This window comes from Molossus molossus, unplaced genomic scaffold (genome assembly GCF_014108415.1).
Source record: "Molossus molossus isolate mMolMol1 unplaced genomic scaffold, mMolMol1.p scaffold_m16_p_4, whole genome shotgun sequence".
Classification (NCBI taxonomy): domain Eukaryota; kingdom Metazoa; phylum Chordata; class Mammalia; order Chiroptera; family Molossidae; genus Molossus; species Molossus molossus.
Genome location: NW_023425377.1, coordinates 86157968 through 86301782, shown reverse-complemented (window position 1 = coordinate 86301782; position 143815 = coordinate 86157968). Strand labels below are relative to the sequence as shown.

At 45.4% G+C, this 143815-nt stretch overlaps 3 protein-coding genes across 9 annotated transcripts; 1 reads left to right on the top strand and 2 right to left on the bottom strand.

Annotated features, from left to right (window-relative positions):
• Window positions 1–68864: 68864 nt before the first annotated feature.
• On the top strand, window positions 68865–91028 carry CTSB (cathepsin B). Of its 3 annotated transcripts, none has more exons than XM_036240618.1 (10): window positions 68865–68972; window positions 81487–81637; window positions 82586–82671; window positions 83385–83499; window positions 85274–85392; window positions 86145–86230; window positions 86519–86665; window positions 87145–87261; window positions 88486–88614; window positions 88991–91028. In XM_036240618.1, exons 2-10 carry the CDS (start codon window positions 81512–81514, stop codon window positions 89086–89088), a joined length of 1023 nt encoding a protein of 340 aa, XP_036096511.1. In that variant the 5' UTR covers window positions 68865–68972; window positions 81487–81511; the 3' UTR covers window positions 89089–91028. The 3 variants fall into 3 exon arrangements, with proteins under 3 accessions (XP_036096511.1, XP_036096512.1, XP_036096513.1); XM_036240619.1 differs by lacking the exon at window positions 68865–68972 and adding an exon at window positions 70805–70879; XM_036240620.1 differs by lacking the exons at window positions 68865–68972; window positions 81487–81637; window positions 82586–82671; window positions 85274–85392 and having other exon boundaries at window positions 83426–83499.
• A 1440-nt stretch (window positions 91029–92468) lies between these two features.
• On the bottom strand, window positions 92469–116847 carry FDFT1 (farnesyl-diphosphate farnesyltransferase 1). 5 transcript variants are annotated; one of them, XM_036240616.1, is made up of 8 exons: window positions 116661–116847; window positions 108325–108422; window positions 107304–107487; window positions 104393–104521; window positions 101537–101728; window positions 96921–97097; window positions 94755–94907; window positions 92469–93175 (listed from the first exon to the last, which is right to left on the bottom strand). In XM_036240616.1, exons 1-8 carry the CDS (start codon window positions 116757–116759, stop codon window positions 92954–92956), a joined length of 1254 nt encoding a protein of 417 aa, XP_036096509.1. In that variant the 5' UTR covers window positions 116760–116847; the 3' UTR covers window positions 92469–92953. The 5 variants fall into 5 exon arrangements, with proteins under 5 accessions (XP_036096509.1, XP_036096510.1, XP_036096506.1 ...); XM_036240617.1 differs by lacking the exon at window positions 116661–116847 and adding an exon at window positions 114429–114953; XM_036240613.1 differs by lacking the exon at window positions 116661–116847 and having other exon boundaries at window positions 108325–108869.
• Window positions 116848–121860: 5013 nt separating this feature from the next.
• Window positions 121861–135929, bottom strand: NEIL2 (nei like DNA glycosylase 2). Its single transcript, XM_036240414.1, has 5 exons — window positions 135798–135929; window positions 133647–133786; window positions 126060–126412; window positions 125326–125522; window positions 121861–123082 (listed from the first exon to the last, which is right to left on the bottom strand). The coding sequence occupies exons 2-5, from the start codon at window positions 133782–133784 to the stop codon at window positions 122769–122771; spliced, it is 1002 nt and encodes a 333-aa protein (XP_036096307.1). The 5' UTR covers window positions 133785–133786; window positions 135798–135929; the 3' UTR covers window positions 121861–122768.
• Between the last annotated feature and the right edge of the window lie 7886 nt (window positions 135930–143815).

Sequence of the window (143815 nt, the reverse complement as noted above, 5' to 3'; positions counted from 1 at the left end):
TCAAATAATAACCCTAAAAGCTTAAAAGGACAGCAGTTGGAATGGCTGGACCAGGTATTACAAACAGTCTGGTGGACACAGCTCTGTTTTGGGACACATCCCTTAACTTACTTTCCTGCTTTGTTGAATACAGGTCTTTACCTGAAAGAAATATTCGGGTTTTCAACTAGTTTTACCATTGTCTAATTTCTTAATTATTGGAAATAAAAATCCTTACATTCAGATAAGAAATACATAGAATCTTTTTTTGCAGCTAGTCATGTGTTTCTGGTGATACTGGTTAGCCTCCTGGTATATCCTACTACTGTGAAATGCAAGTACTGAGAAACTTACTGAAGATACTCTTACTTTCAACTAAATGAATCTTGGAAAAGGACAAAAACATGGTAAGGACACTGCAAGAAGAAGAGTCAAAAGATTCCTGACTGTTTAACAAAGGCGAATTTCTACTCATGGGCCAAATTATTCTGCCTCTCTTCTATCTTCACAATTGCATGAAACATAAAAATAAATAAATAAATTGCATTTACTAGCATAAAAAAGAAAGAAAGAAAGAAAGAAAGGGAGAGAGAGAGAAAGAAAGAAATCATCTCTACAGATTGTAAAACTGAGGCCCGGTGTGGGAGGGGGCGGAGGGAGGAAATGGACTTGCCCAAGACCACTAGTAGTGAGACCAGAAACCAGCACAGGCCCAAGGTCTTCTGAGAGGCTGCCCAGTGCTCCATACTCCACACCAGGTGTATTTAAGGAAGAAAGCCAGCCAAAATGATTGACCACAATTAAAATGTTTAAATCTTTTTCCACCTTGCCTATTTGGGAAAATGGATACATGTCAACTGTGTAGGGCTAGGAAGAAATTGAACCAAGGATAAATGCAATCCTATAACGGTACGAAAAGGACTGGAAAGGTTTTGTAGAGTCTAGCGCTCCTTGTCTGTCAACTGAATTAAACAGCCTGCGGGTGAGGACACTGGAAAGAAAGGCCAAACAAACCAGGTGCTTGAGAAACTGACTGGTAGTTACAGTTCCTATGTTTACCACGAGGGGGCGCGGCCTTCCTGTTTTTCCAACTTGAGCAGGCGACGAAATTGTCCACTGTTCTCTGATCCTGTGGGTCTTTCTATAGCCAGGAAGACCACTCACGCCACTTTTCCACTTATAGGAGGAAACCTGAACAACTTTTGGAAGACTGAGACAGAAAACTGGGGAAGTGTAGGAGCCAGAGAGGTGAAACAGGACGTTGAGGGGAGGGCCGGTGCAGTACAGGGCGAGGAGCATATTTATCCGTTTTGCAAAAGAAATCTGTTTCTGCCCTGGCCAGTTTGGCTCTGCGGTTAGAGCCTCGGCCTGCGGTCCGGAGAGACCCGGGTTCGGTTCCCGCTAAGGGCACGTACTTCGGTTGCAGTTTGTCCCCGGCCCTGGTTGGTAGTGCGGGTGGCAGCCACTCAATGTGTCCCTTCACGTCGATGTTTCTCTCTCTCTCTTCCTTCCTCTCTCTCCCTCCCACTCTATCTGTACAAAAAATGGAAAAATATCCTCGGGTGAGGATAAAAAAAAAATAATAATAATAAAAGAAATCTGTTTCTGACCGTTTAAGAGGTGGAAATCATTAGCAAAGGTAAGTGGATGAAATGTATCTATTAGCAGGGAAGGGGTTTTTTTGTAATTGTACATAAAAATGTATATAAAAGGAAAAAACTAATTTGGAAAACAAGGGAGGGCAAAACAACCGTAATGGAGTCAGTAAAGAGAACAGACCTGGAAGGTTGTGGACTTGGATGCACGCCCTGTGCGCAGGCCCAGTGTGTCCCGTACTAGCTGAGGGACGTTAGGAAAAGCACTTAACTTCAGTTACTCATTTGTAAGTGGAAAAATAATCACTCAAGAGGCCATAAATAAGTTGATGTTGTTAGCACAATGTCTGGCACATCCCATGAGCTCAGTAGATTTGAGTGCGTCTGAATCTATTAGTTGATAGTAAGACTCGATGGCATGCGTCAGGTGGACACCTGGATTCTGTTTGACAAGAGGTTAGAAGAGACATGGCCCAAGGTACCAGGTCAGTGTTTTCTTATATAATATTTCTAATCTTCAAAGCAATCCAGCCACATGGGTAACCTTTTTTTAATAAAGACTGCCAATACAAACAACAACCAGCTAGAATAAACTATGAAAGAAAATACCCTCCTTACAATAGCAAACAAAAAATAAAATACGTAAAAGTAAACTTAACAAGGAATCTACAAATACTGACAGGAAGGTACTTTAAGCCTTTATTGGAGGACCCAAAAGAAGACTTGAGCAAATGGAAAGATTTCCTTGTTCTTAGAGGAGATTCGATATGATACACATGGCAACACTCCCATCCTAAGTTAACCTATAAATTGATTGTGAACTCATTAAAAATATGAATTAGTTTAAAATTAAACAAGCTCCTTCTAAAGCATATATGAAAACAATTAAAAGTAAGAATCTCACTGGAAATTCTGAAGATGAGTAATACTAACAAATAGCCCTTCTGGGTGTTCAAACCTATTATTCAGTCTCAACAGTTAAAACAGTGTGATAATGGCACATGACTAGACAGATCACTAAAGTCAGATATGGACCCAATACAAATGAGCATTTAGAAATCATAAAGAGGACATCTAATCTAGTATTAGTCAATAAATAGTGTGAGGAATACTAGAGCGGCATCTGGAAATATTATAAGGTTGGATCCTTACCTCCCATGTTATAGTAGGATAAATTCCAACTGAATCAAAGTTGTAAAGATAATAAGAATTTTTACAGTGCTAGAGGAAAGCACAGAATAATTATTTTATACCTGTCTACCTGAAATAAAGCCCAGGTACTACTAGAGACTGAATGCTTGTGTCCCCCCAAAATGTGTATGTTGAAACCCTAACCCCCAAAGATAGGGTCTTTGGGAGGTGATTAGGTCATGAGGTCATGAGGTCATGAGGATGAAGCTCTCATGAATGGCATTCGTGCTCTTCTGAGAGTCCTGAGAGAGCTTGCTTCCTCTCTGCTCTCCGCTCGTGAAGATGCAAGGAGAAGACAACCATCTACCCACCAGGAAGTGGCCCTCACCAGACTCCAGATCTGCCGGCACCTTGATCTTGGACTTCCCAGTCTCCAGAGCATGAGAAATAAATACTTGCTGTTTAGACACCCGGTCTATGGTATTTTGTTATAACAGCCCAAACTAAGGCATCATTTAAAGAACAATGGACTACACAAAACCAGTAATCTGTGCATGTAAAAGTCAAATAAGTATGTACAAACTAGGAACATAATTAGGAAACAACAAATATTACATTTTTGGAAGCTGGAATAAAACTTGCAATGAACTTCTTTCAAAATTTTAATAAGACCTTTGAAATTATTTCTCTGAATATATATTTTTCATATCCATTTTTATACTTCAAATAGTGACAGACAATTCTGGATCAACTTTTAATGATGAGTTTTTCAAATTTTTTATTAGTCATCATCTATGACAAACCCTGTTCACACAAGTGATAAAAATCCACTTAAACCATAATACTCAGAAATCTGCAACAATCACAATTATACATGAAAACCTAACAGCTTTTCCTTTTCTTTCATTGACAAATACGATGTCCAACTAGCTTATAACATAAGCCTGGTGTCTGAATATATATGAAACATACAAAAATAGTGATGCTGACTTGTCGAGGATGTACTGGGACATAACGATGAAGCTCTCGTTGGGAAGCAGTCACCACCAGCTGGCTGGGATGCCACTGAAAAGGCTTGTCAGCTGCCGTGGGACAGAAGCCGATGGGAAACGTAAAGACAGCTCCAGAACCACTCCCTGGAGCACCACCCAGCCAGCTGCCTGAAGTCGTACCCTCCACCCCTTCCCAGCCACACCTCAGCAGGACACCAGGCACTTGGGCACCAGGAGCATCACCCTCCAGCAGCCATGGGCTCCTGGTCTGTACCGGGCAGGCCAGGCGCTGCAGTGGCCTCAGGTGAGTACCCAGGATGGAGTCCCTCTCCTGCTGCCTCTGTGTGTTCCGCGAGTGCAGCCAGCACCGCAGGGGACACCCACAGAGTGCACAGAATCTGCTCCTTGGGGCCCTGCCCACCCCTGTGCCCTGAGGAGGCTTTGAGCAGCAGGAAGCACCAGGCTGGGCTTCTGCTGTCCCAGGCCCCACCCAGGGCACACCTGTTGCCAGGTACCTTAGTCCATTCAGGCCATAACAAAATACCACAGACCAGGTGGTTTATAAACAGCAGAAATGTATTGCTCACAGTTCTGGAGGCTGGGAAGTCCAGGATCAAAGTGCTGGCAGTTCGGCGGTCTGGTGAGAGCCCACTTCCTGGTTCACAGTCAGCACCTGTCCCTGTGCCCTCACATGGTGGAAGGGAGCTCGCTGGGATCCCTTTATGAAGACACTGAACCCATTCACGAGGTCCCCACCCTCAAGACTAAGCACCTTCCAAAGGCCCCCCTTCTTACACCATCATCTTTGGGGGTTAGGATGTCAATGTGTGAATTTGGGGAGACACACAAACATTTGATCCCCCTGAGGCTCTTACCTTAGCTGCTCTGGGCTCTGGGCCCGGTTTTTTGGTGCCTTTCAGCTTCCCTCTATTTCTGACCACATCACTTTGTACATTCACATATCCTATCCCACTCCTGAGGAAGAGGAAGATGTTTTTCTCTCTGTGGTCAAAAGTCCCAAGATGGGTGTTCAGTACAGTCCAAGAGATTTAGCCAGTGCTGGGCTGTTTCCAGTCAATCGGCGATTCTTCCTCTGCTGCTCTTGGTTTCCACTTGCCGAGGCTCTGCCTGCTCTTACCCACCTCATAGCAAGAGCTTGTCTCCAGCCTCTCTGTTCCATAACAGATGCATCCTTAACGGTGCAGCGGGACCAGGATCCCGGGGCTCACACAGTGCTTCTGGTCTTGACTACCTTGATTCCTCGTCAGTTTGGTTTGATGCCCATGGATGCCCTTACCTGGAATGGGTTATACTTCTGTCACCCTGGGTTTTAAAAAGTAAAAGACTACAAAGTGGACACCAATGAGAATTCACCCAGCTCTTAATGCCAACTCCAGACGCGCCTTCTAGACATAAACCAACTCTGTCACGTCTGGGAAGGGCTTCCCGCTTGTGTCGAAGACGTCACCTACCTCTAACCTCAAAAGCATTGAACTGCCTCTAAGCTAAAATGCAGCCATATCATAGGAATACCTCCCCCACCCCCTTCTCCCCCAACCCCAAATTCCCTTTTATTCCACATCTCCTCCTTCATCCAGCTGCTGGTGAGATCTGAACTGGATGAGGAAGGTGCCTGAACTCAGAGTGTAACTCTCACCTCTTTTTACTTTGTCTTACTGTCTTCTTAAAAAAGCAATCCCGGCCCTGGTCGGTTTGGCTCAGCAGTTAGAGCATTGGCCTGCAGACCAAAGAGTCCCGGGTTCAGTTTCCGCTAAGGGCACGTACCTCCGTTGCAGTTCGTCCCCAGCCCCGGTTGGGGTCGTGTGGGTGGTAGCCAGTCAATGTGTCTCTCTCACATCGATGTTTCTCTCTCTCCCTCCCTCTCTCCCTCCTGCTCCATCTGAAGATAAATGCAAAACTGTCCTCAGGTGAGGATGAAAAAATAACAATCCCATTTACCATTGCAGCAAAAAAATTAAGATACCTAGGAATAAACTTAACCAAAGAAGTAAAGGACCTGTTCACGGAAAACTATAGGGCATTGAAAATAGAAATAGAGGAAGATATAAAAAAGTGGAAACATATACCTTGTTCATGGATTAGAATAATTAACATCATTAAAATATCCATACTATCCAAAGCAATCTATAGATTCAATACAATACCCATTAAAATACCAACAACATATTTCACAGAACAAGAACAAACACTCCAAAAGTTTGTATGGAACCAAAAAAGACCCCGAATAGCCACAGCAATCTTGAAAAAGAAGAATAAAGTAGGATGGATCACAATACCAGATTTCAGGTTATACCACAAAGCCACTGTAATCAAAAGAGCCTGGTCCTGGCACAAGAACAAGCATATAGATCAAAGGAACAGAACAGAGAACCCAGAAATGGACCCAAGACATTATGCTCAGTTAATATTTAACAAAGGTGGCAAGAGCATACAATGGAGTAAAGACACCCTCTTCAATAAATGGTGTTGGGAAAACTGGACAGCTACATGCAAAAAAAAAAAAATGAAACTAGACCACCAACTTATATCATACACAATAATAAACGCAAAATGAATAAAAGACTTAAATGTGACTTGTGAATCCATAAAAATCCTAGATGAAAATGTAGGCAACAAAATTTCAGACATCACATGCAGCAGAATTTTCACTGATACAACACCTAAGGCAAGAGAAACAAAGGAAAGAAATTAATACATAGGACTACATCAAACTAAAAAGCTTCTGCACAGCAAAAGAAACAAGCATCAAAATGGAAGGGAATCCACTATATGAGAGAGCATAAATGCCAACAATACATCAGATAAGGGGTTAATTTCCAAGATATATAGAGTACTCATACAACTCAACAAAAGGAAGACAAAGAATCCAGTTAAAAAATGGTCAGAGGACCTAAGTAGACATCTCTCCAACAGGACATACAAATGGCCAAGAGATGCCCTGGCCAGTTTGGCTCAGCGGTTAGAGCGTCGGCCTGTGGTCCGGAGAGACCCGGGTTCGGTTCCCGCTAAGGGCACGTACTTCGGTTGCAGTTTGTCCCCGGCCCTGGTTGGTCGTGCGGGTGGCAGCCACTCGATGTGTCCCTTCACGTCGATGTTTCTCTCTCTCTCTCCCTTCCTTTCTCTCCCTCCTACTCTATCTGTACAAAAAATGGAAAAATATCCTCGGGTGAGGATAAAAAAAAAACAAATGGCCAAGAGATGTATGAAAAATTGCTCAACGTCACTAATCATCAGAGAGATGCAAATTAAAATGACTATGAGGTATCATCTCACACCTGTCAGAATGGCCGCCATCAACAAATCAAAAACGACAAGTGCTGGCGAGGGTGTGGAGAAAAGGGGACTCTAGTACACTGCTGGTGGGAATGCAGACTGGTGCAGCCGCTGTGGAAAATAATATGAGTTTCCTCAAAAAATGAAAAATTGAATTGCCATTTGACCCAGTGATACACTTCTAGGAATATATCCTAAGAAGCCTGAAACACCAATCAAAAAGAATATATGTACCCCTATGTACATAGCAGCACTATTTACAATTGCTAAGATCTGGAAACAGCCCAAGTGTCCATCAACAGATGAATGGATAAAAAAGCTTTGGTACATATATACAATGGAACACTATGCAGCTATAAGAAAGAAAGATCTCTTATTCTTTGAGATGACGTACAGGGACCTGGAGAGTATTATGCTGAGTAAAATAAGCCAGTCAGAGAAAGACAAATACCGCATGCTCTCACTTATTTGTGGAATATAATGAACAAAATAAACTGATGAACAAATTAGACACAGAGATATTGAAGTAGCGTACAGACTGACAAACCTCAGAAGTGGGGAGCAGTGGGAGGGAAGAGATAAACCAAAGAACTTATATGCATATTTGCATAAGCAATGGACATCGACAACAATGCTGGGCGAGGGAGGGAGGTATCTGGAGGAGGGTGTCAATGAGGGGGAAAAGAGAAACATCTGTAACAAAAATAAATTAATTAATTTAAGAAAACATTTAAAAAATAAGCGAGTAAACTGGAAAAAAAAATGACCCTGGAAAATGAGAAGGTCAGATGGCTAAGAAGCACATGAAAAGACACTCAGCTTCACCAGCTGTCAGGGAAATGCTAAATAAAACCACAGCGAGACACCAATGCAAACCCAGAAGAAACTGGTGCACGCGTCCTCTGGAACACGTGTCTGGCAATGTCCACAGCAGCTTTATGCTTAAAAGCCAAAACCTGGAAATGCCCATCAACAACTGAATAGATAAATAGCTGAAATATTGGAATGAATTGGAGGAAGGACAGAAGCAGAGGAATTTTAGGACAGTGAAAATACTCTGTATGGACACCAATATGGTAGTTACCAGAGGGAAGGGGGTGGGGTTGGTAAAGAGTAAAGGGGGTTAAATATATGGTGCTGGAAGATGATTTGACTTTCAGTGGTGGCATACAATGCAATATACAGATCATGTAGCATAGACTTGTACACTTGAAACCTATATAATCTTATTAACCAATGTCACCCAATGGAGTTAATAAAAAATAAACATGCAAAAAAGGAAATAATCTGTATGATACTATGATGATTTCTACGTGTCATTATGGATCTGTCTAAATCCATAGAATCTTCACCCAGGGTGAACCCCAATAGAAACTGTGGACTTTAGGCAATAATGATGTGTCAATGTGGGTTCACCAAATGTACCACTCTGGTGGGTAAATCCATAGAATCTTCACCCAGGGTGAACCCCAATAGAAACTGTGGACTTTAGACAATAATGATGTGTCAATGTGGGTTCACCAAATGTACCACTCTGGTGGGGGATGTCGCTGATGAGGAGGCTGTGTGTGTTGGCGCAGAGGGTAATGGGAAATCTTTGTAGCTTCTGCTCAACTTTTCTGTGAACCTAAAACTGCTCTGAAAAACAAAGTCTATTAAAGGAAGAAAAAGAAAAAAGAATGAACTACCGCTGCTCAACACAATGCAAGCGCAGGGTGACTCTCTCAGAGGTTAAGGTGAGGAAGAGACGCAGACACAAAGTGCTACGGGAGTCCATTCACATGCATTTTAAGAACACACAGAACTTTGACAGAAGCCAAGGTTGCATCGGGTGGACAATGACAGTGAAGGAACACCGAGAGATGGTCTACATCTGGGTCTGGGTGGCGTTTGCACGGGTAGATCCATTTGTAAAAGTGCTTCCATCTGTCCCCAGAAGCTGTGCAAACTTCAATTTTAAAAATTGAAGTTGTGCCCTGGCCAGTTTCTCAGTGGTTAGAGCACTGGCCCGTGGTTCAGAGAGACACAGGTGCGGTTCCCGCTAAGGGCACGTACCTCGGTTACAGTTTGTCCTCGGCCCCAGTTGGGGTCGTGTGGGTGGCAATGATGTGTCTCTCTCACATCGATGTTTCTCTCTCCCTCTCTCTTGCTCTATGCAGAAATGTCCTCAGGTGAGGATTAAAAAAAAAATAAAAATTGAAATTGCACCAGAAAGCATGCTCTCATCTCTCTTCATAAAAGTAAGTCTGGCCGTGGCCGGTTTGGCTCAGCGGTTAGAGCGTCGGCCTGCAGTCCGGAGAGACCCGGGTTCGGTTCCCGCTAAGGGCACGTACCTCGGTTGCAGTTTGTCCCCGGCCCTGGTTGGTCGTGCGGGTGGCGGCCACTCGATGTGTCCCTTCACATCGATGTTTCTCTCTCTCTCTCTCTTCCTCTCTCTCCCTCCCGCTCTATCTGAACAGAAAAATGTCCTCGGGTGAGGATAAAAAAAAAAAAAAGTGAGTCTGAAACCCACACTTTGCTGAGGTCCACAGAGGAAACCTGCGGACCTCATGGGGCTCCCTCAATGACAGTGACTAATGACAGGGGTGCCTCAAGAGCAAGACGAAGGGGTTAGAGTTCCGAAATCCTCGAGGTTCTTTTCTTCTTCTGGGCAAAGGGAGCGCTCACATCAGATCATGGATTGAATCAGTCACAGCATCAGCTAGACAGAAATTGTAAGAGACCTCCAAGTTCCCCATCCATGAGTTTGTTTCAACCAAACTCTCATTTTCTCTCCCCAGTATGCTAACAATACACAGACCTCGGCTCCAGTCCCCTGCCCTCCTGGAGCCCCCATCCCCCCCAACATGGGCACTCCCCAGATAAGGCTCCGGCTTTCCAACCTGTGGCGCCAGCCTGTGAAAAGCAGACAGAGTGCGGGCCCTGTGGCCCCTCCACTTGCTCCCCCCAGCCCTTCCCTTCCCTGGCACCAAAACAGATGACTTCATCTGTGGGACCCAGCTCCTATCAGCGGCCGGGCCTCCCTGGGACCGGAGGGGAAGGAGCCTGGAGGCAGAGGCTGGCCTGTGCTCTGGTTACTTTGGCACCGGCTGGGGCTCTGTGGAGTGTCCATCTCAGCCTTCAACTCAGAAGAGCCCCGGCCTTGTTCTGGGGGTTCCTGCCGCCTGCACGTGGCCACCTCTCTCAGCTTGGCCTCCAAGCTCCTCTGAGCTGAACTTGGGTACCAGGCAGCTGCAACTGGCAGCCAGGACTTAGCCAGCTGCAGGACAGAGGGGGCTCCCACTGTCCCTTTAAATGAGAGCCCCATTCCTGTTCCAGAGTCTTTGCACCGTGAGGGCAGCCCCTTTATGTTCGCCCATGTCATTGTCTCAGGAAGCCCAGGTCCTCGTTCTCTCAGCTGGGAAATTGAAGTCTCCATCACTATCCATGCTCCGTGTCCATTCTCCTGCTCCTCCATCCACCTCCTTTACAGCGTCGAGTGTGACCCTAGAGGGACCTGCAGGGAGCCCAGGGGAGACCTGCTCATCTGGTCCAATGCTCCAGGGGTGCAGGTTACTGCTCTGGCCAAGGTGGGGCCCTTGCTGTCACCCGCAGAGGACAGGCTCTGGAGCTGGGCCACTGGCTTCCCATAGCCCCGTGATCTTAAGCAAAGTAAGTTACCTAAGCTCTCTGACCCAAGGTGCTTCCTCTGTAAACTGGGGATATAAGTATCTGTATCAGACGACTTTTGTGGGGATCAAATAAATTCATAAAGTAGTACTTTATGTCCAGCAGTAGTAAACACTCAACACGTGTGTTATTTTTATTCCCTGGGTCTGTCTGGTGTTGGTGGTCTCTGTGATAGGGTGGTCCTGGTGAGGAGGTCAGCTTCCACCTGTCTCCCTCAGCCCCCGGCCTTTGGGTGTACAAATGGGGGCTCCACAACCCCCCAGAGAGCTCCTGGGCTCCCTCCTGCTGGATCCCAGGACCCACAGGGACCCTCTGTCCCCTGCCCTCCGTCCTCTCCTTCCAGCGAGCACACAGTGACCCTGGGTCCAGTCGTGTGCTCCACCTCCTGACTCAAAGAAGCAGACTTTGTGAAGTGGATGTTTGTCAAACTTCAGGGAAGAATTGCATTGTGCCCCTTCCCCACCCCCAGGGGAGGGGGCAGGGGGTGAGGAATGTGTCATCTCAGCAACTCCCTAAATCAGCACTCTCCCCCAGGCCCTCTCTCTCACTTTCTGCCCACTCCCTGTGCCGTTCTTGAAAGAAAGCACCGGCCAGTCTACTCTCAGGGAGACCCTGCACCTCCCTCTTAGAGGCTGAGTGTGAGACAGGTGGTCAGGGAGCAAGAAGGGCCTTGGGCAGTATCATCCCCTGTGCCACCCAGATTTCACACTCTTACCCACCTCCTTCTAAACACCTCTAATGGTTACCTGCATTTTTTTTCTTTTAATCCTCACTGAGGCTATTTTTCCATTTATTTTCAGACAGAGTGGGAGAGGGAGAGAGAGAGAAACATCTGATAGCTTCTGAATTAAGTAAAGACCTAGGAATTAACAAACTGCCGTTCTTTTTTGTTGTTGTTAATCCCCACTGGAGGATATTTTTCCGTTGATTTTTTTAGATAGAATCGAAGGGAGGGAGGGAGGAAGAGAGACAGAGAAACATCGATGTGAGAGAGACACATCAATTGGTTGCCTCCTGCATGACCCCGACCAGGGCTGGAGATGAACCGCAACGAAGGTACGTGTCCTTGACTGGAATCAAACCCATGACCGATTGGTCTGAGGACCAATGTTCCAATTGCTGAGCCAAACTGGCCAGGACGCTACCTGGATTTTTACAAGGCTTTTACCCTTCCGTGTCCTGACTTTAGCATGCCTTATCTCCCCAACAACAGCTGCATATGTTGGGAGGGCCATTTTAGGTCTCCCAACACATTAGTCTTGTGTTCATGAACAATGAGAAAGGAGAAAGCCAGTGACTGGCGCGGGGTCACACAGCTTATTACAAACTAGGATCTGGACCTTCTGGTTCTGGTCCTGGAGAGCAGGCCCTGTGTGTGTCCCGAGGCTGGGGCAGCTGGACAGAGGCACATAGGCCTGGCCTCCAGAATCCCTCTCCCACAAGGCCTGGCAGCCCACTGGTCAGGGTGATAATCATGAAGAGCCTCCTGCTGATGCCCTGAGGGTCTGCAGTGTGCTAGACTCTGGGGGCCACTGGGAATGTCGAAGCACTAACATTCTCTTAAGACCCTCCAGGACCACGGTCTTCATGAGATACGCTTGTTGTTTTTAGATTTTTTTATTGATTTTTAGAGAGAGGAAGAGGGAGAGAGAGATAGAAACATCGATGTGAGAGCAGAACATTGATCAGCTGCCACCTGCACGCCTCCTACTGGGGATCAAGCCCACAAGCCAGGCATGTGCCCTGACTGGGAATCGAAGAGGCAGCCTTTCAGTGCACAGGACAACACCCAACCAACTGAGCCACACCAGCCAAGGCTGGATACTTTTTTAAAATTATAATTATGAGAACTGGCGAGAGTGCTGGTCAACCAAAACTCACACTTTTCTGGAAATAGTGAAAATTGAAGCCACCATTTTGAACAGCAATTGGACTCCATGGTTCAAAACACTTTAAAACCCTGACCCCAAAATAGTCCAGTGATGACCTTGACCCTCCCTTCTCATGGCAAACCCCTCATCTGGCTCAAACCTCTTCTGGACCCAACTCCCCATCCCTGGCGCTGCGCTTGGTTACCGCTCCTGTTTCTGGTCCCATTGTTTGCATTTAATTTCCCCTACATTTGGTATTCGACCCTAAATTCCTTTGCAGAATTCTGCCTTGAACCCACCTCTCTGACTCCTCTCAGTCCAAACAGGCTCTGGAAGGTCACATCCAAGTTATGACCCCTCATGTCTGAGCACAGGGTCCCAGGCCCGTGGCTGTTACTGAGGTTAATATACCAACATTCAGTAAGTAAGAGAGTGAAAAAGTCTGGGGGTTTGGGGTCTCCATCTGACTGGAGAGCAAAGGCTCAGCTGTTTCTAAGGGAAAACCCAGTAGCTTCATCAGCTGGCGCTGGACCTACTAGGCTGAGAGGTGTGAGAAAGTGGGGAGACACTGGCGGGAGAGGTGGGTCTGGTCATCAGGGCCATGCCACCCGGAGTGCCTGGCAATGGTGGGAAGAGGGGAAGGAGGTCTGCACACTTACTGCACCTCTGCCTCAAGCTGAGCCACTTGCCAACATCCCCTTCAGGCCACAGGAAAAACTTGGGCCCCTGTGGTTACTCTAATTCCTCAGATTTGCTGTCACCATACCCAGGTGAGTCCCCAGCAATGCTGCCATTCATTGAACCCCTCCTCCTAAGTCACCGTGAAGATCCACCCCACGGGTCTGCACAGAGCTGTTCACTGGGTCCCTGTCCTGACCCAGCTCCAGGCACTGCCGTGATGGCTGCGGCCTCTCAGAGGCCGGGCTGGGGCTGCCGAGACTCTGTCAGGCTGTGGTATTATTGTCCAGACCTGCGAGGCACTTATCTGGAACGCCCACACGGGGAAATGAGATAGTCGGCAGCACTTTTCCCACCAATATCCTTATCTTGACTGGAAAGAAGGCTGTGTTTGTGTGTGAAGACATGTGTGTGTGATTCTGCAAACGCCTGTGCATGTCTGCTTGAGTGTTTCCCACTCCACGACTGCTGACCATATGGATAATGTTTGTGTAATTTTATGACTTGAATATGAGTCTATGAAGTGTGTCCGAATTTTATGTCAGGAGAAAAATAGATGGCAAAAAAGGGAGATGAGAGATGGGAGACAGGAAAGAAGAAAAACAGCACTAGGGAAACATTTTTAAAAGATTGAAAACAACTAGTTTTGGTGAAAGGATGAAGTGGATATTTTCATACATTGGTTAGGAAAGTTCTGCAACATTGAAAAGTTAAAGTATCTTCACCAGTAAGTCTACTTTCCATATCTTCCCAAGAGATAGTACACATGTACACAGAGATGTACTAGAATGTTTATTATGGAATTGTAGCAGCAAAAATTATAAGCAACCTAAATCTTAATTGACAGGGGAGTGGTTAAATATATTATAGTATAATATACTAAGCATCAGCCAGAAAGAACAAACAAAAAAATCTTTGTACTAAAATGGAAAGATTCACCCAAATGTATAAGTTTAAAAAAATACCAAATCACAGAATTTATATGGATTATACTACATAAGGAACAAAAAAATGAAATACATATTTTATAGAGATATAGATACCTATCTATATTTATCTATATCTATAGCCATATATTTGGACAGAGAGAGAGAGAGGTCCTGTGTACACACGGAGACGAAGCAGTGGTTGCCTCTCAAGGACAGAGCTGGAATTAAAAGTGCATTACCTAAATAGTCCTGCTGTAGATGTAAGTTTCTGTATAATTTGTTTAATTGTAAACAGTTTTTAACTTTTTAAAGAAATCAGCAACACTAGAGTCTACTTGCCATAGACCCTACAATCTAAACGAAAATTGGGAAAGAAAATCAGTATCTTGTTTCCATGGCAATCCTGTGATTCAGCCTGGTTCTCCTCCTGGTGATGTGGAGAACGGAGCAGGAGCAGAAGCAGAAACAATCTGGAAGAAAGGCACCTAGGTCACCACCACACCCTGCCCTACCCAGTGGACATAGGGCAGGAATAGGGTATTTATATTGTGTTGTTCTAAAAAGTAGCTACCAATGCAGAGAACCCAGGGAAGATGGCTGAAAGTTTTCTCCATACAGTTAGATCCAGAAAAAGGTTCAATTTGAGCCAATCTATTTTTCTCTATTTTACCAACTGGGAAACTGAGGCCTAAAGAAGTAGAGCAGCCCTAGTTGGTTTTGCTCAGTGGTTAGAGCGTCGCCTGCAGTCCAGAGAGACCAGGGTTCGGTTCCCACTAAGGGCACGTGCCTCAGTTGCAGTTTGTCCCTGGCCCTGGTTGGGTCATGCAGGTGGCAACCACTCGATGTGTACCTTTCACGTCAATGTTTCTCTCTCTCTCTCTCTCTCTCTCTCTCTCTCTCTCTCTCTCTCTCTCCTTCCCACTTTATCTGAACAAAATATCAAAAAATATCCTCGGGTGAGGATTAAAAAAAAAAGTAGAGCAGAGTAAAAATTAATTCTTGCAACTCTACAATTAATTTTCCTCCTCTTTCTGGGCAGTGGAAGAAAGGAGGAAAGTTTAATCCATAGACAGTAATAAAGCTGTTCACTCCCCAACTCAAGGAGAAATTCTGGCAAAACTCCTGAACTTGAGCAGACCCATAGATACTGCTAGAATAATCCAAAATCCCACTACCTGGGGGATGGGAACCAAGGATCCTAGAATCAGAAGGTGAAGACTAAAGCTCTCAAGCTCTGTAGACCCTACTCCCAAACCTCTTCACCCAAGATGGAACCTCTACTCACAAGGCAAGTGGCAAAGTCAAGTGAAACTAATAAGAAATCGTTCCCTAATCCCCTAGCCCAGGTCCAAAGCAGTTCTCTTGAATTGCAGTTTGGCTGGGTATAAAATTCTAGGTTGCCAGTCATTTTCCTTTAGCCTCTTATTCCATTGTTTTCTGGCTACTGTCACTGTTGAAAAGTCTATTCTCTGTCTAATTGCCGTATCTTGGTATATTAATCCATCTTTTCTCTCTGGTTGCTTTGGAAATTTTTCTCCTTATCTTTGATGTTTTATAATCTATCTGAGAATGGATTGTTTTTTATCTTGTTTTGGACTGTGTTTATTACATCTAAGTACACTTGTCTTTCATTAATTCTTGAAAATTCTCAGATATTATTTCTTCAAATATTGCCTCTTGAAATAATGTGTTCTTTTTATTTCCTCATTTTGCCTTAGTTTGAATTCCCTGAAAGCAGAGCCTGAGAGAAGGATTTCAGTGCAAGTTTATTCAGGAAGTAATCCCAATGATCAGAAATAGTGAGATATGGAGAGTGAAACAGAAATCTATAAAGTTTGCATTATTGAACTGGCTATCACTGTGGCTAACTTAGTCCTGAAGAGGACTCTTTGGATAACTTTATAGCATGTGCCTTGGATTGTTTTCATGAAGAACAATTGAATTGAGATATTTATTTACTTATTCCCATCCTCCATTGGTTGAGGGCAGCTCATGTGAGTGGAATCATACAGTATTTGTCCTTTAGAGACTGACTTATTTTATTCAGCATAATCAAGATTTATTTATGTTATAGCATGTGTCAGAATTTCATCCCTTGTACACATAAAACTAATACAGTGTCATATGTCAATTATATTTCAATTTTAAAAATAAATAAATAAAAATAATTTTATTCCTTTTTAAGGCTGAATAATTTCCCACTGCACTTTGTTTATCCATTCATCCATGGATGGAAATTTGAGTTAGGACCAATTTTTTTTTTTTCTTTATTAATTTGAGAGAGAGAGGAAGGGAGAGGGATAGAGAGAGAAAAACATTGATGAGAGAGAACATCAATGCGCCTCCCGCATGCTCCCCACTGGGGACCGGGCCCACAACCTGGGCATGTGCCCTGACCGGGAACTGGCAACCTCTTGGTGCATAGGCCGACGCTCAGCCACTGAGCCACACTGGCCAGGCGAGTTGGGACCAATTTCTAAGTGAGTTACTCGGCTGGAGTTTTAGATTATTCTGGGAGATGTTTTATCCACCTACAGCCACAGGCAAAAAAAAAAAAAAAGTGTCCCTTACCAATGGGCAGAGGTTTTCTAGACTCCCTTTCACTGAGCAACTGCTTTTCAAGGGTGTTGCAGGTCCAGCTTCCTTTTCTTATAGTTCTAGGGCCTCAACACCTGTCCCAGTGAGAAAGTTAAAACCCAAACCTCTAGTCATAGGACTCATGTCCTGGTCGGATGCTGCCTCTCCCAGACTCAGTGCCCACAGCATCAGTTCTCACACTAACTACTCTGGCTTTCAATTCCTTCTTTAGCCTTAGAACCTCAGGACTTCCCCTTCCTGTTTTTTTGTTTTTTGTTTTTTGTTTTTTCTTTATTGATTTTAGAGAGAGAGGAAGGGAGAGGGAGAGATGGAAATATCAATGATCAATTGGCCGCCTTCTGCATGCCCCCCACTGAGGACCAGGCCCACAACCTGGGCATGTGCCATGACCAGGAATCAAACCAGCGACCTCTTGATGCATGGGTGGACACTCAGCCACTGAACCACACGAGCCAGGCCCCTTCCTGCTTTAAAGAAGTGGTTTTCAACCTTGGTTCATATTAAAGTCAATGGGGGACATTTTAAAAATCCCTGGACACAAACCAGACCAATCATATTTAAATCTCTGGTAATCAAAAGTGAGGATATTTAAATAAAAATATATGATGTAGCTCTGGCCAGGTGGCTCAGTTGGTTGAAGTGTCATCCAGTACACCAAACATTTTCAGGTTTGACCCCCAGTGTGCATGGCAGATGCAACTGATCAAAGTTTCTCTCTCACACTGATATTTCTCTCTCTCTCTCTCTCTCTCTCTCTCTCTCTTCCTTCCTCTCTCTCTAATAAGCAATAAAAACATATCCTCAGGTGAGGTAAAATGTAAATAATCATACAACAGGTACCTGGGTATGCAGAAAAAATTATGAAGGTGGACCCAACATGTCAAAATAAGATGAGCCCAGCTCTCAGCCAGCTGCCTTTGTTAGGTTATAGTCCAACAGTGGGAAATTGTGATCTGTGATCATTTTTAGGCTTCAAACTTAATCTGTAAATAATATTGATTGTCCATTGTAACTACCTCCTTCAGCCTACTATATGAGATCTTCCTCGCCAAGCCCAGATTTGGTGCCATTAACATTCTGATATTCCACACCACATCTTCCTATGGGGAATGAACCATTTTTCAACAAGAGCAAAGCAACCAGTCTGTCCAATATTGAACTAGCAAATGTGTGACTCTAGCTCATATATGAGTCTTTGGTTGCTGTTCATACACTTGCACCAACTCCAGAAAACCTCTTAATGATAATAATAGCCAGCAACTATTAACAACGTTTGCTATTTAAACTGCCCTGTTGCTATCAGGGGCAAGGAGCCAGACCCCAAATAGTACAGCCTTCTTTTTATTGTTCTTACATAATTGTAATTATATAATATAAAATGGATATGTATTATACTATATAATCAATGTTATAACTATATATTATATAATAAATAAAAATAATTATTACCATTATTATAAATTATTTTAAACAGGTAAGTGCAGAAAACACACCCTAATATTACCACTTCCAAGATTTAATAAATGTTGATACTTTGTCATACTGGCCTCATATCTCTTTAAAGGAAAAAATCTGTAGAGTGAAAACCCTTACCACATTCTCCATCCCTCCCCTCCCCAGAGGTAACTACTATCTTGAAGTTGTGTTTAACATTTACAAGAATATTTTATACTTTTTTACTTTTTTACATGTGTATATATTTATAAATAACATATAGAAGTCCGTGCATTTGACATTTTTACCTAAATTAAGTGGCACTGTAGTGAAGAGAATGACTAGTTACGCCACACACATGCAGTGTCCCCACATGCCAGTAGGTGTCAATGGCGTTCCAGTCTCAAAGAGATAAAGATTTTTCTGGTCTCAGTGATAGATTTCGGGTTTCCTTCTAGAGTTTTAACTCCTTTGCATTTTGAGACTGTCTACATGCAATATACCAGAGCTTTATTTTTCAAAACTTAAAAGCAGTACTGTAACCTGGCCTGTGTGGCTCAGCAGTTGAGCGTAGACTCATGCACCAAGAGGCTGCTGGTTCAATTCCCGGTCTGGGCACATGCCCAGGTTGTGGGCCAAGTCCCCAGTGGGGGGCATGAAGGAGGCAACCAATCGGTGTTCTCTCTCATTGATGTTTCTATTTCTCTCTTTCTCTCCCTTACTCTCTCTCTCTAAAATCAATAAAGAAAAAAAATGCATCACTGTATGCAATGAGACCTCAGACTGTTTTGTTGTTATTATTTCCCTAGAAGGAAGGTCCATGAGATGTGGAGAAAGGCACTGAGCAGAAAGGTGGGAGGATACCCCTGGAGTGTTCTCTCCCTGGGCCTCAGTGCACCACCCCCACCCTGCAGAGTGAGGGAGTTGTACATATTCAAGAATAGCCTATCTTTGCATCCATCTCCCACACGACTCCAGTCCTTCACGAGTGGTTCCCTGACCCGTGTTTGCCATCCCCAAAGCAGACAAGCTCTCAAAGTCCCTCCAGGCTCTCAATCTACCTTCCACCCTCCCTTCGTGGCTGTGTAGCTGCACAGAGATTCGCTGGCCTGGAGCTATAACCATCTTGATCACACGCAGATTTCATTTTATTCATTTCGTTTTTTAAAGTGGGCGTGGCTTTTTTCATTCCCAGGGAGCTTTGTGAGATGGCCAATTCAAGGTCAAAGAGCACAGAAGTTAAGAAACTGTTTGGACTGGAATCAGGCCTTGCTTTTTTCTGAAACCACCCCCGGCCAGGTCCACAGTAGAGTCCTGAATGCACATACCTCCTACATGCCCACTCACTAAAATTTTCAACAGATACCGCAGATTTGATTACACACAAAAAAGCCCAAAGAAGGAAGTGCTTCCAATTTGATATTATTCCAGGAGTTCCTGGTGGCCAGTGTCTTCCCATTAAACATCTGTTTGTCCTAACAACTGTTGGGCTTAGAGGCCGGGACAAGGACCAAAGGTGTGGGCCATGAGTCTCAGGAGGTCTGGGTCCCTCTGTGGCAGTTTCCAGAGGGCTCAGAGCAGGCCCCTGGGCCACACTCCTCCCACTGGCCCCTCCCTGACCTGCCCTCTCTCTGGCCTCGGGGCCCTGGGGGAGGCCTGAAGAGGCCATGGGAGTTTGGCTACCATTATCCGGCCCTTATCTGAGCCCACTTAGTTCAATGACTAGGAGCCGACCTGTGGGTCACGCCTGTCTCCAAAGAGCCAGTGCTATCTCGGTGACCTGCAGAAACCTTGGCATGAGCTCATGTTTTCTGACGACAGAGAGGACCCTGGCCATATCGCTGCCCTGCCGCCCCACCCCCAGCGTCTGGCAAGAGCTGGGCGAAGGCTCCACCATTACTCACTGAAATAGCAACACTGATAACTGCAGCAGACAGAAATACATTGATGAATTTCCATTCAGAAAAACGCTTCCTCCCACCATCCTCTCTGTCTTCTTGCGGTCCCACTCAGATGGACACTCGGGCACACAGCTGGGTCTTTCTCAGACACAGCCTGGAAACCATCACTACCAACTGTGGGGGTTCGGTAAGAGCCACCCCAGAGATGCCTCCGCGGTATGCAAATTACTTTGCGCTAAAGGCAACTTGAGCTGCAGGCTCAAGAGAAAATTTTGCCCCTCCCTTTAACTACCCACAAGAATTTGAATTAGGGGCCTTGCCCATAAGAGATTATCAGAGATAACTTCTTTTGACCTATGTATAGGGCAGGGCAAACTTCTATTTACTGACCTTCTGTTCTTCTTATCATCCTGCAGTGACCCTTCCAAGCCCTGGAGGTGCATTACCTCATCCTTAGCTCAGGATGTCTTATGTACCTGATCCCCCTTCTACCTGTGAACCTCTCTCATACTGGTGGGGTCCCCTATGCTCTGTGTATGCGGGGTTTTCATAAGTAACTATTATTAAATTTGGTTTTCTCTTGCTAATGTGTCTCATGCCTATTTGATCACTAAACCAGCCAGAAGAACATGATGTGACCTTAAACTCCTGAGAAGTGTTATGATCAAGAATTCACGCTAACACCTACTTTCTCCTCATTTATGGAAACACTGTAAGGACAGAAGCCCTGCTTTACTCATCTAGACATTCCAAGGTCTGACACCACCCGGCAAACAGTCAGCTGCTCAGTATGAATGCGAGACTGGGAAGCAGATCACCAGATGCTGACCCTCCTGGACTTCCTGGGGCAACCTGGGCAGGTTAGTTCCCTCTCTCTGGTCCTCAGAGAGTTATTCTAAACATCTTATAATCTGTCAGGAGCATTGAGTGCATTTACTTTTAATGTAATTACTGACATAGTTGAGTTTATAATTGACCATTTCTGTTACTGTTTTCTCTGTGTCCCGGCTGTTCTATGCTGTTTTTCTTTCTCGTCTTGCCACTGCTTGACTTGATCTTGACTGATCAATTTCATCATTCAATATTTTCCCTCTATTATCTTGGAAATTATAAGCCTTATTTTTATCATGATTATCCTAGAAATTACAACATGCGAGTATTGTGTCTTAATCTTTAACGTATCTGGATAATGCAATTCCCACAGTGTTTCATGTTGTTGAGGTACACCTGTATTTGCTTCTGATTGTCACATCACAACTATCTCAGACTTAGGGATTTAAACAACACATATTTATCATCTCACAGTGTTTCTAGGTTGGAATCCAAGAATGGCTTGTCTGAGCAAGCCGGTTTGGCTCAGCAATTGGAGCGTCGGCCTGCAGACCAGAGAGTCCTGGGTTCAGTTCCCGCTAGGGGCACGTACCAAAACAAACAAACAAAAAAGAATGGCTTGTCTGAGCCATCTGCTTTGGGTTCTCTGCAAAGGCTGAGGTTCTCTCAGTCAGGGATTGGGGCTCATCGGAAGGCTCAACTGGGAAAGGATGTGTTTCCAAGCTCACTTGTGTGGTTACTGGCAGGATTCAGTTCCTTTGGGGATAGTGATCTGAAGGCTGCCAGTCCCAGCTGACTGTTGGATAAAGGGTGCCCTTGTCTCCTTGCCATGTGGGTTTCTCAAACTTGTTTCATCACAGCCAGCAAAAGAGAAGAAAGCCTGCTAGCAAGAGTAGTCAAAATCTTTTTCAGTCTCATCATGGAAGGGACATCCCCTCAGGCTGAGGCATTCGATTAGTTAAAGCACAGTCCTCAAAGGGAGAGGTTAGAGAGGTGTGAACACCAGCAGGCAGAGATCATGGGGGACCATCTCAGATGTTGCTGACTGCAACATGTTCTGAGCACGCTTCCACGTGTGGACGTAGGCACAGCCCCAGCAAGTGCTCAGTGTGATGCCTCCTCTCCATCTAGGGGACACTTTGCTCCAACGTCAACCACACAGGTAAGAGTCTAACTCTTTCACATATAGTTCAGTAACCTTAAAGAAATTACTTAACTTCCTTGAATCTTAGTTTCCTAATAAGTAAACAGGAATAATAAATATTCTCAAACGACTCATGCAATCTAATATTCAGCCAGCACGCCAACCAGTTCTTAAAATCCTTGTTCCCCTGAGCCTCCTGAAAGTCCCTTGGCCACCGCAGTATTCTTAATCCTTTCCTCAGGACCTTCTTGCACCCTATGCACCCAGCAATCACAGGAATAACATCTGGCACCACAGTGGGCCTCTAGGACCGTGCGCCGGCGTCATGCAGGCCGTTTTCCATCCTCTCCCACCCTGAAAGTAAAATGTTTTTAATATCACCCTTGGTTGTTGGTATTGTATAAATGTCGAGGTCTCCAAGACCACACTCAATGGTCTCCAAGAACCTCACTCTCCTGCCTGTTATTCTGAAACACTTTGAGAAGTAAAATAAACAAGTAAAGATGATTTGGAGCCTGCTCTGAATCTACTCACCAAATGGGCCTGTTCATGGAAGCCCAGATGAAACGGTCTCACCTGTCCGATCTCAGCAGTGGTCCGGGGAGGCCCTAGAGGCCACTTAGGGAGAACCTCTCCTTACGGAAATCAGGTGTGAGAAAAGAACATTCTTGCTTCTCAAGACCATGTGGGTAAACTGCCTGGCATGATGTAGAAAAAAACACTTTCACATTTGCATTTGGAGAAGAGGGTCTGGACCCCAGCTCTGGCTCTGCAGGTGGCGCTGGAGTCTAACTGCCTGGGTTCAAATCCCCACCCCACTAGTAACTGACCGTGTGACTTGGGCAGGGTTTTTCTGTGTGAGTTCTCTTGGGTCAGACTGCCCAGTTTGAATCCCAGATCTGTTATTTCCTTGCTCTGGCCTTAGATAATCCATGAACACTCTCTCAGCCCCCATCCCTCATCGGGGCCACCTCGTAGGGTTTGTGCGGAGATCAAACAAGTTCATGCATGCACAGCACTTAGAACAGTACCTGCAACAGTAGGTATTCAATAAATGTAAGCCACCATTACTGTAAATAATCCAAATAAAGAACTTGGCCCTTCATAAGCCTCTGGTTGTATTAATCATGCCTCTGTTGACTCACCTACAAAGTGGGAATAACAATATTTATTTCTAAAAGTATGAGAAAATGCTGAATGAAATGCGACATGTGGTTAACCCTCTCGTTTCACAAACATCTGTTATCCCTTTCCCGGGTGGTGCTGCACTAGAATGGCCAGAGTGGTTTCCAAACTGGAAAACCTGCCAAAAATGGGGCTCAGGAGATGGGGGAGTGGTGGGGGATGGGAGTCAACCCCATTTCTTCCTGACAGTACTCCTGGCAGCCCAGCCAGCTTTGTCACACTGGCTTTTTCAACAGAGCCCTTTGAAGGGCAGATCTGAAAGCAGGTTTTCTGCAAGTCCTCCGAAGAGGCCAGAGGCTTTGGCCACAGAGCTGCCAGAGGCCGTGGAGGGGAGCTGTTATGCACCCAGAAGCCTGGTGCTGTTTGGAACGAACCAGCTGGCACCAGCTGTGCCTATATTCGCCAGGAGGAAGCTGTGCAGACAGAGGGGCATGGATGGGGCCCCAGGAAACCCTAGACTGGGCTTGGTGCTGGCCCAGCCTTTGGATACATGGTATCTTGAGCAAATCAAGTCACCCCTCTGAGCCTCAAAGCTGTAAAGGGCATAACGTCATTGCCCTGCCTACCCCCCAGGTGGACTGGACCTCCTACCCATTACAAATGTAAATGCTTTGTGTCTGAAGCACTTTACAAAGTTGGGGCCAGTGCTCCCCCAGCTCCCCGGCTCCTCCCTGCCAACCCAGGCAGCAGGCATGACCCAATTTGGCCTCCAGAGACTGCATGGAAAATGCTGGCCAAATCCAAGTCCTGCCTCCATTTTCAGTGCAATAGGTGTCCCCTCTCAATGCACCCCCTCCATGCCTCCTCAGACATACTAAATTGTTCCAGGAGCATACTCATTCGTTCTCTAAACTAACGGTCTGAACACCTCCTGCATGTGTCCAGCCCCATGCTGGCTCCGGGGACGTAGAACAAGAATGGCCTCTGCCACCAAGGGAAGAAAATCAGCTCACCAGGCCAGGAATGGTCAGGGCAACCAAACAAAGTGTGGGCTCTCTAAGAGCATGGGGAGGGTACATCATTTGGCCTCAAGAGCCAGGACAGGCTGCCCAGAGGCGGAAGGGCCCGCACGGAGTCCTCAGGTTGAGCAGATGCTGCCCAGAAGAGGACAATGCAAAGAGCATGCCAAGAGATATGCTCCTGCCAAAGAGCCTGTGCAGAGAGGCCGGACAGAGGGGACCCCAGGGGTGAAGCCGGCTCCCTGTCTCCCCTCCTCGGAAGCATGCCCATCTCCAGGGACTGGGGATGGAAGGCACTCAGAAGAGGCAGAGAAACTGAGAAGCCACCAGCTGAAAATCTGACACCCAGGCTCCATGTCAGGTCAGAACTTCAGGACCTGTCCCCCAAAAGGAGGCTCTTTTGTTTTTTTTCTTTTCTTATCTTTGTAGATGCCCTCATACGTCCCCTCGTCCCCTCGGCTGAGACCAGGTCAAGCTTCTGACCTCTGAGTTTTTCCTTCCTCAGAGCCCATCCCTGCCCCCTCAGTCAGGACCCATGGTCCCCTCACACATCACATCAGCTGACCCCCCTCTCAGCCCTGTGTCTGCAGCCACATCCGAGACACAGGCATCCCGGGGGACAGGCAGACGTGTGGGGAAACCGTGAGGAAATCAAGGGTGTCAGGCAGGAAAGAAAAACAGGAAAGTAGAGGTGATAAGGATAGATTTCCAAAGGAACTGGAATAAATTTTTAAAAACAGCAAGTTTGGGGAAATCCTGGCCTGAAGAGAAAGCAGTTGCTGGTCATCAGAATGAGAGCAGAGCTGGCCCAGGAATACCCTTTGACACAGGGCAGGGAAGGAAGATGCATCTGTGTGCTGCCGAGAGGAACTCCTCCAGGAGGCTGGCCCACGCATTCACTTAATACAACATTAATGGAGGGCCGTTTTGCACAAGCTCAGATCTAGCAGGTCCACCCACCTAGTGTGGCTCAGTGGTTGAGGGTCGACCCATGCACCAAAAGGTTGCCGGTTCAATTCCTGGTCAGGGCACATGCCCAGGTTGTGGGCCTCATCCCCAGTGGGGACCATGCAGGAGGCAGCCAGTCGATGTTCTCTCTCATCGATGTTTCCATCTCTCTCTCCTTCTCCCTTCCTCTCTCTCTAAAATCAATAAAAAAAAAAAATTTTTTTTTAATCTAGCAGATTCTCATGGGCTAAGGCACCTGGGGAACAGCCAGGCACACTCTTGCCTCAGGACCTTTGCATCTACTTTTTTCCTCTGCCTGCAATGCTCTTCCACAAATATTCTCATCACTTCTTTCCTCATCTTTTTTGGATCTTTAGTAAAATGTCACCTTCTCCACAATGCCTTCCCTGACCATCCTATTTAAAATTGCAGCTTCCCTCTCCCAAAAAGCTCCTATCCTCATCTTCCCAGGACTGTCCCTAACATCTGTAGAGCTTGGCACAAGAGTAAAAATGGAGGGTTCCAAAATATTGTCTGCCCCCTTTCTCCTCACACCCCCACTTCCACCCACCCGCCACCCCAAGGAGCTTCACACATACTTGTGAACATCTCAGCTATGTCCCCTGCAACCAGTAACCTCTTGATTACACCTCAAGTTTAGGGGTACATACACCTGTGTTGCATTTCACTTCCTAAGACCAGACCCAAGTGAAATCCATACAAGCCCTGGATGTGGGCTCAGCCATTTGGGCAGGAATTTTTAAAGTCTTGGGTAACCAGAATATGGTCTAGAAAGGGTGTTCAGGCTCCCAAGGGCACCTCCCCTTGGCCTGGCAAAACCCTCACCCTGGAGTAGGAACTGGGTCAGTCTCTAAAGTGCAGGGAAAAACACAGGAGTCCCTCCTGCCCAGGTGTAAGATGGGACTGTCCTTATCCCTCTCTACTTTTCTCTATATGATGGACGCTCTATTTTACTAGTTTATGTGTCTTACTATCTGATCCCGTCCAGTAAAATATAAGCTTCAAAGAAGGCAGAGATCAGTTTTGATCGCTATTCTATACTCTGTATTTAAAACAATACCTGCCACATATTAGGTGCTCAATAAATATTTGTAAAAAAATAATAATAATAGACTTGAGGGGGTTGAGACGTCATGATAGAAGCCAGGCTGGGGATCCCTTATCTTTATAAAACTTCTTTGTTGTACGGAGGGGTCTGGCAGCAAGGGTGACTGATGTGGTGCCTAACTCCTCGAGTTTGCAAACCCTGGGGAAGAGCTACAAGTGTTGCTCCTTTAGAATATCGCTAAAAGGATGCAGTGATGTATTTTTAAATTATATGTATGCCATTTATTTCAATATATGGAGTGGGGCAAAAGTAAGTTTACAGTTTTTGTATGGAAAACAATACAATAATAAATAATAATACAAGAATAAACTTTGTTTTGCATACTCACCGCTGCAAACCTACTTTTGCCCTGCCCTGTACATAAACGGCGTGAATGTGTAATGTGGCAAAGACTCTCCTTGACTGGACTTCAGTTATACTCCTCTGAGCCTTAACTCTTGACCTTGGGCCCATCCAGCCTTCAGGCTGCTTAACCCAGTTTTGGGAACAATCCTGCTAAGTCAGTTTAGCAAGAATCCCCCTACCCTGGATATTGGATCACCTTGATAACTGATCACCCTGGGTATCTGATCAAGGTCTTCACACTTCACCCTTGGTATCTAAGTCTTTGCTTGGCCTGCCTGAAGAATCCTGTTAGATCAGTCTAGCAAGAATCCTCCCTACCTTTAATGTCTTCTCTTAGTAATTTTTCATCCAATGACCACCCCCCAACACACACACACACCCTGATCCTTAGCTGTAAATCCCCATTTGTCTTTGTTGTATTTGGCGTTGAGCCCAATCACCCTATCTCTCTCCCCTACTGCAATAGTCATGGCCCCATTGAATATTTTTTTAAATATGTTTTTATTAATTTTACAGAGAGAGGGAGAGAGAGAGAGAGAGAAACATTGATGAGAGAGAAATATCAATGGGCTGCTTCCTGTACGTCCCCTACTGGGAATCAGGCCCGAAACCCGGACATGTGCCCTGACTGGGAATAAAACCAGCATCCTCTTGGTGCATGGGACGATGCTCAACCAACTGAGCCATATAAGCCAGACCCACTGCAATATTCTTCTTCTTCTTCTTCTCCTTCTCCTTCTCCTTCTTTTTATTAATCCTCACTGGAGGATATTTTTTCCATTGATTTTTTGAGAGAGTGGAAGGGAGGGAGGGGGAGGCAGAGAGAGAGACACACACACACACACATCAATTGGTTGCATTCCACACACTTTGAATCTGCAACCCAGGCATGTGCCCTTGACCTGGAATTAAACCTGAAATCCTTTGGTCCATGGGCTGACGCTCTAACTACCAAGAACACCAGCCAGGGCCCACTACAATGTATTTTTTTTTTTTAGTCCTCACTCAAGGACATTTTTGCATTTATCTTCGGGTAGAGAGGAAAAAAGAGAGAGAAACATCAATGTGAGAGAGACACAAGTGGTTGCCACCCACACGACCCCAACCAGGGACAAAGACAAACTGCAACCCAGGTACTGCCCTTAGTGGGAACCAAATCTGGGATTCTCTGGTCCACGGGCCGACACTCCAACCGCTGAGCCAAACAGGCCAGAGCACAATATTCTTGAATAAAGTCTTCCTTACCATTTTAACAAGTGTCAGAATAATTTCTCTTTAACAGTCAGGAATACAAAAGTCTATCATACAGGATCCCCAGCCTCAAAGAGTTCCACTCAAGTGAGAAAGTCAGAAGTATAAACCAATAGCTAAATGTAAGATAATAAGTACTGTTATAAAACTATGCTCAAGGTGTCATCAACACCCAGATGAGAGTAGTTATGACTGCCCGTGCAAATCAGAAAGTCTGTAGGAAGGAGTGACATGGGCTGGGCTTTGAAGGGTGAGTAGGAGTTCCTGCTTTCTGGAAGCTCAATAACTCGCTGCAGAAGCATAACTTTTGCACATTTCAGATGGTTACTATATAAGATCTTATATTTGTAAAATATGTGTATTTGCACAGAAGAAAAACTGTAAGTTTAGAGGGATATAATAATTAAAATTAATTTTAAAATAGTTAGAAAAGTAGGATAATGGCTGATTCTTTTTCTTTATTATTATTACTATTATGTATAAAACAGCACATACATTGACCTTTTAGTTAGAAAACATTAAGATAATTAAAATACCAAATCTACACATTCAACATGAGCTTTTGGTCCTGCAGCTTGGGTGGCAGAGGTAGGTCCTGGAGGGCTTGGGAAGCAAGCAGATTTTAAGCCGGGTGAACTGGGAGAGAGGGGGGAAGTTGCTGTCCAGGCCAAGGTCATGACACTGCCAACGGTGTGGAGGTGGAAAATCATGGGAAGGTCTGGGGGGACACTGAGCCCACCTGCCTGGGTAGAGAGAAGTTGCAGTTAGGGCTGGAAGAGGAGGCTGAGGCCAGACTACAGGGTCTGGAATGCAGGCGCAGGCTTTTGTCCTGGAGCCTACACACAGGCTGGGGCTGCACAGCGGGGCTTGGAGAATGCAAGCCAGTCGGGGAGGCTGTCTTTTCAACGCTGAGGCTTCTCATCCTCCCTGTTACAGATGATAAAATGCTTACACGTAGCACAGCTTTGTCTGGGTCCCACGTCTCTAGACTGCCTGCCTTCGGTCATTCGGCAACCAAACACCTGGGAGTCCAGAAAACTGAGGAGTTGAAAGGTGGAGGGGAGACAGGAATGCCCACCGAAGCAAGGAGGGAAGAAGAGTAACCTTCACGCCTGATCGGTGAATGTGCAGCAGGCACAAACGGGAGGGTCTCAAGGCTGACCTCAGGGCAGGGCATCCCCCGGGCATGAATCCCACTCCCAGGGCGACGGGAAAAGGAGAAAAGTCACAACAGCAGAAGCCACAAAGGGTGGCTCCAGAGGGCATGCGCGTCGCCTCGGGCTCCTTGGAGAGAAGGCCCCGCCCTGCCTGGAATGGTTTTCACCCAATACGATCGGATCAGGATTAAGCATGGCTCTGCCCACCCACTCCACACCCAGAACAACCCTCGCTTACGCTTGGGGATGACCGCTGTTGTCCAGGTTGGCCACAGGGTGGCGCTGACGGCATTAACAGAGGGTGCCGCGGGGCTCTGCAGATGCTGGAAGGGTGGTTTAATATGTGACGTGGGTCCTGGAGCCTCGCGGGGCCAGGTCAAGGAAGACAGGGTCCGTGGTGACCACAAGGGACCCACCTGCAGGCCTGAATTAGAAACAGATACAAACAAAAGGCGCCAGCTCACGGCGGGTTTCAGAGTGGGGCTCCAGAAGAATCTGAGTCAGATGATAGGGCAGCAATGAGGGCTGCCGTTTTCATAGCCCAGGAAATTAGTCTCTTGAAATTATAGGACTGACTCACGTTTCTTTGGCACCGAAATCCAGTAAACACAATTGTTTCTCCTTTTTGTTGTTCATTGCACAAACATGCACTGCTCACAAAACAAAATAAAAATGGGAAGAGAGAAAACAGGCCTGAACCATGATGTCAGAGATACGTGGGCGGTCACAGGCGGTGCTGCTGTTACAGCTTGCCGGGAGAATGACTCCGCTGAGTTCTTTCTGGCCTGGGGAAGGGGTCCTGGCTCTACAACTCCCAACCTGTCAGAACCTCAGTTTGTTTCGCTGTAAAACGGGAAGGCTGACCAATGCCCTGCCCATCTCAAAGGGAAGGAGTATAATAAGCAAGGACATGTTTTTAAAATTGTTACATGCTCAATAAGTGTAAAGAATTATGAATATCCTCATGGGAATCATCGTTACTGAAAAGCCATTGCCCAGTGATCCCCAAAACCTCTCTGAGCAAAGACCACAGGACCCACACTCCTGGCTACTTCTACTTTGCACAGACATCAGTTTGGAGATGGGATTAATCTATGGTGTTTACACTTCGCAGACAAATTTCCTGGGAATTTATGTCTATAGTTTGAGGGCGTTGTGTTCAATCTGGAGCTCTGTGAGGGCTGGAATCAAAAAGTAGAAAGAGGTAGCCAAAGTCAATGGCATTCCCAGTCACATGGACCTTATTTCAGATGTTACCATGTCATAAAATGCCTGCTAACCTCATTTCTCCCCACTCTTCTGCCAGGTGACCCTCTTCGCTAAATTTGCCCAGATCCTTACAATTCCCCTCAGCCACCATCAACAAACTTATGGTCATGAGCGGGGCAGTGGGCCACAGAAGTCAGAAGAAAACGAGGCAGGGCCCACAGTCCCTGTGTGAATAACTTAAATGTTCATAACACTCTCTATACCTTGCATTTCACTCGCTCAGAAGATACACAGCCCAACTGAAAAAGTCAGCAAAAGACCTAAATTTTACAAACATTTTACTAAAGAAGATGTATGAATGGCCAATAAGCACATGAAAAGATGCTCAATATCATTAGTCATCAGGCAAATGCAAATTAAAACCACGATGAGATACCACTGCACACCCACTGGGATGATTACACTAAAACTGACCACCTTAAGTGGTGGTGAGGCTATGGAACAGTTGGAACTGTAACCTAAATATAACCTAGCCATTCCACTTTTAGGTATTTACCCAAGAGAAATTATTCATTCCCCACACACAGTTGCACTTGGATGTGCACAGCCGCTTTCTTCATGTCAGCTAAGGGACGGAAACAACACAAACTTGCATTGGCAGTGAATGCATAAACAAACTGCGTTCTATCCGATGAAATGCTATTCAGCAATAAAAAATTTAAAAAAGAGTGAACTATTGATATATGCACCTTCATCAATGTCCTCCCAGTAAAAAGACAGACAAAAAAGAGCACATACTACATGATTCCATTTATATAAAATTCTAGGAAATGTAGTTGAATCTGTAGTGAGAGCGAGATCAGTGGTTGCCTTGGAATGGGGACAGAGAGAACAGCAGAAAAAGAGGGATTACCACAGGGCACAAGAAAACTTTGGGGGGTGATGGATGTTTTCATTTTGTTACGGTGATGTTTTCACAGTGTATATTCACTGGTCAAAACATATCAAAGCGTACACATTAAATGCATGCAGTAAATTGTGCATCAGTTAAACTTCAATAAAGCTGTTAAATTTTTTTAATTTTTTTCTTTATTAATTTTTAGAGAGGAAGGGAGAGGGAGAGAGAGATAGAAACATCGATGAGAGAGAACATTGATTGGCTGCCTCCTGCATACCCCCACTGGAGATAGGGCCCACAACTTGGGGTTGTGCACTGACCAGGAATCAAACCAGCGACCTCTTGATGCATGGGTTGATGCTCAACCAGTGAGCCACTCTGGCTGGGCAAAGCTGTCAAAATTTTTAAAAAGGAACAAACTACTGATACAGATAACATGAGTCATTGTCAAAATCATTACGTTAAGTGAAAGAAGCTAGACATAAACTAGAATGCATAGCAAGTTTCCATTAATATAAAATTCTTGAAAATGTGCCCTGTCTGGGTTGCTCAGCTGGTTAGAGCATCGTCCGATACACCAAGGTTTGGGGCAGGTTCGATCCCCATTCAGGGCACATACATGAATCAACCTATGAATACATATATAGGAAACAAAATTCTCTCCCTTCTTTCTTTCTCTCTCTCTCCCTTTCTCTCTCTAAAATTGATAAATAAAAATTTTAAAATAAATAATAGAAATGCATTAGAACATCAAAAAATTATGAATATAGTTGCTTGAAACACATAAAATGAAGGAAAATCCACAAGTTCATAATAACTTATTACTATTTGAGGTGACTAAAACCAGCCCCTTACTTTGAAACTTGATCGTTGAAAGGGAAGGAATTAACATTTACTGTACTTTTCCAGAAAAGAACTATAATATTTTAGTTGATGACAAAAGATCTACCTTTCAGAAAAATGACAGCTAATTAATAAACATAAAAGGATTGATAGGATTGAAAATCATTATTTTTCAATCTTAATAAAATTGCTGATTCCATCGAGGATTATTCCTTAATGTTGAAACTATGAAGAGAATTGTAAGGGAGGAACTGGACATTTACATGATGCCAGAATAACACCCAAACATAACTTTCTAGCCACAAGGGCCATAACAGACCTGCCCAATGGAGTGATCAGCTGTCAACCCCTGATCCAGGAGTTATTGTCAACACTAAAAGAGAACTGTTTCTCTATTCCCAACACTTCTGACACCAAATGTGGAAGGTTTTTTTTTCACTTACACCAACCAATTCTCCAGTTTTCTGTGGACACGAACTGGGGGGGTCCTACGATTTAATTCATTCTGATACTAACTTTCCGGAGTTAGCCCAGACCATAGGTTAGGAGCTCAGTCCCACAGGAGTGCCCCTTACTTCAGATGCTAATTGCAAGTCCAGGCCTCCTATACTTCTGACCAACTAGTTATAAATCAGGGGTTCACACAAACCCCTCCTCAGATTCAGTAATTTGCTAGAAGGCTCACAACACTCAGGGAAAGATTCAGTTAAGTTTTCTGGTGTAATAATGTTAGTTTGAGTATTTTGGGAAATGTTCTTTTTTTAATTAAAAAAACATACACTAAATGTTTAAAATGTTTAATTCATTAAAGACCTGTCCCCCAAAATTACTAACTATGGTTATGTTGATCCTTTCCACTGTTCACATTGTCAGTGAGCAAACACCCTTGAGTCCAATTTTTATTATAAAATTATGGACACCTAAAAACTTCATGCTTTCAGATTCTGTTTTGTTTTTTGTTTTGTATATGCTCCTGGGGGAACCAAACCCGGGACTCTCTGGTCCCCAGGCCGAGGCTCCAACTGCTGAGCCAAACCGGCAGGGCAGATTCTGGAATGCAGATAACAGGTATAAAAATGCTCTCTCTGGCCCAGCCTGTATGGCTCAGTGATTGAGCACTGACCCATGTACCAGGAGGTCACTGGTTTGGTTCCCCGTCAGGGCACATGCCTGGGTTGTGGGCCCAATCCCCAGTGGGGGGAATGCAGGAGGCAGCCGATCAATGTTTCTCTTTCTCCTTTCCTCTCTCTCTAAAAATCAATACAAAAAAAAATTTTTTTTATTTATATATATTTTATTTATATATATTTTATTTTTGTAAACATTTTTTTTTTTATCCTCACCTGAGGACATTTTTCTATTTTTTTGTTCAGATAGAGTGGGAGGGAGAGAGAGGAAGAGAGAGAGAAACATCGACATGAAAGGGACACATCAAGTGGCTGCCACCCACACGACCCAAGGGATTAAGATAATGATCTGGAGAACAGCAGTTTTGCAGCTTATTTTATACATTAGAATCAAAGAAGACTTAAAGAAGGTTACACAAAATCTATGAGTGGCAGATTAGGGAGGTGGGAAATCTCTGGGGTTGGATAAAAGTGAAATAGAGAGAAACACATGTCTTTTACATTAGTGGGTACAGGACAGTTAACATTTCACATATATTGTTTACGGAAGCATCTGGGGAAAAGATAACAGGAGGAATGTTGAGGTTGAATCGCCCTGTACCAGGGTTTGGAGAAGAGATCATATGACATTTTAAGAATGTTATTCTAGGTACACAAAAACAATGAACAGAGTTTGTTTGAGGTAGAGATTAGTCTATCCTATAGACCTTGGGGCATGACTTCTCACCATAACTTGCTCAGTTAGGATTTTTTTTAGTGCTCAAACCTTTCCCTGTGATTACTTTTAGTTCTGCAGCTTGTCAGACTTGCCAAATAGCCCCTTTCTGTTACACCATCATGGGGACCCCGCTCTCATGACCTGACATAAACCTAATCCTGTCCCAAAGGCCCCACTTCCTTATACCATCCATTGGGGGTTAGGGTTTCAACGTATGAATTTGCAGGAGAAAACAAACATTCAGTTCAAAACAATGATCTTTTAAAAAAAATAGCATGAAAAGACTACTAGCCTCAAGTTTGTTTAAAGGATCAATGTGAATGAAGCACCTAGTGCAGGGCTGGGCCCGGGGAAGAGGCCCAACAAATGCTGGTTGTCTTCTCGAACCACACTTTCCCCATCCTCCCACTTAGCGATGCGTCCTCTCCTGTCGCATGACCTTGGATGCCTATCTCCAGGGCTGCTGCAGGACTCAGTTGGGAGTGTGTGTTTGGAGGGTTTTGGAAAATCTAAAGTCCTCCCCAAGTGATTACCAGTGAAGGGCCTGACTCAGGAGACAGGACGGCTTCCTCTATCAGAGGGTCAAGTCGGAGGTCCACAGGGAGTCACGGGGATCACGTGACTTACCCCCACTGCTGACATCAGACCCTACTCTAGCTATTGCCAAAGAGCTGGGGCTTGATAAAGCAAATCCCGAGGTGAAGAAAGGCATGTGATTCCACAGTCAGAAGACACTGAGTGGGCCAAAGACCCAGAGAGGAAGCAAAAGTGTCAAAAATAAAGATGAGCTCTGAGTAAACCCGAGGAATTTCACTGAGCTGTGAAGTCTGTGGCTGGCACTGAGCAGTCCAGTGCCCCCCTCCCCAGCCATGCCTGCAGGCCCCTCTGAAACAGGAACAGGCCTGGGGGTGCCTCAGATAAGTCTGACATCAGGCGAGGAAACGGGTAAACTGGGAAAGAGAACGAGCAAAAACATCCATGACTTGGTCAAAGGATGTCGGCAAGTCCCTATTTGCAAAAGTTTTGCTCTGCAAAATTTGCCTGAAAAATCTAGATTTTTTTTTTTTCCTCCTCTATTCCTTTATTCCAAAAACCCAAATAAAGCCATGAATGAATACATTTCAAGAGCAGGCTACACATCAATGAAACCGAATGAAGAACACATATATAAATCAGCAGGTAAGAGTATTAGGTATATGACATTGAATCAAACTAGGCCATGTGGCCATTCTGATAAACCTCAAAATAAATAGAACCACACAGTTATCACAAATAACCCCATTATTCACATCATACTGTAGTAAAAAAGGCAAAATAGCTCGGTTAGTGTGGCTCAGTGGATTGAGTGTCATCCCATACACCAAGAGGTTGCTGATTGAATTCCCGGTCAGGGTACATGCCCAGGTTGTGGGCTTGATCCCCAGAATGAGGTGTAGGAGCCAGCCGATCAATGTTTCTCTCTCACATCAATGTTTCTATCTCTCTCCCTTTCTATCTAAAAAGATCAATTTTATATATATATATATATATATATATATATATATATATATATATATATTAGGCAAAATAGTGATACAGTATAGTCCATTTTGAATAGCTGGAGGGAGGGAATAGCTACGGAAAAAGGATAGAGAGTTGATGTACTTTCCTGGCTAATGTTGTTCTTCTAAGTTGAGCGGTGAGGTCACAAACATTCATTTCATTATGATGTTCCATAGCCTGCACGAGTCTCACATTCTCCCTTAAAACCTGGCTTTCTTTTCTTCAGTTTTCCTGTCATATTTTCCATACAAGTGAAAATAAATACATTAAGGACTCATGAATAATTAAAAGGGAAAAAACCCTCCACACTCCCACCATCCTATCTGTGTTTCAGTTCTTTTACCCTGTGCAGAGGTTTCCTTCTGAACGCGGTCACAGTCAGACTTCTCATACTTCTGCTTTCAGTTTTTAACATGGTGTCATAGTAGTTTTTCAAACGATCTAAAAGCTTCAGAAGCATCCTTCTTCATGGCCACATCATGAAAGATCTGTAATTCTTTATGAAAAATCCAAGAATCCCTATGACCTCTGTACAGTATGTATGAGTTTAAAAGAAAACAAACATGCTGTTGTAGTCATCGTCTTCTAAGGTCTGCCATAACAAAGGACCACAAACTGGATGGCTTAAAAAGTAGAAATATTGCCCTGGCCAGTTTGGCTCAGCGGTTAGAGTGTCGGCCTGCGGTCCAGAGAGACCCGGGTTCGGTTCCCGCTAAGGGCACGTACTTCGGTTGCAGTTTATCCCTGGCTGTGGTTGGTCGTGCGGGTGGCAGCCACTCGATGTGTCCCTTCACGTCGATGTTTCTCTCTCTCTCTCCTTCCTCTCTCTCCCTCCCACTCTATCTGTACAAAAAATGGAAAAATATCCTCGGGTGAGGATAAAAAAAAAAAAAAATTAGAAATATTCTCTCTCAGTCTTGGAGGTCAGAAGTCCAAAATCAAAATGTCAGCAGGACCACGCTCCCTTCAAAGGATCTAAGAAAAAAAGTATTCCTCGCCTCTCTCTTAGCTTCTAGTGACTCCTGGCGATCCGTGGGTTTTTTGGCTTGTAGCTGATCACACCTCCTTCTTCTCTGTGTGTCTCTGCATGCCCCCCCTTCTTACAGGGACATTAATCATTAGATTTAGGGACCACTGTAATTCAGTATGATCTCAACCTAGTTACATCTGCAAAGATCCCTAATAAGGTCACACTCTGAGGTTCTGGATGGTCATGAATTTGGGGGAGATACTATTTCATCCACTCCAGCTGCCTTCTGCAAAAATCCAAAACATCAAAAACTGACTTTTAAAGAAGACTTGCATGGGCTGCCCCAAGCCAACCAATTCGTATGCACTAGCTATGGACTCTTAATTCATATTGTAGAAAATGTGCACTGAAAAAGATCTTGAGGATTTATCCCAGGAGACTCAAATTTCCAGTTACATTCAAGGAGTTCACCTCAGGGTCCAATGCTATCTGGGTCCAAAATAAACCTCAGTCTACATCTCAAGGACCTTTTTCAGGATTGTACTCTTTATCCACTATGTAGTAACAAAGTAGCACACACTTAGCAGTTTAAAATAGCACACATCTATTATACAGTTTCTGTGGGTCAGGAATCTGGACACAGCTTTGCTGCATCTTCTGCTTCAGGGTCTCTCACAGGCTGCTCTCAAGGAATTGGCCAAGATTAAGGTCTTATCTAAAGGGTTCAGCCAGAGAAGGATCCTCGTCCAAGTTCACCTATATGGTTATCAGCAAGATTCAGTCCTTTTGGACTGTTGGACTGAGAGCCTTAGTTACCAGCTGGCTTTTGGGGAGAAGCCACCCTCAGTTCCTTGCCTTATGGGCCTCCCCACAGACTGGATGATGTAAACAACAGAAATTGATTTTCTCACAGTTCTGGAGGCTGGAAGTCTGAGATCTGGGTGTTGGAAATGTTGGTTTCGTCTGAGGCCTGTCCTTGGTTTGCAGAGGGCTGCCTTCTCGCTGCATCTTCACATGGTCTTCCTCTGTGTGATTTCCTGATATCTACGTTTCCTCTTCTTATAAGGACACCAGTCAGGTCGGATCAGGGCCTACCCTAAAGGCCTCATTTTAACTCAATCACCTCTTTAAAGATCCTATCTCCAAATATAATCACATTCTGAGATACTGGGGAGTAGGGCTTCAAAATAGAAATTTGGAGCATGGGGGACACAACTCAGCACATAACAGGGACCTAACCTCATTTTAGCAGCCCTCACCATCCTTGGCTCTCATCGTCAGACTGCAGCTCCTGAGTCCGCCCGCTGAGGAGAGCCCCAGCAGCAGTCTGAGAGCTCCAGGGAGACCCTTATTATGGGGAGAATGCAGGGGCCCAGGAGGATTGCTGGTTCCTGTGTCGTGCCATTACTCTGGTCTCTTTCACTCTGCAGATTAAGGCCCCCTCTGGGGTCTACAGTGGAGACCCCAGCTGGACAGCTGGTTTTCCTAATCTGCAAATTCCCACTCACTCCTCAGGACCCTCATCCCCCAGCCCCTGGCCCTCCCTCAATGGCTCTTCAATCCCTGTTCCTAAAGGCTGTGTCGCAGTTCAGCTTCACTCCCTGACCCCCCAGTGACCCTCACACTCAGCAGATCTGTGGGCAGATCCAATCAGGCACAAACCACTGATTGTGGAGGTCTCTTTGGAACAAGGTTCCTCACTGGACTTCCGTAGGGAGGCGCCTCCTGCTTGTCCTCCTCTCCTAGGGGCTTCTTCCCGATTCCTCCTTGTATCCCTGACCTTTTAACCTTGGAAAAGCTTCAGATTTACCTCTGAAACTTGTTTTTTGGCTGTTTTCCCTACTTTGGTGAACTCAGGTGGTCACACGGCATTAGATACCATCTCTACACTGATTACTTGCAAATCTCTATCTCCAGTCTGTCTGCTTCCTTAAACTCCAGACTCAGCTCTCTATTCAACAACTAGGCTTGAATGTTCAATAAGATGTCTCACTCTGGACATGTCCAAAACTGAGCTCCTGCTCTCTCCGAAAAATCTTAACTCCTCTGAAGCGTTTTCCACCTAACTTTATGGTGTGGATGAAAAAAAGTATTCTATGAAAAGTAATCTCACAGGGTGATCTGATTATAAATTCCTAACTGGACAGGTCATAGTAAATAATCACCATCATCTGTCATGTGAATTTTTTAGTAAAAGGTCTATCTTTGCCTTAAGCAAGCCCTGTCCATTGTTCCTGTGCATTTAGGTTAACATACCTTTGAAATAAGCATAATAGCCCTCAAGAGAGCTCATAATACTAGGCTGCAATCCAATCCCTGCCTTGATTTCTCTCACCTTCATGTAATTTTTCTCATATATAATCCTTGACTTCAAATGCATAAAGAAACTGCCAATCTGTCATTCTCTGGAACATCTAAAATCCTGCTCCCCAGCATGTCATCAGTTTTGGTTTAAATGAATTTATAAAAGTTCTCTACAGGTTTCAATGTTTCTTGCATCGACATTGGCAACTCTACTCTTGCAGCTGCTTAGGCCATAAAATCTTGGAGTCATCCTTGATTCCTTTTTCTCTCGTAGCCCACATATATTCATTGGCAAGTCTTGTTGGCTCTGCCTTCAGAATCTTCCCACTTCTCACCACTTCCCCTGCAACTGTCCTTGTCCAAGTCACCCTCTTCTCTCCCCCAGATTATCACAGCAGCTCCTAACTAGCCTCTCTGCTTCTGCCACTACTCTCCTTCCCGTCATTCTCAGCACAGTCGCCAGAAGGCATCTATTAAAGCCTAAGTCAAATCACAGCCCTTCTCTGTTCAAAACCCACCAATAACTCGTACAGCACTCAAAGTATAAGTCAAGGCACAGAAAGTAGGAAGGTAGTTACCAGGAGCTGGAGAAGAGAGAGGGAAAGGTTAGTATTTAATGAGCGAAGGGTTTCAGTTTGGGAAGATGGAAAAATTCTAGAGACGGGTGATGGTGATGGTTGCAGAACAATGCAGATGTATTTCTTGAACTTATACTTCAAAATGGTCAAGAAGGTCAATTTTCTATTACTACAATAAAAATAACTAAATAGGTAAGTAGATACATACTTTTTTTAAGCCAGGGCCCTATGCATTCTAATTCCCTTCTATTTTTCTGACTTCATCTCCTACCATTCCCCAGCTCCATGGTCCCCTTCAGTCATGCAGACCTTCTTACTGTTCTTCACACACACTAGGCATTCAGGATTTTTGCATTGGTTAATCTCTCACTTGGGTTGAAATGCTCCTCCCCAAATATCTGGATGGTTCAATGGCTCACTTTCTCACTCTCTGGTAGTTGGGGGGGATGCGATGAAAGACCTTCTTATGCCATTGGCATCTAAAATTGCAAATCACACCCTGAACTTTGTTAGTCCTTCCTATACATAGTCTCTAATTTTTTTCCACAGCTTATATCATCCCACACAATATATTATTGTTTATGCACCTTTGTTATTGTCTGTCTTCTATCACTAGAATGTGAGCTCTGTGAAGTTGAGATTTTCACCTGCTTCATTTACTGCTACATCCCCAGCTCCTAGAACAGTGCCTAGCACATAGTAGATGCCCAACAAAATGTTTGAATTAGTATTTATTGTGGCTTTGGCAATATATTTTTTTAAATTAATTTTTATTGTTGAATGTATTACAGATGTCCCTCTTTTTATGCCCCTTGATCCCCTCCTCCCCAATCCTGCCCCCATCCTGCTTCTCCCACACTATTGTCTGTGTCTATTGGTTATGCATATAGGCATATAAGTTCTTTGGTTTCTCTCTTCCCACCCCATCTCCCCACTTCCCTTTGAGTTTCATCATTTTATCAACCAATTTGGACTTCCTAATCCCTTCATCTTTTTCATCCAACTCTCCTCCCATCAGGCAACCAACAAAAAGTTCTCTGTATCTATTAGTCTGTGTCTGTTCTGCTTGCTCATTTTGTTTGCAGATTCAATTGTTGATAGATATGTATTTATTGCCATTTTATTGTTCATATTTTTTTATCTTCTTCTTCAAGAAGACCCATCAACATTTCATAAAATACTGGCTTGGTGGTGATGAACTCCTTCAGCTTTTTCTTGTCTGGGAAACTCTTTATATGGCCATCGATTCATAGCTTTGCAGGATAGAGTAAGGTTGGTTGTAGGTCCTTGCTTTTCATCACTTTAAATATTTCTTGCCACTCCCTCCTGGCCTGCAAAGTTTCTTTTGAGAAATCAGCTGACAGCCTTATGGGAGCACCTTTGTCGGTAACTAACTACTTTTCTCTTGCTCCTTTTAAGATTCTTTCCTTATCTTTAACCATTTGCATTTTAATGATGATGTGTCTTGGTGTGGACCTCTTTGGGTTCATCTTGTTTGGGACTCTCTGTGCTACCTGGACTTGTATGTCTATTTCCTTCAACAAGTTAGGGAAGTTTGCTATCATTATTTTTTCTGTACCGCAGGCTGACGCTCTAACCGCTGAGCCAAACCGGCCAGGGCATATCATTATTTTTTCAATTTCTTGCCCTCTCTCTTCTCCTTCTGGCACTCCCATGATGTAAATGTTGGTATGTTTGAGATTGTCCCACAAGCTCCTTATACTATCCTCATTTTTTTTTCTTTCTGTTGTTCTGATTGGGTCTTTTTTGCTTCCTTATATTCCAAATCAATGGTTTGCTTCTTGGCTTCACCTACTCTACTATTGATTCCCTGTAAATTATTCTTTATTTCAGTTAGTGCATCCTTCATCTCTGACTGGTCCTTTTTTTATGCTTTTGAGGTCCTCACTAAGTTCCTTAGAGTTTTCACTAAATTCCTTGAAATTCTCACTAAGTTCCTTGAGCATCCTTATAACCAGTGTCTTGAACTCTGCATCTGATAGATTACTTATCTCCATTTCATTTAGTTATTTTCCTAGAGTTTTGTTCTTTTCTTTCATTTGGAACATGTTTCTTTTTCTCCTCATTTTGGCTGCCTTCCTGTGTTTATTTCTATGTATTAGGTAGAGTTGCTGTGTCTCCCAGGATTCCTAGGGTGGCCTCTTGTAGTAGGTGTCCTGTAGAGTCCAGTGGTACAGCCTCCCTGATCACCCCAGCTGGGCCCTTGTGGTGCATCCCTCGTGTGCACTGTCCACATTTCTGTTGTAATTGAGTCTTGATTGCTGTTGGCATGACAATGGGAGGGATTTCCTCAAGCTGATCAGCTGCAAGGACTGGGTGTGCCCACTGACCACTGACCTGTGGCTACCTTGGAGGATCAGCTGTGCAAGGGCCCACCACACAGAGCAAGACTTACTTTAGCAAAGCTCTTGTACCCACTGAGTCCATTCCTTGAGTGTGTCGCTTGTGGAGGTGGTTGGGTGGTGCTTCAGTATGGTCTGAAACTGTCCACTGGGTGTGCTGGCTCTGAGGCAAGGTCATCCACTGCTTGTGGTCTACCTGGGCCTTGTGATTTTGAATTTTGAATTTGTAGATAAGCTACAAAGCAATCTACAAATGGCTGCTTCATGTGCTGGTCTTAGAGGTGCCCAGGCAAAGCCAACCTGTGAACCAAGCCTGGCGACTTCTAGTGCCAGGCCTGGGGCTGGTTATCTAGAGGTATTGGGATCACTGAGGCCAGATGCTGTTTGTTTGAGAGAATTTAGGAAAATCTGAAGCAAGAGCCAAGACAGGCCAGTGTTATGGTAAAAGCTACTGGAAACAACTATGGTGGGCCTGAAAGTTGGGTGGGATACGGCCTCAGGGAATCACCAGGGCGGGGCAAACAGTGAGAGCCAGGTTGCTGGAGTCCCAGATATGGCACCAGTCTGCTGGCCCTGTGTGGGAAGGGCTCACCAAAGGAACAATGCTCTCCACCAGCATGTCTGTAGGGGAGAAAGCTGCCTCTCTAGTCCTCAGCCCGATGCCAAACAACTCAGTTCCTCCCCATATGTCTCTGGTGCCTTTCAAACTGCCTACCCCACACTGGAGCCTGGAGGGAGCAGGTCTGATTAAGTCTGTGCAGGTCCTTTAAGAGAAGCTGCCTGGGGTTCCAGCAGCCTCAGCCTCCCTCAGCCTCAATTCTGACTGGTTTTTATACACAGAAGTTGTGGGGACTTCTCTTCCTGGCACTGGAACCTTGAGCTGCTATGGAATGGGGACCCCTCACTCTTCAGGGAGGACCTTCCCAGCTGAAGTAGCCCTTCTGATTTTTATTCTCCACACAGGGGTGTGGGACCAGCCCTTTTGCACCTCTGCCCCTCCTCCTACTAGTCTTGATGGGGCCTCTTTAATTTTGTAGTTGTAGGACTTCCATTCAGCTTGGTTTTAGGTGGTTCTGAATGATGATTGTTCTGTAGTTTAGTTGTAATTTTGATGTGGTTGTGGGAGGAAGCAAGTATCACATTTACCTACACTGCCATCTTGACTGAAGTCCTTGTAAATTATTCCTCATTTCAGTTATCATATCCTTCATTTCTGACTGGTTCTTTTTTATGGTTTCGATGTCCCATTTTATGTTGTTGAAGTTCTCCTTAAGTTCATCTACTCTTCCCCTAACTTCATTGAGCATCCTTATAACCAATGCATCTAGTAGATTGTCTGTCTTCATTCTGTTTAGTTCTTTTTGTGGAGTTCTGTCCTATTCTTTAAGTTGGGGCATATTTCTTTATCGTCTCATTTTGGTAGCCTCCCTCTGTTTATTTCTATGTGGTAGAGTTGTCTAATGTCTACCAGGCTTGGTAGAGTAGCCTAATGTAGTAGGTGTCCTATAGGGTCCAGTGGCACAGCCTTCCTGTTCACCCAAGCTGGGCACTCCTGGGCACCCTCTCATGTGGGCTATATACATCCTTCTGTTGTAGTTGAGCCTTGATTGAAGTTAGCATGTCAGTCAGAGGGATTTACTCCAAGGCTCATTAACTGCAAGAACTGGCTGTGACCACCATGGAGGATCCGCCATGCTGAGGCCCACTCCACAGAGCAGGACTTGCTTCTCCAGGGCTCTGGTGCCCACTGAGTCTGTCCCTTTACTATGTTACTTGTGGAGGTGGTTGAGTGGTGCTCTGATATAGTCTGAAGCTGTCCACTGGGTGTGCTGGCTCTGAAGCCTCCCTAGAAGTACAGGCCAAGGTCAGCTACTGCCAGTGTTCTGCCTGGGCTACCCAACATGAGCTACAAGGTAATCTGTAGATGGCTGCTACTTGTGCTGAGCTTGGAGGTGACCAAGAGAGGCCAAGCTGCTAACCAAGGCCAGCTGCCACTAGACCCAGGCCTGAGGCCACTTAGCAAAAGGTACTGAGCACACCAGAGCCAGATGCTGCTTGTTTGAGAAACAAAAAAGGAACAATGGCCTCTGCCTATAACTGAAACCCAGGTTTGGTTGTCTGATACCACAAAAGCCCAACTCATAAGACAGGTGCTGGTGAAAAAGGAAAGAGGTTTATTCAAGTGTCAGCCACTTGAGAAGATGGGGGACTTTTGTCCAAAGCCCATCTCCCTACTTCAGTGTAGACAGAGGTTTTTGTAAGGAGGAAGAGGGAAAGCAGAACAAAGAAATCAAAGGGAAGGGGCTTAAATTTCTCTGTGCGTATGCCAGCACAGTACAATCTGATAAGAATCTCAAAACTTGTCAACTGATGGTCTTGTGTGTGTCATCTTGGTCTTTGTTATCCTGGTTCTACATCATCCTGGTTCTATGGTTGAAGGTCAGCAAATATCCCATAATTTGGATGACTGAATGTCAGCGTCTGTATCTTCTGAAGTTAGTTTCTAAAATTCTTATACAAACATGCTATTTATCTACAAGCTACATATTTCGTCAGAGTCAGTATTTAGAGAAACAATGTCAAAATAATGGGGGGTGGGTTATAACTTCCCACTGCTACATGCTAGCACTTCTATCTGGGAAAAAGCTGCCTATCCAGCTGTCACCCTGATGCCAGACACTTCAGTTCCTCCCCATATGTTCCTGGTGCCTTTAAAGCTGCTGCCCCAGCACTAGAAATCAGAGATAGTGAGTCCAAATAAGTCTGAGTGCAAGCCCTTTAAGAGGAATTGCCTGGGGTTTCAACAGTCCTCCATTTCATTCAGCTGCAATCCCTGCTGGTATTTACAGCCAGAAGTTATGGAGACTTCTCTTCTCAGCACTGGAACCCTGGTGTGGGACTGGGACCCCTCGCTTCTCAGGAGAGGACCTCCATAGTCGAGGTATCCCTCTTGATTTTTTCCACCCTGTGACATTAGCCAGGTCCACATCTCCACCCCTTCTACCAGTCTCTCAAGGCTTCTTTTTCACATTTTTAGTTGGACTTTCAGTCAGCTAGATTTCAGGTGGTTCTGAAAGACGGTTGTTCTGTAATTTAGTTAAGTTTTGATGTGGTTGTAGGAGACACCACCCTCTTGACTGGAAGCTGCATTATTATTAATTAGAACATCCAGAACTTACTGTGTGCTAGATAATATTCTTTTTTTTTTTTTTTTATCTTCACCCGAGGACATTTTTCCATTTTTTGTTCAGGTAGAGTGAGGGAGAGAGAAAGAGAGAGAAACATCGATGTGAAAGGAACACATCGAGTGGCTGCCACCCGCACGACTGACCAGAGCCGGGGACAAACTGCAACCGAGGTATGCGCCCTTAGCGGGAACCGAACCCGGGTCTCTCAGGACCGCAGGCCGACGCACTAGATAATATTCTAAGCAAATTATAAGTATAGTCTTATTTAATCTTCACAAAAATAAGCTCAATACTGTGGTAGTAAGAAGTTAAGTAACTTGGTCAGGATTATACTGATTGTAGCAGAAGCCAAGCCAAACTTATGTCTGACACCAAATTCTGTATGTCAGTTATATGTACAATGATGCTGCATAACAAACCACCCCGAATCTTGGTGGCTTCTGACAATAGGTATTTGGTCTTCTACTTTTGGGTTTTCAGGTAGACTATGATTTGGCAGATCTAGACTGGGCTTAGCTGGGTGGCTTGCCCCAAGCTGCAGGCTGCACATGTGTTCAGGTCAGCTCCATGTTTGTTCAGAGGCCCAGGCTGAAGAGGCAGAAACCCCCAAGGCCATGTTCTTAACCAGTGTCCTATACTTCTGGTGGCCCTGCTTGTGTAGATACTGTATTCTTTCCTACATGTGTTCTCTTACCTCTTTTTTTTAAAAAAAATTTTTTCTTTATTGATTTTTGAGAGAGGAAGGGAGAGGGAGAGAGAGATAAAAACATCAGTGAGAGAGAACATCGATTGGCCACCTCCTGCATGCCCCTCACTGGGGATCAGACCTATAACCTGGGCATGTGACCTCTTGGTGCATGGGTCGATGCTCAACCACTGAGCCATACCGGCCGGACTGTTGTCTTATGAAGACCTATGGGCCTATGATAGTCTTAAAAGTTCAATACTCAGAGCTGTTAAGTATATGAAAATCTCATGAAAAGAGCCAAATTAAGGCCTGAGTTGAAGGTCCAGTTCTATCATTCACCAGGCAGGAAGTTCTGGACAAAACTGAGAAAATCTCTAGATCTCCTTTTTCTAAAAATAGAAACCATGTGGATAATATTAAATGTATTTGGCAACCAGTTTGGTGCCTGGAGGCATCCTGCTGTGCTATTAACTTCCATTCCCTTTAGTTCAGAGGGTCCCAGGGCGGTCTTGAAAGCTGGGGAAGGGACACTGGTGGGGAGGGCACTCAGGGATTCTTTACCACTACAAAATTATTTCACTATGTTATGACTGGTAAGGGCACACAACTGCATCCAAACTGACGATTATCCCTGAAGTCAGTGGACATGTCCTAGCCTTGCTGTGAGGACAAAGATGTGTTTATCAAGAATAGTTATGGGGATGTAAAGTACAGCATAGAAAATATACATAGTCAATAATAATATAATCACTACAGATGGGTACTGGATTTATTGGAGATCAACTACAGTCCTCCGCTCTACCAGCTGAGCTATCGAAGGGACGGGGTACTGGATTTATTGAGGTGATCACTTAGTAAGTTATTCAATGACCAGTGATGGGGTTATACACCTGAAACTAATATAATATTGTATGTCAACTGTAATTGAAAAATAAAAAAATATTTTTTTAAAAAAATTATGAAATCAAGGAAGAGAGAAGGTGCCAACATAATAGGACAATCCTGCAGGTGTCGCCTGGCCAGACAGTTTTCAAAACTGCAGGAAGGTGCCCCAAAGAATGTTTCAGTCATCTGAGGCAGAACCTCTGATGACAGTTTTCTTGCTCTGTGACCATATTGCTTTTCGGGATGTAAAACAGATTTCACTACTACAGTAGCTGGTATTTACTTGTCCATTTGTTTTCCATTTGAGCCAATGTTTAAAAAGCAGGAGGCTTCATCTCAAAATGCAAGTTTCTACTTCTGTTCAATCATCCCGAAGATATAGCAACATTCTGCTGGCAAGAATCTGCTAGAACTGAGTACAAGTTACCTCTTCATGTAAGGCCCACATGCTCCATTGTTCTGTCCTCACCACTCCCTTAGTTTTTTGCCTTGACACCGGGACCACATGTTAATTACCACTTGTCATCATGAACTTTTTTCTTCTTATAATTGAGAAGTATATCTTCATGCAAGACTCTCTCAAAAATAGGAAAAAAAAACACAACTCTGATGGACTCTGACATGACTAAGACAGTGTATGAAGTATGGAAGGAGGCCCATGGGACCATTATGTACCATTGTGCAATTCACTTTATCACTCCTGTGAATGGCACCCCCTAGAGGTGTGCAGTGAACAATTCGCACAGCTGTTTGGTGCATTCTGGAGGCACAAGAAAGACACAACACCGTGAGAGCAGGGTGGGCAAGCTACGGCCCCAGATGGGATCAGGAGAACACACTACGGTCAACAAAACTACAAGAAGATAAATGAGGGGGCTGGGATTATGATGTCAGATAGCAGAAGAAAATGAACATGTTTAACTATTTCTGCTTTCATTTTCAGCAGAGCATGTGATTGTCAAAAGGGAGAGGGCAAAGCACACATCAGGAGGACTCTGAAGTCCAGGATCAGCGATTTGCACCTTGCCCTGGCACTGGCTGGAAGCTGGGGCTTGTGGAGGACTCTGGACTCAGGAGCATACAGGCGTAACTGGCCTCCCTGGATGAGGCCCCGCATAGATGTTTTCTATCAGAGTACAAAGGAAGTTTCTGGATGCTATGAGACAGAAACCAGACAAAATGTTCGGTGCTCCCTTCATTTCCTTACCACCTGGCCTCTCCCTTGGCCACAGGGTGAATCTTTTTTTTTTTAATCCTCACCTCAGGACATTTTTCCATTTTTTTTGTTGTTCAGATAGAGTGGGAGGGAGAGAGAGAGAGAAACATCGATGTGAAAGGGACACATCAAGTGACCACCACCCGCACAACCCAACCAGGGCCGGGGACAAACTGCAACCGAGATACGTGCCCTTAGCGGGAACCGAACCCTGGTCTCTCTGGACCGCAGGCTGACGCTCTAACCGCTGAGCCAAACCAGCCAGGGCCACCGGGTAAATTTTGATGGGTGCCTGTGTCCTGCAGCCAAGCTCCAGGGGAGCCTACAGACAGTAGCTTCAGGCCTCTTTTTTCCTTTCCCTAGGGCAGAAAGGGGGCTCACAAAGTCATGCTATCATAATTCTAACACCACATTTGTAATAATGAAGAGCAAGTGTTTGTTTTTTCAACTGTCCACCTGAAACATTAAAAAGCAAGGCTACTTCGTAGGCTCAGAGGGGCTTCTGCGAGAGGTTCTGCAGGCAGGACCTTTCTTTGTCTGGCATATTTCCTGCAAACAGTGAATACCAACCTTGGGGAGGGGGTCTCAAGACCAGACAGCAGTCACAACCTAGTTGCATGTGCTTCACAGAGAAAAACAAATTTATTGCAGTGAGTGTCGGGGCTCTTTTCCATGGGGGATCAGCGGAGGGGCTCCTATGGCAAGTCCAGGGACTGATTTAGCATCAGGGAGCTGGGAAGGCAAGTCTGAGGGAGGAGATGGGGACCAGTGCCAGGACGCACACATGCAGGGCCAGAAACCAGCAGTGGACATGAGTAGAGCATCCTCTCCCCAATGATGCTCGGACAATCACAAGGAGACTGGCAAAGTGACCACAGAGAGCCTCGTCCAGCAGGCTCAGGAGAGGGAGGGTGCACTTCCTACCACAGGAATCAATAACCTCTTCAGGGAAGAGACACATTTATTCACCTGGAACGCTGAGCTGGAAATGGAAAGGGAAGATTGAAGCCGAGGGCACAGCAAAAGCCATTTCAAAGGTGTGGCTGTTGAAAGAGTATACATGAAGAAGTCTTCACAGCCGAAGCCTGCGTTTATCTTACCCGTGTCCCTTCCCCACGTTGACCCCTCCCCCAGCTCCCACATGCTGGCCACATCCAGCCCTGTCTGGGGATGTGCCATGCCCTGTCTCTGCCCTGAAAACCTGGTTCATGCTGTTTCCTCGCCGGGAAGGATCTCCAGCTTTTCTCCCACGGCCCCTCCTCCTGGTGAAAGGCTACTGTCTTTTGAAGTCTCAGAAGTCTATTTCCTAAACCAGTGGTTCTCAACCTTCCTAATGCCGCGACCCTTTAACACAGTTGCTTATGTTGTGGTGACCCACAACCATACAATTATTTTTGTTGCTACTTCACAACTGTAATTTTGCTACTGCTATGAATCACCATCAGAAATATGTGTTTTCTGATGGTCTTAGGTGACCCCTGTGAAAGGGTCGTTCGACCCCCAAAAGGGTTGCGACCCACAGGTTGAGAACCGCTGTCCTAAACCCTTCCCTGCTTCTCCCATTCAGCATTCCAATCATACTCTCTTTCTCCTCCTCCTCTGTCTGCCACTGTGTGTGTGTGTGTGTGTGTGTGTGTCCACACGCGCGTGTGGGCTGAAGGGCAACTCATCTGGTGCCCCAACTAGAACATGCCTTGGGTGGGCCCTGGGACTCTGCTGCCCTGGCCTATGTTTTCCCTGGCATTTGGCTCAAAGACAGCCCTGGGTTGGTCTCCTAACTGCTCCTCACTGATTGCTGATTCCCAATATAGCTGAGTCCATGTTCTGGCTATTCTGCTGGCTGACTCTGCGTCCTCAGTCCCAGTGCCTCAATTTCCCCATCTGTTAAAAGGTGTTACAGGGTTAATGTAAATACTGGATGACATTATTCACTAAAAGTGCATATTGACTATTTTTGTCATTTGTATTTATTTGTTATATATACATCACATATATTTTAAGATCTGTCTTTGAGAATTCCAAAGTCCTTTTCACCTAAAACCCAGAGATAAGAATTTGTTTCAATGACTGAAATTGAAAAGAGACTGAACTGTCCTGAGGCACACAGTGGCCTGGGACAGTTCTGGAAAGACAAATGTGCCGTCTCTTTAGGCCTGCTGAGGGGTCGGAGCAATGCAATGAACTAAAGCACATGCTGGGAGGAGTGAGGGGGAGCATAGCAAGGGAGCAAAATGCTCCAGGTCTCTGGATGCAGCCCAATTTATTTGCAGAGTGGTTCCCCAAGTTACATGTGGATTTAGGTAAATTATTTATTTGATATGCTGCCTCTGCAAACCATTCAGCCAAACCTTGTCTCTCACTTTTTTTTATCCTCATCAAAGGACATTTTCCCATTCTTTGTTCAGATAGAGCGGGAGGGAAAGAGAGGAAGAGAGAGAGAGAAACATTGACGTGAAAGGGACACATCGAGTGGTCGCCACCCGCACAGCCCTGGGCCGGGGACAAACTGCAAGGGAGGTACATGCCCTTAGCGGGAACCGAACCCTAGTCTCTCTGGACCACATGTCAACGCTCTAACCACTGAGCCAAATTGGCTAGGGCGTCTCTTGCTTTTTACAGTGGAAAGAGACATCAAAGATAAAAAATAACAAACCCAGCCATGCCTGGGCCTATGGCCCATTATCCTCACAGGGTGGTCTTCCAACCCTTTGTCTTGCAAACTTTATCTATTCACATGCAAACAAAGCATTGAGAAGCACTCTGGGCCATCTTCCAGCCCTCCAGTCAAACCTGTCTGTCCACACACACTTTGATCCTAGGCTGGCCAGGTTTCGAGAATGCATATCACAAGGTTGCAAATCATTCATCCACCAAACCCCCAACCCTACACACATAGACTCCTATCACCCTCTTTACAGGTCAAACCACAGGTCATAAAATAGTTAGGGCAGGGCCTTTGCTGCACCTGACTTTCCATAGCTGGTCAACACTTTTATAAATACATGACTATTATGATTCATAATAATAGAAAGAATGAGTGACGTATGACTTCCTTGTGCCATCCTAATATGGAGAAAAGAGAACTTGGGTGATTTAATGAAGAGTTTGAACATTAGAAATTTGAGAAAAAAGACTCTTGCTTTAGAAAAATTATCCATGAGCCATCTGCTTCTGGAGGAGGTGGCACTTGGTTCTCAGTGGGGTGTGCTGACCCTCCTCCCCACCCTGTGGGCTACACATTCTGGAGTCCATGCGTTTGGGCAGATAGTGGCCAATGGTGAGAAGCCCGATGAGATTGATGCCTGGTCTGGGAACCATGTGCCAAGAGCACAAGCTGATGGAACTGAGGCCATTTGGCCCTAGGTCAAAAGATGCTGCAGCCTTGCTGGGCAGAAAGTGATATTTGAAGTTGGGGGGTGGGGTAGGTAGAACAGAGGTCCAACTTTGTATCAGGAAATTTAGAAACCAGAGAAGTCTCATGAGGTAGCAAACATCCAAGTACTCCAGGTTTTCAAACACAGGCCCAGGGACCACTAGCCAGGGTTCGCATTACATGTAGAAAGTACAACTGCCTTGCGCTGGCCAGTTTGGCTCAGCAATTAGAGCATCGGCCCACGGACCAGAGAGACCCGGGTTCAGTTACCGCTAAGGGCACGTACCATGGTTGCAGTTTGTCCCCGGCCCTGGTTGGGGTCATGTGGGTGGCAATCAATCAATATGTCTCTCTCACATCAATGTTTCTCTCTCTCCCTCTTTCTTCCTCTCTCCCTCCCGCTCTATCTGAAGATAAATGCAAAAATGTCCTCAGGTGAGGATAAAAAAAAAAGGAAAGAAAATACTACTGCCTTGTAAACCTTTGACAAGAGTGTGAGGGTTATTACACAATATTGACTTCCTTCAGAGAAGGGCCCTCTCTGTATCCCCAATGTCTGGCATACACAAGGCCCACAATCATGTGTGAGGTACCTTTCCATTTTAAGGTTACTTAGACTCTTTAAAGGACTGTAACATAAATAATAATGCTACTGAGAGAGACCTTCTCACCAAAGAGATTCCATTTATGTGGCTATATAAATATCAACTAAACACCCTTTCTTTTTTAAAAAAATTTTTCTTTATTGACTTTAGAGAGAGAGGAAGGGAGAGAGAGAGAGAGAAAGATAGAAACATCAATGAGAAATAACATCGATTGGCCGCCTCCGGCGTGCTCCCCACTGGGGATTTGGCCCACATGCTCTGACCAGGAATCGAACCAGCGCCCTATTGATACATGGGTAGATGCTCAACCACTGAGCCACACCAGCTGGGCTAAACACCCTTTCTTCACTCATGCAGCAAAGAGCTCATCACAACTGGCGTAAGAGCTGGGTTTTAACCACAGCATGTTTTTGACCTGGTTGCAACACATTTTCTGCACCGTCCAGAACCAGCAAACCATTCCTCAGTCATAACAGCTCAAGAAAAGCACCTGAGGGTAGAATGTGCTTATAGAACGATGCTGAACAAGCTTTTCATGTTTCTCTCTTCCCACCATTAATTAGCTTTTACTATTAAACCCTGTGAAAAATATTAGTATCACCCTCGGTGGAATTACAAACTCCCAAACCACAGAAACATTCCAGATTAAGAGCAGGGGGAAAGGCTGGGGAAAGAAATGGTAGGGTATCAAAATAATGACCAGCTATGGGAACCACTACTTGGCTAGAAGCTTTACCTGGTGTTATTGGCTGAATTGTGCCCCTCAGACTTCTATGTTGTAGCCCTAATCCCCAGTACATCTAAATGTGACTGCATTTGGAGAAAGACAAGTATAATATGAACTCACTTATCTGTGGAATATAACAAACATAACAGTCTGAGGAATGGGGTAGTCCCAGAGACGTTGGAAGTGGGGTACAGACTGACAATCTCCAGAAGAGGGGATGGTGGGGGAGAGATAAACCACAGACCTTATATGCGGGTATGCATGAACAACGGACGTGGACAGCAAAGCTGGGGACAGGACGAGGAGGGAGGAGGAAGGAGGAATCAGTGGGGGGAAAAGGAGAAACATCTGTAACAAAAATAAATTAATTAGCCCTAACCAGTTTTGCTCAGTGGTTAGAGCATCGGCCTGCAGTCCAGAGAGACCTGGGTTTGGTTCCTGCTAAGGGCGTGTACCTCACTTGCAGCTTGTCCCAGCACTGGTTGGTCGTGTGGGTGGCAGCCACTCCATGTGTCCCTTTCATGTCGATGTTTCTCTCTCTCTTCCTCTCTCTCCCTCCCACTCTATCTGAACAAAAAGTGGAAAAAATGTCCTCGGGTGGGGATAAAAAAATAAAAATAAAAAATTAATTAATTAATTAATTAATTAATTAATTAATGTGACTATATTTGGAGGTAGAGCTTTTAATATGTGGTAAAGTTAAAATGAGACACTGCCTTCAGGGTGGGCCCTAATTTAATCTCACCAGTGTCCTTAGAGGAGATGTGAACAGTGAGGAAAACCAGTGATGCTCAAGCACAGAAGAAAGATCATGTGAAGACAGAGAGAGAAGGTTGCCATCTGCAAGCCCAGGAGAGAGGCCTCCTCAGAAACCAAACCTGCTGACACCTTGATCTTGGACTTGCAGCCTCCAAAACTATGAGCAAATTAATTTCTGTAGTTTAAGCCCCCTAGTCTGTGATGTGTTGCTTTGGTCATCCTAGCAAACTCTTGTACCTGAGATACTCCTTTTCACCCTTATTACGACTCTGATTATTTTCCTTATTTTGCAAAAGAAATCAAGGCTCAGGAGAAGTCAGTTAACTTGCCCCAGTTCTCACAGCAAGTGAGGAGTAAAGCCAGGAAGAGTTGATATCTGGTTTGTGGGTACCAAAACCCACATTCTTTGGAGGGATTTTTTGTTAATACCATAGGAAGACTGGGCTCTACTCAGTCTAATCTCCTGGACATGCTTCACCACCACCCCCAGCAATGTCATCTGGACCAGGAGACCTGATGACATCCTGAAAGAAAAAGCCCATCGAGTCCTCACATGGTGTTAGAGCCACATAGAGTCCAACAGGATCTGACAGGAAGCAGTTGGGGGCGGGGTGGCGGATGAGCAGACATTCTTTGAACTCTCTGAAGGAGACACTATTATATAAACTCTGATCTCAGCTCCTAGCTTCATGGATGTCAGCAATTAGGCCCCCTTACTTAACAATTATGATGATGACCATTATCTACCATGCACTATGCTTAGGCACTTGACATATGTCATTTCTAATCTTGACATCTGTTTTGTGAGGTAAATACTGCCCCTGTGTCACAGATGACACAGAGGATGAACTGAAGCTTAGAAGAGCTGAGTGACTTGCTCAAGGTCACATCAACTAGCAAGACACAGAGCCTGAATTCCCACTCCCCAAAACCTGTCCTTCCTCTACACTGCCCTGCCTCACACAAGAGAATTCAGAAACACACCGAGACATACCTGTGCAGCTCACTACTGCTGCTCCTAAGATCCTAAGAAGACTCCCCAAGAGGCTTCAGTGGGGGGACTACTACTACAGCAGCCAGGAAATCTCCAGGGATGGCAACCTCACCGTTCATTTCATTTAAATGGGAGCCCAGCCAGAAGCAGAACAAAGATAGCTTACAGATTGCAGATTCCTGCCAAGCCATCTCGCTGGCTCTTAGTACCCTGTTTCTCTCAGCCCCATGCCCTTGGCCCACACTCCAGCAGGCAGCCAGGAAGTTAGGAAGCAGCCAACATCTATACTCTGGCCTTGGCTTTTGTTAACTCTGGCCCTGCTAACACCAGCTGGATGATGGTCCCTATCAGGTGCTTGCCTGCGTTATGTTTATGGACATCCGCATCACATGGTGGTTTCAGTCATCTGAGTGTGCCTCAAAGGACAGGCAGCATGGGCAGTGGATTCAGATGCACAGTACCTAATCCAGTAACTTGGGTTCTAGTTAGTTCTAGTTGAATGAGTTACATGTCCCAAATGTTATTTCTCTAGGTCTCAGCCTCCTCAACTCTCTATTAAGTGTTAAGCTCAATCATCTCTGAAGATCATTAAAGCATCAGCGTTTTGGATCCAATCCTCGAATTTCATCTCTAACCCAGAGTGGCTATATCAAGTGTCTTATAATAGGGTTCTCCAGAAAAACAAAACCAAAAGGATGTATCTATACATATACCTATCTATCTCTATATCTATCTATCTATCTATCTATCTATCTATCATCTATCTAGAAAGAGATGAGGAGATTTATTACAGGAATTGGTTCACATGGTTATGGAGGCTGAGGAGTTCCATGATTTGTGGTCTGCTAGCTGAAGACCCAGGAAAGCTGGTGATAAATTTCAGTATTCAAAGGCCTGAGAACCAGCAGGAGCTGATGGTGTAAGTCCAAATCTAAGGTTGAAGGCCCGAGAATCAGGAGGTCACTGGTGTCAGCCCTGAAGTCCAAAGGCCTGAAAAGCAGGAGCTCCCATGTCTGAGGCAGGAGAAGATGGTACCCACTCAACAAAAGAGAAAGAATCCATCCTTCCTTTGCCTTTTTGTTCCATTCCGGCCCCCAGTTGACTGGATAGTGCCCACCCACACTGGTGAGGGTGATCTTCTTTACTCAGTCTATTGGATTAAGTGCAAATCTCTTCCAGAAACACCCTCATAGATACACCTAGAAATAATGTTTACCAGCTTCCTGGGCACCCCTTTAGGAGAGTCAAGTTGATTAACCATCACATCCTTGGATGAGTATCCAAGTCAAACTTGATAATTCAGACATTTTCCACTTTGCTCAATCATTCAGACTATATCTACTAAGTGTTTACTGTGAGTCAAATGTTGGGAAAGCTACAGAACGTTTTGGAGTAAGAGAGCTCCTAACAGCCCTGTTTACCAGACCCCTGAAGGGATGAAGCCTCCAGATAAATACCATGGCCATGGTGTTTTTCATTGGTTGGGCTGGCTGGTTAACATCTGTCTGTCCACCTAGGTCCTAAATTCCATATCAGTTATCTTGCATCCAACTTCCAAAGCTTAGTATAGTGCCTGGCACAGAACAGGCAAAGTAAATATACCAACACTGAAAACTTGAAGAATACATTATTTTTCTATTAATACAAACATGGCTGTATTATGAATAAAACTTGAGCTTCACATTCATTTTTAAGATGAAAACTTTGGGACAGACATGAGGGAGGGATGAATAATTGGAGCCCAGAGGATTTTTAGAGTAATAAAACTACTCTGTATGGCTGGTCAGGACAGTGGCATAGGTAAACATGGCACTTGCATCCTCCCACAACAATATCAAGATTACCACTAAACTACAGAACAACCATCATTCAGAACTGCCTAAAATCTGGCTGAATGGAAATCTCACAAGGGCTTTAAGAAGAAGCCACATCGGGACTGATAAGAGGAGCAGAGACGCAGAATGGGCTGCTCGGGAGGGATATCAGATACGGAGGTCCTTCCTGAGGCAAGGGATCCCACTCCCATACTAGACCCCCAAACCCAGGGTTCCAGTGCCAGGAAGAGAAGTCCCCATAACTTCCGGCTGTAAAAACCAACAGGGATTATGGCTGAGTGAGACAGAGACTTCTGGAGTCCCTGGCAGTTCCTCTTAAAAGGCCCGACCTGGACTTACTCAGATTCACTCCCTCCGAGTTCCAGTGCTGGGGCAGTGGTGAGAAAGGCACCAGGGACATATGGGGAGAGCTAGGGGGACAGCTTTCTTTCAGACAAAAGTGCTAGCAGAGGCCATTGTTCCTTTGATGAGTCTTCCCCCAACAGAGCAGCAGGCGGGTACCATATCTGAGTCTCCATCAACCTGGCTATCACTGTTTGCCCCACCCTGGTGACTCCCTGAGACCCCCTGCCCCACAAAATTTGCAGGCCCACCCACAATGTTTCCAGTGGCTTTTCCATACAAATTGCCTGTCTTGGCTCACACTTCAGACTTTCCTAAAATCTCTCAAACAAGCAGCATCTGGTCTCAGTGTGCCCCCTACCTCTCACTAAGGGCCCCAGGCCCAGCACTAGCAGCAGCTGGCTTTGGTTCACAGCTTGGCCTCTCCTAGGCACATCTAAGCCCAGCACAAGTACACTGTAGATGGAATATGCAGATGACTTTGTAGCTCAAGTTGGGTGCCCACAGGTGGCAGCTGATTTTGGCCTACACCTCCCAGGAGGCCTCAGAGCCAGCGCATCCAGTGGACAGTTTCAGACCACATCAAAGCACCACCCAATCACCTCCACAGTGACACATTCAAAGGCTGAACTCAGTAGGCATCAGAGCCCCGCTGAAGTAAGTCCTGCTCTATGGGGTGGGACCCTATACTGCTGATCCTCCAAGGTCAGTCCTGGCAGCAGATTGGACTGGGGGTAAATCCCCCCATTGACATGCCAACAGCAATCAAGGCTCAACTACAACAGGATGGTGTAGAAAGCCCACATGGGCGTGGGGGCAGCACAAGCAGAGTTTCTAGCTTGGGTGGTAGGGGAGGCTGTGCCATTGGAACCTACTACATCAGGCAACTCTACCAAGCCCAGGAGATGCAGCAGCTCTACCTAATACATACAAACAAACACAGGGAGGCTGCCAAAATGAGAAGACAAAGAAACACATCCCAAATGAAAAAACAAAACAAAAACAGAATAAAACTCCAGAAAAAGAACTAAACAAAATAAAGACAAATAGCCCAGTCAAGGTGGCTCAGTGGTTGAATGTCGACTCATGCACCAAGAGGTGGTTGGTTCAATTTCCAGTCAGGGCACATGCCCAGGTTGTGGGCCTGATCCCCAGTGTGGGGCATGCAGGAGGCAGCCAATCAGTGTTCTCTCTCATTGATGTTTCTATCTCTCTCTACCTCTCTCTTCCTCTCTCTCTGGAATTAATAAAGAAAAAAAATTTTTTTTTTTAATGAAGACAAACAACCTATTAGATGTAGGATACTCAATGAACTTAGGGGAAGAGTAGCGAAATTTAGAGAAAACATCAAAAGCATAAAAAACGCATGAAAAGGAACCAGTCAGAAATGAAGGATACACTAATTGAAATGAATAATTTATAGGAAATCAACAATAGAGTAGATGAAGCTGAGAATCAAATCAGTGATTTTGAATATATATAAGCAGAAAACACTCAATCAGAATAGCAGGAAAGAAAAATAATCTAAACGAGTGAAATAGTGTAAGGAACCTCTGGGACAACTTCAAGAGTACCAACGTTAGCATCACTGAAGTGCCAGAAGGAGAAGAGAAGGAGCAAGAAATTGAAAACTTATTTGAAAAACTATTGATGGGGTGCACTCTTCCTCCCAGGAGCATGCCTGTACCTTTCCCTTCCTTCCTCTTCTTCCACCACAGGTATGCATCTTCTAAACTCTATAGGACTCCATGAGACTTGCAACCAGGGAGCAATGGGCAGTGAGTGGCAGCTTGTCTCAGGCAAACCCTCTGAACCTGTCCCTAAAGATCTCTTTTCTTTGACTTCTTTTTTTTTTTGTATGTGCCCCTAGCGGGAACTGAACCCAGGACTCTCTGGTGCACAGGCCGGTGCTCCAACCGCTGAGCCAAACTGGCCAGGGCTTCTTTGACTTCTTAGTGAGCCAAAGCGGCTCCACCTAGGCTCATTTCTCCACCTAGTCTCTCTTCTGTTGCTTCTTCTATCCTAGGCCCTTCCATGTTTAATAAACATGCTCTAAAAATCAATAGCAATAATAATAATGATGATGGAAAATTTCCCTAACTTAGTGAAGGAAACAGACATACAAGTCCAGGAAGTACAAAGAGTCCCAAACAAGATGAATCCCAAGAGGCCCACACCAGGATACATCATAATTAAAATGCAAAAGGTTAAAGACAAAAAGAAAATCTTAAAAGCAGCAAGAGAAAAGCAGTTGGTTACCCACAAGGGAACTCTCATAAGACTTCCACCTGATTTTTCAACAGAAACTTTGTAGGCCAGAAGGCATTGGCAAGAAATATTCAAGGTGGTAAAAAACAAGGACCTACAACCAAGACTAGTCTATTCAGCAAAGCTATCATTAGAATTGAAGGGCATATAAAGAGTTTTCCAGATAAGAAAAAGCTAAAGGAGTTCATCACCACCAAACCTGTATTATATGAAATGTTAAAGGGTCTTCTTTAAGAAGAAGAAGAAGAAAACAGAGAATAAAAATATGAACAGTAGCCCTGGCCGGTTTGGCTCAGCGGTTGGAGCATCAGCCTGTGGTCCAGAGAGACCTGGGTTCAATTCCCGCTAAGGGCACGTACCTCAGTTGCAGTTTGTCCCCGGCCTTGGTTGGGTCTTGCGAGTGGCAACCACTCTATGTGTCCCTTTCATGTCGATGTTTCTCTCTCTCTCCCTTCCACTCTATCTGAACAAAAAAATGAAAAAATGTCCCCGAGTGAGGATAAATATATATATATATATATATATATATATATGAACAGTAAAATGGCAATAAATACATATCTGTCAACAAATTAATCTGGAAAAAAAAAGTGAACGAAGAAACAGACTCTTAGATACAGAGAATATTTTGAAGGTTGACAGAAGGGAAGGGGGTTGGGAGGAAGGGTGAAAAAGGTGAAGGGATGAAGAAGAGCAAATTTGTTGTTACTGAATAGTCATGGGGATATAAAGTACAGCATAGGGAATATAGTTAATAATATTCTAATAAATATGTGTGGTGTTAGATGGGGGTGATCACTTAGTAAGTTATATAATGTCTAATCACTGGGGTATACACCTGAAATAAATATAATATTTTATGTCAACTGTAATCAAACAATAGGAAATGATTTAAATTTTAAAAATATTCTGTATAATACTGTATAACGGTGGATACATGTCATTATATATTTGTCCAAACCCATAGAAGGTACAACACCAAGAGTGAACCCTAATGTAAACTGCAGACTTTGGGTGATTGTAACAAATGTACCACTCTGGTGGAGGATATAAATAATAGGGAGATTGGGGAAGAGCAAGGGACATATGGAAAATTTCTCTACTTTCCTCTTAATTTTGCTGTGAACCTAAAACTACTCTAAAAAATAAAATCTATTACAATAAATAAATAAATAACTGCAGGGCAAGTTTTCTCTCCCGGTAGGTTCGTCTAAAACACGTTCCCTGTCCCAGGGGAGCGTCTGAAACACCAGAGCAGTGATCGTGCCAACTGGGAAGGATGACACCCCACACCTCAAACCCCAAGCCAGCTGCTGAGTTCCCCTGCAGGCTGGCCACAACGCGGTTGGGTCCCCAGGCACACACAACCCCATCAGCAGTCCTGTCCTTGACAGGGGTATGAGGGTAGAATAAAAACATAATTTTTGTTTTTCCTCTTTTTCCTTCCTTCCTTTTACCTTTTCCTTCTGTTTTACTAACAGAATATGTAATTGATTCATTAACTGTATATGTTTAACCATATGTTCTGCTAAGATTTGTTGCAGTTCTCAGTTGGCCCAGGAAGAACAGAGACTTTTAACTCAGCCCTGCACTTCCACACCTGGCCGCCAGGAATGCAGAGGCTGATCGATTAGGTCTCAGAAACGCGGGGATGGCGTCTGACCGATTTCAGAATCCTGACCATCCTGTTCTGGGGATCTGTGAGGAAGACATTCATCAAGACCCAAGACCCCCACAGGGACTCAAATTCCAGGACTACAAATCTCCAGAACCCCCTTGTACTATTTCCCCACATTCCTTTTCCCTTAACAAGCTTTAAGGGGAAGGTAGATGTTAGGGCTTTTTCACCTGTCACCTTCCCCGATTTCCGACATCTGAGATTATTAAATGCGCACCTATAACCCAATCCCTGTCTCTGCTTTTTGGCTGGGTGGTGACGGGTAGCGTGAGCCCTGGACTCTAACTGACATCTGGTTTCATCCGGACCCCCTTAATTCAGCTGAATACGTTGAAAATTTCCAAAAGGAAATTTTCTAGAGAAGTGAAATTTAAAAGAAAGAGCACAGCTGTCTCCAGAACTCTAAGTGGTGCGGGAACTATCTTTAGCCTAGAGAGGCCAGGTGGGGGTAAATGAGACGTTGGGGGGTGAAAGTCAGCAAGAACGCAGATGTTGGAGAACGGGGAGACAGGGAAGGACTGGGTTGTTTTACCACTGATAGAGAAAGAGAGAAATATGTGAAGGGGTGGGGGCAAAAGATGGAGAGATTGGGACTAAATGAAATCTAGCCTTGTGAGGTCACCAAAGAACATGTTCTGAAAGGAGATGCCTCGTGCTCTGGAGGCATTTTTGCAAGCTGAAATCCTCCTCTATCCCTTGGTCACCCCTGCCCATCCCCGCTGCCTCCAGGAGGGTTGACTACACTCATCAGGATTTGTGTGAGCTCCAGAGGTGTGGGGAAATCGAGCTAAGGGATGGAGTTTTCCCTGTGCAGAAAGCAAGCGCTCTCTCCTCCCCCAGCACTCTCCTCCATCACCTGAGATTTTCAAACACCTTAGCGACAGCTTTAAACATCTGACAGCATGAAAATAGAAGGTCTCCATCCATGTTACCTGGGTCCCAAAGGAGGGGAGGCCCCAGATGAAAACCTAAATTGCATGCAAGAAAATAGAACAGCGCAAAAGAGACAAGTGAACAGAGCACAGATATTTTTGACTTAATGAATTCAGCTTGTCTTAGACACACGTAGACCCTGGTTCCCCTCCTGGCCCTGGTCTTGAGCTCATGTGCTGGTTCATCACCAAGCCTCGTCATAGGCTTAAGTATATATTTTCTTTGGCTTTCTGACTTACATCTGGCTCAGTGCTAGAAGCAAATTGATGACAGAACTGGTCACGCTGGAACCCTGCCTCCCATATGTCATTTCCCTCTGTTGGCAGGAAGCTACATTCTTTTACCGGTTCGTGAGCCCATAACCCTATTTCAAAACTGAAGGCCACTTTCTGGTTTAATGAAAGGCAGTAAACTGAGGTGGAATTGAGGCTGGGCATGGACCCCATTGAATGTTCAGGCCCTTCTCAGTTCCTGTTGCAAACTTCACCAACTTCTCCCACCTGCTCCCCGAGGTCCATGACTCCCCTTCACACAAATGAGATGATTAACAATCAAAAAATGCTTTATTCATCCAGTCACAAACACACATACCAATTAGAGGAGGGCCTCTCACCTACACAGAACCCTAGATAAACAAATACGGATGGAAGCTCACCCAGGTAAACAGCTGGGAGTTTATGTCTCACTGTGGGTTTCTGAAATCTGAAGACATCCTCAAGGAAGAGCAGAATTCACAAAAAGTTAACACTTCTTTGAAGATTAACTGATTTTTGAAAAATTACTTACTGGCCATCTATGGCAAATGAGCCAAGTTTTCTGAAATCGACAGAAGTGTGAGTCTGTTCTTCCTGGTTGATCTACTGCTATGTAAAAGAAGCCAGAGCAATGGTTACCCATTTAAACGGGAACAGTTTACTCTTTCCCATTCCTTAGCAAAAAGAATCTCAGATGCAGAAACTATTTCTGCTGGCGTATGGTATTAAACTTTTCTGCCATTTGGGACTATGGAATAGGCCAAAAATGATTGAGAAACCCTGAACTGGGGTACGTTTCTACCGTCACTCCCCCTGATAACTTTACTGATAGGATGCTCGGTATTCACCGCCGATGGCAGGCAGCTGCTTTTGCACAGAGAGCTAAGTCAGTAAGTCTGTCCCTAGGGGAAATTTAGTACCTGGAACAAAAATACTCTGAAACATTCCATGACACCTTAAAATATGGGACCTGAAATAGACTCTCCGATTCTCTGTAACTCAGACCCTTTTTGCCAGCCTCTCAGCAGCCGTGGCGTGAGTCCAGGAAGACACACCATGCTAAAGGTGATGACTGTGATCTCAGAAGAGGAAATGGGAAACACACTGGACCGAGTCAGGAGGCTTAGCTGCTTAAGTGCACATGACTTTGGCGAATCGCCCAGCCTCTTCTCAGTTTTCTCATCTGGAAAAAGCCTCCCTCACAGGGAGGTTAAGAGGCGCCAAGTAGAAAAGGTTATGAGGGTGAGAGCATCTTGTAAACTCTCGGGAGCTATATGAGTGCAAACATGCTCACATGTGTTGTCAGGACCTCTGATTTGGAGCAGGTGGAATGATAGCTCAAGTTTACTGAGCGTCCTCTGTGCCGGGCACTCAGTACGCTACATGAATTACCTCCCTGCCATGAACCGAATTGTGTTCCCTCCAAATTTCATACATTAAAGCCAACCCCCAGTGAATGGTATTTGGAGACGAGGTTTTGGGGAAGTAATTAGGTTTAGATGAGGTCATGAGTGTGCCCTTATAAGAAAAAGACACCAAAGAGCTTTCTCTCTTTCTCTCTCCCCACATGGAGGAAAGACCACATATAGCATCAGTGGGAAGGTGGCCATTTGCAACCCAAAGGGAGAGGCTTTATCAGACACTAAGCCTGCAGGTGCCTTGAGTTTGGATTTGGACTTGCAGCCTTCAGAACTGTGAGAAATCAAGTCCTGTTGTTTAAGCCACTCAGTCTTTAGTATTTTATTTAGTATTTTATGACTGCAGCCTAAGACACTCCCTTGATCTCATAACAACCCTATAAGATCAGCCCTGTTATTATGGCCATTCTACAGATGAGAAAAAAGAAGCCCATAGAGTTTAATGATCTTGCCCAACGCCAAGGTCACCAACTGAGAAGTGGTGGAACCAGGATTATGAATTTGTGTCAGAAACCAGTCAGAGATCACCTAAACCATTTCTTATTCCTGGGCACAGAGCTAAACCATGGTTCCCAGCTTTGTTACACCCAGAGAGTTTTCTTCAGCGGGATGCATGTGAAAGCATAGTATACCACTCATAAAATAGTGAGGGGCAGAGGACACGGACAGTCTCCCCATTTTCTCCCTTCCCTTTGGCAGGGACCTGGGAATCCGTGTGTAGGAGATGGCAGCACAAGAAGGGGGCAGCTTGGGTCCCTCAGTGACATCATGAAGCAGGGAACCTCCCCCCAACCAACCCTCACTGGTCTCCAATTTTAATAAGAAATGAACTGCTGTTGGGAGAGATCTGTTTGTTATAGCACCTCATAGTACTTGCCCTGACTAATACATCCCAAGATTCCTTCTTAATAGGGACTATTGAGACCTTTGTTGACTATAGTCACAGACAGCAAATTAGTACTGCCATTGCGAATGGCTTAGTATAAAGATAATTCTAGACATCAAGTATCAGCAAGGTAACCAAACCGGTATTATATGCAAAAATAATAAAGATGGCCCTGGCCGGTTTGGTTCAATGGTTAGAGCAACGGCCCCTGGGCCAAAGAGCCACAGGTTCCATTCTGATCAAGGGCATGTACCTTGGCTTCAATTCAATCCCCAACCCTGGTTGGGGCTGTGTGAGAGGCAACAAATCGATATGTCTCTCTTGCATCGATGTTTCTCTCTCTCTCTCTCCCTCTCTTCTTCCCAGTCTAAAAATCAATGAAAAAATATCCTTGGGTAAAGGCTTAAAAAAATGATGAAGATATTTGTTTGCAATTTAAAAACCTGAATGAATTAGAAACCAGGGAACAATACAAAGATATGTTTTAATGGATACAGAAAAGTTCATTTACTATTGCACTTACCTTCCAAGAAATTTCCTTTGATTACTAACACATATGCAACCTAATCCAATATGGTTTATAGCAAAGTTACCTTTTAACTTTCAGAACTCAGAATAGCCCCTGTCCCAAAATAGATGATCAGTAACTTTCCTTGAGAAGTTACTGACCTTTGCTCCCTCGTTGTTTTCTTCTCACTACCCTACTGAGACACAGTGGTCAGGAATATCCCCAACCAGTTTTTTCTCTGGGGTTTCCAAATAGCCTACCTTTTCTGCAAAGTACAAAGCAGCCATCTCCTCTAGGGGCTGAATTGTGTCCCTCCAAAATTCATGTGTTGAAGCCCTACCTCTCAGAATGTGACTTACATAAAGAAAGGGCCTTTTAAAAGGTGATTGTGTTGCCCTGGTCAGTTTGGCTCAGCGGTTAGAGCGTCGGCCTGTGGTCTAGAGAGACCCGGGATCGGTTCCCACTAAGGGCACGTACTTCGGTTGCAGTTTGTCCCCGGCCCTGGTTGGTCATGCGGGTGGCAGCCACTCGATGTGTCCCTTCACGTCAATGTTTCTCTCTCTCTCTCCCTTCCTCTCTCTCCCTCCCACTCTATCTGTACAAAAAATGGAAAAATATCCTCGGGTGAGGATAAAAGAAAAATAAATAAATAAATAAATAAAAGGTGATTGTGTTAAATGAGGCCATTAGGGTAAACCCTAATCCAATCTGACTGGTATTTTAGCAAGAAAAGAAGGTTAGGACAAAAAGAGGCACAAAGCCGGCTGGTGTGGCTCAGTGGTTGAGTGACAATCCATGCCTCAAGAGGTTGCCAGTTCAATTCCCAGTCAGGGCACATGCCCAGGTTGTGGGCCCAATCCCCAGTAGGGGGCGTGCAGGAGGCGGCCAATCGATGTTCTCTCTCATCAATGTTTCAATCTCTCGCTCCCTCTCCCTTACTCTCTCTCTAAAAAAAAAAAAATCAATAAAAGAAAAAATAAAAAAGATAAAAAAAAAAAAGAGGCCCAAGGGATGTGTGTGAACAGGAGTGGGGGAGAAGAATATTTGAGCTCATGTTTGAAGAATAGTTTTTGTGGAGTTGTTTTAAGTTGTTTAGTTTATATTTTGTTTTTGTTTCATACACTTCTAAGACCAGACTTTTTATTTCAACGTGATATTATGAAAATTTTCAAAGATCACAAAGCTGAAAGAATTTTATGGTGGATATTAAAATGCACCGAGATTGTACCATTAACATTTGGCTGCATTTGCTTTATTTTATTGCACAACTATGCACCTACTCACCCCTCCCTCGCTTCCTCCATCCATCCTCATCGTAACGCATTTCAAAATATCATATTGCAAATATCTGTAACTTCCTTTTCAGCATCCGTATCATAACCAGAATCCAGTATGGTTGACCCTTGAACAACACAAGGGTTGTTTTGACTGCGCTGTTCTCCCCACCTCACTTTGTGCAGTCGAAAACCCACATATAAGTCTTGATTCCCCCCAAACTTAACTACTAATAGCCTACTGTTGACTGGAAACCTTACCGATAACAAACAGTTGACTCACATATTTTGTATTGTTTTGGTAGTGTATACTCTTTTCTTACTATAAACTAACCTAGAGAAAAGAAAATGTTATTAGGAAATCACAAGGGAGAGAAAATAGATTAACAGTAGTTATTGAAAAAGAATCCATGAAAGTGGACCTGCACAGTCAAACCCATGTTCAAGTGCCAACTATATTTGCTTACAGTACTTTCTTTTGATGTAAAATGTTATCTCCAATGATGAACTTCACAATATGAAGTATTTGCTGAGTGTAATCAAGAACATACACCTTGCAACCCAAACCCTTATCAACATACAAAAGATAATCATCACTCCAGAAAGTTTTCAAGTCTCTTTTAGTTAATTCCCATTCACACCACCCCCAGAGACAACTACTAGTATAACTTTTGTTCCACTGTAGATTAGTTTTGCTTGTTCTAGAACTTTATTTAAAAGGAATCACATGTATTTTGCAGTCTCTTAAGTACAGCTTCTTTCACACAGTATTACGTTTTTGAGACTGAGCCTGTGGTTGTGTGTAGAATATCTTTCCTTTTTGTGTTTGGGAAGAATTGTTGAATACACCACTTGTTGATCCATCCTCTTACAGATGGACACCTGGTCTGTTTCCAATTTTTGGCTAGTATGAATAAAGCCACTATAAACATTATTGTACAAGTTTTTTTGTGGCCATATATTTTCATTCTGTTGGGTAAATACATAAAAATGGAATTTCTGGGTCATAGGGTAAGTACATTTAAAAAAAATTTTTTTCTTAACAAAAACTGGCCTTGGCTGGTTTGGCTCAGTGGCTGGAGCAGCGATCAGTGGACCAATAAGTTGTGGGTTCGATTCCCGGTCAAGGGCACATACCTGGGTTGCAGGTTTGATCCCCAGCCCCAGTCAGGATCCTGCAGGAAGCAACCAAACAATATGTCTCTCTCATATTGATGTTTCTCCCCCCACCCCCACACTCTGTCTAAAGATAAGTGGAAACATATCCTCAGGTGAGGATTAAAAAATAATAATAATAACAATAATAAAGAAATAAAGAAAACTGCAGAGTGGTTTTTTTGTTTTTGTTTTTGTTTTTGTTTGTATGTGCCCCTAGCGGGAACCGAACGTGGACTCTCTGGTCCGCAGGCCAATGCTCCAACCGCTGAGCCATGTTTTTTAAAACACAGTAGCCATACCCTTTCACTGTCCCACTAATATACAAGAATCCCCACTGCTCCACATTTTCGCCAGCATTTGGTGTTTTTAACAAGACCAGATCTTTCTATACTATCTCTGGCTCTGGGCATTAAAAAATAGGAAGGGTGCCCTGGCCGGTTTGGTTCAGCTGTTAGAGTGTTGGCCTGCGTTCCAGAAACCAGGGTTCGGTTCCCGCTAAGGGCATGTACCTTGGTTGCAGTTTGTTCCCGGCCCTGTTTGGGTTGTGTGGGTGGTGGCCACTCGATGTGTCCCTTTCACGTTGATATTTTTCTCTCTCCCCCTCCCACTCTATCTGAACAACAAATGGAAAAATGTTCTTGGGTGAGGATAAAAAAAAAAAATAGGAAGGGTTTTGACATCACTGTCATCAGTGGGCATGTATGGCCCTGTGGTTGGTGGCACTATGCAGAAGCTAATGTAAATTTATTCCTCATAGCAACCTGTTTGGAAGCTGGGAGAGGCGAAGAAACTGGGGAGCCAGGATTCAAACCCAGGTTCTTCTGGCCCCATTTTCTTTTCTCCTTGGCCAGGACTAGTGAAACAAGACATGTTGAGAAGGGAGACTCTTGTGCAAGGGAGTGTCGTCAAACTTTTCCCTTTGGTCAGAGCCCTCCAGGAAGCTCAGAAGATTCTAGTTCATGTAGAATCCGGTGTTTCTGGCCCTGTAGGTTTAGATGAATTGGGGGAAGGAGATGGGAGAAAGGTGGGAAGAGAAGAAATTCTTCCCCAAAGACTTGTTTCCTTCTATCTGGAGATTAAGGAGATTAAGTTTTCAGGCCTGAAGGGAGAAGGAGGGGCCCAAGGAGACCTGAAAAATGTTTTATCTGCTGCCCTACACCTTTGAGGGAAGGAACCTCCGGGACTAAGGGGTGCTAGGTGCAACTCAGATTTCAATCACAGTTCTACTTGGCTTAAGTAATATCCCCAAAATGAGCGGTTTGACCCAGCGATTGCGGAATCTGTCCCCGGAGGGCACCTAGATTTATTTGCGGGACAGTGTCATTGCTGGGGTTTGGGATACAAATGGAGAAGAAACAGAATGAATGGAGTCCCATTGTTTAGTCCTCACAATTGTATTAGGTAAACACAACCACCTTCTTTAGCCAGATGAGGAATCCGAAGAAGAGAGGGTTTACGTCATTTATCCAAAGTCACACAGTTCTACGCGGCAGATTCCAAACTCTGTCCACCTCCTGGTGGAAAGAGTGATGTAGGGTCTGCAGACTCACAATGCTGAGATTTCTGCTCCTAAGGTCCTTCTCTGTAGAAATCCTGATGCAGTTCCTGCAATTAGTCCTCAGTGGTATTAGCTACTATTTCATTATGATTACATAGCTGCAGCATCTTATTGGCACGTTCTCGGAATACCGACGTTAAAAAGGTCTTTTAAAGCTCTTCTGTTAGTGCTGCTGTCTTGACACCCCCAACTCTGGCAGTGGTTTCTGAATGTATGAAATACTGCACAGTTCTCCCCTCCCCCAAGCAGGGATCAGCGGGCTCTGAATGCGCTGCGTTCAGGCTGCGGCGGCCCTTGGATAATTTTTCTAGGCTGGGACACTTTCTGTACCCTTCTGCTCCCCACAGGCCCCAATCTGCAGGCTTAGAGGCCGGCGGGACTCAGAGCCCCTCTTCGGCGGCCCGCGCGCCCATCTACAACAGCTTTTCGAGAAGCCCAGGCGAGCGCCGGGTGCGCAGGGGAGTCGGGATGGGGTGGGGGTGCGGCCAGCAGAGGAGGAGGGGGTGGGGTGAGGCTCAACGGGGAGCCGGGGGTGAGGATGAAGTGTAGTCCGCAGGAAAAGAGGGAGTGGGTGGGGATGCCCGGTCACCCGGAGCCGGGGACGGGGGTGGGATGGGGGTGCAACCACTGGAAGAGCAGGGGGCGGGGGTAGGAGTGCCAGGCGTGTCCCGAGCCAGGGGTGGGGCCGCGGGTTCGCAGCGGTCACGTGACGAGTCAGCCGGGCGCGGGGCGGAGACGGGCGCGGTAAATAGGAGCGGGGGCGGCCCGGGGACGCTACGGCTGCTGGCGCTCCGAGGCTGGCACCGGATCGCGCTCGTCGGCTGCAGGCCCAGTCGCTCGGCGGTGGAGCTCGGTGAGTTCGGGCGGGCGGCGGGCGCAGGCGCAGCGCCACCGCAGCGGAAGTGACCTTGGCTTGGGATGAGGACACTGGGGCCCTGTGCGCCCCACGCCAGGCCCTGGCGGGGTCTCCTGGGTACTGGCGGGACCCGGGGACTCCCGGGCTGACACAGCCGGGCCAGTAGGGGTGGCAGACGCGCGCTCCCCAAAACTCGTCCTGGTGAGAAAAGCAAAAAACAACCCGCTCGCGGGCACCCGGGCTCCCAGCCCCTTGTGTGACTGGGAAGCTCGCGGTCAGGGCTGTGTTTCTGTCCCGGGCCGGGTCATCTCGACCCCGCGATCCGCCCGTCCCCAGGGCTGGCCTGGGAGGCTGCCCAGGCGGAGCCGGCAGTTTGCAGGGGTGGTCCCAGGGAGGAGCCTGCGAGGAATGGCTTGGCACGGAACCCGGTGACTATCGGCTAAAATCTGCCCCCCCCACCCTGTGTCGATTTCTGGGCCTCAGTTTCCGCAGCAAACTGCTGAAATAATGGTGTCTACCTGATGTATTTTAGGTATTTTCTTATTTCAGAGGGTTTGCCTGGGCAGCTTTCTGCACACAATCACACACCATTCCAGGAACCCCAGAAGACAGAAACTGAAAAACAGGAGCCTGAAACTGGGTGCATTAGGCTGGAACCCACATGGAAAGTTAAATCTATAGATGGAAAGGAAAAGGAACAGAGAGGAGGATAGAAGACTAGCAGGGGTTCTCAACCTGTGGGTCTGACCCCTTTGGGGTCCAACGACCCCTTTACAGGGGTCGCCTAGGACATAACAGTAGCCAAATTACAGTTATGAAGTAGCAACGAAAATAATCTTATGGTTGGGGGCCATATAACATTAGGAACTGTATTAAGGGTCCGGGCATTAGGAAGGTTGAGAACTACAGCTAGGGCCTCAGTACCCCCCTCGCCGTTCCCCCCCTCCCCCGTCCTCTCCCTCCCCCAAGGGAAACTGCCTCAGGCCCGGGGTGGTGTGGGAAAGCAGAAAGCAGGGTGGAGTCCCTGGGCCCTCAACTCTCTGTTATAACCCTGAGGCCTGGGAGAGGGAGCTTTTAGGGAGCAGTGTGGGGGGACCGGGTTTGGGGGGCTTAGCTGGCAGGCACTCCAGGTCGACATGAGCTGAATTTGCCTTCTTAGTGGGCCTAGGTCTAACCCCCTTCTCTGGGTACTGAAGAAACCAACAGGCACAGGGAGGAGGACAATAGCCCAGGTCCCATATACCTCTGCCTGATCCAGTAGAAACCCTCACCCAGTGGGTGGGTTCAAAGGGAGGCCTAGCGCCCTTTGTTACCTTGGAAAACCTGATCCCCAAGTGCCTCCACTCAGAGGTGAATGCAGCTGAGTTCCATTCATCAGAATGAACCTATCAGTGCAGAGTGAGAAGGTGAAAGGCTTAGAAGGGTGTTTGGCTCCACCAAAGCTTCTTTCCTTTTCTTCCATAAAGTCCTTTCCTTAATGGAGAAGTGTTTCCTTTTGGCACTGGTGACGGTGACCAAGGGGGCTGGGCTGTCCCCACCCTGTGTGGCTTTCCCCAAAAGAGAATTGAAGGTACCCTGGAGAGAGGTTCTGCACAAACCCTTTCTGGGCAGTTGTCCCAGAGCTGGGGTACTACCCAGTAGAAAGATGCAGACCCCTCATCTGGGTGCTTCCCAGACCCTGGGGGCAGCAACACAGGCCTGACACAGCCGGGCTCCAGTAACTTCCTTGATATTGCATCTGGACAACCCTGTTTTCCAACTGGTCAGAGGGAGGCTTTTTTGCTCCAGGGAAAACCTACCCATGTGCTGCTGACTCAGCAGCTGGCACTGAGGCCTGGTTCTTTCTTCTCTTTCCCCAACTGCTGACTAAGGAGATGGAGTAGGAAGTTGCCTTCATTTTAGGGGTAAGATACTTTGAGTTACTAGTGGCAGCTGGATTGAGAAGTGACAGGAGAACATATGTCAGGGGAGCTTGGAAATGTCTGTTGGGTGATTTTCTTAAATGTGAGTGGTGGTTATGTAGCCTGTCCCTGCCATTGGGAGAGAAGGACTGAAATATTAGAGGGTGAAGACTCACAATGTCCACCACCAGAGTTTGGCATAAGGAAAGAATTAGAAATATGGGAGATTGAACTAGGTAAAATGGGAAATTGCGAATGATGGAAATTGGGCATTTTCATAGGGTCCAGTGTCATATGTAGACAGGTGATGGGGGTCGACAATAAGTTGATGGGTCAAGTTGAGGCACATACAGATATTGGGAGGCCGTCAGCAGTCTGCACCTGGTCGCATAGCATCATCTCTCTTGGTTTAAGCTCCCTACACGTACTCCAGGAGGCCGCCTAAGAGAGGAAGATGAATCCTGGGTCCTTCCTTGGCTGTTAATGTTCATATTCCACCCTCTTTTGGGTGGGGGAGGGGGAGCCTAGGGATCGAATGTCATTACATATCTAGACTTTAACCAGTCCCACGTTTAACCTCAAGCTTCATTCCCACTCCGGTTCCACAGCCTCCAAGTCTTGGGCTTGTGTGGGTTTGTAGGGTGAGTGCTTTCCCTCGTGGCCACAGCTCCCCTTGGCAGGGAGCAGGTTTCAGCTCCTTTGATCTGCAAGTCCATTACCACTTGCTTCTGATCTTCCTGGGGACACGAGCTCCTTTCTGCTCTTCTCTATATAGTTCTCCTGTACTTTCTTTCTACTTTTAATACTTTGTATCAATCCATGAACAATGTTATTAAAATTCATGTAACTTTCCTTATACTCCATGTATCCTTTCCCACTGGTATTTTTGAGAGTTATGTTGATACATACAGTTTTAATTCATTCATCTTAAATGTACAGTGTATTTGTCTACTGTGGGAGAGTTAGGTTATTTCTGCTTTTCTCTGTTGCTCACAGCACTACTACATTAAATATGTCTGGACCTCTGACACTTTGCAAGAGTTTCTCTAGGGCAGAAGCAGAAGTTAAATTAATTGCTACGTCATGAGGTGTGTGCATCTTCCATTTTGCTAGATACTGACGGCGTGTTTGGAGATAAAATGAGGTTTTACCAACCTCTACTCCCAGCAGTGTGGAGGGTTCCTATTCCTCATATTTCCCAACACTAAATATTATCAGACCTTGATTTTTCTGGTGGTCTCTCACCTGCAAAAATAAATAAATAAAAGCTTACACAAGACTTTGCCAGTATTACTGTTTTCTGCTGGGAAGAAGGTATGCCTGCCTTCTTGACTGTGTTATCTGTCTCTACCAGGCTAATAACTCTAGCCTGGTCATCAAGATAACCTAGAGTTATCAGCAGGGATGGGGAAAGGAGGATGAGACAGATATCACCAAAATAGTAAACTGATTCAGTAGAGAGCACTCTGAAAACACCTAGGATTCTTCCAAGAGACCCAGCGAAGGCTAGGCTTCTCTATAACCCTCTGACCTGCTGACCTGGACCTGGGCAGAATGTGCCCGTGCACACACACACACACACACGTCACATGGCTCCGGGTTTGCACAAGACCTGGGAATGTGGTGTCAGCCAAAAGTTTCAGTCACTTCATGGTTGAGGCATTATCCAACGTCATTTGGGATCCATCTGTCACCCATTCTCCATCCACTTCACCCTGCAGGTGTTTGGGAGGTATTTTGTTCTAGTGGTCAAGATAGCAGCACTTGTCACTGAAAGTTGGAGGATCATAATTTTTTATCCACACTGGGATACTTTTGTGAATAAAAAGAATTACCCTGAGCCCTGACCAGTGTGGCTCAGTAGTTAGAATGTCAGATGGCACACTGATGGGTTGGGGGTTTGATTCCCAGTCCAAGGCACGTACCTGGGTTGCAAGGTCTATCCCCTGCCCCTGTTGGAGTGTGCGTGGTAGGCAACCAGTGGACATTGATATTTCTCTCCCCCACTCCTTCCCTCCCTTCCATTCTCTCTAAGAATCAATGGAAAAAAATATCCTTGGGTGAGAATTAACAAACAAAAAATTACCCTGAGACAGCAAGAATTATCTGGCCTGTGGGTGGGGAGAGGATATTCACCACATTAGTGAGAGACTGTTTCCCTTGGTAGTTCTTTTATTTTTTTGGTACATGCCCCTAGCAGGAACTGAACCCGGGACTCTCTGTTCCACAGGATGAAGCTCCAACCGTTGAGCCAAACTGGCCAGGGCTCCCTTGGTAGTTCTTTGTAAGAGCTACCTGCTCTGAGACAGGCAGCATGAAAGACTTTTTGAAAAAGAGCATCTCCTATCTCCCAACAACCTTGAGATGAGTGTCTTTTCCTGGGGCCCCAGGAGAGAAAACCAGGACCAAGCCAGAGAGGCGAAGCCTTTTTGCTCCTTGCTTTTGTGGTTTCTAATATCTCAGTGGCCCGGGTGCCCATCCGGCAGGGAGATGTAATCTAGCCCGTGACGGAATTAGGAAGCTGCTGTGTTCTTTGGACACTGATCTCATTTAAATCTCCAAGGATTTCTAAAAGCTTTTATAAAGTGGTGGCAGGGTCCTTGAGCATCCAGGCAGTATGCCCATTTGGAAACTGAGACCTGGGGATGTAGAGACCCATTCAGCAACTCAGTAAATCAGTATTAGCTGGTGAGCAAAAGCTTGCAGAACTTTGTCCAAACTGTGTCTTGTTTCTCAACAATACAGAATTTTTTGACTGGTCGGGGCCTTCCTGGGGTCCATTGTTTTAAGCCTAAGGTAGTGATCGTCTGCTGTTTGCAGGATGTGGGCTGCTGTGGCTGATCTTACGCAATGTTCCATTTGTAGGCACTGTAGCTACAGGGTTTGCAGGCAACCTGGTAGGAATTAGTCACTTATTTTGGACAGGTGATCAGCAGGTGGGCAGCCCTGTGAGTGGCTGAGGCAAGTGGGGCCTTCTCACTGCCTCTCCTGGTTCCCTTGGAGCCTGCAGGGCAGAGGAGCAGTGTTACTGGTGGCCAACTTCAGGGGATGCCTTTCCTGGGTGACACAGCAGTTGCTTGGTGGGGGGGACATTTCAGTGGCAGGGAGCCAGGCTCTAGGGGATGGATAGCCAACCTGGTGCCTGTTCATCCTCACAGCATTGAGAGGTGGCAACTAGGAGCCCTTTTTGTTTTGATTTAATTAATTAATTTTAAAATTGAATTTTAGAAAGAGGAAGGGAGGGAGAGTGAGAGAAAGAGAAACATCTACTGACTAGGATGGAACCCGCAACTCGGTATGTACCCTGATGGAGAATTGAACTTGCCACCTTTTGGTGTATGGGATGGTGCTCCAGCAAACTGAGCCACAGTGACCAGGTTTTTTGTTTTTGTTTTTGTTTTAAATTTATTTTCAGTTGATTTTCTGAGAGAGTAAGGGGGAGAGAGAGAGAGAGAAACATCAATGTAAGATGAGAGCACAGCATCAGTTGACTGCTTCTTGCATGCCCCCTCACCAGGGGTCATGCATGTGCCTTGACCAGGAATAGATCCTGAGACTTTTGTCGTACAGGATTCACAGCCAACTGAACCACACCGGCCAAGGCTGGGCTGTTTTTTTTTTTTTCTAATCCTCACCTGAGGATATTTTTCTATTTATCTTCAGATAGAGTAGGAGAGAGAGAAGCATTGAGGTGAGGGACACAGAAAGGGACACATCGACTGGTTGCCTCTTGCATGACCCTGACCAGGGCCGGGGACAAACCAAAACCAAGGTACGTGCCCTTGGCCGGAATCGAACCCGAGACTCATTGGCCTGTGGGCCGATGCTCTGCCCCTGAGCCAAACTGGCCAGGGCAAGGCTGGGCTTTTTTCATTGAAAGATTATAAGGCAAGAAGCCATTAACTGTGTTTGCTTTAGCAAAGCCATGGAGCAGAACTCAAACCAAAGGCTATGATTCAGAGTCAAAACGAAAAGGCCTCGCATTTCCTTCAGGTTGATCGCAGCCGGTTTGCAGTCGAGGCACTTGTGTCTGTCACCACGGTGCTCCCCACACTGAGGTGTAATTGTGGGTGTACTATAGTGGTTAGAAGTTCAGGAATAACTGCCGCTGATGACAACGAGAGCAAGACAAGCCTTTGTGGAAGAGGAAGACACCGAGTACACTAGCAAGGTCTCACTGAGTCTTCACACCCCTCTTACCTTTCCACCTTCCCCCTAATCAAGAGCCACGTATGTATATTAAGGCACAACCTTCAATTTGTGGCTATTGGCAAAGTGCAGGCACTCAGTTTTTTGATTCTTTGGAGCCAGCTGTGAAGGAGGTGAGCAGGGTGTCAGCAGTAGCCGTGGACAGGGAAGAGCAGGTTGCAGGCTGGGAAGGACATGCTGAACATTCACTCAGCGTTTTCTGTGTTAGCCAGGAGACTGTAGCTGGCTTATTCGGAAAGTTCAAGTATAGACGTCCTGTCTCATTAGATTCACTGTAGATTTAGAATCCACTCTACCTGAGGGTGCTCTATAACCACCTTTCTTTTTGTTGTCGTTGTTAATCCTCACCTGAGGATATTTTTTTCATTGATTTTGAGAGAGAGAGACATCGATGTGAGACACACACCGATTGGTTGCCTCCCACACACATCCTGACCAGGGCTGGGCATCAAACCTGCAACCCTTTGGTGTGCGGGCCAACGATCTAACCATTATGCCACACTGGCCAGGGCTATAACCACCTCTTTAAAAAAAAAAAAAATCAAGGCTGGTGGCAGCCCAAACTGATTCTGTGTCTTCAGGAATGCCACAACCTGAAGCCCCCTATGATGTGGCATCAGCTGCTCTCCTCTATTCATTGGATCTCTTTCCAGAGTCCCAAGGTCCACAGTGGTCCTAGGAATGGCTTCCAGGTAGTCTGGGGAACGGTTCTGCTGTGAGCAGAGGTAAAAAGGATCCCCTGGCCACAGGCCCTTGTTTTTCACACGACATTCTACAGAACTGTAGTGGGATGTGCTTTCAGATAAACTGGTAAGTGCTGTAGGGGTCTGGACAGGAAAGAGATGACAGAGTCTCCCACCCCCATTTTTAAGCTAGATATTAGCTTGGAAAAGGTGAAAGGGTGTAGTAAAACCCCAGGTCTACCCAGGAACTCCAGCTGACAGAACCAGAATTCCATCCGCCCACCATGCTTCCCTCTACCCGTCCACGCCCTGAAAGGCAGGCTTGTGACTTGCAGCGGTTTTATCCTGTTTGGACTCCTCTCAGGAAATAAGAAATTTCTGTTTGTTCTTGTAATTAAGGGGGGAAAAACAGAGTTGAGAAATAAAGGGGAAGCATTTGCCATAGAGAGGGGAAGCGAAAGCTGTTGTTTCATGCTGAGACCGCGGGACCCGGGACCTGCTTGGTAACAGCTCAGCCTGTTGTTTTGACCATTTGTGTGTAGTGTGTCCAAGGTTCATGATTTGTGTGGATGTGGAGAGAAGGCAAGCTGTCTGGTGCTCACTAAAAGGAAATCGCCACTGCTCTTGGGGGATCTTGGTTCCCTCTGGGAGAAGAAATTTGATTTAATATTGTTTGGACTCAGCAGCCTCAAGACCCTCACAGTTGAAGCCCATTTGGAGGTTAATTGAAGTTAAAACCTGTTTTCTTTTTTAAATTTTTTTCTTTATTGATATTAGTAGAGAGAGAGAAAGGGAGAGGGAGAGAGAAACATCGATGAGAGAACATCGATTGGCTGCCTCCTGCATGCCCCCCACTGGGGATCGGGCCCACAACCTGGGCATGTGCCCTGACCAGGAATCGAACAGGCGACCTCCTGGTGCATGGGTCGACGCTCAACCACTGAGCCACACTGGCCGGGCAAAACCTGTTTTCATTTAGACCCTTCTTTGTGATGTGGAGGTATTGTAGGCAGATTTGGAGTGGACTGGAATTCTCCAACACCGGCTAGGGGTGGAGGAAAGAAGAGGGAGCGAAGGCAGAAGGGGCACTAAGTCAGAGCTGGGTACGGAACATGCCCAAATGAGCAGCCACTGTGCCAGGGGCCTCTGCCCACCCTCATTTCACTCTGAACTTGCACCGGGAGAAACTAATGGTGATGAGCTCCATGTTACAGGTGGTGAAACCAAGGCTCAGTGAAGGTTGGTGCTCAAGCTGCCCACTTGGTGAGTGGAAAAGCCAAGATCTAAATGCACTTCTCCAAGTGTCCATCAGTAGACGAATGGATAAGAAAGTCATAGTACATATACACAATGGAGTACTATTCAGCTGTAAGAAAGAAAGATCTCTTATCCTTTGAAATGACATGGAGGGACCTGGAGAGTATTATCCTAAGCAAAACAAGCCAAGCAGAGAAAGACAAATATCACATGATCCATTTATTTGTGGAATATAATGAACGTAACAGTCTGAGGAACAGGGTAGACCCAGAGACGTGGAAGTAGGGTACAGACTGACAACCCTCAGAAGAGGGAGTTGGGGGCAGGGAAGAGATAAACCACAGAACTTATATGCATGTACGCATCACTGATGGACATGGACAACAAAGCTGGGAATGGGGTCAAGGGGATGGGGAGGAGGGTGTCAATGGAGAAAAAAGGAGAAATGTCTGTAACAAAAATAAATTAATAAAAATAAAAAATAAATGCACTTCTCCTGACTCCAAGCCCAGTACTCATCTTCGCCGCTGGCTGAGGTGGCTGCTGTTCTTGAACCCCCAACCCAGACACTCTCTCCCATAATGCCACGTTGCTGTGCCTAGGGTGCTGGGCTGAAAGGGAGAGCTTCCTGGGTGCTTAGTCCGGTGGTTCAGAGGTCTAATTTATGGGAGGGGACCCTGGTTCTCCACTGAGGTTATAAGGAGGGAGAACAAAGTCACAGGAAATATGGAGGAGGACCTCTGGGTCCCAAAGACAAGCAGAATGCATGCATGAAGGACACGTCTGGTGCAGGAGCCTGGGGGCCTGGCAGGACTCAGGACTAGCAGGAGCTAAGAACCATCTGGGAAGTGGGAGGTGCCTGTTCTCTCCCACAGAGAAACTGTTTTAAAATCTGAGTTGCCTTGGAAGCACTTCCATTCTCCACTTGCTGACGATTTAACATCTCAGCAGATGGCTGAGCACCCAGGGCGCACCTGGGGACACTCCTGTTGACGTTTATGGAGCGTTCCACTGGGGCTGCCTACTGCACTAGGTTCTTCAGTCTTGGAAAAATGTTAAGATGCTGAGTGTTAAGTCAGAGGATGTCGATAAAAGGACGGGAACCGGACTGTTTTGCTCCCCAGATTGCTCTTTGCCCCTTTTTCCCATGTGAGGACACCGTGAGACATTTACCTAACAGTTTGGAGGTTGCATGAATCCCTCACATGTGGTCATGTGAGTGGCAGCCTCCCCATGAGTCACTAAAAATGGGAAGGTGGTGGTTCAAGCAAGAAGTCATTAGGGAGGGAGCCTCATTGGTGGCCAGGGTGATGACTCTAAGTGCCTTTGGGGGTTCATTAGAACCAGTGTTCTTTCCCCAGTTTGGTGGCGTGGGGTCTTTGGTAGCCCTAACCATTCTTCCTAAAAGAACAAAGCTTCAAATATAATATATTCTTTTTTTTTTTTTTAAAGGACATACAGTGAATAATAAATTCCCCTGTTGCAGTTACTTATTACTTCGGTTGTTTTTCTTGATGTTTTACACGTAGTGGCCGGATATATGGTAGTTGTCCATTGCTTAATGCGTTCATGCACTTACCTGTGGCATGTATCCTGGACATGTTTACTTTATTGGTACAATGTGATTCACTTCAACTACTGCATTTCTTAAAGGGCTGCTTTGTAGTCTATTATTTCACCATTTACTGTAACTTACCAGTTACTCTTGTTATTCGACCCATGTTTGGTTTCTGGTCTTCTGCTAATACAAAGAATATTTAGGGAACACCCATGTACCTGCAACTCTGTGAGGATTTTTTGTTTTTAATTTTTTTTTCTTTATTGGTTTTATTTATTTATTTATTGGTGCGTGCCCCTAGCGGGAACTGAACTCTCTGGTCCGCAGGCCGACGCTCCAACCGCTGAGCCAAACCAGCCAGGGCTCTTTATTGATTTTAGAGAGAGAGGAAGGAAGAGGAAGAGAGATAGAAACATCTATGAGAGAGAACATCGATTGGCCGCCTCCTGCATGACCCCCACTGGGGATTGAGCCTACAACCTGGGGATGTGCCCTGGCCGAGAATTGAACCCTCAACCTTTTGGTGCATGGTTTGACACTTAACCACTGAGCCACACCGACCGGGCTTGAGGCTGGTATAAATCTAAATGTCAGATTGCTGAGTCAGAAGGCATGCCGATGAAAAGGTTGATGGAGACAACCTGGTCCTCCGCTGGGTGTTAGTCACCCCCACACCAAGAACTATCAAACTGTCTCACCTTTGCCAGTCTGGTTGAAGATCAATATCTCCTTAATTTTATCTGTATATGCCTGTGGTTGAGCATCTTTAATATCTGTGTTGGCCATTTGTAGTTCTTTTTCTGTAAATTCAATGTGTATGTCCTTTTGGCATTTTTATATTGCAAAGTTTCTGTTCCGATTTTAAGAGCCCTTTGTGTGATAAGGGAACGAAGGCTTAAGTAGATGTAAGCTCTCATTTTTGTTTGCTTGTCACTTGCTGTTTTTCTAGAAGAGAGGCCTTATTTTCCTGTAATCAAACATTTCCCCTTTAAGGTTCTGATCTGTGTCACTCTCGGCATTCCTCAGAGTGCACTTGTTTTCTTCATACGTCGGTGTTTTTATTCAAGGTTTGTTCCATGTTGCACTTTCTGTGGGTAAGGAATCGAGTGGAAAGATTTAGTCTTTCTTTTTAATATTTTTCCAAAGTGCATAGCCAGTTGTGCAAGCACTGTCTGCTGAGATAACACAGTTTCTCACTCGCCTCTGCCACTCACGCTAAGTTCCCACACAGGATATGCCTCTGAATGGTCTGTTTTGTTGATCAGGTTGGTCCTGGGCCAGCATCACTGGGGCTTATAATACAGTTACTACCTCGAGGGCCAGGCCTCCATCCTTGCTTTTTTCCACAACTGTCTTGCTCTCCTTTCTTCTGTATTTTTGCTGTTCTTATATTTATTCTTCCAGATGAATTGTTGCTTAAGCAACAATGAAGTTTAAATATTCCCTCCAATGTATCTAGGTGTGTGGGAGGCAGTGTGTTAAAGGCTGTCACCTAAGTTATATCATCTTCACGTGACCCTCACAAGGACCTGTGCCCTTGAGGAGGTGGGTCATTTCCGGACAGGAAATCCCTGCCCCCCACACACTCAGTCCCCGCTGGATGAGGATCTCACCAGGCACCAGGACGAATCTCTTGTTTTCGTAGAGCTGCTGGCCGGAGAGCATGATTCAGAGACTGAGCTGGAAATCGCTGTCTATGAGTCACAAGCCAGTCCCAGAACTAAGGGTTGCGGTTGGGATGTGGTGGTTTCCCTTTCTGGAAGCCCCATCTCTGGAACTGGAAGGAGGGCCCTTGGCTGACTGCAACACCCGGAAAAAATCCCAGGAGATGGTTGCCACTGGCCAGACCAGCCCTGCCTCCCTGGCTCTCCGGAGGGTGGCACATGCCAGCCTCAGCACACGGATAGACTGTTGGCTCTTTCAGAGCAATCACTTGGGAAAAGTCTCAACTTTCCTACAAATCCGTGGAGAGGCAGATTGGCCATAGCAGAGAGGGCACCAGACTCAATTAAACCTGAAGATGTAGATGGATTCATTCATGTAGGGCAGGCTCATTCATACTGCTTGTGGCTCGGGCCCTGGGGTTTCAACAGACAGCAAGTCAGCCCATGTCCTCACAGCTCACAAGATAGTCTGGGCCACACCATCCAGTGAACAACACCATTTCAGACGGTGAGCTCAGCCCTTGCTCCGAGCGACAGCCCTGGAGACCCGGGCAGCACGCATCACCAGGCCCCAGCTGCACAGGGCCTCACTGCAGGCAACACAGCCCTTCCGCTTTCTCTGTCCTGGCTCCCGGCCACCTGTAGGAGAAGCACACGTGGTCTGTCTCAGCCCATTCAGGCTGCTCCAACAGAATACCACAGACTGGGTGACTTCTAAACATTCTTTCATTTCTCACAGCCTGGAGGCTGGAAGTCCAGATCAGGGCGCCAGCATGGTTGTGAGGGCCCCCTTCCTGGTCATAGACTTCCCACTATGCTCACATGTTGGAAGGAGCAAGGGGTCTTTCTGGGGTCTCTTTTATAAGGGCACTCATCCCATTTCTGAGGGTTCCACTCACATGACCTAATCACCTCCGAAAGGCCCCAAGTCCTAATACCATTACATTGGGGGTTAGGATTTCCACATGAATTTGGGGGCACGGAATAGTCAGACCGTGGCTCGGCACAGGTCGGTACTCTGGGAAGAGGCCCAGGGCCCACTGGGACTGCAGGTCCTGGAGAGCTCTCAGTGGCCACGCCCAGGCTTGACAAAAGAGGAAACTGAGGAACAGAAGAGGACAAGCGGCCGTTCTGGCCCCAGAACCATGCTGCCCGAAAGGGCCCCCTTGTTGTACGTTGAGCGCTTGAACTGAGGGAAGGAGGAGCAGCCTCTGATGTCTTGTGTCCTTTCCTTTCTAGGTGAATCTAGGATCAGGCTTCCAAAATGTGGCAGCTCTTGGCCACCCTCAGCTGCCTGGTGGTGCTGACCAGTGCACGGAGCCAGCTCCATTTCCAGCCCCTGTCAGATGAGCTGCTCAACTATGTTAACAAACGGAACACTACATGGAAGGTGGGCTGTGGGGGCCGCTTACTGCATGTGTCCCTCCCAAGGGTCTTTGGGCACTCCGGCTCCCAGCCGAGGTGGCTGCACTGTGGCCCCCGCGACAATTGAAAATCTGATTCAAAGTCATAGCCTCTCAAGACCATGCCTACCTCCTCCTTGCCCCCCTTCTGTGTGTGTGTGTGTCCATCCTGTGTGTGAGCATGGGGGATGAACAAGCTTTGGAAGTGTTCATAACTAGGTATCCTATGAGCTCCACCATGGTAGGTGTTACAGCTCATCAGTGCGTCCAGCTCCTTGATTCTGTCTAGCCCTGAGGCCTGGGACTTCGGGAAGCAAGAAATGAGGAATAGGTCATGTTCAGGGCTGCGGGGGGCTCTCTCTTGACATCTGCAAAAAGAGGAGATACCACTAGCCTGAGAGCTGCATGCTGCTCACCCGGTCCCTCTGGCTGGTCCTGGCCTGTTCTTCAGGGTGCCCACCTTAGTCTCTTCAGGCTGCTGTCACAGAACGTCATGCATGGGGTGGCTTTTAAACAAATTTATTGCTCATAGTTCTGGAGGCTGGAAGTACAGGATCAAGGTGCCAGCGTGCTCAGGGTCTAGTGAGGACCCTCTTCCAGCTTGTGGAGGGCTGGTTTCTGTGTCTTCATGTGGTGGGGGGGGCAGGGGAGTTCTCAGGTTTCTTTAATCCCGGTACTAATCCCCTTCCTGAGGACTCCACCCTTATGATCTAAGCACCTCTCGGAGGCGGACCTCCAGGTGTCTGCACATTGCTGATAGGTTTCAACATGAACTTGGGGGAAATTTGGTCTGGAGCTGTAGGCCAGACTGGGTTGGAAGGGACCCCTGGCCTTGTCAGGCCTTGCGTGTGAGCAGCGAGCCTATTCTCATCCACTCTGTCCCTGGAAACACGCCCTCTACGGTGGGTGACTGGTGCGGATGGGCTCTCTTCCAGGCTGGACACAACTTCCACAATGTGGAACTGAGCTACGTGAAGAGACTATGTGGCACCAAACTGGGTGGGCCCAAGCTGCCCCAGAGGTAAGTGCCCACCCCCTGTGGCATGAGTAGCAGGTGTTTGTTGGGAACAGTGGCAAGGAGGGAAGAGAGAAGGCCTCCCTGGCATCCGCAGGTCTCACTTTTCCCAGAAACGATACTCGGGGCAGGGCTCCCGAATGCCAGTGTTTCCTGCTTGGCTTCTCCAGGTGGCTCGGAGCCCCAGTGGGAAAGGCTCCAGGTCTGGGTCTCTACAATCTGAATGGGTCCAATCTTGAATAAGGAAAATCTAGAAAAAGCCAAGTGATCTGCCATTCGTGTTTCATTTTTCTAGAAAACTCTGGACATTTTTCATGTAGACATTGTTACTCTTGTAGGAAGCATTAGAAAAACCGAACAGTGAGGATGGGATAGTGAAGTTATGGGACGTTGCACATGGTGAGGAGTCTGGGCAGAGTCTGATGATTGGGAGTGGGGCCGGGGAAGCAAGCAACAATTGTCTGGACCCTGTGGCTGAAACTCTTGAAAAATACCCATGAAATAAATTGAGAAAGAGGCACGTGAAATGATATGTTGTGTTCAAAACCAGTGGAATCAGGTTTTGTTATCTAAAATTCAAGAGGACATCCCTCTTCTGTATGTTGTGTGCCTCACTCTCTTTCTAGGGGACGGCCTGCAGTCTGCTGGCCTGGGCCGGGGGGTAAGGGGGGGCATGGACGGCACAGGCGAGCTTATAACAAAGACCTTCCTTTATCCAGAGTCTGGCTTGCTGATGATATAGTTCTGCCTGAAAACTTCGATGCCCGGGAACAGTGGCCGAACTGCCCAACCATCAAGGAGATCAGAGACCAGGGCTCCTGTGGCTCCTGCTGGGTGAGGCCTTGCTGGCCCGGAGGGGGGGGATGCCGGGAGTGACCAGGGGAGTTGGGGTTGGACCTATCGTGACTGGGCATGTTACTGAGTCTCAGTCTCCACTAATATAAAAATAATCGAGATCCTTATGGCCAAGAATTATTGCAAGGACTAGGTGGAAGAAGGAATACACAGAACGCCCTGCACAGGGCACTGCCTGTGTGTGGGCTGTGAAGTGTTTTTATTTCTCTATTTGACATGCTGTCCTGAGCCATTAGCCCAACTATTAGTTTTGATCTCTACTCTGCACCATGAAGACTCAGTGAGCTGTCTTAATTTTGTTTTTTAACCATGGAGAAATACACAATATAAATTTAACCATCTTAATCATTTTTGTTGTTTTTTAATCCTCACCTGAGGACATGCTTACAGAGAGGAGGGGGAGAAGGAGAGAGAGAGAAACATTGATGTGAGAGAGAAACGTCAGTCAGTTGCCCTCCATCTGTTCTCTGGGAATCAAACCTGCAACCCAGGTATGTGCCCTGACCGGGAATCGAACAGGTAGCTTTTCAGTGTATGGGATGATGCTAAACCAACTGTGCCACTCTGGTTGGGCTTTTTTTTTTTTTTTTTTAAATTCATTTTAGAGTGAGGAAGTGGGAAAGACAGAGATAGACATCTATGTGAGAGAGAAGCATCAATCGGTTGCCTTTCGCACGCTCCCCAACCAGGGATTGAAACTGCAACTGGGGTATGTGCCCTGACCAGGAATTGAACCCTCCACCTTTTGGTGTATGGGATGACGCGCAACCAGCTGAGCCACACGGACCAGGGCTTAAATCATTCTTTCTTGCACAATTCAGTGGCATTAAGTATGTTCACATTGTGTGGCCATCAACACCATCCATCCACACAGCTCTTGCCATCTTGCAAAACTTAACTCTGTCCCCATTAAACACTGACAACCCCATCTGCTCTCTCCTCAGCCCTCAGCAACCACACTTCTACTTTCTGTCTCTATGACTTTGACTAGTCTGGCTGCCTCATAGAAGTGAAATCATAGAATATTTGTCCTTTGTGGGAGCTGTGTTTTTTATGTTTTTTTGTTTTTCCTTTTATTGATTTTACAGAGAGGAAGTGAGGAGAGAGAGATAGAAACATCGATGAGAGAGAACATCAATTGGCTGCCTCCTGCATGCCCCTCACTGGGGATCAGGCCCACAACCTGGGCATGTGTCCTCACTGGGAATCGAACCAACAACCTCTTGGTGCCTGGGTCGACACTCAACCACTGAGCCATATTGACCAGACCAGGAGCTGTGTTTCAGCTCTGGCCAGTTTGGCTCAGTGGTTAGAGTGTCGGCCTGCAGACCAGAGAGTCCCGGGTTCGGTTCCCGCTAAGGGTGCGTACCTCGGCTGCAGTTTGTCCCTAGCCCTGGTTGGGGTCGTGTGGGTGGCAGCCACTCGATGTGTCTCTCACATCAATGTTTCTCTCTCTTCCTCCCTCTATCTCTCCTGCTCTCTCCGAAGATCAGTGCAAAAATGTCCTTGGGTGAGGATTAAAAAAACAAACAAAAAACCCCACATGTTTCAGAAATGAACTGAGTGCCCAGGTAGAGTGGTTTGGGGAGGACTGAATTTTAAAGCTAAGCTTGAGTGCCAGGACCCTCACCTGCTGCTGAAAATGACTAGCCACCAAGAAGGTCTGAGGTGGCCCCTCTGGTCCTCCTAGATGGTGGCTGGGGGTCCCACATCCCAGAAGTGGGGCTTACCTGGGTGGGGCTTGTTTCTGCAGGCATTTGGAGCTGTGGAAGCCATTTCTGACCGGATCTGCATCCTCACCAATGGGCATGTCAGTGTGGAGGTGTCTGCTGAGGACCTGCTCACCTGCTGTGGCTTCCAGTGTGGGGAAGGGTGAGTCTGAGGCAACACCTTCTACCCAGGGAAAGGCACCAGGGAGACCCTGGGCTGAGACCCCCTCAGGTGAGGCCGACTGCGGCTCCCTGGGGTGGGAGTGGTACTCCTTCAGGACGGATGTGGTCTGGGCCCTGTGGTGATCAGGGGAGTCAGAAAGCTGGCCCCACACGGCTGGATGTGGGTGCTGGCGTCTGGGCAAAACAGATGGGCTCAGGATGTGTGGTCAGATTTCTAATCTCAGGTCTGGTTTTTTTCATCCTTGTTCCCTTTTTCTGCGCAGGGAAATATAGTGGCCTCAGGGCCTGCTTCCTTGTCTGTAGTTAAGGATAATGGTTCCCCAGATTGGTCTCACTGCCTGGGTTGCTGCCCTCTAAAAAAAAGGTGTGTTGGGGCCTGACCCCACACCAATTAAGTTAGAATTTCTGGCACTGGTGGTTTTGTAAGTACCCCAGGGGAATTCTGTGTGCTCCCTGATTGGGAATCCCTGGTTTAGAAAGGACACAACCTGGGTTGGTGTAGACAGGAAGATGAGCGTCCTTCTGTCTTCCTGAGGGTCTTGGTGGGTGGGGCAGAGAGCTTGGGTGAGTCTCTGGAAGAAGGGACAGTCCAGGGGAGGATGAACTGGGGGTCTGTTAGGATCTGGAGAACTGCTGGGCCAGTTGCTAAAGGCATGGTGGTTCCACTGGGCAGTGGTCTGGGAGCAGATAGCACCTCTCGCATGGTGACTTAATGAATGGCTCTTTTCTTAGCTGTAATGGGGGCTTTCCCTCCGGCGCTTGGAACTTCTGGACAAAAAAAGGCCTGGTTTCCGGTGGCCTCTATGACTCCCATGTAGGTGAGTGTCTGCCCTGAGTCCCTATCTAGCCAGATGGATTTTTAAGCAGTGAATAATAGTGGTCTCATTTTCCACCCTAGAGAAGGTTGAGGGTTGAGGGCAAGAGGGCTGGGCTGAAGAATGGGGTAGAAAGACAAGCCAGTCCTCTCACAAGGCAGAATCAGCAACAGGGGAGAACAGACCCAAGCTGCAGACTTGAAGATCAGTTGTCGTCCTGATTCTTTCTAGACTTAGGGGCCTCTGTAGGGGCCATTGGCCAATACTCTTCTTTCTACTTGGTCCCCCCAGGTTGCAGACCCTACTCCATCCCTCCCTGTGAGCACCATGTGAATGGCTCTCGGCCCTCATGCTCAGGGGAGGGGGGGGACACCCCCAAGTGCAGCAAGATTTGTGAGCCGGGCTACACCCCATCCTACAAAGACGACAAACACTTTGGTAAGTACGCCGGGCCTGAGACCCACTGACAGCCTTCCCAAGCCAAAGGAGGAGGCCAGGGCAACTGAACCTTAAGAGTCAGGAACACGGGATGGATAAAGGAAGGGCATGCATGCCTCTTGCCTACCTGTTGTGTTTTCTGTCTCCACCCTGAATTCCATCTCAGGAATGTTGTTTTAAGAATCAGACCTTCAGAGTTGGAGGGGACCAACCCCCTTGTTTTACAGGGGAGTGACCTAGCCTAGTCCTCCTGGGTCCCATTCTGCTTTCAAGGCCACATCCTCCCGCTTCTCAGCTTCCAGATCCAGCCCAGTCACTCTTCCCTGAGGGGGCCCTTGATCACCACCCCGCTGGTCCCACCTGGCCCCCCTCCCAGACTGGGCAGGTCCCCTCGATGCTCAGTCTCCACGTGGTGGCGCCCCATCAGGGATGGAGCTACAGAGGGCATGCCTCACCTCACTTGCTGGTTCATTTGCCAGGGTGCCAGTCCTACAGCGTCCCCAGCAGCGAGAAGGAGATCATGGCAGAGATCTACAAAAACGGCCCGGTGGAGGCAGCCTTCTCCGTGTACTCAGACTTCCTGATGTACAAGTCCGGTGTGTATTGGCTCCGATGGCAACGGGGAAGGGAGGTCTGGGTTCAGGGGGCAGCAGGATTTAATCAGAGGAGGAGGCAGGATGTCCAGAAGGAGGGTGTCAGGCCTCCCCTCACCCTGCTCTGCAGACCCCTCAGCAGCTGGCCCCTGCTCTCAGCAGCTGCCCCTGCTCTGCTTTCTTGCACCTGTTTGCCTCTTCTGCATGTGCTAGTCAGATCCCTCTCCAGAGTGTTTCTGTAGGGCCAAGTCCTGCTCATTTCACTCATCCCTTGATAGCCAGCTCAAATGTCTCCTCAGGAAAGCCTTTCCTCACCTCCCTCGGGCCTCTGGCTCCCACCTCTGTTCGCCTCTGTTCGCCTCCGTACACCTCCATTGCTTCATCAGCATACTCATCACATCGTAACTGCAGGCTTTATGTGTCTGGACTGAGTGACCCGCTTTATTCATCCTTTCTTGACAAAGCCCTAACATCATGCCTTCCACTCAGGGGAGGAAGAATCGGGGGACACCTGCTGCGTGCAAGGCAGCAGGGACCAGGCCTGTCCTGGGCCCGGGAGCTCTCTGTGCTGAGCGCTTCTCTCATGTACATTCTGCTAGACTGAAAACTTCAAAGCTCTCAACTCCTATAAACAAGGATTGGACAAAGGAAGATGATTCTGGCGAGGAAAAAATACTATAAAGCTGGTAGTTCTTATCACAGTCTCCAGCCATGTTATAAAAGAATACATTTCCAGCTCAACAGTGACTCACAAGGGCTGGCCAGTCCCCTGGGCACGTTAGCCAGTGTCGCTCTCCATCGACCACCACTGGCTCAGTCTCCCATCACCTCTCCGGTGACTGCAGAGCAGCAGCTGAACTCTCAGCCACAGACTGCTTTCTGTACATCACTCGTTACATGCAGTCCCAGTATGTGCAACAGATCATTGGTATCTTAACATTAAATTTCTCTTAAATTAGAATTTATAACTTTAGTTTTAAGGGCAACCATAGGCATGTTTTGTTGGACTCCATTTTAATGTTTACTCAACATATTTGTGTATTGGGCTTTCAAAAATATATTTAAGTAATTCCTGAATACAGAGCCTGGTCTGAAAACAGTGGTAGGCCTTTTGGGCTCCCGGGGCCCTGTTTGTCCTGACCGGGGTAGCCAGCTGAGTTGGAGGGATGCTGTGAGGTATGGGGCAGTGGCAGGGACTCAAGCTGAACTGGTTTTTTCCTTTCTCAGGCGTGTACCAACATGTTACTGGAGAGATGGTGGGAGGCCATGCGGTCCGCATCCTGGGCTGGGGAGTGGAGAATGACACCCCCTACTGGCTGGTTGGCAACTCCTGGAACACCGACTGGGGTGACAATGGTCAGTGGCTGTTCCTTTCCTAAGAATAGGGTGTGTGAGCCAGAACAGAGATGTCTTTCTCTGCTCTACCCACTGCACAGCTCCAAACCTAGGCCTCGGGCTTGGCTGTGACCTTCCAGATGTCCAGGTGCCTGTGGGCTGAGGTTTCTGATCTTGAGGGTGGTAGGAAGCAGGTGCCATGGGGTTGCATGGAAGTAGCATCCAGAGGCCTCATGCTGTGGAGCTGGGCTGCGGGGCCAACAGTAGAAGCTGATAGAGCACCCTGGCGCGGCTTGTGTCTGTTTGGTGACTTCCGCTCCTGGGCCTTTCCAGGATGAGTCTGAATATGTTGGCAAGGACCACAACATTTTAAAGGCATCTTACTTTTGCTTTCCAGGCTTCTTTAAAATCCTCAGAGGACAGGATCACTGTGGAATTGAATCGGAAATCGTGGCTGGACTCCCGTGCACTGAGCAGTACTGGAGAAGGATCTAACCTGCCGTGGGCCCTTCCAGACAGCCCTGGGGCAATGTTTCCCTGAATATAGCCAGTGGGGCTGGGGATGAGATGAGGGATAGGAATGCCTTTTGTTCTCTTAGTTCAAATGGGTGTTAGGGCCTGAAGGACTGGATTGGGCCAAACCTCGTGTCTACCATGACAGCTGTCTTCTAAGGAGACACGTCCAGGGCCTGGCTACCTCCCAGCCCATTCAGTGGACTTTTGTCACAATGCACTTACACCACACAAGCCACAGTTATAAGCAAAGCAAGTCCTTCCCCCTTAGACTAGTGCTGCTCTGGCTCTTGCTCCAACCACCTCCACCATCTTTCATCCTTCCCCATCTGTGCATCACCGGGAGCATGACCTAAAGGGTTTGTAGATTTTTCCAAAGGAATGAAAAGTGGATTTCCTAACAAGATAGCTTCCCACCCATCAGCAATACCTCCAAGCAAGTAGCTTTCTAGATTTGGAAATAGGTTGAGAAGAGAAATAGCGGGCAGCCCTTTGGAAAAAGCCACTCTCCTGGGGCCCCTGCTTCTATTGAGCTTTGGTGTTGCTAACCTGCTCCAATCTTGTCCTTGGCATGATTCCTTTCAAACAGAAGTTGTATTTTTTTGTGCACTTCAGCTGATCATGAGAATGATAGTCTTAATAGTTGGAAGAGCTGTTGTAGTTAGTCTCCTTAAAACAAAACTGGGTAGGCTTGATTTGACTGGCCTACCGACCTCTAATACAACAGTGAAAATAGTGTGGGAGAAACTGGCTCTGATTGTTTAAAAATCACTGCTGCATCCTATTAAATTTAACAAGGAAAGGAATGACTGTGCCAATAAAAGGTTTCTCCTTCAATGTAAAGTCTGTCCTGGTGGGATGTCAAAGGTCATTTGTCACTGTCTGTAGACTTGTGGCTGCTGTCTGTCTTTATCCCCCAGAAAGAATCACGGTCCCATGGATCTGGGTGCTCTTTAAACTAACTAACCAGGGCTATCTTGTTTCAGTTTGGGAGAACAAAGTAAATAATTTTAGCTTCTCACTGCTCCAGCATCCTTTCAAACCATGGATTCTTTTAGTTCCTTGTCACTCTCATCAAACCTTCTCTGTAAATGCATCCCCAAAATGTGACCCCAGGCCTTGATGAGCTCTGGTCCTGCTTAAAGCGATAAGAACACAGTTGTATTCAATTTTTTATTTTTTGGCCAACGACAAACCACAGCAACCGAAGGATTCATGTGGGTATGGTGACTTGATGTCATAGCCCAGTATCCTGCTGGAGGACCAGCTTTCCCTGGCACCCTCAGTGCAGGAATGGGGTGGAGGCAGAGCCTGTGTGCGCTGCTTTGAGAGCTCCCTATGACTGGTTCACTGCTGGTTAAGAACTATCCCTTTGGACAGGCCTAGGTAAGAATCATAAGCAACGGAGTTCACTGGTTCTTGAAGGAACAGAGGAAATGAATTGGCACCTGTCCCTCTGGCCTGTAGATATTTCCCTTTGGCAACTGCGGGTTGGACTAGCTCTTCCCAAAATCATGCAAAGTTTGACTTCTGATGCGACTCAGAAGTCACAAATCAGAAGCTCCTAAAATAAGCTCTTAAACACCCAGTGAATATTGTAGGAAAAATATGTGAAACTCATAGCATTTATGAAATGTTTAACAAGGGTTACCAAGGCTACAAATTCATAACCATTTTATTCTTAACATTTCAATTAGAGTATGTTCATAACCTCAGTGAAGTTCCGCATTCTACCTATCCCAACTGAGTTGAATAATTCCATTTCCACGACTTGCTCCTACCTCCACCATCTCTGCAACTCCACCCTCACCATGGAAGCCAGTAGAGATGTGCTAAGTGATGTAATCAAATGCACTACAGGTCATCTTCACACTTGGCTTAAGGAGTCTTTGTTAGAAAATAAAAGAATTGTACTATTGGCATCAGTATCAATACTTTAATAAACCTCCAATTACCGCCGATGGTCATCACCACATCACCTCAGCTACTCCTCTGAGGAAAACTTAAATTATTCCACTGTAAGGAGGAATCAAGTAGACTATGTGCCAGGAATGCTATATACTTTATTAACTGTCCCATGAAATATTTGGGGTATAATTATACTTTTAAAAAACAGCTGATCTGAAATCCAAGTTGATCTGGGTTTGAAACGTTCTGCCTGAGAATGTAGGAGTGGGCATGAGATCTAAGCCTCTGCACAAGTCATGACAGTAAAAATTCCATGGCTTTCCAGCTGGGAGGGACCTTGGAGGTCACCTAAACCACACAGAAGCTCAGACTGAGCCACGAGAGAAGCTTCCAGTATGTCCACCTCGGACCAAGGCTCTGTCCACCATGAACTTAAGCAGAACTAATCTTAGATTTCAACACACAAAATTTTAACACCTACATTGGAATCTCAAACCAAGTTTTGATGCTTTAAACTTCTTGGAAGATTATTATTCAGTTTGACTCATAGCTGTATGGTAGGTACATGACAAGTCAGTTTAGTTTGTCCAGGACAGCCTCAAATGAACCAAATAACTGAAGCCACCATGGACTGAAAAACTAAGCACACTGTCAGATGGGGGGAGGTCACAGGAGGGAAATCGGTGTGGGTGTGTGTATAACACTGCAAATCCAACACTAGTGCTGGACAAACCTCAAAGTCACTACATACAGGACTGCGATAAAGGAGTAGACTAGACTATATACAGTGAGGGCACTAACAGTTTCTAGAAAGCACTTAAATGCCCTACAACAGTGATTCTCAGCCTAAGGGGCTTTTTCAAACACGTCCTCCCCAGTCCAAGCTGAGATCTCAGCGAGTCACAGGCGAGTCTGTCACTGCTGGGTAAGAAGGAAGATTAAACACATGCTAGGAGGATGCCACATCCCACTTGGCTTTCAATCCAATCCCCTGCACACAGCTTTTGCTGTTCTTGAAACTTGAGTGTATAAACTAGGAACTAAGAGGAACAAAAGCTGAATTTAAAACACTGAATGCAGCTGAGAGACCTGGCCAAAGTCAGAGCAGGCTAGCAGTTCACGCAGGCCTCAGCTGGAGCCAGGAGGCCGCACGCTTGTCCTTCCCAGCAGGGGCCAGGCAGCTGCGCCCCTTCTGCTACTGCTCTGGGTGGCTTTGTGGGGACAGCAGATGGCCATCTGTCCCTCAAGCACTAACTCCATTCTCGAGTTCCTTATCTGCCACACTCACCCAGGTTTTCAAATGAACTGCGTTTGACAAATGCAGAGTAATTCAATTCGTTATACAAACCTTCTCAAAAACATGAGCCTTAACTGGAGACCAGTCTCCAACAATGGGGCCAAGGCGATCTTTCTAACCTCTGTAAAGAAGAAAATAATACCAGCACACCCAGAAGTTAATTCATAGCTTTTATGTGCAGAAGACAGTCCACATTCTTTGGAAACACAGAAAAATTACCTAGGTCTATCAACTTCACAGCTACTACATTCAAATCAAGCGAAGAAAACAATATCATGAGAAAAACAGGAAACAAACATAAAGAAAATTCACTTTTCTACTAGGATAGGTGTTCAAAGCCTGCTTCAAGTTAAATACATTTCATTACGCAGCCGGATGCAGCCGGGGCCTCCAGCAGTCCCACATGCAGCAACTTGCGGCCTGCAGCCTGAGTGCTCCACCAGCTGCCACGTGCAGACCAGCACCGCCTTCAGAGACCAGGTGCTGAGGGTACAGTATCTTCGTTTATCTTCTCAGCTGCATGTCATAGTTTCTTGAGGTCCAAGCCCACAAAGTTCTTACAGGATTAAAGCAGGAAGGGAAAAAAGGGGGGAAGCCAAAATCATCCTTGACCGAAGGTCAGTCTATTTCACCATAAACAAATCAGTGTTCTCCGGTCTGGACATAGTCTTCTGTGACCTGGGACAGGGTGCTCACATACTGCCAGCTCAGGGCAGCCAAGAGCATGAGAAATGACAGGTAAACGGGGGAGTACTGGCTTCGGGAGATCAGCTGACAACTGGGAAGATTCTGTGCCCTAATCGTGGAGATGGTCTCCTTTGTTTTACTAGAAGATGAGTCTGAGTCGGGGATTCTATGATAGATCTGTTAAAGAAAGGAAAACACAGTAAGTGCTACTTGTTGAGTCCCCTTTTTTATTTTTATCCTCACCCGAGGATATTTCTCCATTTATCTTCAGATAGGGTGGGAGAGAGACAGAAAGACAGAGACATCGACATGAGACACATCGACTGGCTGCCTCCCACAGGACTCCGACCAGGGCCGGGGAGGAACCGCAACTGAGCCACGTGCCCTTGACCAGAATTGAACCCGAGATTCTTTGGTCTGCGGGCCAACACTCTAATTGCTGAGCTAAACCAGCCAGGGCCCAAGACCTTTAAAAAAAAAATTTTTTTTTCTGTATTGATTTTTAGAGAGGAAGGGAGAGAGAGAGAGAGAGAGAAACATCAATGAGCGAGAACATCGACTGGCCACTTCCTGCATGCCTCCCACTGGGGATCAGGCCCACAACCTGGGCATGTGCCCTGACTGGGAATAGAACCGGCAACCTATTGACGCTCAACCACTAAGCCACCGGCCAGGCTGAGCCCCAGGACCTTTCAACACATATTCTGTGTTGACTTCTTACAACAACCCCAAACAGGGATGTTATGCCCATTTTACCAAAGAAGAAACAGAACATGAAGTAATAACCCCAACTCACTCCACTATTAAAGCAGGATTGTCAACCCAGACCTGTGCAATCCCAAAGCCCGCCTATGGGGCAGGCAGGGCGGCCTGAGCCATGCTGCACCAGGAGCTACCTGGTCCTCACCGATCGTCCATCCCCACACCTCCCAGAACCAGGTGCACAGTAGGTGCTTGGTATATTGGCATGGTTTTTAGGCTGAAGTAGAATACCATGAAGAATGGGAAATAACACTGGAAAACTAGCAGACACAGCTTAGAACAAGACCATCTATGGGATGGGCAACAGACTAGATGAAAAAAGGCAAAAGCCTCCAATTTCCAGATGGCAGGAGCACCCCCCCAATTGTGACCATCAAAAACATGTCCAGATATTACTAAATGTCCCCTGGGGGGAGAGGAGAAGCAAAATTATCTCCGTTTGAGGACCACCACTCTAGGGCCTAGCCATTAGAGAGTTCTAGCCTCCAAAAAGAATTTCTTTTGAACCTAGTCATATTTTATTAGAGATTTGACTTAGACCACCATGTTTGGTTTTATAAGACGGTTTTGGCATTCAAAATGGGATTTACATTAGAAAAGAGAAATAACTGCAACCTGACAGTTTCCCTTGCCAAAATTTCCTACTATGGTTTACTCAATTGAGGCCCATGATGTAATAGAAAGTACTGACTGGTGTCAGGAAATAAGAACTGGGGTCCAAGAACCATTCAGTTGGACAATGTATTAGCATACACAAGCCTCAGCTTCACACTCCTCACCTGTAAACAAGAAGACTGGTTGGCCTCTAACATCTCTCCTAGCTCAAAAACTATGATTCTGCTTAGGAATTCCAGCCTTGCTTCATTTAACGCCCCACCAAAGTCCTGTGCAGCTCCTATATCCTTCGCCACAACAGAGTGAGTTGTTAGGATCATCTAATACCCAAATATGACATGTTTGAATCACTGAACACTATAGTTCAATAACAACTCACCTCTTCCATATACTGGTCTATTATAGCTTTGACAGCTGGCATGTTGGTGGCATCCATCATTAGGGTTACTGTTTGTCCTTTTCGAATCTTCACTACCCCTTTGAACACCTGCTGATTATTATAACAGGTAGCCAAAGTAGCAATGGCCATTACCTAGACAAGCAGACAGGAAACACAAAACAAAACACTAATTCATTTCATCTCATAAAACAAAAGAAAGAACAGGTGCTATAGGCAATCATCATCATGAGAAGGTAAGAAAATCTATAGAATAAAAAAGAGCTGCCAAAGAGCCAAGATGTAAGTAACCAAGAAAAATTCCCCTGAAGAAAGCACATCAAGTCCTGGCCGGTTTGGCTCAGTGGTTAGTGTTGGCCCACGGACCAAAGAGTCACGGGTTCATCCCCAGCCCTGATTGGAGTCATGCAGGAGGCAACCAATCGATGTGTCCCTCACACATCAATGTTTCTTTCTCTCTCTTCCTCCCTCCCTCCCACTCTATCTGACGAATCTGACGATAAATGGAAAAATATCCTCGGGTGATTGAAAAAACAGAAAGCATGTCAATACTTTTACCTTTCCCACTCCTTCCGCCCTTTCTCAACAACACAGAACAATCAAGTAGTCATTGCAGTCTTAAATAATTCTACAGTTTAGCCTCAAAAGTTCTTTTTTTATTTGGAAAAAACAAACACAAACCAATGCAAAAGTTCCCATGCTAGGGCAATGAATTATTAGATCTGAAAATTAATCTCAAAAAAATAATATCTGATAAGATTTTTCTATTTTTCTTACAATGAACATAATTGTTATACATTAAAAATAGCATGGGGCAAGGGAGAGAAAGAAAACAGAAGGTAGTTTCCCATGCTCGAAGTAAATTAATTCTAGGACAAATGAAAATCTAAGTCAGGCATACAGGTCTTAGTTCCAACAACCATTTGAGATTGGCTATCAGAACAAGATCAAACCAAGTTTCCAAATCAGTTAAATCCTGTAACTTTCTTTACTTAGTTGAGTTAAAAACTGAAATTGGTAAAGGCATTTTATTTTATTCATTTCTAAATCCTCACTGGAGGATACTTTTCCATTTATCTTTAGATTGAGTAGGAGGGGGAGAGAGAGAGAGAGAGAGAGAGAGAGAGCGAGAGCGAACGAGCAAAGAAACATCGATGTGAAAGAGACACATCGACTGGCTGCCTCCTGCATGACCCCAACCAGGGCTGGGGAACTAACCACAACTGAGGTACATGTCCCTGACCAGAATCGAACCCACGACTCTTTGGTCTGAGGGCTGATGCTCTAACTAAACCGGTCAGGGTGGTAAAGGTATTTTAAAGTGTAAGCTTCTAGCCCAGCCAGTGTGGCTCAGTGGATTGAGTATCGTCCCATGGACTGAAAGGTCCTGGCTGGATTCCCAATAAGGGCACATGCCCAGGTTGCAGGTTCAATTCACAGTAGGGGGCATGGAGGAGGCAGCCGATCAATGTTTCTCACATCCATGTTTCTATCTCTCTCCCCCATTCCTCTCTCTCTCTCTAAAAAATCAAGAAAAACATATTTTAAAAAAATAAAGTGTAAGCTCCTAAAAATATCAAGGGGCTAGGTCCATAGGATCAGGTTCTGTTGGCCTGAGTCTAAGAAAAGAACAGCAAATTTTAGGTGTTTAATAATTAAGACTTCTAATAAGAGCTTCACCTACTCAGCACTCCCCATACATCTAGGCAAGGAACAGACTTCAGCTAGAGCAGTGGTTCTCAACCTGTGGGTTGCGACCCCTTTGGGGGTCAAACGACCCTTGCACAGGGGTCACCTAAGACATAACAGTAGCCAAATTACAGTTATGAAGTAGCAACAAAGATAATTTTACGGTTGGTGGTCACCACAACATGAGGAACTATATTAAAGGGTCACAGCATTAGGAGGTTGAGAACCACTGAGCTAGAGGCTTAGCTGTGTGTGGTGCTTGTAAAGCAAAGGGGAAGTATTGTGAAACATTGCCTGCCTCCCAGCCAAAGAAAATAAACTAGAGTCATCTTTGTAAAGAACCGTATTCCTGAACACAACAGACCAAAACAGTAGATGCATTCCACCCACCCCCCTCGGCACCACACCACTCCCGTTAACTTCTATCTCCCATACAGCAAACACAGCCCTATTCCATACCTGAGGAATAGCGCAAAAGTTAAACACACTTTGGTTTCTAAGTCTAGAAAGGTAGGTGATGACATCTGGAATGTGGCGTAGTGCATTGGTTATAAGCTCATTCATACACTGCACAGCCAAGTCAATATTCTCTGGCTTAGCAAAATCACCCAACTTCTTAACATACTTGCTCCAAACCTAGACAGACAAAAAGATAAAAAAAAAAAAAAAAAAGTCAAGATGTGCATAGAGGAAAAATGTACAAGCAATATGAAATGATGTTTGCAAATCAAAACTATGGAACACAGTAAAATCTTCTTTAGCTGCTGCTTCATTTTCCACCAAGATTAAGTCCGTTTTAAGCTACACCCAATGGCTATTTATGACTATAAGTCAAGGTCTAATCACCACCTGAGTGTATGGTTAAGTATCTGGGAAAGTGTCCCTTTGGGACAATTAGTATAGCATGTACTAAGCAATACTTTGATGACCTCAGACTAAAGAGGCCTCCTATTATCCAGAAGGCATCAGTCTACTCCTGAAAAAAATAACCATATATAGAAAATCAGCTACAACAGTACAAGCTAAACATTCTCAAGATTGCCAGGCCTCAAAATAATAAAGGATTAACATCACATCCCCAATTCTGATAAGTCTGATGCCAAATAAGCATATCTGGGGGAAGAGCTAGGTCTGGACTCTAAGAACAGTACACCTCCTTGGATTTTGGTAATGTAAAAGTGAAATAACATTCTCAACTTGGGATTTGCTTGATAATTTTTAATAATATTATTTAGAAGATTCTCTAAAGCTGGCAAGTAACTTACTTTTTTATTCTTAGGTAATTCTTAAGCGTCCCAAAGAACAACACTCCCAAAAATAAATGACTAGGCCTAAAAGGACTAAGAAATTCTATGGGAAGTCAAAATTTGTTATCCATTCTTAACTTGCATCCAAGCCCACCAAGGTTGGTGGTACAAGACTGTTCTGCAGAACCTGGAGAAAATAGGTTCCATATATCCATTTACCAACTTCAATTATAGACACTTGGCCAAATCTTGTTCCATCTACATGTCCCCCCACCCCAGCCCCAGAGTTATTTTAAATTAAAGCCCTGATACATCAATTTATCCACAAATACTTTATTATGAATTTCTAAAAGACGAGGAAACTTTCTTGTACACATCTTATCACATGTAAAAATTAACAACAAATATTGAATACAAAATATCTAGTCAGTGTTCAAATCATCCCACTGTCTAAACTTTTTTTCCCACTTGGTTTGTTAAAATAAGAATCTAAAGATTCATATATTGCACTTGGTTGATGTCCACTACGTCTTACTTAGGTCCATTCTGCTCAATTTTTATTTCACTCTTCAATGAAGGCCCCAATCCTGGAAGAGAATCCCAGCTGGTCATTGTCCAGTTCAGAGGGGCTAGTCGGCTCCAGACCCTCCTGCTTTGCAATAGCCCTGTGGACTCACCCCTACTGGAGAAGGAACAACTCCCCCCATCCCACCTGCTCTTCTCAAAGGGGCCCGCCCTGCTGTCAGTAGTACCAGCTAGCCCTTTCGAGGCTGCCCGTTTTCAGGTGTCAGACACCCCGCAGCCAGCCCTTGCCTTCTCCTGTGCGGGCTGTCAGCACACAGGTTTTGTTTGAGGTGCTGAGATTCTGTCTTTGCTCACATGTGTTTTAGAGTTCCTGGGGACATTGTGTTACTTAGTGTTTTTGTACACATTATCCTAGGGCTGGATTCCGGGTTTTTGGTTTAGTTTTTTTTTTTTCCCCGAGTTGTTTTAATAATTTTTTGTGAAAATCCAAAAACTAAGCTGCCACCGCCACCACCATTTTCGCAAAATTTAAAATTCCAACTAGTAAATGCAGAAAGAATGATAGAATGAAGATAGCACCATTTGGCATCTACAGTGATAATGGATCTAGACAGTGACCACCGAGGAAAAGAAAATGAACCCACGACTTACACAAAAAAGTTATCATTAGACTTTTCAACAGCCAGCTGAAAAATCTGCTTCTTCTTTAAACCAGAAGAAGAAAACTGGAGCAACACATTTAGGCACTCAAAACTTTATACCCAGAGAAACTGACCTTAATATAAAGGACACAGATAAACTATTGCCAATATGTATAAACGTAGGGAATTATGTTCTGAATTATTACCTTTCCTGTCTACCAGCAAATGAGCTTCAAGAAATGACTAGAGACACCAATGTAGAGATGGGTGGTGAGCATAAAACTAAGACTAAATGAGCCCAGCTGGTGTGGCTCAGTGGTTGAGCATCGACCCATGCACCAAGAGGTCATTGGTTCTATCTCCAGTCAGAGCACATGCCTAGGTTGTGGGCCAAATCCCCAGTGCAGGGAGTGCAGGAGGCCGTCAATCAGTGTTCTCTCTCATCCATGTTTCTATCTTTCTCTCCCTCTCCCTTTCTCTCTCTCAAAAATCAATAAAGAAAAAAAAGACTAAATAAGTGGGGAAAGGGAGATCTTATAGTAGGCAATGGCCATCTGATCTGACAATTTAGATATAAATATAACCACAAAAAATAGGGAATTAGGCCAGCATTTGTAAAGAAAGTATTTTCATTTGTTGTCAGTAATCACACTTAGTTGAAAATCCACATATAATTTTTGACTCCACAAAAATTTAACCAGTCATCCCTTGGTATCCGCAGGGGACTGGTTCTAGAAGCCCCGTGGATACCAAAATCTGAGGATGCTCAAGTCCCTTGTATAAAATGGTGTAGAATAGCCCTGGCCAGTGTGGCTCAGTTGGTTGGGCATCATCCTGTGCACCCAAAGGTTGCAGGTTTGATTCCTAGTCAAGGTACATGCCTGGGTTATGGGCTCAATCCCTAGTAGGGGATGTGCAGGAGGCAGCTGATTGATGTTCTGTTCTCACATCAATGTTTCTCTCTCCCTCTCCTTTCCTCTTGCTCTAAAAATCAATTTTTAAAAAAATCTTAGAAATGAAATGGGCCCTGGCCAACATAGAGTATTGGTCCACGGACTGAAGGGTCTCAGGTTCGATTCCCAGTGAAGGGCAAGTACCTGCGTTGTAGGTTTGATCCCCAGACCTGGTCAGGGTCCTGTGGGAGGCAACCAATCGATGTATCTCTCTCACTTCCCCTCCTTCCTTTACACTCGCTCAAAAAAAAAAAAAAAAAAGTCAATGAAAAAATATCCTTCAGTGAAGATTAACAACAAAAAAAGAAATGGTGTAGAATAATGCATACAGTCAGCCTTCACACACATGGATTCCTAACTGTAGATTGAAAACTGTTGGCTGAATCATGGAATGTGAGATTCAAAACCCAAGGATATGGAGGACCAGGTATATATATATATATTGAAAAAAATCAGCCTATAATCAGACCTCTGCAGTCCAAACCAATGTTGTTCAAGGGTCAACTGTAGTTCTTTACGTGCTTCCATATTACAGAAGAGGAAGGTGAAATGTATGCAGGATGGCACAGCTGGTGCTCACCTGAGAGGCAGTGTGGTGTGCTGGACAGGCAATGGACTGACCCAGGAGACTGAGGCTTCCCTTCCAGGGTGACCACTAACTCACTGAGGTTCCTTAGGACCCTTTTCCCTTCTCTGAGCCGTGGTGTCAAAGAAGGGGAGGTCAAAAGCTGTTTCTCAAGCCTGGCTGCACATTAGTCACCTGGGAAGCTTGAAAAACAATGATGTTTGAGCTTGGGGAAGGTTTAATGTGAATTTTTTAAATTAAAAGTAAGGCAGATCAGCTTTTCAAATGTTCGAGGATTGTTTGCATCTTTCTTTCTGTGAGTTATCTGTTCTTATCTCTTTGCCCATATTTCTACAGGACACTTGGACTTTTTCTTAACTTTTAGCAGTTTTTAAAAAACATTATGAATATTAATATTAATCCTTTATCTGCAGTATAAGCTGCAAATATTTTCCCACTTTGCCACCTGTCTTTTTTCACTTTAAAAGCACCCGGTTTTAGCCCTGGCCAGTTTGGCTCAGCGGTTGGAGCGTTGACCTGCGGACCAGAGAGGCCTGGGTTTGGTCCCTGCTAAGGGCCATGTACCTCGGTTGCTATTTGTCCCTGGCCTTGGTTGGAGTCGTGTGGGTGGCAACCACTCGATATGTCTCTCTCATATCGATGTTTCTCTCTCTCTCTCTCTCTTCCTCCTTCTCTCCCTCCTGCTCTGTCTGAAGCCAAATGCAAAAATGTCCTCAGGCGAGAATAACAAAAAAAAGGGCACTCGGTTTTACAGACTCAAAGATACAGAGATCAGACTGATGGCTGCCAGAGGGGAGGAGGGTTGGGGAGCCTGGGTGAAGGGATTGAGAAGTACAAACTGGTAGTCACAAAACAGTCATGAGGATGTAAAGTACACCATAGGGAATATAGTCAATATTCTAATAACTATGTATGGTGCTAGGTGGGTTCTTGAAATAGCAGGGGACCACTGTGTAAAAGTACATGATTGTCTCACCACTATGCTGTACACTTGACACTAATACAGAATAATATTTGGTATAAACTGTAATTGAAAAATAAATAAATAAAAGCACTTGCTTTTAGGAAACCATTTTATGGAAAACAAAAGGTAAATGCTGGAACAAAATCCTGAATTTGTTACCTCTTGAGGCCAAAACTCTCTTCCACTTTTGTGATCGTCCAGATAATCACGAATGATGTTTGTTTTCTGCAAAAACAGGCCCATAGAATTGGCGCATTCTAAGTCATTACCAACTACGGGGTCTTCTAACTCTGAGGCCGAGAACAGCTGAGAAAGGCCAATTCCCACGAGCCCGGCAACATAGTGACAATACTGTAAAAGATTAAAGTACATTAATAATAAAAGTTTTACTAAAATGAAAATGTTAGAGATCATTAGCTAACAAAAGAAGTTTCCAAACAGAATGTACAAGATCTCATTTTGATTAAAAAACACAAATATACACTATGGACAAGTAAGGAGTAGAAAACATCCAAGGATGTACACAAAATATTTAACAAAAGCGATCTCTAACTGGTGTGATTTTTTCTTTTTTCTTGTGTTTTCTATATTTCTACAATGTACATGCACTGCTTCTAAAATAAAAGGTTATTTAAAAAATAAACTAGTACAGTTAATTTTTTTTTAGACAAAAATGGGAGTGAAGGCAATGAGGGAATAAAATATACTTTAATAGAGACTAGAATATTGAGCTTAATCTTGAAGACATTGCAAGATCTTGCAGTATCTCAAAATCCTCATTACACAGAAGAACAAAGTATGACCAGGATGCTCTTGACACAGTTTTAAGCACTCTGTCTCTGGACTGCAAGCTGACGCTCTAACCGCTGAGCCAAACCGGCCAGGGTTGTTTTAAGCACTCTGTACAGGGTGGGGCAAATGTGGGTTTACAGTTGTGAGTACCCAAAACAGAGTATTATTTATGAATTATTGTATTATTTTCCATGTGAGCAGCTGTAAACTACTTTTGCCCCATCCTGTATATTTAATCCTCATAAACATCTTATGCAGTATATACTAATATTATCACCCTTTTACAGAAGTGGAAACTGAGGCAGAGAAGTCGATTAACTTGCCCAAGATCACTCATCTGGGAAGTTGGAGGCCAAGGATTCAAAGCCAGGTAGTCTGGCTTAAGAGGCAGGCTTAACAACTTACCTAAACCTGCCATTCTCTAAAGGGGTCTTAGTAAACTAATAATTATCAAAGAATTTTTTTTCCATGAAAGTGATTTGTCAAAGCTATCCTCCCCTGAAAAGAGTATTCCAAAGCAGCTTAATGCAATGCTTTTATAAAATAAATGTCCATTATACAATTTAAGAAGTGAAGAGTAGTTAAAGATGGTACCCTCTGGAGAGGAGTTATGCAAAGACTAAAGAGTCAAGTACAAAGCCAGAGACTAGTCAAAGGCACAGTGAAATGGTAAGGAGAAACATCTGAAATATGTTCCAGGAGAGAAAGACTCTGGAAAGAGTAAAGATATGCAGAAATTAGAGAGTGAGAAATGAGCTGTGGACAATTAGAAGAAATTTTAAGAGAATCATTAGAAATTTAAAACAGTGCATCTATAGTGCTGTCCAAGGAGAAGTATATCTTATTTTAAGATAATAGTTATTTGGATAGAAATACTGCTAGAATGGAAGTATTCACCTTTCTCCAAAATTGAAGAAAAAATAAAATCTTTTAAAGTACTTAATTTTATTTGATCAGAACTTCTATTCAACAACCTATAATTAAGTATCCTAATAGCTCTGCACAGCAGAAAAGGAAATTACTGTGCAGATAACTGGTTAATGCTGGTTCTTGGTCAGGAGTTTTAGCCTTTTTTTTTTTTTTATCCTCTCCTGAGGACATTTTTCCATATTTTGTTCAGATAGAGTGGGAGGGAAAGAGAGGAAGAGAGAGAGAGAGAGAGAGAGAGAAACATCGACATGAAAGGGACACATCGAGTGGCTGCCTCTGGCATGCACAACCCAATCAGGGCCGGGGACAAACTGCAACCGAGGTACGTGCCCTTAGCAGGAACCGAACCCAGGTCTCTCTGGACCACAGGCCAACGCTCTAACCGCTGAGCCAAACCAGCCAGGGCGGGAGTTTTAGCTTTAACTTTAAATTCACAAACTGATATTCTAGCAGCAATCATACACATACCAACTTGGGAAGCATCAATCAGCAGTTCCAAAGATGTTGCCATCAAGTTCTAAAGCTTGATAAATGAAGAGGCCAGAACTTGGACTTGCACTCACTCAATGAATATGTAGTAGCATCTCTTTTGTGATCCTAACCTAAACACTATAAAAGATACAAAATATGGCCCGGCTGGTGTGGCTCAGTGGACTGGGCATTGTTCCATGGACTGAGAGGTCCCTGGATTCCTGCTCAAGGCACACGCCCAGTTTGTGGGCTCAACCCCCAGTAGGGGTTGTGCAGAAGGCAGCCAATCAATGTTTCTCTCTACTCTCCCTCTCCCTCTCTAAAAAAGAAAAAAAAAGTCATCTTGTGATAAGGTGGAACTGGAAATGACTCAGATACTAAGTTATACACACACACACACACACTTGGTAATGGAAAGGAAGAAAATAACAACAACAAAAACATTTTTAAGAATTGAAAACTAATACCTCTATCCTACATGAAATAATTTGGCCAAATACCTAAAATTTCACAGCAAGTCAGAGAGTTTTATAAGCTTAATGTCTATACTTCTGGGATGAGTTATATCTATTTTGGTAAATTCACTACCATTAAACTATAAGCCCTTATTAAGTGTTTATGATGGGATAGTCAAGCTAAACACCAAGGTTTCGGGTTTAATTCTGGTTCAGGACACATACAGAAATCAACTGGGGTGCATAAATAAGTGGAACAATAAATCGATGCCCCCCTCCCCACTTTCTCTCTTTCTAAAATCAATAAATAAATTAAAATAAATAAATCTGTCTTATGCACCACTTAGTGCTTTACATGGACACTAACCTTGTCCCACTCCTCTTCAGATGTCACCTGCTTATTCAAAAACTCCGCCATCCCAAACCCCATTTTCCGGGAACTGTTGGCAATCACTGTTTGATATTTCAAAGCCAGTTTTCTAAACTCAAGGGAGATCTGAAATGGAAATATAAAAAAACAGAAAATATGAAATCTGTATTTACACTGGGAACCAACATGGTACCTATAGATCATAAAGCAAAGCAACAGCAGAACTTGGTAATTAAAACTCCCAAATAACTCAACTATAAGCCTAACATCTAGATTATGCTAGTTTTCTACCTACTGAATAAACTCAGAAAAATTTATAAATATTAAAATAGGCTCTAAAAATGCTAGTTACTAAAATCAAAAGTAGGTTCAAAGTCTCAGTATACATTCATCTTTTTAATATGTAATAAATGAGACACTTCAACATAAAACTGAGCATAAATGTGAGAATTTCAGGAAGAATGCCTTATTGCAGATAAACCTCATAATAGTGAAGATTCATTTGTGCTAATGTATGTAATACTTCCTATGCAATAAGCACTCTCCAGACATAGGACAGCCAGAAACGACCAGAAACTCATGCAGAGTTTATATTATAGCAATCAGCCAACCATTTTCTATCATCAGTTCCCAAATTTTTATCATGAAGCTATAGTGTCTCCCCCACTATAAGACCACACAGTTTAACTCTTTAAACACTCAATTTAGTTCATTCTCAGGCATGCTACCCAACATTTATTTCCATAGCCCAAGTTCTAATGTAGAAAAGTATAATTGATGTTTTTAAAATTCACTGCTATTGCACAAATATCTTAGGTTCAAAAAAGCATTTATAGGTTATCAAAATACAATATAAAAATACCATGAAACTTCTTAAATAAAATGCTATAAAGTATTTTTAGATCCAAACCACAACACTGAAAACAGTGAACAGACTTTGATATGCATCAAAAGTATGAAAAATACCTAATCTGTTTACAGAGGGGTTAGAAAAACTTCCTCGGGAAACTCCTATAGTTAAGGACTTGAGGGAAAACCAGCTGGTTGCAGGGCACCAAAGGGATTCAGAAGCTCTCAGATACTTTAGGAATACTCTATGAACATCAACTGTTAACCTCCCCCAAAATCCATAAAATCACCCCAATCTCTCCAGAACTTTGTTCTTTCCAGAACAGCTGTTCCAAGCAAAGCCAAAGGTAATTTCCTGTGTTGGACAAAAACAAATAGCAAGTCTACCAAAGGTTATTTGGAACCCCAAATCTCCCTAAGACCCGCTCTTTCAACAGATCCTTGGCTAGGTCAGTTCTATTTATAAGAGAGGAAAGGCCAGTGGAGTGGGGGAGGAGGAGCAGCTTAAACTCTTAAAAACAAACATTCCAAAATAAATATTTCGCTGCTGAATTTGAACCTCCAACAACTCTTTGGTACTTGCTACATAATTACATAAATCCCCAAAATGAAAACAAAAATATCTAGAAGAGAGTGGCAATGAAGAGCTGTTTTCCCAGAAACCCGAGAAAGGAGAGAGCATTGCTGACTCACTCCAAAAACTCCATGCCCATTTCACAAATTCTCCAATAACAATTTCTGCCCTATGAGGCGCACCGGGAAGACCTATTTTCACCCTTCCAAGTGATTCTGTTTCACAACCACTATAGATTTCCAGGTCCTTAGGGGTTGATTCCAAGTACACGAAGGAAGGATTCTAGGGTGAGTCCACTAGTATAACAGGGAAAGGTGTAAGCTCTAATTCCTCACCTAATTATTTTTCACAGATTATTTTCCTTTCTTCTTTTTTATTGCATTGTACTGGATCAATTCTACCTATTATTCTTCACGGACTTTTTTTTGGGTTTGTATTGTATAGTATTTTTGGCTTTGACACTGACGACATGATCTCAGTAATCTGAAACAGCCCTTGCTCCAAAGGAGCCTTTCTCATTCTTTTGTAATGGGTGATTCTTTCCCTCTCCACTCAGGAACATAGATTCGCTTCAATGGCAAGAGCCATGTAAGAACTATTCTTCTCTAAAAATTCTGGCAACTGTGTACACACAGAAAGCCTTCTTTATTTATAAGATGATAGAATCACTTATTTGTGTGAGAAGACATGCAAATTCCAGAAAAGCAGGACCTAGTCGCATGTATCACATAAACTTGTGCGATTTTCTAAATCTTGATTTTAATTACAACCCACTTTACTCCAACAGAATGGACTGCACACCTAATATTTCCAGAACACTCAGTCTGTGCCAGGTACTAGTCTAAGTACTTTATGTATACAAACTTAAGTTAAGGAACTTGTGCAGCATCACACAGCTATAAGCCACAGAGGATCATCTGGCTTCTCAGTCCTCACCCCAGCTGCTGAGAGCCTGCTCCCTACACCACAGCTGCTACCCATCATGAGTAGCCATTCCATGCTACCAGGTTTAGGGTACCCAAGTAGCCAGCAGTGCTACACACTTAGGCTGTATTCTAGTCAATAGGTTTTATGGCATAGCTTGAGATTCCATCTCTTACGACACTGGAACTTGAATGCATCTTTCTACAGTAGTAAACATGGAACTACCAAACACAATACCAATAATAGCTAATACCATTCTAAGATCTTTATCGATGTTAATTCTTTTAATCTTCACAACAATACTATGAAGTAAGTACTACTGTTATCTCTCTGTTACAGATGGGAAAAAAACGAGGCCTAGGCAATCTAGGCAACTAAGCACCAGTTAATAAGTGGGTAAGTTGGGATTCTAACCCAGGCAGTCTAGCTTAACAATCACATTATATTATGCTGCCTTCAGACTGCTTCTTTAACTGTTCTCTACAGGTATGCAGGCCAGCTGACATTATATCATCAATTAGAAACACAACTATATGCAGAAGAGATCTGTAATTCCACTACCGTTGGGAAGTCCTCTAGCACTTGTCGATCCTTCTCCTTGCTTTCCATGAACCGCCAGTCAGGCTCATAAAGGTAAGAGTGAAAGTTGTGTAACAGTGGGACCTTTTTTTCTATACTGATGGTCATGTCATCTTCCAGAGTGTCCAGAGCTCGGAGAATCAGGTAAAATATGCATACTGCATGGCTGTAAAAAGGGGAGAACTATTAATATGTTGGAACAAACTCCCAAAGATATTTATTTTAAAATAACATCTCAATTATGTCAGGCCATTTTCTAAACCCTTAACTCTGCAGAACTATGAAAGAATAGTCAATGCCTTTTACACTTGAAATATCTTAGTTTTCCTTCCTTAGATGGCAGCAATGGGCTCTGTAGCTTATTTATTAAAAAATAAAATAAAATAAACCTATCAGCTGGATGTCACTACTACTCCCAGAATGAGTTACAATTAATTAATGTAGAACCAACTGCACAAATTCCAACAGACCAAATGTTTAGATGGAACTAATATTTTTCAAATAAAAAAATAAAGCTGAAAGACACCACTTCTTGGTATAAGTACTATCAGACATAAAAGCAATTGGTCTAAATTCATGTATGTATGTATGTAATCTGCACAGAGGCAACTCAAGAAGAATTAACTCGGTATACTGGAAATCTAAAGGAGCATAAGTGAAGCCAAGAAAAATGCATCACCTGATCAGACTCAGGCCCCTGCCAAGACTAAAAAAAAAGTTAATAAACTTCCCTCCCCATCCCCCCTCACTTGAAAGAGCTGGGCCTGCAGGAACAGTATTAGATGGCAAGGTGCCTGGAAGGGCAGTCTAAGGTAAATAAATATATGGGCGTTTCAACAGGGAACATTTCCTTTACTCAAGTAGTGTATATTCTGCCTAACCAATCACAAGCGCACAGAATGCAATGCTAGGTAGGGGCTATGTCAAAAAGTTGCTTGGAATGACTCAACGGCCTCTGGAAAACTTTCCTCCCCAAGTCAAGAGGAGCTGCCCCGCCACTCACCGCAATTCTTCATCGAGCGCCTGGATAACAACTGAGAAACTGCGACTGGTCTGATGCAGATACTTGTAGCAAGTTTTCAAGCCGCTGCTGAGCGAGTCCTGCGGGCAGAGAAGACACACGGAGGTAGCAGACGTCGAGCAGGAGTGGGACTGGGGGCAGAGGCCGGCAGCTGTGGGACTCAGTAGCCGAACGAAGACGCCTTCTCCCCGCGCCCAGTCCTTGGAAGGCCAGGCGGCGGGAGGCAAGGGGCAGCAGCGCGAGGGGGTGCCCATGCCCTTGGGCGCCGCGGCGGGGCTCAGCACCAAGGTCCTCTTAAAGAGGGACATGGCCTTGGTGCCGCAGGAGGCGGCGGCCATGAGAATTGTGGAGCCAGCACCGAATTTTTCCTCCATAGACCTGAGCAGAGCTGGGAGGTGCCCACCGAGGGGGCAGGACGGGCTCTCCCTCCGCCGCAATAGGCTCGGGGCTGACGGAGCAAAGAACGGGCGTCTGCGGGACCCGCCCCCGCCAACTTACACACCCCACACGTGAGGCCCCAGAGGCCCGCCGCGCGCCCGGAGGTTGGCCCCGCCCCACGGCTGGCCCCGCCCCTCGGCCTCCGGTTTGCCTACCTCTTTGCCACCCAGCATCTTTCTCTAGCCTTCCCCTGCGCCGCGGCACCCAAAAGATGTTAACCAACCCAAAAGATATTAACCGAAACAGTTCATATTTAAGAAGCTTGCCCCGCACCGCTCCCGCCACCGTGACAGCATCTCTCCGTGATCAAACTTTAGTCAGGCTCCCTAGAATCCTCCACTTTTGCACTTGTGTATTCCGCTAAACTGCTCGTGCCAGACTTCCCAAACCCGGATACCTGCTCACCCTCACTATCTGACCCGACTCCTCCCGCGCATCCCCCGCCCTGGCCTGCCTCCAGCAAGAACCCCCTTAGGTCCTTGTGCCAGAAAGCTCTTGTCCCAGATGTTTCCTAGAAACTTTTCCTCCACCGACGCCTCCACTCTGCCTGCTCCTTGACTAGAAACTTTTCCTTCTGTTCGGAACTGAACCCGGCTCTGTTCTGAGGTCTCTCCCCTACTGCGATAGCTTTTCTGAATAAAATCTGCTTTTGCTGCTTAACTACTGTTCAGCTATTTTGTTCTTTTAATTTTTTTTCTTTTATTGATTTTTAGAGGGAGAAGTGAAAGGGAGCAAGAAACATCAGAGAACATGGATTGGCCGCCTCCTGGATGTCCCCCACTGGGGATTAGGTCCACAACCTGGGCATGTGTCCTGACCGGAATCGAACCTTCCAACTCTTGGTGTATGGGTCCACGCTCAACCTCTGAGCCACACTGGCCAGACTGAACTGTTTTTTTCTTTAACACCTTTATCGCCGGTGGCAACCAGTCGATGTGTCTCTCTCATACTGATGTTTCTCTCTCTCTCTCCCTCCTGCTCTATCTGAAGAAAATGAGAAAAAAAAAAAAAAAGTCCTCGGGTCAGGATAAAAAAAATAAATAAATAAATAAAATTTACTCTGCCCTAAGGAAATAAGAACTTTTTCCAGAGGAAAAAAAAAACCCAACACATTCTGATATGCAAGCTTATCAGAAAGAACTGCTCTGTGTGTGTGTGATAGAGACTTTATATTTTAGAGCAGTTTTATGTTTACAGAAAAATGGAATAAAAAATATAGTGTCCTCATCCTGGCTGGTTTGGCTCAGCAGTTAGAGCATCTGCCAGTGGACCGAAGAGTCTAGGGTTCGATTCTAGTCAAAGGCACATAGCTCGGTTGCAGTTCCATCCCCAACCCTGGTTGGGGTCATGCAGGAGGTGGCCAATGGATTTCTCTCTCACACATCATTGTTTTTCTCTCTCTCTCCCCCTCTCACTCTATCTGAAGACAAATGGAAAAATATCCTCGGGTGAGGATTTAAAAATAATTTTTTTAAGTATAGTGTTCTTATATACACTCTTACATGACTACATGACCCCAATCTCCCCCACTCTCTTTTAAGAGAAATGGAAAATATTTGAAAGATCTAACAGGGGAGCGGTTAAAAAAATACATATGACACATTCGCTGGAAATCCCATAGTCACTTTGGAATATTAACACGACTTCCTGGTGGGTTCTAGGTCAACTATGTTCTTTTTATTTGTATATTTCCTAGATTTCCTACCATGAATGAATATTATTTTGCCAAGAGTAAAGCTTTAAAAAAAACCCAAAAAACCACACAGCCAAGAGAATTTAATTTTATTGCCATGTTCAATAAAAAATTATTACTAAAAATATACACTGAGCACCTTATATTAGTAAAATCAAATACTCAGTGAAAGTTTGATTAATGAATACATTCATAGAATATTTTTAAATGATTCACTCCTTCCCAAGACTTCACAGTAAAATTTTAAAAAAGGAGTAAGAGCTATATACAAAGCTCCATGCCAGCTCTTAAAGTAAACTGCTGCTATCAGGCTGCAGTGATTCCTTTCTGCATTATGAAATGTTTAATCTTCAGCTAAATCTAATGGTTTGGGGCTGACTTCTAATCAGAGATGCAGTTATACCGGTTCTGCAGCTCCTTTCCAACATACCTCCTCTACTCTCAAAAGGGGACAGAGGTCTATAAATCAGGTCCCTATCTCCTTCCCCCATCATTTGTTTCAGCACCTCACCTTATAATAATAAATTTCCTCAAATTACCAAGATACAGGAAGATATAACTATTAAACACACTATAGAAAACACTAGTCAAACGTTGGCTGGTTTGGCTCAGAGGTTAGAGTGTCAGCCTGTGGCCCAGAGAGACACAGGTTTGGTTCCCGCTAAGGGCACGTACCTTGGTTGCAGGTTATCCCCGGCCTTGGTTGGGTCCTGCGGGTGGCAACCACTCGATGTGTCCCTTTCATGTCAATGTTTTCTCTCTCTCTCTCTTTCTCTCTCTCCCTCCCACTCTATCTGAACAAAAAACAAAAAAATGTCCTCGGGTGAGGATAAAATAAATAATAAAATCTATTAAAAAAAAAAGAAAACACTAGTCACTAAAAATGTCTACTGCTTATGTGTGTGTATGTGCGGGAGGAGGGGGTGCTAAAGCTCCTGCTGCCTGTCCCTAGAGCCCCCAGATGTTTACCACTGCTGAGATTAAGCACACTCCCAAGAACTCTCAAGTGAGAGCAAACAGGGATGGAAGCCATTTAGAGGAAGCGTGTGGGGTGGCTAGTATAAGACTACACTCCCAGGACTGAAACAGTTCCACAAGTGAACGAACAGCTACCAACCCTCCCCACAGTCTTCCATTAAGACTTTAGGTAATACAGGTTCCCTTGGAAGGGGGGGAAAGACCCACAAACTTGAGAACTAAAATAAATAACGAGATGAATAACTACCATTTACTGGGCAGCTACTACATGCCAAGCACAATACAAACATTACTGTAAATCCTCAATCTGTTGTACCTGTTTAATCCCAAAAAAACCCTTTAAGGAGAGTGTTACAGACCTATAATCCACCTGACACCTTCATGGCCAAATGTGCAGCAGAATTCGGAATTGTTTGTTTTAGAAAGAGACAATAAAACTCATTACAGCCCTAGTCATTGTGGAGTAGCATCCCATAATTTAACATTTCTTTAGTAAAACACTTAAATATTTATACTAAGCAGGGTCATTTTAATTTAGAGCACGTCTTTTGCTAAGAAATAACCTTGAGCAGACTTACCATTTTGGAGTTGGGAGATATGGTTAAGGGATTGTGATCTGGTATCTGTTCTACAGATGAACAAACTGTTGCTTGGAAGTTAAATTACCAAAAGTTATTCAGCTAATTGAGTCAAGATTTAGACTTCACAGACTCAGATATTTGTCTAAATAATAGGATTTAAGCTTGATAGAAGCCAGAACTACATGCTTACAAAACACCTGCTTTTTCCATTATGTGCCCTCAGAGTGATGTAACAACTTGCAGGTGGCAGTATGCCCCCAGATTTGATATGTTCCTAAAAATTCAGTATAAATCAAGTTTACCAAATCCTGAATTCCTACAGCTAAATCCTTTTGTGATAGAAATAACTAGCCCTCAATATCTGCTAAGTGTAAATTTCTTTTTCAGCTTCTTTGTTACTTAAGAGATAAACTAAGTGTTAAATGAAGGAAAATGGTTTTTCCTGTTTACTTTAATTAGAGGTACACTCAACTTTATTATTTTTTTAAATGTCTCATGGGGGTTAAAGGGGCTCAGAAAAACTGCAACCAACAAGACAAATAATGTAGTACAGTATATTGTTCATCAAATCTTACAGCTGGAAGAGGGGTTAACTCAAATGTCTTTTTAAAAAATTCAAAAGGTAATACTGTGAAAAGGTTTCCTCCTACCACTTTACCATGGCCACCCATTCTGCTGTCTAGAGGTAACCAATGCCACCATTTCCCCCCAATAGTCTCATTTTATAGAGAGAAAAATGAGAAACAGAGAAGTCCAGTCTCTGGGCCCAAATCGCAACCCTATAATTATGTCTGACTTCAGACACTCAGATCCCTTGCCCTATTATTTTTCTTTGTAGTACTTATCTCCACCTGAAATACTGTATATTTTTTTTCATTCTCTCTTCCACTAAAATGTAAGGTTCATAAAAGAAAGGTCTTCACCTATCTTGTTCACTGTTGTTATCTCCAGCACCCAGAACAATATCTGGCATGCAATTGGTGGTCACACATTTGTTGAAGGAAGGGAGGGAGGGGAAAGGGAGGGAGAAAGCTAATACACAGCAGAATTGTGAAGGGCAGAAAGCAACTAGGAATAGTAGAGTGCCTGTTATGTTCTGGGAGCATGCGTGACAGTGCTGGCATCTGATCAGCTGACTGGGACCAGTCAAAACCTATGCTCTTTATGCCACCCAGGCGACCTCCAAACTAAAAACATGGAGGTCTTCAGACAAGCCTCAGTTGGCATCCTGGAACCACCACTTAGGAGCTGTGTGACCCCACAAGTTAATTACTTTATGCCACCATTTCCTAATCTATAAAATGGCAGTAATAATAGGTCTAGTTCTTTAAGGTTGTTGTCAAGATTGACTAGGTATGGTAAATTATACAACGGCCGCACAATTTTATGGCTCTTTTGATTAGGAGATGGGATCTTTCTTCACCTCATCTGGGCTCTCCTTGTGACTTTTTTTGGCCAAAAAGTAGCAAATGGTGACTCAAGCAGAAGCATGCGCACTGAGCTTTGCGCTCTTCTAGTCGCCAGGTGAAGAGTCCTGGGGCCAGCCTGCTGGATGATGAGACACACATGGCCCAGTCTCCTCCTGACACTCCAGCCTACAGTCTGCGAACCACCAGATTGTCCAGCCACAAGCTGAAAGGTTCCGCTGAGCAAACTCAGTAGAAATTAACCAAGCTGGCCCAGACCTCACCAGTTCTCCAAGAGAATTGCGAACTCAATTAGTTGTTATTTGAAGTCACTGTTTGATTTTAGTTAATTGTGATAAATACACTTAATATAAAATTTACTATCATGAACATTTTTAAGTGCACAATTTAGTACTGTAAAATATATTCACATTGTCATGCAACCAATCACCAGAATTGAGCTACCCAGTTTTGGGGCTTCTTACTCAATGAAAACTAACTGATGCACTGAGGTAACAGACTTAAAAAGCTTAGCACAGTGCCTGGCAAACAGAAACTCAATAAATGCTGACTATTATTAATATCATTATTAATTTGCTTCCTCTAACTCACAATATAATCTCCTAATCCCACTCATCTGCCAGATGAGTGTTCCAAAAAATTGCTTTCATCATAACCTAGTTCTGCTTTTAACCACTACCTGTTTTACCCAATATAGTTTAGCTTTAGTAGTCCCACCCACTTACTCAACTTAATACTTCTACTTTACATTCTCTAATTCCAGCCAGGCTGGTTTCCTTATCATTCCACACACTCTATGCTCAATTCCACCTACATGACCTGGCTCATGTTGACTTTATCCACTGTGGATCCTCCCTATTAATCTAAATCTAATACCTCTTCAAGACCCTATAGCTTACAAAGCACGTTTCCTGTGCTTTCTGAAACTTTTCACTGTAAGATTACTTGACACATCTTAGGTTATCTTACCTTTTTTTGGATAGACTGGAAGAACACAGAGCATTTGGCTTGCATATCACTATTCTTGGAGATATGAGACTTCTCTTAAAACACTTCAAGTACTGTATTACAAAACAAGGATTAGACTCTCTGGCTCCAGAGAGAGAACAAAGAGTAGAAGTTCAGTTCACTTTAAGGTAACACTACCTAAAAACCAGAACTATCTGGAGGTGGAGTGGGTGGTCTCCAGAGGTAGTGAATTATCTGTCACAAGAGGTGTTCAGGAGACTATACAACCTGGATTGTAAAGCAGTGACTATTTATTTGTTTTATGTCACAGATCCCTGGGAAAATCTGATAATAGTGAATACCATTCTCCTCCCCTCAAAACACAAATTTACAATAACATAAATACTTGCAAATAACTTCAGGAAAGCTCCAAGTAAGAACTCTTAGTAAGCCTGGCTGGTGTGGCTCAGTGTGGCTGAGCGATGGGCAAAGCACCAAGAGGTCACCTGTTCAATTCCAAGTCAGGACACATGCCCAGGCTGTGGGTCCGATTCCTAGTGGGGGACATGTAGGAGGCGGCCAATCGATGTTGTCTCTCATTGAGGTTTCTATCTCTCTCTCCCTCTAAAAGTCAATAAAGAAAAAAAATAATAAAATTAAAAAAAAAAACTCTTAGTGAGAATCTCTAATTAAACAAATATCTATTGAGCAAGGCACAAGAGCAATTTAAAGATGTACTTCTTTTAGGAATTCTTCAGAAGATTAATCCCCCTATCCCAGCCAAAAGTGATTTTTCACTTCTGTGAATTTCCTTATAGCATTTACTATTATCTGCCACATTTACTTATGTTTATCTTATTTAAAAAGCTTGATGTTTCTTGAGGGCAGTAATTCACTAAAGGTGCAACGAACAAGATTCCTATTTTCAAATTGCTTAAAATCCAGAATCTTATATCTGAAAGGGATTTGGGGAACATGAAGCCAATGCAGAAATAACCACCATACAAAACTTTGGAACTGATATAAGGTAAAATAGTGTCTGGGAAAATGATTAAGGGAGGTTCACGGGTAACATGAAAAGGAATCTGGTGATGGTACCTTCCTGTTTTCTATGAACAATTTTATAACATTTTATTGACCTGACAAGATGGTGAGTTCCTTCAGTGTTTTGTCTACACATGCCAGCCTGCCATGCTGAGCCCTCTGTAATGCCTAGCACAGTACAGCTGTCTAATAAATGACTGCTGAATGGTCAGTAGAGGTGGCACTCATTGAAGCTAGACCTTGAAAGATGAATTCTAAGTTATGAGACAAAGAGAAAAAAAAATTTTTTCCTGATGGAAAATTAGTGTTTTAATGAAGGATACCAATTTAAGGTATCCTTATTTCATTGTAATATTTCAAAGAACCACATTTCACTGTAATATTTCCATTGGAGAAAATAATTTAAAACTTTTGATATAACCCACGAATTCAGCTGAAGGTGTCTATTCATTCAATAATCACTTTAGAATAATTTTCTTGTTGGAATAAATACCTTTGTAAGCACTCATTTAACAAAAGGCACAGAAATGAGGCAGATGAAATGTAAAAAAAACCAGGTCTGGACTTCAGGAGGCCAAAAATGTAGGTAATCAACAGACACACAGGTAAGTAATAAGAACATGGAGAGCAAGTAAACGTCATGGAAAACCGCATAAGCACTGAGGAAGAAGGGAGTGATCAGACCGCAGGAAAGGGAAGGAAGCTTCTGCAGAAGATGGCATACAGACAATAGAAACGTAGAGTCGGGTTTCACTCTGTAGAAAAGGGAATCACTGATAATGTTAACATTGTTTATTTTGTTTACATTTCCTATCCAAAGTCCTCTCCCCCTGAAACTACCCAGATAACCTGTTTTGAAACCAAGGATTAGAACACACATAAACATCAATGTGAAGAATAAAATGTGAAGCAGAACTACCTGAAAACCAATGTCTTGACCGAGTAGAAACATTTTTAGCAGCAAGACATCCTGAGGGAGGGTAGGGGCAAGAGGAAGGGGCCTGCGTAGGAGACCAAGCCCGGCTAGGCACCGTGCTGTTCAGGAGAGTGACCCTGGCTGCGCCGGGGTCTGCTGCCGGAGGGAAGGAGGGAACTTGGGGCGCTCGGCACCCGCTCGCCGCGCCCCTCCCGATTTTGGGTCTGCCGGGCCAGACCCGAAGGGCGGGCGCCGCGCGCAGCGTCTCCGCCCGGCAGGGATGCTCAACCCACCTGGTCCATCTTGTATAACAGCTTATATTGGCCTCCAATCCGGAAGCGCAGCAGGTTGTAAAACTCCTCCGGGTGTCCCAAGCACTTCACGAACTCCATGCTGACAGCGGGTTGCCTGGCCTGGGGGATCACCTGGCTAAATCCTTCCGATCGCACCCTACCGCCTTTTTAGTATTAGGTGGAGGAGGTCCGGTGGGCGGGGGAGGAACAGAGGCGGGCCCTGCGCCGCGACGTCACGCCCACTTCCCTGTCCATCTTAACGGACCTCCCGCTCGAGCCGCATCTGGTAACTTGTGAGGTGGACTGACAAGCACTGATTGGTCAGGGCGGTTCGCACCAGGAAAAGGCCGGCCAATCGGTGGCAAGATCAGTCTGGCGTGATGACTACATCCGAAGCTAACTGGAGGGTGAGAAAGAGGCAGGCGAGCGGGATTGGTGCTCCTCTGGGGGCGGGCCTTTGATTTCCCTGCCGGCCCCTCCCGGGGCTGGGGGAGTGAATCCAGCGGATCAGAACCTCACGTGCAGTCCGATGCTCACCTGGGCGTCCGTTGGGAGCCCAGCAGAGATGAGCAGAGAGGGCAAGAGCCCGCCTTGGGATCTTGTAATAAGGCCTTCACGTGTTTAGTTTTGTTTGTCCAGGTGGCCAGATTAGCGCTTCCATGACAGGCTGCATTCACCCTCCCCAAGTGCTGAACATTTAAAAGGGACGTGGGGCCCTGGCCGGTTTGGCTCAACGGTTAGAGCGTTGGCCTGCGGGCCTGCAGTCCGGAGAGACCCGGTTGGGTTGCCGCTAAGGGCATGTAGTACCTCGCCCGGGCCCCAGTTGGGGTTGCGTGGGTGGCAACCACTAGATGTGTCCCTTTCGCCTGGATGTTTCTCTCTCTCTCTCTCTCTCTCTCTCTCTCTCTCTCTCCCCCCTCCCACTCTATCTGAACAAAATATGAAAGGTGTCCTCGGGTGAGGATAAAAAATAATAATAATAATAAATAAAAGGGAGGTGGGCACACCAGCAAATTGTCTGGGCTTTGTTGCCAATTCAGGAAAGGGGCCACATGCTAATCTGAAGAGCTCAAGGAAGGCCTTCGTGACATGACAGCCTTGCAAACTCAAAGACCTTAAGTAACCACAGAGGATGGTCTGAAATTTAAATTTTTTTTTGTTGTTCAGATAGAGAGGGAGGGAGAGAAACATTGACATAAAAGGGACACATGGAGTGGTTGCCACCTGCACAACACCTTTCGATATTTTGTTCAGATAGAGTGGGAGGGGGGGAGAGAGAGAGAGAGAGAAACATCCAGGTGAAAGGGACACATCTAGTGGTTGCCACCCACGCAACCCCAACTGGAACGGAGACAAACTGCAACGGAGACAAACTGCAACGGAGGTACTACATGCCCTTAGCGGCAACCGAACCCGGGTCTCTCCGGACCACAGGCCGATGCTCTAACCGCTGAGCCAAACCGGCCAGGGCTTTTTTTATTCTTTCTTTTTTAAAAAATCCTCACCTGAGGACACGTTTTGCATTCATAGAGCGAGTGGGAGAGAGGAAGAGAGAGACAGAAACATCGATGTGAGAGAGACACATGGAGTGGTCACCACCCACACAACCCCAACTGGGGCGGGGACTAACTGCAACTGAAGTACCTGCCAAGGCCCTTAACGAGGGCCGAACCGGTCTCTCCAGGCCTCCAATGCTGAGCCAAACCGGCCAGGGCCGAAATTGAAACTTTTTAACTAAAAGCAGTTTATGGCAGGTAGTCATGCCCTAAATTGGCATCTTCCCTGACAAAGATCAATTTTCACCTTAATTGAGCTGATGGCCTTTTCTTTTTCTAAGGTAGCATACCTTAGGAATGTGAGATAACTTCCTTTTTTCAGACCCCTCAGGACACAACCTATGCACCAGGGCAGAAACTACAAATCCCCTCATTGTTATTATCATGTTAATTGTTGGGTGTTAACTATCCTGTACCCACCTATGTAAAAGAAGGATGTTTCCATCATTTTACTTTTTATCCAATCCCAGAGATTCCCCCCCTTTGCTTTCTCCCACCTCCCTAATCTATCATCAATTAATTTCCTGTAACCCACTTACATCTTCTTTTTTGATTGTAATGTACAAATTAAGGTGCATTATATCAATCCTTTGAGGTTTTGCTTCCCAGCATTTGTCAGTTTGGCTCAAATAAACTCAAAAAAATTCTTCACAGGTTTGAATGTTCTTTAGGTTGACACCAACAACACACAAAGCAAAAGTGTGGCCAACCCAACCTTTGACACATAACCCGGCACAGATACATAATTTCACACTGTACTGTTTTCTTGCTTCCCACACCACATGTAACCCAAAAGTGAAGCTCCTCATTTGACACTGCAAAGCATTTTCACTTCTCCCAGTGATATCAATCACTCCTCCAGAGTTTCAGCTACTCTCTTCAAAGTGTTTATTTTAGATCCACTTAGTGCCAAAAGAAAGGATTTGAAGAGTTCTTACAACCTATAAAAGGTGATGTGGACATTTATATCTCCATCCTAGATGCCTCACAAACCTTAGAAACTTCTTGCACCGCAGCCCCCCGCCTTCCAATTTTTTTTTAACACAGCGACCAGGAAGGATCCTTTTAAAATTTGTGAGGTCAGATCACTGCCTAGAACCTGTGAACAAAAAGGGACCACATACTAAATCTGACAATTCAGGGAAGGCTGCATGGCAGCCTTACAAACTCAGAGACCTCAAGTAGCCACACAGGATCCTCTATCCTACTCTATTTTTTCCCCATAACATTTATCACATTCTAATTTACTTAGGTTGCTTAGTGGCTGTTTCCCCTTGCTAGAATGTAAGCTCAATGATGACACATCTTTGTTTTGTTCATTATCATCTTATCCCCAAGCACCTAGACTCATGCCTGGCACAAACTAGGTGCACAATGAATATTTACTGAATCGAGCTGCACCTGGGACACCTCCTCTTTGATGTTCAAACTTAACATGTCCATAACCAAAATCTCTGTCTCATTAAATCTGCTTCTCCTGTGAATGGCACTAATAGCCCTCCCAGTTGTCAATTATAAAATCATCCCTAACTCCTTTCTCTCCTTATACCCCTTTGAAATCAGTCATCAAATCCTATGGACTCCAAGAAACAAACATCTCTTATCTTAATCTCTCCTCTCTGTTCCATCTTGGTGTAAGCCCCATCTTCTCTCCCAAACTATTTTGAGGGCGAATTCCCATCTCCCTCCATCCAACCCCATGTGGCAGCTAGAGTAATTTATCTAAAACATACACCACTTGATTATGTTACTCTCTTGCCGACATTTCAATGTTAAGTTCCTCAAAGGAAGTGCCTTTCTTTTAAAAAAAATTTTTTTTTATTTTATTTTAGAGAGAGAGGAAGGGAGGGGGAGAGAGAGACAGAAACATCGACAAGAGAGAACATCGATTGGCTACCTCCCCATGCCCCCACTAGGGATTTGGCCCTCAAACTGGGCATGTGCCCTGACCGGGAATCAAACCAGTGACCTCTTGGTGCATGGGTCAACGCTCAACCACTGAGCCACAAAAGATGTGCCTTTCAAGATAAAATAAACGATTCTGGCATAGAATAAAAACTCCTTCATTATTTGGCACCTACATGCCCTTTTTTGGATTTTAGCTTCCTATCCAGTCACTTCAGTACTTTCAAATCTATCAGCCCTGGCAGCTTCCAACACAGGACCAACCACAGAAAGCCAAATATGCTCCCCAAACCAATTACACCCCACTACTAGTTAGCCTGCTTCCAGCTTCCCCATGCCGACCTCCCCCAATCCAAGCACACCTGATGACTTTCCTTTTTTTCACTATACAGCTTTCCCACTTCCCTGCCTACCTCTGGGTCTCTGCCAAATGAAGTAATGGTGGATGATGTCCTTGCTATGTAGCAAGCTCTGATTAAAGAGCGCCACTTGTTTGTTCTTACTGGGGTGGTCTTTATTTCCACAAACCTCAGTGTTTCAATCATGGCCAGTGGTTACTCTCATCCTACACTTCCCGTATTCTAATTAGCTCTTGTTTGACTTCATCTCATCGTGAACCCCTCAAGGTCAAAGACCACATCTGTGCCACATCACACCTGGCACAGTGCCTGACACCAACAGGTCTCCACTATCTTTTGCTGAATTACAATGCTTGAAATCAGGACTGTGCTAGGACTTCCACTTACCCTCCCCACCTTCACTTAGCATTTTTTTCATAACCTACTGAAAATGCTCTCTGTAACAAGCCAGACTTCTATTAGTGTAGGGGTTTTCTTGTCTTCTTTATCCTTGTATTCCCAAACCTAGCATTTAGGAGGCATTGAAGAAATATTTATTGAATAGCTAAGGCCACTGAAACCTCACATTAAATTCCAAGCTTTTCACAATGTCAATTATCTGGAAACTTGAGTTCATGAGATAAAGAAATCTTTTCCTTGGAATGTGTTGAGTAAAGATCACACCTGTCCTCCTCACCTCTGTGAAATCTGGACTCAGTGCTCTCTACAGCCCTTATCTGCAGCTCTATCAAGCAAAAGCCTCTCCTGATATCCACCAGGCACATGGACAGGAGTAATTCCCACTGTTCTATTACCCAACCCTGCTGTGTCCAAACCACTGTTACCTCTTTTCTCTCATTCAATTCACTTATGCCTTCCCTTCCTCCTCTCAGAACAAATTAGGTAAGAGCCCTTGGTCTGAATTGAACCCGGAACTCCCTAATCCACAGGCCAGGGTGGTTTTTTTGTAAGAACTAGGCTAAGTGCTTTATACGATAAGAAATCCATATAGATGAACTATTATACAGGGTTTGCGTGTCTGCCATAAACTGGCTTTCCCCACTATTGAAAACTTTCAATTCCTAAAACAGATAAAAGAAAAGGAAAGTCAGGAATATCAGCCACTGTTTTTAATTTCACTCACACAAATCACTATCTTCTACATGCCAGAGGCTGGGGCAACAGAAGGGAAATACATCTGCTTTACCAGCTCTCCTACATAGTAGTGCCCCAGGGGCAGGAGAGCCGGTGTGCTCACCCCTGCTCCCTGCCCTGATTTTTTTTTTTTCTCTTTTTTAGTGAATGTATTGGGTGACACTGGTTAACAAAATTATACAGGTTTCAGGTGCACAGGTTCACAAAACATCATCTGTACACTGCATTGTGTGTTCACCACCCCAAGTCAAGTCTTCCATCACCATTTATCCTGCCTGTACCCTCCTCTACCTCCCCGCAACCCCTGCCCTACCCCTTTTAAGTGGATCCATCCGAACTTGGCCACCTGAAGTCATATGCAGCCACCTTCACAAAGAACTGTTATTTACATGGTAAGAACCATTCCTGCCAAATAAAAATGACAACAGGAAATATCAAAGAGCTTTATTTAAATGTCCTAGTTTTTTCAGCTATTGCTAACACCTTTACACTGTGTCTCTACAACCCTTACTTCCTGCTGGTTCCACAAAGCAGTGGTCACAAATATATCACTTTAGGAGGAAACAAGCAGCTTTGTTCTAAAGCCCATTGGGCACATCAGAAAGGTGGCCAGTTCCCAGGCCCCCTCCTTCCCCACCCGTTCTCCTGGTATCTCCATCCCAGGCAGGAGGCCGAATCAGAACATGACACTCATGCTACTCCATCCTCATCCCTGGATCCCTCCAGGGGAATGAAGAAAGACAATTCCATGTTCCTGTTTCTCAACTGGAGGGCCTTAAAACCAACTAAGGTTTCAAAAACAAAACCAAACCAGAGCAATGTTGGGGCACAGCTATTTTCCATAGACTTATATTTTCATTATCACTCATTCCGGGAGGCTTTTCCCTGACCTGTCATCATTTTTCTCATCTTTTACAATGGCAGAACTACATAGGAAGAATTAACTGTTTGAAAAAAAAAATCTAACCCTATGAAAACTCTGCCTTAGAAGTTACTTCAGTGAGATGAATATCAACAGGACGGATCTCCTCTGACCTCCCCTCCCCTCTAATTCCTGCCTCTAGTCCCAATCCCTGTCCACATCCCTTTTCTCAACACTCAGACATCACGCTCCCTAAAGGGCAAGGTTCTGTTAAAAAGGGGCCCCAAGAGCCTTAGGAAAGCTGGACTTGCTCTGGCTCTCTGGGTGGCAGCCTGGGCTGGCACTGTGGGCACCACCAGGTGAGCCTCTGGAAGCCATCTGGAGGCCCAAAGGCCTCCTTCATGACCTGGTGCCCAGAAGGGCACTGCTCTTTCTGGTAGATCTGCGTGTGATTCTGTCTTCCCTGGAACTTGCCCTGAAGCCAGTCTGTACTGAACTCCACCACGTGATCCACGAGGATCTCAAGTTGCCGAGGACTGAGAAGTGAACCGAGAGAAAGGGGATGGATCCCAGCTCTGTACAAGGCTTCATTCTTAATGATGTTCCCTGAAAGAAAGCAGGGAGAGGACAAGGGAAGAATAAAGGACATATCTATAATGAAACTAGTCCACAAAGTTAATGAATCAAACTGAAGCTGGTACGATGGCAGCAGCGGAGAGACTGAGGAAGACCCGTAGCCAGCTCTGCCATGTATGGGGACTTGTGGGTAAGTCTCCCAGTCCCCATGTCAATTTCCCTGTCTATAAAATGGGCTTGATAATACTTACTTTTAAGGTTGTGAAGGTGAAAGGAGGTAAAACTCATGCATGGCTCATGTTATAGCAAAGTGGTTATCAAAACAGGCTCTGGCCCTGGCCTGTTTGGCTCAGAGGTTAGAGCATCGGCCCGCAGAACAGAGAGACCGGGGTTTGGTTCCCGCTAAGGGCACGTACCTCGGTTGTGGTTTGTCCCCAGCCCCGGCTGGGGTCGTGTGGGTGGCAGCCAGTCGAAGCCTCTCTCTCACATCAGTGTTTCTCTCTCTCTCTAGCTCCCTCTCTCCCTCCCACTCTATCTGAAGATAAATGCAAAAATGTCGGGTGAGGATAAAAGATAGATTCAAAAAACAGGCTCTGGAACCCGACACCCTGGATTTAAATCCCAGCTCATCCAGATCCTACTTATGTGACCCTGGCAAGTTCTTCAGATTCTTTAGGCTTCAGTTTCCTTATCTGTAAAATGGGGATGTTACCTAGTTTTTGTGAGAACAAAGAACTCACACACACAGGCACGCGCGCGCGCACACACACACACACACACACAAAAATGCTGAGCACAGCAATTGGTGCATAGGGACTAAATAAGTATTAGTTGTTGTTATTGTTTAAAATGTCAAGGATGATGCCTAAAATACAAAAAGTGTTTAGGAGGCATTATTTTATTATTTTTCTACCCTTACCTCACTCCCTGTAAAGCCAGCCTTGATACTTCCTTCCAGAATCAATAATTCTATTCATAATGTTCCAAAAATGCACTTCCTTTAATATCTGCTAGGCATTTACTTCAGTATATCTCAAGTTATGGTGAACTGAGTCCATGCTTGCTGGGCCATTAAACAGTAATCTCCTAGGCAGCAAAGGTTGGGCATGTGTGTAGTGAATGAATGGATGAATGAAATCACTTCCCTTTCCAAGAGCTTCATAATCACACTTGGCTACACACAAAATTTCTCTAAAATTCACTGGCAGAGTGCTTGGATTCCTGTCTCAGCTGTACCACTTACTAGCAGTATGTCCTTTGCTTTAATTTCTTCATCTGAATGAAGGGAACACTAGTAAATAACTATCCTACAGAAAAGCAATAAGGATGAAACCACATGCCTGGCACATTAGTGTCACTTGAAAAACGTTGGCTGTTATCACTACTGTTCATAATAATGATTTGTTAGTAGACCATTCACTCTTACTATATACACCCTAAAGGCAACTTCTGGAAAACCCTTTGCTCCTCAAGGCATCCTGGACTCCCACGGTCTTAACATAACTATGCAAGGCCACTGTCTGGTGAACCACTGGCCTTGTCCCCCCTCATGAGGTGAACTGTACCTACAGCAGACAAAATGATGCTTTGGATAGGGAGGTGACTCTGTCATCATCAGCTCACTCTATTGTCTCATTACAATCACAGGTGCCCCACTGTGGGAAACAGTCTAGCTAATTAGTCATCCTAGTTTTCAAACTGCTCAACTCTTCCCTCTACCTCAAAATGTTCCCAGTCTCACCACTCAGGAAACCTGAACAGCGAGTGGGAAACTGCTTCTTCACTCATGTCTTATAAGATCCTAATGTAAACTGCAGACATCTCTGCTTTGACCAGCAGGCAGCTGCGTCTGCCCGAGAGCAACCCCACTAGCAAATGCACTGCTGTCCATTAGCAAACTGCATGGCTTTGGGTGCCTAACAGACACCTGTCATGCACCTCCTGTGTCCCAGGCACAGTGCTAGGCAGTGGAGGATTCACGGACAGACAAGATATGGCCCTGCCCATTAGGAGGTCACACGCTAATGTGGCTGTCGGGCCGACTACCACTGATAACAGAATTAGGATATGAATTCTGAAGCCAAGAAAGAAGTTAGAAACTGCCTAATCTGTCTCAGTTTAAAAATGAGGAAAGTGAAGTTAAAGAGAGTAAGTGATCGCCTGAAGACCAACAGTACTCACACTGGAGGTGGGTATCAGTTTTGTGCCTCTCAGATGAATGACTCTTCTATTAAATAACTCTGTGGGGCTCATCCCTCTTTTATCAGTCATACCTAAGCCTGAGAAGTATCTTTGGTCCAACAGTGTATAGCAGACAGGCTGTTCCTGACCCAGAGCTTCCAAGGCTTGTCCTCGATGGAACTTTTCAGACAAGATGTCAGAGGTGGGGTTGACCACTGGGGAAGAGCTCCAAGACATCTGACAATTATAAAATGCCAGGAAGCTGCCACCACCAAAGTGCAGGACCAACCTGGGAAGAAAGAAAAGATCCTAAGCACATATAGTGGCCTCAGTACTGTCAGGTCATATGTCCATACAACTCCCCCTCCACTGTCAGGATGAACCTGGGGACGCAAAGATCCCAAGACAGAAAAGGGATGGCTCTGCCAGAATCATAAACATTTCAGGGCTAAACAGAGTAATTAAACAAAAACATATATATATATATGTGTGTGTGTGTGTGTGTGTATATATATATATGTATGTATATGTGTATATATATCTATCTATTTATATGTATATATATATATATATCTTCGTTTTTCTGATTATAACATGTTCAATGAAGACAACTTCGGACATACAGGAAAGTCTCAAGTTCAGGAGCTGTGGCACCACTGCACAAACAGGGCTTATTAGTCTGCTTTCTCTCTCCTCGAAAGCAGGTTGGACAGCCACATCAGTGCCCCCAGAGTGTGTGCCACACCATGGGGGCCGTGTTCAACACTGGAGACCCCTCGGAGATTCAGACAGACACAGCCCACAGCCCACTCCACCATGCCATTACCTTGGAATGGGGTCCCTCCAGTCACCCCTCTTGTTGGCTTTCTTTGCTCTGGAGAATTCGTTCACCCAAATGCTTCCAAACAAACCAAAGCTGACCTGCAGCCATCTCTCAGCACCTCCTGCAGGGCTGTCTTCCCCCAAATACTCGGAACCAGTGTCTCCACTGTGGACAAGCTCCAGGGACCAGGAGGACTGGTCTGAGATTTTCTGGTTGTCGGGACCCAAAGTCTGCTTTTGGTCCCCAGCCTCTTCCTTCCTCTCTCCTTTTTGTAGAAGTTCTGGCAGTGAGTTGTTGCCAGGAGATCTGGTTTCTTCGTCTGGATCAAATCTAAGGAATAATTTCTTTCCATGAACCTAGAAAAAAATAAACATGATCTAAGCCTCTGCTTATTGACACATCTGTGTTCCCGCAAAATCTGTATGTTCAAAACATAACCCGCAATGGGATGTATCTGGAGGTGTGCATCTGGAACTGATTAGGTCTTGAGGGTGGAATCCCCATGAGTGGGACTTGTGCCCTTATAAAGGAGGCCCCAGAGAGTTCCCTTGTCCCTTCAAGCATGTGGGAACACAGGGAGATGACCAACTATGAGCCAGGAAACTGAATCTGCCAGCACTTTGATCTTCACTTTCCAGCCTCCAGAACTGAGAAATAAATTTCTGTATTTGTAAGCTACAGAGTCCATAGTATTCTGTTACAGCAGCACAGACTAAGGGAGGCTTATAGATCCAGAAAGGGGAAGACTAGAAGAGGTGCATGAGACATCTATCCTAATGCAAATTTCTCCATTCTTATCTCTTCCATAAAGCTTTCCCAAGTGGACTATTTTGGACTTGACTTTTGCTCTTTGCTTCAGGAGTGTGGGCAGTTAGCACATCTTCAGATTAGAATCAAGGGGTAATCAGATTAGCAGTGAAATAATAGATCCACTCTAAACTGCAGGGCCACTCTAAAATACCTGAGGGGAAATGATCCAAACTTTGTCACAGATTAGTTAAGAAAAGAATACAGAGACTTCTGGTCAAGATTGCGGCATAGGTAAACGCAATACTCACCTCCACAACCATATCAAAATTACAACTACAGAATAAATGTCCTTCAGAACCACCTGAAATCGAGCTGAATGGAAGTCCTACAACTACAAAATTCAAGAAGAAGCCACATTGAGACTGGTAGGAGGGGTGGGGGTGGATGGGCTGGTCCCACACCCACATGTGGCGAACACAAATCAGGACACCTTGGCTGGGAAGGTCCTCCCTGAGGAGTGAGGGGTTCCATCCCACACCTAGCCCCCAGCTCAGGGTTCCAGTGCCAGGAAGAGAAGTCCCTATATATTCTGGCTGTAAAAACCAGCAGGAACTGAGGCTGAGGATGAGGCTTCTGGAGTCCCAGGCTGTTCCTCTTAAAGGGCCCACACATGGACTTACTTGGACTCGCACCTTCCAGGCTCCAGTGTTGGGGAGGCAGCTTGAAAGGCACCAGAGACATAAGGGGAAGAACTGAGTTGTTTGGCATCAGGGCGAGGACTGGAGAGGCAGTTTTCTTCTGGACAGACGTGCTATTAGAGGCCTTTATTCCTTTGGTGAGCCCTTTCCCCGCAAGGCCTGAAGACAACCGCCATATCTGGGACTTCAGCAACCTGGCTCACACTGTGGGCCCCTGCACTGGTGATTCCCTGAGACCCTGCCCCACCCATCTTTAGGGCCCACCCACACTGTTTCCAGTGGCTTTACCACAGAATTGGCCATGTTTGGCTCCTGCTTCAGATTTTTCAAAATTCTCTCAAACAAGCAGCATCTGGCCACAGAGAGCCCCATACCTTTTGCTAAGTGGCCCCAGGCCCAGCACTAGAAGCAGCCAGCCTTGGTTCACAGCTTGGCTCTGCCTGGGCACCTCCAAACCCAGCACAAGCAGCAGCCATCAGCAGATCACTTTGTAGTTTATGCTTGATGGCCCTGGATAGAACACAGGCAATGGCTGACCTTACCCCAGAGCCAGCACACTCAGTCAAAGCCAGACCACATCAAAGCACCACTACCCAACCACCTCCACAAGTGACACACTCAAGGAATGGACTCGGTGGGTACTAGAGCCCTGCTGAAATATGTCTTGCTCTGTGTGGTGGGCCCCTGCACAGCTGATCCTCCAAGGTAGTCAGAGGTCAGTGGCTAGTGGGCACAGCCAGTCCTTGCAGCTGATCAGCCTGAGTAAAATCCTCCATTGATGTGGCAACAGCAATCAAGAATCAATTACAACAGAAGGGTGTACAGTCCACATGAGGGGTGAGCCTTGAGGGCTCAGCTGGGTGATCAAGAAGGCTGTGCCACTGGACCCTGCAGGACACCTACAAGAGGCCATCCAATGAAGCCTAGGACACATAGCAACTCTACCTAATAATACATAGAAACAAACAAAGGGAGGCAGCCAAAATGAGGAGACAAAGAAACATGTTCCAAATGAAAGAACAGAACAAAACTCCAGGAAAAGAATTAAATGAAATGGAGATAAGCAATCTAACATGCAGAGTTTGAAACACTGCTTATAAGGACACTCAGTGAACTTAGTGAGGGCCTCAACAGCATGATAAAGAACCAATCAGAAAGGGAGAATGTACTAACTGAAATAAAGAATAATTTACAGGGAATCAGTAGTAGAGTAGGTGAAGCCAAGAAGCAAACCATCAATCTGGAATATAAGGAAGTAAAAAACACCCGATCAGAACAGCAAAAAGAAAAAATAATCCAAAAAAATGAGGATAATATAAGGAGCCTGTGAGACAACTTCAAGTGTACCAACATTTACATCATGGGAGTGCCAGAAAAAGAAGAAAGAGAGCAAGAAACTGAAAACCTATTTGAAAAAATGACAGAAAAATCCCCTAACTTGGTGAAGGAAATAGTCATACAAGTCCAGGAAGCACAGAGTCCCAAACAAGATGAACCCAAAGAGACCCACACCAAGACACATCATCATCAAAATACAAAAGGTTAAAGACAAAGAGAGAATCTTAAAATCAGCAAGAGAAAAGCAGTTACCTACAATGGAGCTCCCATAAGGCTGTTAGCTGAGTTCTCAAAAGAAACTTTGCAGGCCAGGGGGAGTGGCAGGAAACATTTAAAGTGATGAAAAGCTATGACCTGCAACCAAGATTACGCTATCCAGCAACTATCATTTAGAATCAATGGACATATGAAGAGTTTCCCAGACAAGAAAAAGCTGAAGGAGTTCATCACCACCAAACCAGTATTATATGAAATGTTGAAGGGTCTTCTTGAAGAAGATAAAAAAATATGAACAATAAAATGGCAATTAATACATAGCTATCAACAATTGAATCTACAAACAAAATGAGCAAGCAGAACAGAAACAGACTCATAAATACAGAAAACTTTTTATTGGTTGCCAGATAGGAGGGGAGTTGGGTGAAAAAGATGAAGGGATTAGAAGTACAAATTGGCTGTTAGACTGATGAACCACAAAGAAGAGTGGGGAGGTGGGGCGGGAAGAGAGAAATTAAAGAACTTATATGCATATATGCATAACCAACAGACACAGACAATAGTGTGGGGAAAGCAGGAGGGGGGGCAGAATTGAGGAGAAGGGGGTCAAGGGGCATAAAAAAAGGGACATCTGTAATACATTCAACAATAAAGATAAATTTAAAAAAAAAAAAAAAAAAAGAAATGAATACAAATTACCATCGCTGTATTCAAGGATTAATGCTTTGTAAAAAAAAAAACAACAAAAAAACAAACAAACAATCAGGTCCGGCCGGTGTGGCTCGGTGGTTGAGCGTAGACCCACGAACCAAGAGGTCACCAGTTTGATTCCCAGTCAGGACACGTGCCCGGGTTGAGAGCCCAATCCTCAATGGGGGGCATGCAGAAGGTGGCCAATCAATGTTCTCTCTCATCGATGTTTCTATCTTTCTCTCCCTCTCACTTCCTCTCTAAAATCAATAAAAGGAAAAAAAATTTTTTTTAAATAATCAGGACTTCCGGTTAAGATGGCGGTGTAGGTAAACACGGTATCGCATCCTCCCACAACCACATCAAAGTTACAACTAAACTACAGAACAACCATCATTCAAAACCGCCTGAAATCAAGCTGAATGGAAGTCCTACAACTACGGAATTAAAGCAGCAGCCACATCCAGACTGGTAGGAGGGGCGGAGGCTGATGGGCTGGTCCCACACCCACGTGTGGCCGGTAAAAATCTGGAGGGCACCTCGGCTGGGAAGGTCCTCCCTGAGGACTGAGGGGTCCCCATCCAACACCAGGTGCACCGCTCAGGGTTCCAGTGCCAGGAAGAGAATCCCCATAACTTCTGGCTGGAAAAACCAGCGGGAACTGAGGCTCAGGGAAGCTGATGCGGCTGGAGCCCCAGGCAGCTCCTTAAAGGGCCCGCGCACGAACTTATCGGACTCTCTCCCTCTAAGCTCAGAGGAGAGGCAGCTAGAGGGGCACCAGAGACACACAGGGAAGAACTGAGCTGTTTGGTACTGGAGCGAGGGCTGGAGAGGGGGCTTTCTCTGGGACAAACGTGCTGTCAGAGGCCTTTGTTCCTTTGGTGAGCCCTTCCCTGGGGCAGCAGACAGCTCCATATCTGGGACTCCAGCAACCTGGCTCACACTGGTTGCCCCGCCCTGGTGACTCCCTGAGGCCCCGACCCACCCAACTTTCAGGCCCACCCAAGCTATTGCCACTTGCTTCACCATAGGATTGGTCTGTCTTGGATCCTGCTTCAGGTGTTCCTAAATTCTTTCAAACAAGCAGCATCTGGTCTCAGATAGCACCATACCGCTCGTTAAGTAATACACAGAAACAAACACAGGGAGGCAGCCAAAATGAGGAGACAAAGAAACAGGTCCCAAATGAAAGAACAGAATGAAACCCCAAGAAAAGAACTAAGCGAAATGGAGATAAGCAACCTAACAGATGCTGAGTTCAAAATACTGCTTATAAGGATGCTCAGTGAACTTAGTGAGGGCCTCAAGAGCATAAAAAAAGACCAGTCAGAAATGATTGAGGCACAGTTAGAAACGAAGGAGGCTTTAACTGAAATAAAGAATAATTTACACAGATTCAATAGTAGAGTACGTAAATCCAAGAAGCAAACCATCGATTTGGAATATAAGGAAGCAAAACACACCCAATCAGAACAGCAAAAAGAAAAAGGAATCCAAAAAAATGAGGATAGTGTAAGGAGCCTCTGGGACAACTTCATGCGTGCCAACATTCGCATCTTGGGGGTGCCGGAAGGAGAAGAGAGAGAACAAGAAACTGAAAACCTGTTTGAAACAATAATGGCAGAAAGCTTTTCTAACTTAGTGAAGGAAAGAGACATACAAATACAAGTCCAGGAAGCACAGAGAGTCCCAAATAAGATGAACCCCAAGAGGCCCACACCAAGACACATCACCATCAAAATGCAAAAGGTTCAAGACAAAGAGAGAATCTTAAAAGCAGCAAGAGAAAGGCAGCTAGTTACCTATAAGGGAGTTCCCATAAGGCTGTCAGCTGACTTCTCAAAAGAAACTTTGCAGGCCAGAAGGGAGTGGCAAGAAATATTCAGATGAAAAGCAAGAACCTACAACCAAGATTACTCTATCCTGCAAAGCTGTCATTTAGAATCGATGGCCATATAAAGACTTTCCCAGACAAGAAAAAGTTAAAGGAGTTCCTCACCACCAAACCGTTATTACATGAAATAATGAAGGGTCTTTTTGAAGAAAAAGATAAAATATATGAACAAACAAAATGGCAATGAATACATATCTATCAACAATGGAATCTACAAACAAAATGAACATGTAGAACAGAAACATTCTCATAGATACAGAGAACATTGTTGGGTGCCAGATGAAAGGGGGGTTGTGGGAATGGGTGAAAAAGGCGAAGGGATTAAGAAGTACAAATTCATTGCTACACTGACAAACCTCAAAGGGAAAGGGATTGGGGGGTGGGACTTCCCAGTACATAAAGGGGAAAATAACCTCCTGACTTGAAACGAGCCACTCATCTGCGTCTATTATGAGTAAATCAAACACAATTCTTGATTCAGAAACTGGAGAGCTGACAAGGTAGGGTAGTGAAGGGACATGCCAGAAAAAAGAACACAGTGAAGCCGATCTTTTCCCTGCCTCATTAACCCACCTTGCTCATTCCGTCTCCATTTTCCTGACTGGAAATGTTCTCACACCTGAAGTGCCCCTTCCTCTCCTTCTGATCCATCTAAATCCACCCTTCAAAGTACATGAAGTCTTTTCCTCTTCTTCTATGTCAAGGCTCTCAGGTGCACATTAATCATCGGCTCTCCTTCCCATTTATTGTGGCCTAATAGTTTCACCTGTGCAGACACAGGTCTTACCTTCCAAAAGTCAATTCTCAGTTCTTAAAGGTAGAGACCAACTGATAGAGAGGTGCAGAGAAGGAAGCCCACTGATGAGCACTTACTGCCCACATGCAGGGCAGTTCCCAAGGCCACCTCCCTCGGGCCCCTAAGGCTCCCACACCACCAATTTCTGCCTTGGTTTGCTGGAAAGCCAGCTCTCAGTTCTGTCCCATGTGTGGCTTCCTTGCCACACATCTTCTGTCCGCTCAGCCACTCAGTAAGCATTCTCTGTAAGCCAGCTCTGTGACAGGCACATGCTAAGTGTTGGGGATCCAGAGAGGAAGGGACAAGATTGCTGAGGACATGTCCCTTGCCCTAGATATCTGTCTCCTCCACTTAACAGGCAGGACAAATTCAGCTGTGAGGGTCAAACAGGAGGAAGCAGATGGTGCCAATGGAAGCCTCTCCTCCAGCCCAGAGTAAGCCAGGCAGGCTTCTCAGAGGATGTGAAGGCAAGGCTAAATCCAGAAGAAAGAGTGGGAATTACCATATTAGCACGAACCAACAGGAACGGGGGCAGAGTTGAAAGATAAAGGAAGACTTGCTCAAGCAGGGGAGCAGCATATCAAAACTACGGGCAAGCCCTGGCCAGTTTGGCTCAGCAGTTGGAGCATCGGCCTGTGGACCAGAGAGTCCCAGGTTCGGTTCCCGCTAGGGGCACGTACCCAAAAAACCCAAAAAACCACAGGCAAGAAGGACTGTTAGAGTAGCTCCAGAACATTCAGTATGATTGGGAGATCTGAGGCAGGGTAAGACATGCTAAAGAGGGAGGCAAGAGTCAGACTCTAAGGGAATTCTGACTTACTCTTAAGGCAAAGGTGAACCAGGCTAGAAACTAGATCAGAAGGCTAGGTGCTTTCCTTACGGCCTTGCTGGTCCCATTGGATTACACACAGTTCCCAACAAAAGGTGAACATCAGAGTCAGCTGGAATGATCAGAATCACTCCAGACTCCCTGAATCAGAATCTCCAGCTGATAGTTCCACAGGCCACTGTAGTGCCCACTTCTGGCTGAGAAATACCAGACTGAAAGAGGAGGAGCTGCATGGAGTCCCAGCATGGTTGTTTTGGCTCAAGGAAGTGATGGCGTGGACAGTGTTGAGATAAATTCTAGGGGAGGCACAGGACATGCTGATGGAGCCGGCCCACCTGTGTGAGATGTGAATAAACCCACCAGAAGATGATGAACTCACCTGGGTGTCCTGGAGCCACAGGGACTGGAAGCTAGCAGGGTTTAGCTTCTTACTGCTGCCTCCAGTCTTGACCACCTGCTGCCCCACAAAGGGGGAGACCAAATGATGAAACTTTCTCACAGATGGCCCTTCTGGCATCCCTGCAGGCAGAAATGATGTAGCCAGTTTATCTCTAGCATCTCTGCTGGGTGTCAAGCTCCAAGCTTTCAAGTAGCTATGTTTTGTCACCAACTTTAACAGTATGTTTGGCCAAAAAGGGACTGTGACTTGGGAGGAGGGTCAGATCAAAGAGATGAACCAGGTGAATCAGCTTCCCAGGAAAGGCTTCCCTTTCCAGCTCCTCTCTCCTTTCTTCATGTCGCAAACAATTAACCACCTGCAGTGTGCTATATGCCATGTAAGGGCACCCCCTACTTTAATCCTGTGGTAGCTTGAACAGGAGCAAACCCTTGTCACTTTTTGCTTGGATTGTGGCCCCTAATTCATCTCCACATTTTCTGTCCTCCCCACTCCTCCCCCCTAAACCAATCCAACCCACTGCTGCTGATTAATCCACCCCCCTCTCGATTTTTAGGAAAGAGATGGTGGTGGTAGAGAAGGCTGTAAGGGACACAAGACAGATGTGATCTGGCCCTCCCAGGACCACCTCACCAGTAAGGGTGCTATATATGTGACAACAGTGCGGAGTTCAGAATCATGACAAATGCAGACACAGGGTCATGTTGGTTCAGAGCAGGAAGAGGTCACATCAGCTTAACTACAAATATTTATCCTTGGTAACTGATAAACAGCTATGGTTCCATTTTAACCCTGATGCAGAGTCATCTCTACACCTCTCCCTGCCCCTAATCACCCAAGTTCACTGAGAGCTTGTATACAAGGCATTCAGATGTTTGAATCTGAGTGGTCTGCACCCCAGCTTCTCTGACAAATGAGTCCCCCCAACCCTTACCCAGGGCACACTACTTAAACTACCTGTTTCCTCACCTGCACAAGACCCTATGAGTAATGATGAAAATCCAAAAAACTAAGTTGGTACTTGGCATCGTGGTAGCTATTGTATTTCAACAATTCTAAAAAATATTTTTAAGTGCGGTCAGTATGGCTCAGTGGTTGAGCACTGACCCATGCACTAAGCTGCCAGTTCCATTCCCAGTTAGAGCACATGCCCAGGTTGTGGGCCTGATCCCCAGTTGGGAGCATGCAGGGGGTGTCCAATCAATGTTCTCTCTCATCTATGTTTCTCTCTCTCTTCCTCTCCCTTCCTCTCTCTCTAAATCAATAAATAAAAATAAAACATTTTTAAATTTCTGAAATGGGGCTGCCTCATTACAATCCATGCTTTCTCACAGTTTAATTATCAGCACATTCAATAATGTGTATTTTAAAGGTGATGATGTTTTAAAGTCACTAAAATGTAGTAATATCCCCCTAATCAGACTTTCACGACAGAGTTCACAGTGACAAATCTGCTGGGCTACAAGATTTGCAGCGAACCTTAACCTCAACCAGCTCTCTGTGCTCAGGTCATCTCCAATGGAGGAAGCTTCTGGAAAAGCTTCCCTCTGAAATGCACCTAAACCTTAAAGTATCTAGACACATGGCATGTTTCTTTGAGGTATATTTATAGAGATGGAAACTGAGCAGCAAATGGCCTCTGCCATCTCCTTACAACTGGAAGGGATAGATTTGACGGGGACACCAAGCCTGCCCTCAAGCCCCCTCTCTAAAGGCTGGTTAAGGGGTCGCTCGCGGACCACCCTGAAAGCAGGAGAGGCGAGGAGCGTCGCCATCGTCTTCTTTAAGGTAAATCACTCACTCCCGTGGGGAGTCTAAAATGGATGCTTTTTCTCCTTCTCACGGCGAAGCGGGGTGACAGGTGGGCGCAGAGCCAAGACTGAAAGGCACCGGGGAGCCTCCCAGGGGAAGATGCAGGGAGGCACAGTGGTAAACATCCCTCCGAAAAAAGAAATTCGGCCAGGGGTGCGGGCTTCTCAAGTTTTCGGCAATTGAGTTTCCCACCGGTAACAAGGTGACAACGCGCGCAGGCGGCGTTAAGATGGGGTCACTCTGCGCACCAGCGAGGAGGGAGCCCTGCCGCCCTCTCCCCGCCTGCGCGGACCACGCGGAGGGGACGGCGGCTGCACTCACCGGCTCCGGGCCCACAGCCCCTGGGCGAGGCCCGCACGCCGGGCGTCTGGCGTCCGCGTAGGGCTCTGCCCCCGGGGTGGGCGTGAACGCTGTCCTAGCAGCAGAAAGATGGGCTCTGGACCCTGGGGGGAAGCGCGGTGTAGTGCGTGGGGACCCACGCCTGTGTGGACACGTGACCGTGTTTAGGGGAGGGCGTGCAGCGGGGCTCCGCCCCCGGGAATGTGCGCAGGAGGCGGGGCTCGCCCTGGGCGGGTGGGCGGGTCTAAACGTCAGTGAGTGGGCACGGGGCGGGGCGGGGCGGTGCTTAGCATGGAGCTCGGGGCGGGGTGGGGCGGGGCGGGGCGGAGCGGCGCATATCGTGGAACCAAGAGCGGGGCGGGGCAGGGAGGGGCGGGGCGGGGTCCGGCCCGCCCTTCGTTGGGTGGGTGCGAGGCTCCTCTCCAAGTCAGGGGTAAAAAGCGGGCGTGGAAGAAGGGCAGCCAGAGACTGAGAATAAGCCGACCTTGAGGAGGAAACGAACTGCCTTCGAAACATTTCTTGTCAAACAAAGACAGTTATAGAGAATAGCTGATTAACTATCTGAGCAGGAGAACTTTGGGGGTTCAGGCAAAGGCAAGCCTTTAAGTTGACTATGCTCAGCTTCCAGGCCTAGTGGGGTCATTATGAAAAGGGAACAAGCTGTCAAGAAAGTCTCATGAGCCCTGGCCAGTTTGGCTCAGCGGTTAGAGCGTCGGCCTGCGGTCCGGAGAGACCCGGGTTCGGTTCCCGCTAAGGGCACGTACCTCGGTTACAGTTTGTCCCCGGCCCAACCCCTGGTTGGTCGTGCGGGTGGCAGCCACTCAATGTGTCCCTTCACGTCGATGTTTCTCTCTCTCTCTCTCTCTCCCTCTCTCTCCCTCCCACTCTATCTGTACAAAAAATGGAAAAATATCCTCTGGTGAGGATAAAAAAAAAAAAAAAAGAAAGTCTCATGAAATTTTTAAAGGGTGGGATCTTTAACTTCATATAACTTGAATATTATTATTTAAATTTTTACCATAAACAAACTTTGCCTTAAAGGTAATATTTGTATATTGAAGTTTTATTTCAAGGAATAAAAAGATAAAATAGTAGACTATTTAAAAATAGGTATGTTCCCTTGTTGTTAGTTCTCCAAAGAAGATGGGGAACCCGCACAGGAAAGCAGGTACCATGGCCCTAGCTGAGGGCCCTGGGGAGGTCTTGGCCAGAACAGGAAGACAGGCGCAGGCCCTCCTTAGGTGGAGTCCTGCTGAATGAGAGGGAGCAGTACAGATGGCCTTCTACTGAAAGGACTTGGGCAGGAAGTGAGGAGAAAAGGCTGGGGAAGATAGGGGTACCGAGAGTCCTTATCACAGAGGAGCCCTGGAGACAGACTGGGTGAGGTTTGCCAGCATGGATTTTCCAGGAGGGGTCCCTTGAGAGCCTATCTTTCTATATCTGGCCTCTTCTGGAGACCAACCTTCCTACCACAGGATGGCCCCTGCTATAGGTTTAGGCACACCCCAGCAGTAGCCTAATTCCCTAGTTCTGTGGAATAGACTCTGGCTGAACTGGGAAGGAAGCCAGACTCACAGTCCTTACCTCACTTCTTGGAATGAATGCCTGGTGCCTAAGAAGTCTGCTGAGGCCAAAGGGCTATAGAGTTGAGAAAAGCAATCGTTCACAGCTTGACTCTGTCATTTATAATAATAGCTGTTGTTTGTTGAGCACATATTATGTGCAAGATACTCTTCTAAGCTCTTAACATAGATTGCCTTATTACTCGTTGTGGGAAGACAAATAACAATATCTCAATCTATCCATGTATTAAAGTAGGATATCTATTTCATGATGTTTTTATGGAAATATTAGAAAGCAGGGCTTCTCAAACTTTAATGTGCATATAAGCCAGCTGGGAATCTTGTTTAAATGCAGATTATGACTCAGGTTTGTAGCAGGGCCCAAGATTTTGCCTTTCCAATAAACGGCCACGTGATGCTGCTGCTGCTGCTGGTCCAGGGACCACACCTGGAGCACCAAGGACTTAGAACATTTGTTGGTTGGTTGGCACTCAATAAATATTCTTTAAATGAATGATTAAATGAGATTATTAGTTGCAAAACATTTATAAACTGTAAAGTTCTGTGCAAGTGTATGGTATCATCATTCTAGGACAATAAGGCTAAGAAATCTGCCCAGAAAAGGACAAACTCCCGGAAGAGTAACTGTAGAATAGCACCTTAAAACACTATTTCTGCATCAAATTATCTGTGTGGACATCCCACCACTCAGTGGGCAGAACTTGGGCAAGTAACCATTTTGTACCTCCATTTCACTCAGTCTGTAATATGGAGTGAAATGCCTACCTCACTGGGCTACTGTGGGATTTGTTGAGATAATGATAAAGCAATCTCTTAGCACTGGGCCTGGCAAAGAGTAATAGCTCAATACATTTTAGTTACTATTATTATTGTTATTTGCCTTCTGGACTTAGGGCAGCCCCAAAGCCCACAGGAGCTTGGTCCTCAGCACTATAGGGGTCAGCGCCCAGCTTTCTAAGGGCCATGGAGCCAATTCTTCTCTCTTCTTTTGTGCCCCAGATTTCTCCAACAGGGTTCAAGTTATAATGGATATGAAAATCTATTAAAATACAGCCACCTCCAAGATAGTAAGAAAGGAAGTGAAAGAGAAAAGCAGTAGGATCCGGTGAGGAATCAAATTGCCAAGGAAAGAGTTTGGGGATTCTGTCTGGTCTGTGGGCCGACGCTTTAACTGCTGAGCCAAACTGGCTAGGGCTTGTTTGGGGATTCTGAACCACATCAAGAGAGTTCATATTCTCTAGAGGCACCCAGGGAGCACCCAGGGCTGAGAGTGAGGCTCCTGGATCTCTTCCAATTGGCCCTTTTCTGGGCATGTCACTGTGGACAGTAAGCCCTGTTCCCCAATGGTTCTAGGCCCTTCTTTCATTGCATCTAAATTGGGAGAATTGGAGAATTTGGAACCAAGGGTCCCCCTCAACTTCTAGAAAGATATTGAAAGACTTCATCTTGGAGTGAGACCTAAACCCAGGCTGTGTGGGGTTTCTGGCTTTGAGGTGTCCGCTCTTTTGGGGAGGTGGGGGTGGGGTGTAAAGCCCAATTCTGGAGTCAAATAGGCATAGGATGAATCCTGATGCTGCACAAACTAGTTCCATGACCTACTTAAAATCTGTGTGCCCAGTATCTTCATGTGCAGAACGTGATTGTGACGATATATAAATGTTTTATGTGCATAATTAAAGCTGCTAGCAGCGTCTTATGTGCAGTAGTGCTCAATAAGCAGTAGGTACTTTTTTTTAGCAGAATTTCTGGACGATCTCTGATTGCGTTAAAGTTGGGCTCATAATTTTCTGAAGGGCACAAGAGAGTAGGAGGACGCAGGCGCGCCCATGTGGTAAATGCATTAACTGCAAGGACAGTACTTTATTCCAATCTCAGAGCCCCGATAGTGAGGATAAGTACTCAGTAGACAGCTCTTCCTCACGCCAAGTCTGTGACCTTGGGCAAGTTCCCTGGGTGATAACGGAGCAAGAGGGTTCAGACTAGATAATTTCTGGGACCCCCCCATGATCTGTAGATGTGTCAGACACCCAATTCAGGCATTGTTTTTCCTAGTGGGTAGGGGAGTCAGTTTTTTTTTTCTTTTTCCCATTCTATTCAACTCTCCTGGGCCAGTTATTGGAAATCTTAGCAATACTAAGTTTCCCAAGTCCTTAGCAGCTTGTGTCCTGTAACTCCACTGTACTCTTACAGATCCCAACCCCATACCTTCCTGCAAGGAAGGGGCCACCAGGGATTCCTTAGCCTGGCCCTTGTGTGGACAGCTAGATTTTAGGCTGCAGGACCTCCCAGGAGCCTGAAACAGCTCCAGGGACCTTGACAGCTGCCCTGGGACTGTTTGATTGCTTGTCTTCATAGCTAAATAAGATTTATCCCTCTTGTCCCATAAGTTCCAGGACACCCTCAACAAGCTGATCGAGTCAGTTTGACCAACTCAGACTTACAGTACTGGACTAAACCAGAGCCTGAGAGCAGAAGTCTTAACATGGGGTATTTGGAGAGCTTTTCAGAGTCCCAGTGGTGTGCAGCATCTCAGGCTATGTGTACCTTTCTGGGAAAGTGGGCACAGCTTCTGCTACATTTTTAGAGCGGTCTGTGACCCCAAAAGTTAAAAAACCACTGCCCAAAATTACAAGAATGACTTACTTCAAGCATTCTCTATACACGATCCTGCAAGAAGCCTTGGAAGGGTGTTCCAGTCCCATAACCTGCAGTCCCTCTCAAATCTCAACACAGCTAGGTAGTGAGGGAGGACACCAAGGTTGTTTGATATATTTAAGACAACACACCAGAACTGAAGTATGCTGTCCTCTTCAGTGTGGCGGCCACAGACCCGAAAATGTTTTCCATCACTTCTGCTTCATTCTCTGGGATTAGCTTTCAGAGCCCAGAGACCATTCTTCAATAGCTCTTCACTAGTGGCAAACTTCTATACTTTAAAGGGGCATTGAGAATTAAGACCAGTGATAAAAACTGGTCAAGTAATGTAATTCTGCTTAGAGTCCCAAGCTAACTGGCTAAGAAGCAATAAACCTGGTTCTCTTAGGCTGATAGGAGCAGGTTTGGGACAGCGTCTACAGGGAGTCCCAGCATGTTTTTGTGATGGCTGCAGTATGAGGATTCATTTCCTAGGTGGCTACTTTGAGACACAGTGCTTATTTGGATGTATAGCTTCCAAAACAGTTTTAAACCTCAGGTCACAATAAGGGTGCTGTTGGATGTGAGGGCGATCTGGCTGCGACATCTGTCACCCCATTGATCGCCAGGGTTGATTCGGCTGATCTGGCTGGCTAGGCGGGTGTCCCCCTCCTCCCTCAACCGATCCATGTTCGTCCCTCCGGAAGCTGCGCGCTCAGTCGAAGAGGACGACCTTCCCCCCAGAGGAGAGGACCGGTCTTCGGTCAAGGGTATACGAGTAGCTGCGCTCCCCTGCTAGAACCTCCAAACAATAAGGGTGCTGTTTCCTACTTAGAGAACATCCATCTGGAATCTCCAGGAGGAGCATTTTTAAATCTTGAGGCCCTAAGGTTTCATTTTTACCAACAAGACTGCATAAGACCCTGTGACATGAGCTGCTTTCTTCCAACTCAGAGCTGCTGGTCCAAAGTCCAGGATGCTAGACCTAATTCAGTATTACTCTAATGAGGTGGAGTGATAAAGCTAAATGCTTTACATCTCTAACTGCAATTCATTTTATTTAAGCAAATCCATTTTCAAGAAGAGGCAGAACATGCTCGGCTAGTGTGGCTCAGTGGTTGAGCATCCATCCATGCACCAAAAGGTCGCCAGTTTGATTCCTGGTCAGGGCACATGCCCAGGCTGTGGGCCTGATCCCCAGTGGGGGCATGCAGGAGGCAGCCAGTCAATGATTTCTCCTTGATGTTTCTCTCTCTCTCTCCCCCCTACCTCTCTCTCTCAAATCAGTAAAGAAAAATTATTTAAGAAGAGACAGCACAAGTGATTACGCTGGCCATTGTAAGAGGAGTCTACTAGTACTGAGCTTCTGACTTATCTTCTTGCAATCTGATTCAGTGAGCCCTGGATGGTTTGGCTCAATGGTTAGAGCGTTGGCCTGTGGTCCAGAGAGACCCAGGTTTGGTTCCTGCTAAGGGCACGTACCGTGGTTGCAGTTTGTCCCTGGCCCCAGTTGGGGTCCTGCAGGAGGCAGCCACTTGATGTGTCCCTTTCACATTGATGTTTCTCTCTCTCTCTCTTCCTCTCTCTCCCTTCCACTCTACCTGAGCAAAAAATGGAAAAGTGTCCTCGGGTGAGGATAAAACAACAGCAATCAGATTCAGTGATTAGGAATTTGTAACTGCCCAGTGATTAAAGACCTCTTATGAACCCAGTGTTGGTGTGTGTGGGGGGGGAGGTGTCACAAGTTTATTTCTCGGTTAAAGCAGGACCATCACAGCTGTAGGACCGAAGGCAATCATAGAGAATAGGGGTGTGTGTGTGTGTTTCCTTCCCTCAGGAGGAAAACCGCCCCACCTAGGGCTACATCCTGGGCCCAAGAGCACCAGGTGCCTTGTAGGCTTTTTCTGATGCCTCTGTTCTTGTTACCCCAGAGCACAGCTGTGTGGTCACCTCTCTACAAAACCAAACCTACAATCTCCCAGGCTTCAGTCAGAAGAGTGATCTAGCAATGCACAAATCCAAAGAAAACTGGACTTGAAAAACTAGGTCTGTTTTAATGTCATCTTCACTTCTTGTTACTGAATAGTCTGTCTTTTTGCAAACGCCACTGCCGCAGGGGCTGGGGGAGCTAAGAGTCGCAGTAGAGCCACAGTGGTACAGAGCAGCAGCACTCCCAGGAGGCCACGGGTCAGAAACAAAAGCAAGTGTTCAGGAGTAGGGAGACCTAGCAGTTCTACTTCCCAGGCCAAACCCTGTGTTCTAGCTTCAAGCAGGGTAAGGACGCAATCTGGAGTAGAGTCCAGTGTCAGAAAATGATTAAAAACAACAAAAACCAACCACCTCTTCTCCAAAAGCAGCTTTGCAAACGGCTGTTTCTCATGCACTCAGTATCCTAGTCAACATGTCAAGTTCTAGGGATGCGGGGATGGGAGTGGGGTCATCCAAATAACCCCCATGATGTGACCAGTGCCTCAAAATATTTTGTCATAGCAAGAGGTGAAACTAAGGGAATGTGATGGATTTATCTGGACATATGCTCACTGGCTGCTTAACTCACCATATTAGGCCAGTCATTCATTCATTTATTCAGTGGCATTTGCAAAAAGACAGACTAGTCAGCAACAAAGAGAACTAAGTCACCCAAGTGAAGATGACATTAAAACTGACCTAGTTTTCCCAAGTCCAGTTTTCTTTATCAGTGTGTGCATTGCCAGCTCACTGACTGAAGCCTCCCCACCATGTCCTCCCCCCAGCCATTTCCCAACCATCTGGGAACTTCATCCTTTAGAATATCTAAATAGACCTCCTCTGAGGATATATTTGATCTGGGAAAGCAACCAAGTCTCGTGAGCAAGGAGGCTTGAAACAAGCTAGATTGGACCATGTTGGGTGAAGCACAGTCATGACTATATAAGGTCTTCTGGTATTGTATATAATTTTGTTCTGGAAGCCATTCCTAAAGGGAGGGGGCAAAATGTTTTCAGCAAGGACTTCATCATCAGGACCTATGCCTCCCAAGGCCAACATAACTCCTGGGAGGTTTAGAAGCTCTTTTGTTCCTCTTAGTTGCTGGATGGTCACTACATTTACTAGGTCTGGTGGTTCCTTGGCAAATTTAAACGCTTTCCTGATTTGACATAGAATGGTTGCATTTTTCTTTCTTTTTTTTTCTGACTTGCTCAAAAATAACAGGTCAGTGAAAAGTTAGTGGCCCCCAGTTGACCAATGGGTTTGGCATAAGCTAACTGAGAGAGGCAGGGAGCCACCACAGACAGTTCTGAGTAGGGGTGGATTTTCTTGTCTGGATCCCATTCCACAGGTTCCAAGTCAGAGGATCATTGCCCCCAACCCTCACCCCACTTTTATTTTTTTCTTTATTAATTGTTAGAGAGTGGAAGGGAGAGGGAGAAAGAGATAGAAACATCAATGAGAGTGAACATCGACTGGCCACCTCCTGCATGCCTCCCACTGGGGATCGGGCCCACAACCTGGGCATGAGACCTGACCGGGAATCGAACCAGTGACCTCTTGGTGCATGGGTTGACGCTCAACCACTAAGCCACACTGGCCGGGTTCACCTCACTTTTAAGATGAAGCAATTAAGCCCTGGCTGGTTTGGCTCAGCGGTTAGAGCATGGGCCTGCGATCCAGAGAGACCTGGGTTCCCTTCCCGCTAAGAGCATGTACCTTGATTGCAGTTTGTCCCCGGTCCCGGTTGGGGTCGTGTGGGTGGCAACCAGTCCATGTGTCTCTCTCACATTGATGTTTCTCTCTCTCTTCCTC

Coding starts and splice junctions, on each gene's coding strand:
- CTSB (XM_036240618.1), top strand. CDS start 81,512: ATGTGGCAGCTCTTGGCCACCCTCAGCTGCCTGGTGGTGCTGACCAGT. Junction 86,666..87,144: donor CAAAGACGACAAACACTTTG/GTAAGTACGCCG, acceptor TTCATTTGCCAG/GGTGCCAGTCCTACAGCGTC. Junction 87,262..88,485: donor CTTCCTGATGTACAAGTCCG/GTGTGTATTGGC, acceptor TTCCTTTCTCAG/GCGTGTACCAACATGTTACT.
- NEIL2 (XM_036240414.1), bottom strand. CDS start 133,784: ATGCCAGAAGGGCCATCTGTGAGAAAGTTTCATCATTTGGTCTCCCCC. Junction 125,523..126,059: donor TGGAGGGACCCCATTCCAAG/GTAATGGCATGG, acceptor CTTTCTTCCCAG/GTTGGTCCTGCACTTTGGTG. Junction 123,083..125,325: donor AAGATACTTCTCAGGCTTAG/GTATGACTGATA, acceptor GCTTTCTTTCAG/GGAACATCATTAAGAATGAA.
- FDFT1 (XM_036240613.1), bottom strand. CDS start 108,716: ATGGAGGAAAAATTCGGTGCTGGCTCCACAATTCTCATGGCCGCCGCC. Junction 104,522..107,303: donor TGCTAGAGGACTTCCCAACG/GTAGTGGAATTA, acceptor TTTCCATTTCAG/ATCTCCCTTGAGTTTAGAAA. Junction 94,908..96,920: donor ACTTTTGCGCTATTCCTCAG/GTATGGAATAGG, acceptor CTGCTTGTCTAG/GTAATGGCCATTGCTACTTT.